The following is a 144,179-nucleotide window of genomic DNA, read 5'->3' as shown; positions in this document are numbered from 1 at the left end:
GTTAGTGTGTTTTCTTTTTATTACTTATTAGTTAAACAGAATCTGATAAATATTTGCACAGTTAAAATGTCATGTAACTACAAATGCATTTTACAATGAATTGCTCGTAAAACAATGCCGTAAAACAAGCTGCACGTTATTTATTTCTTAAATGACAATTGCTGTGGAACTTTTTTTTTCTTCAAATGTTCGATTAGTTCTCACATTTTATATGCATGCAGTATTCGAAAACATAATGTGTAAGATGAAAATTTCCTACCTTACATTGTCACTTGTGTTCATTTGACCAAATTTATTTGATAGGGTTATTTTTTCTAAATGCGGCGCAATGTCGTCTTTATGTGCTTTTTTTTTAGAATAACTACAAATGTACTGTGACGAGATGTATGCGTTTAATTCATTATACCATAATTGTGTTTGTTTAGATTTAATTAAAGTAATATCTTTCTACGATGAAAAATAATTGCCATTTCAGACTAAGCAATTCGTTTCTCATTTATATTTTGACTGATATCCGCGTGTAAGTCTCAATTTTTCGGTTGCTATATATTTTTGTAATTATACATTGCTCCTTTTTAAGCAGATGAATAGAACCGAAACTGTTAATTTTCCATGTACGCTGTATGTACTAGATATTGGTATTGTTTATATCCTAGTTTCCAATGTAAGTTGTTTTGTGTTATGGTTATCGGAATACAAATACAACGGATTGGATTCAAAATATTTGGTAGGTCGTAATAAAATTGACTTGGATTTTTTTTTATATTTTCTGTTCTAAGGTCATACGAAACTGGGTTGTGGTTGTTACTCTATGTTCATTGAAATACATACGTATATGATGGATATTTCAGAGTTACGTACAATGATTAAGTGTTGCTTTGAAATAAATAGGAAATCGGGAAAAGCTTTATCAAATTATGGATACAACAGAAACTTTAAAATGTAATAATAAAAACATATGACAAATAAATACATCAGTTATATACCGCTGTTCAAAAGTCATAAACATATATGGTTTTTTTTTGGAGAAAAAAATAATTTGTTTTGAATTCTGAAAAAAAAAGTTGTTTGTTACACCCTCAGCTGCTACTATATGTAATGCTAAAATTGAAAGAAATAATTGTTTTCGACTTGTCGCGAAAAAAATAGATGGCGAAAAAAAAGTTTGTACAGAAAAAAAAACATAGCCCACCATAGCCCCCCCCCCCCCAAAAAAAAAGCATATGGTTGCTGCCTGAGGTAGGGGCAATTGATAGTTTAAAAACTAAATCGTGTCGTTTGCCACAGATTCTGGTACCGAGATGATCGTGTATGTCAAATTCAAGGCATATGTATAATTCACTCTTGTTTTATTAAAGGATTGAAACAGACACCAACTTGAACTCCCATTGTTTTAAATGATAGAAACTTTGCTTAACAGTTATCACATCAACCATACAGAAATATTTTCATATCAATTGTTTTCTTATGTTGGTTCCTGTTTTTTCTTTTGGTTTCCTTTGTCTGCAGTTATCATTCAACATCTGCTATTACATTAACTACCTCCCTGCAATATCGGCGACATTTTTACCTGGCTTTTTGTCTGTTAATTCCCTGTACAAAGTAGTAGTCAACCTGTTAGTAGCTGGACGTTGCAGGTATTCTATTGTAGGTTTTACTATTACAAAATATTGCGTGCACAGGAAAGCAAGCATGTTTGTGCAGATGCGTAATTGCAAAGTGAGGTTATCCGTACCATAGACCGTTCATTATATTCTCACTATGTTTGTTATTCTGATTTCGCGGTCTGTTGGTGGTAAATCACTTGGTTATTGAAGTCTGATGAACTGTTCAATATATTTTAAATGATGTTATCCTTTTTTTCTAATATATATCTAATAGTATTGAGAATGGAAATGGGGAATGTGCCAAAGAGACAACAACCCGACCATAGAAAAGTCAACAGCAGAAAGTCACCAACAGGTCTTCAATGTAGCGAGAAATTCCTGCACCCTGAGGCGGCCTTCAGCTGGCCCTTAAACAAATATATACTAGTTCAGTGATAATCAACGCCTTACTAAACTCCAAATTGTACACAAGAAACTAAAATAAAAAAATAATACAAGACTAAAAAAGGGAAGAGGCTCCTGAATTGTGACAGGCACACACATGCGGCGGGGTTAAACATGTTTATGAGATCTCAATCCTCTCTCTATACCTCTAGCCAATGTAGGAAAGTAAACGCATAACAATACGCACATTAAAATTCAGTTCAAGAGAAGTCCGAGTCTGTTGACAGAAGACGTAACCAAAGAAAATTCATGTTTTTTGCCACAACATAACGAACAAAGTTTGAAAAGGTATAAATATCAAATAATATCAGATAAACATGTGAGAAAAGTCCGTGAACACTAAGTGATGAAATAGTAGAAAGTGTAGCTATATCTAATTAGATGTTGCATTATATTTCTTTGTAGCTGTATTCTATGTTCCAACCTTTTTCATTTAATCGTGAGAGACATCTTAATATTGATTGTGTTTATATTTTTAGAGCAGTTCTGTGAAATCATTTACATTTGAAAGTAAAAGTAAACGAATCGCTGAAGAACTTTAAATAAATCTCCGATTATAAAATCCCCTTTCTACTTGCAACATTCTGTGAACGTGATTTATTCAAATTGTTATTGATGCATTGAGCAATTACAGCTACATTGAATTCTCTTTTGATAGATTTTAATTCTGTACATATAAACACAATTTGAAACCACATACGTGTTTTTAATATCTTCTTACTTTTATTACTTTCCAGTCAAATGTTCATTTTTGTTTTGTTTATTTTTTAATTTTGTTATTTTTATTGAGATGTAAAATCATTTACATTTGAGATGAAGACAGATAAATCATTTTAATACAACAGAAATTTGTGAAAAAACATTGAATCCCAGTACGATTGATCTAATATTCAATTAAAAATATTATTTAAAAATAGTGAAAGATAATAAAAGAAAAGAAAATCAAACGAAGGGGGACAGGACCGACGTAAACATGGGAAAAACGAAAATCGACGAGAAAACAATGTTCAGATCATTGCCTGGATACATTATATTTGAAGTGGACAACATTTGAAATGTTTCTCTGAATATATTGTTTTCACTACGGTCGCCTAACGAACAACATATGAATCTACGTATGTTTGACGAGTTAACGTTCTTGTGTTTGTACTTCCTCTTTTCACTGAACTAAACCCTTTGCAATTGATTTGACAGTTTGTTGTTATTTTGTTTTGAAAAACCATTATTGCAGGCAAGGAGAGGACTGCATGCCATTATGATTTGATCAAAAAACAACTGTCCCGAATTATGGCACTTATGCCCCAACTGTTTTAGTCAAAATCCCGTTTATCTCGTTTTTTACATTTGATTCAGAATTAGACGCATTTTCGTCATCTAATGTTCACTTGCAATTCGCAACACATCGATCCTAGTGGATCTGCTTACCCTTCTGGATCAAGTGGTATAATACCCCATTATTTGGTGTTTATGTTTCACAGTTTGTCGATTTGTTTTCTTTTACTGCTATTGTATATGTTTTGACATGCTATGGCTTGCAATGGATATCAAGTCAGGAATATGACAACTGTTATCCAATCGTTTGATGTGTTTGGACTTTTGATTTTTCCTTTTGATTTTGGACTTTTTGAATTTTCCTCGTTCAGTATTTTTGTGGTTTTTACTTTTTGTTATTTTTCATTTATTGTTCTATACATAAATCTGCCTATTTATTAGTATTCTCGCGTTTTATTGTTTTAAATTTGTAATTTCGAGACCTTTTGATAGTTTAATAGCTTTTCACCTATTGTCTCTTACATGCACTTCTATCTCATTATGGTCGTGGTGGAGAGTTGCTTCATTAAAACAATTAACTGTACTACTTTTCTTGCACCAGATGCGCATTTCTACAATACATGTCTCTGCAGTGATGCTCGTGGCCAAAATATTTGAAATTCAAAGCTTATATAAAAGATGAAGAGCTATAATCCAAAAGGTTCAAAAAGTATAGCCAAATCCGTGAAAGGAACCAGAGCTTTGCATAAGGGAGATACATTCCTTAGTTTATAATAATTTCTAATATTTCGTAACAGCAAATTTTAAAAACACAAAAAATCCTTATTTTCATGCCAGTACCGAAGAACTGGCTACTGGGCTGGTGATACCCTCGGGGACTCATAGTCTACCAGCAGAGGCATCGACACAGTGGTAGTAATACAATTAACGGTACAAATTTTCTTGCACCAGATGCGCATTTCGACAATATTTGTCTCTTCAGTGATGCTCGTGGCCAAAATATTTGAAATCCAAAGCCTAACAGTACCAATCTTTTGATTTTGATGTGAAAAAGATACAAAATACCGTTTGAAGACTTAAAGCAGTAGTTAATTTTCATGAAATATTTTAGGATTATAAGCTACAATTAATCGTCGTTAATGAAAATATTCTGATTACTAGTATTGATTCTTTTTATCATAATTATATTTATTATATATAAGTATGTCTGAACCAGTGACATTTCTGCTACAGATTTATCCATCGGATCCACCAGCAGTGATGGTGTTACCAAGCAGACAATACATTCTGTATATTTATATATTCTGAAATTTGTTTTACGATTGGCATTGTTGCAGGAACCACATGTGGAGCAGGATCTGCTTACCCTTCCGGAGCACCTGAAATCACCCCTAGTTTTTGGTGGAGTTCGTGTTGTATATTCTTTAGTTTTCTATGTTGTGCCATGTGTACTATTGTTTTTCTGTTTGTCTTTTTTAGCCATGGCGTTATCAGTTTGTTTTAGATTTATGAGTTTGACTCTCCCTTTGGTATCTTTCGTCCCTCTATTTTTGAACTATTGTTGCTTTTTAAGGAGTATGAAAACCAATATTGTTGAGATGTATTTAAACGCTGATTTTTATTAGACATTAAGACTTTTGAAGAACTTTTAAGTGTGTCTTGATATTTCAAAAGAAAATATAAGACATTGATTAAAGTGGTATTTATTACCACATTAAAAGTAAAATGATATAGATTTGATGAATTTATCTATTAAAAAACATGCGTTTTGCATTAATAAATCAAAATAAATAATTAGAAAATACTTCACTTTTTTTTCTATTAATGACACAGCTTTTGAACCCTAAAATTTTCTTTAATAAGTTTATGGACTGTGAAATGTTTAATATATGCATGCATGTCCATAAGTCAGGTTAAAAGAAATTGGGACTAAGTTTGACATTTAATTAATATCTGCAATATTTCATGTTTTATAAAACTGGAACGATGATTCTGTGCTGATTCAAACACAAAGATCAAAGAACTAATTGCATGTAAAGCGGTTCATGTAAAATAGAACGACATACTCAAAGCTTCCTGTGTCTCGACACGTACAAAATATACCTACAAGATTCCTTTAGCGTTTTTTAACAACAGATTTTAAATGAAAAGTCAAATAATAGCAAAATTAAAAGCTCAAACACATCAAACTAATGGAAAACAACTGTCATATTACTGACTATATACAGATAGCAAATTGTTGATTAAACTTGGTTTATAGCTAGATAAACCTCTCACTTGTTTAAAATACCATTATTTTGACAATGATGAGTAAAAGAATTGCAGCACCATTGATATTAAATTGTGATATTAATGTTTTTCTTGTTGTGTAATTAATCCTGGAATATTGTTGAAATGTGTAAGAGATGAGACAATTTGCCTGTTTGCATTCTCCATACAAGATTTATCTAGATTAAAATATGAAATGACTATATAAAAAGAAGATGTGGTATGATTGCCAATGAGACAACTATCCACAAAAGACCATAATGACACAAACAAACAATTATAGGTCACCGTACGGCCTTCAACAATGAGCAAAGCCCATACCACATATAGTCAGCTATAAAAGGCCCCGATAACACAATGTAAAACAATTCACGCGAGAAAACTAACGGCCTTATTTAGTAAAAAAATTAACGAAAAACAAATATGTTACACATTAACAAACGACAACTACTAAATTACAGGCTCCTGACTTGGGACAGGCACATACATAAATAATGTGGCGGGTTAAACATGTTAGCGGGATCCCAACCCTCCCCTAACCTGGGACAGTTGTATAACAGTACAACTTAAGAACGAACTATAAAAATTAGTTGAAAAAGGCTTAACTCATCAGATAGACAAAAAATAAAAGTGGACGTGGCCGGGTACTTATACATCCCGACACAAAAAGACACAATGAACAGATCTGAGAGTACTCGCAGTTCTCTGACAGCTGGTTCAAAGCCATTAACAACTACTGAGTAATAAAAAAAATCATGCCTCTAAGACTAAGCAATCAATCCGTACACATCCAACATACAATGGATTTAGTGTAAAGATGTCATAAACAGCCAGAGAAAAAAATGACCTTGTGCAATGCCAAGTTACAGGTATCAACAGATTGTAGGTCCATGAAAATGTATATGTATATAACATACTAGTAATATTTGGTTAGCTTTTAATCTACTTATAACAAAGTCAATATTTATACCAATAAAAACAATATTCAATGAGCTTAACACAGTGTTGAATAGGTAACCTTTAAGGATAAGTTTATTTAAAGGAGCAACAAGTTTACATGGATCATTTCTAAATTTCCGGGCACGGTTTACAACATTTCCGTAAAAATGAGGATGTGCTATACCGTTTGAAATAAGTTTTCTACAGGTACAACCAAACTTCAAAACCAAATCTTTATATTTATGGAAAAAATTAGTAAAGGTTTTAAGTAATTTATGGTAACGATATCCCTGGTTTAATAATTTACCAGTAATACATAGGTTGCGTTCGTTAAAATCAAAAACGTCACAACAGACACGGGCATAGCGAACAAGTTGTGAAATATAAACACCGTAAGATGGTGCCAAAGGAACATCACCATCTAAAAATGGAAAATTAACAAAAGGGAACGAAAAATCGTCTCTTTTGTCGTAAATTTTAGCGTGTAGTTTCCCGTTTAAAACCGAAATATCTAAATCCAGGAAAGGACAGTTATTACCGAATACATTTGATTTACTTTTTAAGTAAGTTCCTTGGGGTAAATTTCAGCAGTATATTGAGAAAATTTTTGATTATTTAACGAAAAAAAATCATCAAGATAACGGTAAGTGTTGTTGAATTTATCAATTAAATGCAATTTCGACGGGTGAATTTAGTCTACACTCAAGTAATAAAATAATGGGATTAAGCTTATCATTAAATAAGTAACTGTACTATTTCATGCTTTATAACATATAACATTGATTATTTGTTGATTCGCTTTATATTATCTACATCTTCATTTCAAAATCAACTACATGTTTGTCTGAATATATGTCGTTTTATTAAATGTATCTGATTTATACTTTCTTTATATTTGGTACAACAACTTTGTTGACGCATTAATCGTAAACAATAAGAACTGTTAAAGAATAAATAAATTCCTTGTAAAGTCTAATAAGTTGACAACAGGGGCATTATGAACACAAACCCTTACTACACGTAACAATCAACTTAACAAATCATAACAAAATAAAAGTTAAACTGTACGAACTCATTCAACACCCAGGGAGAGGTCATATTCCTTTGAGGTCTGTACAAATATTAAAATCTTTTGCATAGCTCATTGCAATTATAACATTTGGTAATAGCTCAGTACCTATGTAATAAAAGGGGAAGACAACGATTCGTTGCAATGACTGTCGAAACAGATTGTCGATAACTAATTGATAGAAAAGGGAGGGTGATATGGTTTCTACCGTAATGTGACTTAAATGAGGTTATTTGAAAATGAAAGTCCGTTTGAACTGTAGAAGGGCATACGCAGTGGGAAAATGTTAATCACGCATATGTATGGTTTATATTATTTGAATGTGGTTAAGTACATGTATATAAAAATACTAAAACGACTTTTTTCTTTTGTTCTGACTTATTGGCTGAAAGTAACAGGTGCGTGTTACATCAACTTGTATTACAAAATATAATAATATGCGACCTTGATTCGGTGACTTAGGACAATTATAAACTATCGGGTATAATAGACTGAAATGGTACATGAACACTTAAAACCATAAAAAGCACAAATGGATTATTGTTCTTTAACTTGCTTTCTTAATGTTATGCAACCGGTATGGGCCATTTAACAGAAAAATGCATAACACGTAATACAAGGCAAAATGTTAGCACAAGCAAGCAGATCAAATCGTTAAGCATAAAAAAACAAATTCAAAGTTATGGGAGAAAAAGGTGTATTCGTGTATATGCATATATGAATTAAAGTAGATAGTAGTAAGGTCTTGTGGGACAGCAACTGAAGCACATACAACATGCAAAATAAATTTGACAATAGCAGTTTCCAACCAGTAAGTCTTTGGCATGTTCTGTTCAATTAATTCCAGCGCAAATAAGAGCTGTGTATATTTGACAGGCATATTTCTATTGTTGCAGACATATTCTAGATTTTTTCTAGATTAATTTCTACACGTGTTTGTGTTTTGTTGTTTTGCAAAACGGTTCATCGGAGACTTATAATAATAAAAAAATTTGATCCAAGTTGTTACTACTGTAATCACTAGCCAGTCAACACTGAGGATGTGAGTTTGAACCACGCTCTTGCGGGTGCACTCGACTCCAATCTTAATTGACTAAGAGTGTTAGTTTTCATATCGAAGGTCGTTTTTTTTTCTCCGGGCACTCCTGCTTCCTCCACCAATAACAACTGGCCGTCATGAACATTAGAAATAAAATCAAAATCAAAATGTGTTTATTATTTCTATAAATAAATGATAATTGAATAATAATAAAAAGACATTTTACTAATATAACCGAAGCTTGGCTGAAGGTATCTACTTAATGAAACTACAGATCACATGTGGCTGTGTCAATATCTAGAGAACTACCCACAAGTGCCTGTAATAATATATTTGTTGTACACTCGATACTCTAACATGGTAAATTTTGAAATGTCGATTGTATCGTCCTTATGAATTACATATTCAACTCTATTTAAATACGAAAATAGTATGTAATAGAAAGAATTCTGTAATCATAATAAATTATCTTAAATCCTTTAGTTGAAGTACAAGTATTGACATACCAAATATTGACACGGGGCTAAAACTTTTAATTGTACAAACATTGCATAGAGGTTGAAGGACGAACATCTTAGATTCAAAGATAGTATTCACATAGCAATTAAGTCACGAAGGGCCAATCAGGATTAGTTCTAGTGAATACATTGACCAATCAGGATTATTTCTAGTGGATACCAACGATTCCCCTTAATGGGAATACCAGTCAGCATAGGTCTGGCTAATGTCCAAACAGGTTTTACCTATGTACTAATCTATACTTTAATGATATGTTTGTATTATATTTTTAGACAACATGTATTTGTTTTATAAAGTTTGAAGATAAATCACGTCCAATATACAATCGAATTCTTTAGAAAAAATTGTATACTTTTGTCAAGATACCCAATTATATTAGAAGACAAAACATGGCGGATCAGGTTTCCGTTACTAATTATTTGGAAAACATAAACACTGGCAATATGTTATGGGTCATTTTAAAATAAGCTTGATTTTGAATCGTGAATTGTATGTCCTTGGTAATAAGGAACTAAATGACGAAATCATTTACTTCTGTAGGTTACATTATCGTTGATGGAGGGAAACTTCCTGATTATTTTTAAATCTTGCATACATACATGTGTTGGAACAATATATTTGTTTTAATATCTCTATTTATCTTTCCCCAGGAAATACGGAAAATTCAAAATTAGGAATGCAAATGGAAATAACCCGACCTAAGAGCAGACAACAGTCTTAGGCCACCAATATGGCTTTTACGCAGACATAAAATATCGCACCTGGATGTTGTCCTCCGCTGACCGCTTAATAAAATTGTGTACTAGCTTAGTTGAAAGTGTATTACAACAAATCCTCATTTCCTTGTTTTTGATATGCACAAATCGCCAGTCAAAATTTCACAGTTGAAAAGAATAGATAAGAAGACAATACTAGCATACAAGACATTGGTATTTTTTTATCTCACTGAATATTGTTTTTCGTGAGATACATCGGTTTGAGGGATTTTCGTTTATTCAAATTTGACATTACAAAAGAAATAGTTATCCGTCTTTACCATCAAACGTGGTCATTCTACTCGGCCTTTGAATTAACTATGACAATCTTACTCTTAAAATTGACAATTCGATAAGGACCTGGCTTTTGTTAATTTTCCATATCTCTCACATTATGATCCGCGCTATTTGTACTGCACGAGGTGAGTATTTTGATATACAATGTCATTTCAAAGATGTTCCAAGTCAATGTTTTTTTCAAAATCAAAAACAAACAAAAACGAATTGTACACGAACGAACACAACCGGCACAACTCTTCCAACAGCACCTGCATATGGGGTAAACCTCTATTGACTACAGTGTCCCTTAAAAATAAATATCTTGACATAATGATTGCTTTTCTGTCAAACAAGTGGTTTCCTCGACAATTTCAATAGTAAAGTTCAAGATATCCTTTCGAACGTGGTACTGTACGGTTGCCATCTTTAAAACATAAAAAAAATCACAGTACTAAAAGTTGTCTTTCATAGAATATATGTATCCATGTATGACCGTGGATATGTGTTATTGTTTAATTGTATATGCACAATTCCGTTCTCTTTTCCACTATTGTGAAATTATCGGTTACACCTTATCTTTAGTTATTTACTTGACGTATAAAGTGTAGTGTTTTTTTTCCATTTACCTGAAAAATATCTGTTTATTATGATGTTCAAAAGCCGTTTCTAGATTATGATGTTTCCAAGTTTTATGTATTTATATATAAATTTATGACTAGTTATTAATGTCTGTGTCATTTGGTCTCTTGTGCCGGGTTGTTTCATTGACAATCATACCACTTCTTCTTTTTTAGTAATAGCATTAAAAATCAGGTTTATCACATGAGATCGCTTAGTGTGATATGATAACATAAAATGAACCGTGTTTTCTGTTCAACTATGAGATATCCGTCTAGTGCTGACCTAACTGTACTCAATCATCAGTCAATATATACAAAATGACCGACTGTGCAATTTAACATAGACATTTCAAATGGAATCAGTTAATTATATCTATAAAATCTTATGTTAACACATGTAATATAAATATTTGGCTTAAATTAATCATTATATATACGTCTGATTTATAAATCAAACATATGATTCATTTTTTGACTTTTAATAAAAAAAAAATCAACCGTGTTACACTAGTAGCCGCAACATTATAACATGCAAAATGATCATAAATCAGTTTGTGATATCTTAGTCCTTGAAATGCCAAGTAATATGAATTATGCAAATTAAGTTGATTAACGCATGCGGTAGAGACATTAAATGTGTGGTTGTCTTCTTAAAACGTTAATAATTTCGATTACACCAGTTATATACCATAGTAATGGACAATTTGAACCTCATTTTTTTCTGCCAATCTAAAATTTTAAAATGTTTGACTGTTTAGCAAAACGTCGGCGAACATGCAACTCTGTTAACGTTTGATATTTGTATATATCATATCTGCTTTGCATTTATCAGTCCTATTACTTTTAGATTTATCTTGTTGTGAATAATTTTATGAGTGTATAATTTCCTTGTCCAACAACATAGTGTGTTCGGTTAATGTACTTTCAATTCACATACCAAAGGTAGAATAGAGAGAAGAACGACGCAAAAATATTGTCATCCTTACATTAAATGCAACTTTTCTTATTACAAAAAATGCGCCAATATCTTCCATGGATTATATATTTTTTGTGATATTTGAAATAATTTATCAGGGTTTCTGTCTAATTGCCATGTAACTGATACAATGTTACTATTATTACAATTACATGTATCAATTCATTTCAAGAAAAAAAAAACGCTCAAATCTTGACCTAAATTGTATTAACATAAATACTAAACCCCAAAGTAGATTCGAACACGAAAAAGCCTATAATTACTGAAACATCAACGTTGGACTGTATCAACCAACGAAAAGAACGGAATCAGTACCTCGTCATTAAAATACTTTCTTTGGATGACCAAAGATTTGTATATGGAAAAGCAACGAAAATAGATGTAAAAGAAACTATTTCTAGTAAAATAAAAGAAAATGTTCATGGTTCCTTTACCATGTTAACAGTATTTACGCAGGTTCATGCACTTGCAAGGTATTAAGATCTATTTTGTGTTTTTAGTTTCACTTACAACGATGCTAAAATTTACAAAAACGTAGTGATTTGTGCTTATGTATAGTTCCAGTGTCATTAACAGTATGTACGTGTCCTTGGACAATATCTAGGCCAACATGTCTATTGATTATAGGCATGAGTATATCTAAATGGTTATAAGATATGTGTTAAAAACTTCATTACAACCTTGTAAAATAATAAAAACAAACAATACCATATAGATAATTAAGCTATACATGCATGCATGTAATGAATAAAATCAATTAGTTATTTCTAAAAATATATGCGACCAATCAATATAAAGCTGTTGTTAAGTAAACCCCCTGTATATATTATGTCTGTATGTCGGCTGGCATGTCGCCAACGGTGATTTACCTATATACCCGATACGATTAAAGATATATTTTTAATTTTGCAGTTTTACACAAACACATCGATTATGTACACATTATAATTTATTACTTATTGATATTCTAGAAAGACCTTCACTTATCAAAACATATCCGTTTTTTTCATATAAAATTGTAGTCCTTAGATCAGGTAATATAATTATCACTTTGTTCATAGATAAAAGACCATTTAAATGATGATATACAGGAATGTAAGTAATGCGATCAAATGTCATGACTTTAATACGGAATAATAATGACGAAAACCGCTGATGTTATCAATAATTCTTTCCGATTACTTTTTTGACCGAATCACTTATTTCTCCTACTTGTGTTATTTTCAAAACAGAATACATAAACCATTTAATTATCAAGCATCAGAAAGAATTTCCTAAAAGTTAACACATATGAACAAAACGTTATGTTAGTTTTACAAATGATTCAATAAAGGCAACAGTAGTACACCGGTATTCAAAAGTCTTAAATCGATTGAGTAAAACATAAATACAGTTAACAAGACAAATCCGAGAGCAACACATCAGCTATAAGAAGAAAACAAAGAAACAACATGAACACCGAAATGCAACAAAAACAAACGTCAAAACCCAATAGAAACGAACTATTTGATAACAACTGCCATATTCCTGGTACATGATATTTGAGGACAGAATGGTAGGTGAACCTAGTTTAATGACATACCCAGCATCCCGCTTTGACTATAGTAAACAATTTCTCTAAAAGACTACGTGACAGAAATACTGCACAAACGTACCGGCTTCAATTGCTATCAAGCTAATAAGAATAACGATCAATATATGCCTCCCTAATTTATATGTTAAAAAAGCAATCCATTTAGTTTTAAGGTGTGAATAACGTTATAGCTATTTCATTTGACAACAATACCTTAGTCTGGCTTGAGCATCAATTGATTAAACGTCAGATTAGTGGAAATCAGAAAGGGCAAAAATAATTGAAATAGATAGGAACAGTCGACATATGGAAATCTATTTCAAGTTTAACAACAATTTGTTTATTTTCGGAATAAAACAAGCAACAAGGTTTCAACATTCAGACCTATAGGTCGAAAATAAACTGACAACATCATGGCCAATAAAGAAAAAGACTAACAGATAAACAATAGCATAACACACACAACATAGAAAACTAAATACTGAACCACACTAACGCCCCCAAAACCTGGAGTGATCTCAGGTGCCCCGGAAGGCTAATCATCCTGACATTGAACTACCATTGCATTACCTTTACTGCGTTTGCTCTTTTACTCTATCAGTTACAGATCCCAATGTAATACATTGCAATAAATAAGTTAAACATTGAAATTTTAACCTATTTTGAGACGAACGATTTGCTTAGTTTAGATAGTATTTGTTTTCTTGTTTCAGAATTTGTATCGTGTGTTTATTTTAATATTGATATTCAATTATTCTAATAAGTAAAATAGCAAAATAACTGAACTCCGAGGAAAATTCAAAACGAAAAATGCCTAATTAAATAGCAAACTCAAAAGCTCAAACACATCAAAAGAATGAATAATAACTAATATGCTTGTTGTATAATCATAAAAATACTGATATACTAAAACGATTTCAGTAAATGGTATAAATCAAGACGACAATAGTTTGCAGATGCATACATCTTACCAATGGATTTAAAAGACTAACAAAAACGAAAACCGATGGAGTCGAATGAAAGAGGGACGAAAGATACAAAAGGGACAGTCAAACTCATAAATCTAAAAATAAACTGACAACGCCACGGCTTAAAATGAAAACACAAAAGACAAACAATAGTGCACATCACACAACATAGAAAACTAAAGAATAAACAATGTTCTTTGAAAATTAGATTACTAGAATTCAATGATATTGAGCTTACTTATTGAAATTATAGAGTATTTTCCAGACAGAAATATTTTACTTATTAATGCTGAAGTCAAAGTAAAAGATAACCGATGAACACATTTGGCCTGAATTTTACTAATTTGTTCTTTCTTCTATGATTTTTTCCGAATTGATACATTCAAATGATAACTTGATATATATATATATATATATATGATGAAATACGGTGTAATTAAAATTATTGATTGTTTTGCTTTCATTCATAGCTGATGACTTGAGAGCTAGCCTTGAAATTATATTTACTTGACGATTTGCATTTTGTTATCAATTGATTTGACCCTGGCTTTAAAAACCTTTATTGTATTTACACAATGTATTTAGATATATGTTACATGAGTTTATCTCGTTTCAAGATGTCAACTTTGGTATATATAGGTCAGCAATGTATTTGAATACTATAGATAAAATTCTTTTTGTTTGAATTCTACCTTTTGAAGACAGGTGATGCAGCCTATGTGAATAAAGCTATATATATATATTCCCTTCGGTATGTTGACAATGGATCAATGCATTGACGGACAAAGTATGCATATACTAACATTTTTAGCAAACGAAGGGAATTTCCCGGTCTTTAATTAAGACAATGTTATCAGGTAAGAGAGGTTCAGTAAAGGTTGTATTTTCAGAAAACATATTCTCTTATGTTGTATAGTGATTTGTACCTACAACCTGTGTTAAGAGATATTCCCAAAAATGATTCTTGATTTAATTCAACGCATATTGTTTCATAATCTCTTTAGTTGCTAGAACTTAGAAAGGTACCCTTAATGATGTGCAGCAATTTGATTGGCTTGTAGTAATCCAATCAGTACCATAGTAATTGAGCTAACAATCTCACCTTGATAGGTGTACATTACTAACCGTACAAGGGCAGAAACACAATGACATAGTATAAATATAATGAATTGTGTGTTATAAATAAAGGGTTTGTTTACAATCCTGAGATGTATGACAAAATTACTTTCTAAAGGTCATGTGATATATCAACAAACATTTATTTCTAAAACTAGACATGCATGCTAACCACAAGACTGCACCATGATCAAAGATTAAAGGAATTAATCAAACAGTGTGTCTTTTGGGTAAACAAATAATGCATAAATACTTTCGTTATCTCAAAAGTATATATATTTAGTGTCTTATCGCTTTATAAACGGAATTTAAAAACAGGAATTTTTTAATGTTCGGACTATAGTTAGAAACACCTTTTTTAAGGAAAAGGTGCTTTCAAAGTAGAGAAAGTTTCGTATTGAGATGTTTTTATCAGATTTTTGTCTGATAATCTATTGATGAATCTCAAAATTCTTGAAAATCTACTGTAAACCTCAGGCAAATAATATACCGGTGTTCAAAAAGTCACAAATCAACCAAGAAAAAATCCAGGCCACAGATACGATGAAAATTCATTAACTATAAGAAGAAAAACAAAGATATAACAGATACACTAAATTACAAAACAAAACGCTAAAATATGTAGAAACAATTTATTTGATATCAACTGCCATATTCCTTACTCAGTACAGGCCACTGAGTTAACCTGATTGTATGGCTAGCCAAACCTCCCGCTTATATGAAAATGTTAACAAATATCGTTAAAACGATAACACTATGTGACAAAAATACATACAAACCGCAGAACAAGAACGGCTATATTCAAATAAACACAGACACTTATGCAACGAACATGAAATCTAGAATTTTATTAATTATTATCACAATACCAGTCCAATCAGTTGTTCTTACAATGATAATATTGTAAGGCAATTTTATGATTAAAAAAATTCTTAGAAGAACTTGACTTTATCTTTTTGCCTGATTTGTCATATTGTACTCAGTATTTACACATTATTGGATGATTCAGATTGAAAAAAGTTTGGGCGTGTTTGGAAAGTATATCTTAATTTATTTGACAATCTGATAACAATTTGTAGATTCTGGAATCAACTGTATTTGAACTGATGAGTGCAAATTTTTATCTATTTTGAGAAATATATATTGTACACTATATTGATACTCACAAAAAAATTGTAAAAGACTAATTTACTATTTTTTTCTCAAAAGTTTTATGATTATCGGTAATAGCTGGTACATTGAGCTTTAAAATGTGTAATCATTTATTTTAAGAACACTGTTGAAACAGGTAAGCATAATGTCACCTTTGTAATGCACTCCAGTGCACCTTTTATGGCGACATGTCTTGTAACGCACGTGCAGAAATATACATAACTTGCCAACCACAAAATCTTCATACAAGATTTATATGTCCGGGACAAAATTGGACATTTGTCATTGTAATGGATATACTCTTGATATAATGAAGTAAATGTAAACATAAGTATATTTTCAGGGTCTAGACAATAGGATTAAGTACAAAAAAGGCATAATTTGACTGGCCACTTAATTATTTTTATCTTTAAGTAACGCCGACATTATTTATTTTTCACAACCATTGTTTAACCATCTGTGAAAAAGGATAAAGACTATGGTACATAACAATTGGCATAAACAATTTTATTTTTTAAATTCGTATGACACTTCCAAATAAAAATAATATGTTTTATTAACTTAATGACAAAGTTTTAATCTGAAAAAAGTGAATGTTAACATTTTTTCAAAAGCAATCCTTTATTGGATTAAAATCTTCATAAATGTAATGAGTTTGGATTATTGACTTCCAAGACACTAATTCGGCGATATTTTCGTGTATGTAGTGACCTTTTCTACGAAACTCCCAGTTGTGACCACACAGCGCGGGAGGTAAATCGTGGTTAAAGAATGAAAACATACGTGTTCCTGAAGATGTGTGATAAATGTCAAAAAGAAACGTGCATGCAAAATTTGGTTTTATATATTTGCATGCATTGGTTCAATAATTTCAATATCACTAAAATTTCAAGACACTCGTTTCATATGACTTAAAGATAAATGTAAAGTAAACATCTACGGCAGAGCTACAAATCAGAAAACACATTATAAAACAAATTTTGAGAGCAGCAGTAAGTCAGGAATAAACAGATGGCGCAAAAACTAGTATAACGATGTGACGTCACTAGACAACCACTTATGTTGATTATATAAATTGTGGCTGTGTAATATTTAAGGCAGCTGTATTCTGAGGATGTCATATTTCACAACTCCATCATAACGAAACGAATCAAAGTAAACAAAAAGCTAGAGCGAGACCGGGTTTGTCGACAGGATAGAATTTATCACCAGCCATGCTACTTTTTCTCATTCTGAAAATGTAAGATCAGAAAAGGATACTACCAACGTATTTACAGATGAGACGACTTTCTGATATTATAAGATCTAAACAGAGACACAGACACGTCGCGTTGGTAAATCAATTCGTAATGGTGTTCTTAAAGCTTTTACGAAGCCGTATTTGAACTGGAAAATTAAGGGTGCATTTCAAACAAACAAAGAAGGTTCTTTGAATAAACTAACTCTAAATGATGTTGTCATCGCTTGGATTCCGTCTGTTTTACTTTATGCATGAACAGAAGCTTTTATATTTATGTGAACTTTTCATAATACACATTCAATAACTATGACAAATATCGTGGTATTACTTTTCGCCATAATTCTTTAAATAGTTTCCTATACGCAGCATCAGTTTTTAAATTTAAAACTACGTCTTATTAAAACAGTAAAATTTCACACCAAATCTCTTCAGAATAACATGTTCGCATTGGTTCATTATTAAACTGTACTACTTGCACTATTTATTATAATTTGAAAAAAAATGCAAAAGTTAACAAGTTACAAAAGTTTTTTGAGTTTAATTTATAATCATGAGGAAATTGTGTTTTAATCTGGCGTTAGAAGGAAGATTTTATGAATTGTTTATATTCTATTCTTGGAGATAATTGTAAGATAAATGTGTAAGTGTGGACAAGTGGAGAAACTCTGATATATTTCTGTACAATAAATTAATGTAAAATTTTGAACCTTATAAAGATTAGTTGATTTGGATCAGCATGCATTTCATTACCAAAATAATAAATACATGATCAATAAAATTTGTCCAAAGGTATTGGTCTGAAATAGTAACGATTATATTTTTGCTTAATATAAAATGTTAACATTTATTTGATTGATCATGGGTATAAGTGACAGCAATTTGATATTGTAGAGATACAGCCATTCTGTCTATTTCATTGAAGATTCAAGATTCCATTTACTGTATATAATCCTTCTTCATACATTTATTTTGCCTGCATTGCATTATAACTAAGTTTTATCATAGTGAGCAGTCCGTTGAGTGTTTTTAGTAACATATGCCATTATGGCTAGTGTGGAAAACGGGACGCACCTCTGATATATTTCTATGCAATACATTGATAATGTACAGATTTGAACATTTAAATGGTCCGTCGATTTTGGTCCATTTGCATTTCATTGGAAGTGTATATATTCCACGCTTAGAGAACTTGCAAGATAATTGTGCTAGTGTGGACAACGGGACACAACTCTGATATATTTCTAAGCAATAACTTTTTAATGTACAGATTTTAACATTTAAAGATCCGTCGATTTGGATCATCGTGCATTTCATTACCGAAATAATAAATATATGAAATAATATTTGTCCAAAGGTATTGGTCTTATAAATGGTAACAATTATATTTTTGCTTGATATAATATGATAACATTTATATTTTTGCTTGATATAATATGTTAACATTTATATTTTTGCTTGATATAATATGTTAACATTTATATTTTTGCTTGATATAATATGTTAACATTTACTTTTTTGCTTGATATAATATGTTAACATTTATATTTTTGCTTAATATAATATGTTTAAATTAATTTTATTGATCATGGGTATAAGTGACAGCAATTTGATATTGTAGAATTCAGCCATTCTTTCTATTTCATTCAAGATTCAAGATTCCATTTACTGTATATAATCCTTCTTCATACATTTATTTTGCCTGCATTGCATTATAACTTAGTTTTATCATAGTGAGCAGTCCTTTGAGTGTTTTTAGTAACATATGCCATTATGGCTTGTGTGGACAACGGGACACAACTCTGATACATTTCTATGCAACAAATTTATAATGTGCAGATTTGAACATTTGAATGATCTGTCGATTTTGGTCGGAGTGCATTTTATTGGAACTGTATATAATCCACGAATAGAGAACTTTGAAAAATTATTGTGCTAGTGTGGACAACGGGACGCAACTCGGGTATATTTCTTAGCAATTACTTCATAATGTACCGATTTGAACATTAAAAAGATCCGTCGATTTGGGTCCATTTGCATTTCATTGGAACTGTAAATATTCCACGCTTAGAGAACTTGCGAGATAATTGTGCTAGTGTGAACAACGGGACAAAACTCTGATATATTTCTAAGCAATAACTTTATAATGAACAGATTTGAACATTTAAAAGATTCGTCTATTTGGGTATGTTTGCACTTCAGTACCAAACAATTATCAATTAGAATTGTCCGAAGGTATTGATCTAAAATGGTAATAATTATATTTTTGCTTTATCCTATTCAATTTACAATATATATTATCCTTCTTTGTATATTTATTTGGCATGTATTGCACAACTACGTAGTTTCATCATAGTGAGAATTCCGGTTGGTGTTTTTAGAAGAGAAAAGATGGGCAAAAGATACCTGAGGGACAAGTATTCTCATAGATCGAAAAAATACTGACAACGCAATGACTAAAAAAGAAAACAAAATCAAACAGACAAATAATAGTAATGAGAAAATGTCTTACTCTGGATAATAAATACATTAAGGTTGTAAGGAGAAACTGTAAATCGTCGATTTCAGGGCACGTAAGGCGACAGTACTGTAACGAACTTAAAATCTCGTAAATTAATTGATGAAAGTTTAAGTTCTTCATCTCTTATTTAAATTTCAAACGACAATAATATTGACTTATGACGTTACACTATTGTTTCAGATAAGGATTAAGGTTTGTTACCGTTAAAACATTTTAACCCGCTGCAATTGTTTTCACCTGTCCTAAGTCAGGAATCTGATGTTCTTAATTGTCGTTTGTTGATGTGGCTCAGAAATTTTTCTCGTTTCTCGTTTTATATGATTGATAAGACCATTGGTATTCCCGTTTGAATGGTTTAAGACTAGTATTTTTGTTGACCCTTTATAGATTGATGTGTGGTGTGTGCCATTGCGTCATGTTGGAGACCGTATTCGACCTATACTTATTTACTTTTATAAATTGTGACTTGGATGGATAGTTGTCCCACAGTCACTCATACCACATCTTCCTATATTTATATACATTGTATTATGATAATTATGTTTGTTAAGTGTTGTGGGAATATTATTTAATTCCGTAAACAGGCATGTTATATTAGTTATCTTGGTGTAATCAGGGGTGTTCAGAATTTTACACCGTTGTTGAAAATTCATACACCCTGAGGCGCAGTTCCTTTACTGATTTTGAAACCTCGATGTAAAATTGTAAAAATGGCAATAAAAAATTTCCAGCGTAATATTTTTGTAACGTCCATGTTGCTGCACATTGTCAAATACGTTTATACTTTTTTTTGGCAAAATTCAAAAAAAAAAAAAAAATATATTTTATTTTAGCATTTTCTTCTTATTATCTATATATTTTTTCTAAATTTTACTCTTTTTTTATATATTTTTGCAAAATTTTATTTTTTATTTTTTATTTTGACAAAATTTCATTTTTTTTTTAAATTTTGGCAAAATTTTATTTATCCCCGGGTGAACAAGGGTGGGTGTCAATTCCACCGGGAAAGTCAACCAATCCGATTGCAGTATTTTTGCTGCCTAAGAAATAAAGTTGTTTACACACAAACACGATGTTATTAGGGGCTTTATCAACAGGAACAGCAATATATTTGTCATAGAAATGGGAACTATTAGCTTTCGTATTCATAGAAAAATTTAAGGGTTTTAATTATGATTAGTACCCCTCATAATCACCGACGAAATTCTCTGTTTTTAGTGTGGGGTTCATATCGCTAATCTATATTTGTATTTGCACTCTTTGTAAATTGGTGTTCGTCTGTTCGTCGACATGATATAAATTATGTATCCTCAACTGGATGATTTGGGTATGAATGCATTGAGTTCATGTTGTTGTCCACCTTAAGTTTTAGATATGCTTACATTGCTTTGTATTTGATATTTTGTTAACTCGACTGTTCCCTCATGCATGCTGATAATGTTAATCCTAAATTGTTACCCCACATAAAAGTGTTACAACTTCGGCTGTAAATTCAAGGTTTTGTTTCCACTCATAGCCATTTGCCTATGGTCGGTATGGTTTTGAGGATTTTGATATGAAGTCTTTTGTTTAGTTTAGTTTCTTTCTTTTTCATTATATTACAGTGTGTTGCTGTGTGTGCTACATTTTAATGTTGAGTTTCTCTTGTGTCATTGTCCTCCTCTTATATTTAATGTGTTTCCCTCAGTTTGAGTGTGCAACCTGGATTTTTTTTAAACGATTTGTGAGTTTCGAACAGCGATATTCTACTGTTGCCTTTATTTACAAAACAGTTACTTTATAATTTCAAATATTAGCAAATCTAATATCATTAAAAAAAACTATTATATAACATACAATCGACTGAATGGGAAACCAATAGCATAAATAGACGAGATTTCGCGACAACGTCGGGATCATGACACAAAGCACATAGGAATGCAAATAAATCAATCAAATTGATTAAAAATTTATAAAAATCACTTTTCGAAAAAGACAACTGGAGTGGGTCGTCATTTGAGAATAATAGAATTAACGGTACCAATTGTCTTGCACCAGATGCGCATTTCGACAATACATGTCTCTTCAGTGATGCCCGTGGCCAAAATATTTGAAATCCAAAGCTTATATAAAAGATGAAGAGCTATAATCCAAAAGGTCCAAAAAGTATAGCCAAATCCGTGAAAGGAATCAGATCTTTGCATGAGGGAGATACATTCCTTAATTTATAATAATTTTATAATACTTTTGTAACAGCAAATTTTAATAACACAAAAAATCCGTATTGTCATGCCAGTACCGAAGTACTGGCTACTGGGCTGGTGATACCCCCGGGGACTAATAGTCCACCAGCAGAGGCATCGACTCAGCGGTAGTAATAAAATTAACGGTTCCAATTTTCTTGCACCAGATGTGCATTTCGACATTCGCAGATTCGCCACGCTATCAAAATTATCAAGCCGCAGACACCAGTACATTCGCAGATTTGCCACGCTATCAAAATTATCAAGCCGCAGATACCAGTTTCTCTTAAACAAAGCACAATAGTTCTGCGGTAAATATAAATCTATGTTTGATTTGCGTAAGTTGTCGCTTTATACTTAAACACTGAAAAGGCAAAATTCTACCAAACCAAACCAAACACCAACTGAATGCACTGACGAAAACATACAATTTTCCCTTTTACATCTTTAAGTGTTACAATTTCATTTTCACTTTTACCGTTACAAAAACCAATTAAGCTGTAATCTCGTCTGTAATTGACTCTGTGGACGAACAAAGTTCGAATTGGGGTAACGAACATTTAGTATCGAAAGATACACACATACTGAATTAAAAAGTCAGTACTAGAAATATTTGCTTTAGAATATCAATATAAGAATTTTAAAAAATGGCTTCAAAGCACTAATGAGATTCGCTTTCTTAACCATGTTCAAAATAAATTATTATTTTGAAATAAAACCATTCGTAAAACAATAAATACCTGGTGATTTTTATAATTGTTTGTTAGTTTACATAGGTCAAGAAATTAAATATTTGCAAATGTCGTTTAATTGAAAAGCGTCAAATTGTGTGATTATTTCAGGCTGTCAAAAACAAGAGGACACGAAACGGCATATAACTTTTAATAAAAAAATATTAGACGATCTAACATACCAATTCACTTTTATTTAAATATCTTTGTTCCAGTCAATTCATATGAACTACAAGTACTAGAAATAGTTTAAATATGTCAAATTAAAAACGTGTTTGTACTTTTGCATTAAGAATATTATATTTAAGGAATAACAGTACTGTAGTTGAAGAGTTGCCACCGTCAATTGTAGATTTGACAGTCGCAAATGCAGTTTTACTGGCGACGCGTAGCGGAGACAGTAAAACGGTGATTTGCGACCGTCAAATCAAAATTGACGGTGACAACTCTTCAACTACAGTACTGTTATTCCGATTCTAATGCATTACAAAAAGAAAAATACGATAAAACTTGAAAAATGTCTTAATTTGTCAAATAAAAAAAATCCGCGAAACTTCATGAATGATTTTGGCACAAAGACGTCATGTCTAAATGTGACGTCATACAAATGAAAACTTACAAACTGGAGGTTATTACGTTACCTGTACGCTTCAAATTCGGATAAAATTACATTAAAACGGCGAATTCGAGGTAGGTGTTGTTTTGTTTTCGATTATATAGTAGTAAACGAACATTTGTTCATTTATCAATTCAAAATGGCGGGTCCCTCCTTAGTTACGCCTGGTCAACTGTGGATTTGACGGCAACTTTTAGCCAATGAAAAAATTTGTTACATCCAAATTGCATTAGAATAATTCATAGACCGATATCATTTTACGATATCACTGTTGTTTTATAATCAACTTTATATATACTTGTTTGGCTTTATAAATAATCTGATATGAGCGTCACTGATGAGTCTGATGTAGACGAAACCCGAGTCCGACGTTTTAAATTATAATCCTGGTACCTTTGATAACTAATTATATATGTTATGATTGCGTTTAGCTTATAAATGTTGTATCTGCAAACTAATGTTTTGTTTGACAAATGTTATATTCTTGATTGCGGAAAAGGAAGAAGTCACACATTTTGTTATATGAGTAAGGAGTTGTGCAAGGAAAAGAGAAACTAACCATCTCCATGTTTCGAGGCAGACTATCTTAAAAGTTTCAATTTGAAATTGTCATGTACATATATAGACACCAACAGATAGTTAAGTTTTACCAATTATTTTCTGTCTCTTGATATAAACTCATCATAGATACCAGAATTTAATTTTGTATATACGCCAGACGCGCGTTAATGCGTCAATAGTCATGTTACAAAAAGGTATATTCACGACGATGAAAGGACTGTGTCAAAACAAAAACGAGATTGCCTGTGTTTACAGTGAATATTATTTAAAATCTACATTGAACATTTTGGAGGCAATTCAGTATGAAACGAGTATTCAATAACATTCGTATCATAAGAAATATAAGAAATAGTATTAAGAATCTCTAATGCCAAAAAATGAGCGGGGTATGTAAATTAGATGTGCGGGACAACGAAAACACGGGGTGAATACGTGTGTGAATTCTTTGGCGAGTCCTCAATAGACCTTGCAAATAATATTAGGTATGATGATCTGTTCTATACCTACTCGTTAGTATATATGTAACGGTCATTTTTATATTGTTATGAAAGGCAAACAAATGCTTGTATGCATTTTGATCCAGCTCTTTGCCACCTAACATTTTATCTAACGGGGTCTGTTTTAAAAGACATAAAACACGATTTTTATACTGTTTCAACTTGAAATATGTTGCGTCATAGTTTTAGAAAATTTACTCCCGGTCATATAGCTTCGAAGGTATGTATTTTCTTGCTTTATACCCTTCCAACTTTGTTAAAACAGTTTCAACTCAATTTGTATTTTCTTTTATAAGGAGTTTGTTATTGATTGATTGTTTTTTTATTAACGTCCAGTGGCAAATATTCCACAAAAAGGACTCACTACTCACCGGTTGAACATCCCTGTAGAGTTTCAAAAGCATTGCATAATGATTTTACATTCACACCTTAACACCAGCTTATGCAGATATTTTGTATTTTATCTTAAAATTCCTGAAACGTTTTGTGGAAATTGTATGCAATTGTCCTCGGTTTTAATTTGTTACCCCATTTTTTGTTTTTTTTTCCCCATAATCATTTATTTTTGCTAGATTCAAAGATTTAAGATATTACGGGAAAATCTATGCTACAATTTATAAATTTATAAAGTCATGGATTTCATTATCGCATTTAACTTAAATGCTTCACCAAATTATCTTTTAAATGCAACGTTTTTGAATAGAAAGTCAGCAAAATATGTATTACTAACGGGGTCTCACATCCAATTTTGTACAGTTGTGTTGTTTTAGAGCCCTTGAAATTTCAACTGTCTATGAAAGCATACATTGATATATGAACTTTATATAAACACGGGTTATTTTTAAAAGCTGTGAGTCGATGGCGTCCTGTATCAAATCAAAATCAGGTATTTGTTTATTTTTCATCTTTTTAAAATTTGAAAATAATCACCCAAATCATCCATAAAAGAGGTTTATGAAATGAAAACACTATAAATATCGCATCTATATTTAGACCCTGTCGTGTTTAAATCAGTTTCAAGGTGCACAGAGTTTGCTTGCAGCTGAAATAAATTAAACTGGGAAAATAGGATTGTGTTCAGATATTGAAGAGGTGATGTTATCAAGTATTATAGTTGTAAAGTATGTTTATGTCAGTGATGGAGTCCACTATCCATGAAGAGGTAAACAGAAGTATATCAATTCTAGTTTAGTTTGAACAATTATCTTGTCTGAAAATGAAAAATTCATCGAAACGTCTTCTCTTGACTCATCATCGGAATATCGAGCGAAAGGTGATGTTGCTATAAATTTTACCAACTTATAAGACCATTGGCACTGGTTTGCTTATTAAAACATTTTAACGACTTAAATCTTTCCTTTGCCAAGATGATTTGGTAATCCAAAATCACCGTCAGTTGATGTCTTTTTCAGCAACATCATTTTCAACTTATTACCGAAGTCGTCGTGACAATGAGCAACACGACGTGAGCCACCGATGGAACTGTATTTGCTACCATTTAAATACACCCGAGACCCACCGATATATTAATAAGTGTTCTGTATGTTTTATAGACTGTTGTTTTCTGCTAGTAGTTCGTATTTTGGCCATTGTATTGTCTGTCTGACCTCTGGTTTTGATATTCCTCGTTGTTTATAACATAATCTAAACAACTACAAGTATACGTCCGAAAACATTGTTTAAATTTGAATTTCCTTTTATAATTATGACCTTGGTATTTTTTTTGTGGGTTTCTACCGTGAATTTGCTGATTATGATTAATCGGAGGTGCAGGTCCATAAAATCCGGAATATCCGGATTGCATTTGAGGATGATATACCATAGAAGGCATATTCAAAAACGTTGCATTTAAAAGATAATTTGGTGAAGCATTTAAGTTAAATGCGATAATGAAATCCATGACTTTATAAATTTATAAATTGTAGCATGCCTCCGGGTGCGGGAATTTCTCGCTACATTGAAGACCTGTTGGTGACCTTCTGCTGTTGTGTTTTCTTATTTTGGTCGGGTTGTTGTCTCTTTGACACATTCCCCATTTCCATTCTCAATTTTATATATCCCATCATTGGTTGTTGTCCAACGTTTACATAATTACAACCAAATGGATGAACATTGCTTTGTTGGTCATTTTCGTTAAACGGTTGACTTATATTTGCATTATGATTTTGGTTTTGGATAGTGTAATCATGTCGAGTAACGTCATTGGTTTCATTTCGAAAATGTAAATTAGTATTTCTGTTCTCAGTATCTGCATTTTCATTTGAACTGACCTCTTGCGTAGTCTCTTTTTCATTGTCATAAAATATAATCAGAATATATACTTCAACAATATCAACTGCCAATCCAATAATGTCCACTACAAAAAACACAAACAGTCGAATCGGAAGCCAATATGATGTATCGAGGAGACTCTCGCCAACGTCTAGATCTAGGAACAATGTGAATAGAAACGCAAATATATCCATTAAAATCATTAGAAATTTGAAGCCTATTTTTCGTTTGAAAAGGGCATCGGCAGTCTTTGCTGAAGAACTGCATACACAAAGTGCACAAGCTAGAACAATAATTAGTGCAAAAACAGCTATGTCTCCGAAAAAGCAAATAACGGTTCTAAGGGATATGGTCCGAGTACACAGTTATCGTCCTTTGATTTTCGTTGTCCACGAATATAGTCCTTAGTGTGGACAGTGTGTTACTTGCCAATTTTTGTTATACCCCTTCCAAATTTAATTCTCCATGTTTTATGCCTCATATAGCAAGTTGGGGGGTGAAATGACACTGTAAAAAAATTTGGGTCATAAATATTTAGGTAAAGTAGTGATTAGGTCCAGCTGAAAAAGGTCAAAAATTAGCACTTCGGAAGCTGTCAAAAAATTTCAAGACCCCCTTAACACAAAATTGTCCATATTTTGAGTTAGAGCTGATGAAGTTTTCTATAATTTTGATATAATTTGTCCCAAAAGTAGTACAACACACTGTAAAAACATTATTGAGAAAGCGCAGGTGGAATTTTTTTTATTTACATTTTATTGTCTAAAAGAAATGCACTACGAAATAACTGTGTACTCGGACCATATACCTCATGTGTCAAACATTACAAAAATCAAATCATTGAAGTGGGTGTTGTACACTAAAGCACTAACGGTAAAGACTTCTCCAAAGCCAAATATCCACTGTATAAATAGGCGAAAACAAAGGATTTTCCCTGCCATTATAGTTTCATCGTCACTTTTACCACAACAGCAACCAATGCAGCAGTAACCACATTTTTGATCGATTCTGTCGATATAACAGGATATTATCAAAGTAATAATATCGAAAAACGCAGGACCAAAGTCAGTACACATAGCGAACCTAAGGTATTAGTTGTACAAAGGTTTTACTTCTCAGTAAAACAAAAGATTCGTGAAAACCACAATTCGCATTAGGACTCGAAAGCACCAATCAGGTTCGCTTCCTAAATAATAAATCAACATTTCTAAAAATGACATAATGTATAACAATAGAATCATTGTTAACTTTTATCGGTTCTTGTTAATCTATGGAGGTTAACAAATTGAATATCAAAACAAAAGTAAACTATATACTATAGCTAATAAGACAATAAATGAATTAATTATCAATAACAAACATTGTTTTATTCTTCTGACCTTTATTAATTTGTTTTAGCATATAACTTTTAAATAAAGAACTCGTCTTCTATAGAACTTATTATTGTTACAATTCAGACGATATCAACTTACTACTATACATACACTTTCAATAAGTATTTTTGTTCTATTCAATTACTCTCAATATCAACGGTTAAGAAACAAATCAAACTTAATAGATAAGTATACTTTTTCATCCATAATTTTCGGAACACTACTACCGTCGTTACATAGCAATATACTCAGTACAACCCAGTTTAGAAGAAATTCGATATCAGAACAAAAGAAACTAAGCAAAATTACAAAGATACATAAACTAACAAAGAACTTCTAGCAGTTATTTATATGCCAGCTCAACATCTCAATCAAAACTGATTGAAAGCTTATTTCCTCATCATATAATAACTAAGCACAATCCCTCCAGTTAAAGGCCTTTATATAAATATATGAGAAACAAACAATAGCAAACATGACACAACATAGAAAACTAAAGAATAAACAACACGAACCCTACCAAAATCTAGGGGCGATCTCAGGTGCGCCGGAAGGGTAAGCAGATCCTGCTCCACCTGTGGACCTGTCGTGTTGCTTATGTGATAGTAAATGCGGTAAATAGTCTAATTCGTTAGGTCATAACTTTGAAATGGAAGGGGATTGTAGTTACGACGTCAGGAACATATCCGATGTCATGTGTGAAACGGTTATTTCATAACGGTCAACGAACTGGTGATGGCGTCCGTAAAATTTACGAAAGGCTGGTTTCAACTTCACCATTTGGAACTCTTGGTTTAATAGCTTCCTTGTGAGCAGCAACCCTCTATCAAGAAAATCATGATAGGAAATGCAAGCACGGATATATCGTATAAATTGGGAGATATATACCCCGTATGCGGGTGCTGCTGGAATGTTGCTACTTAGAAATGGAAAGTTTACAATTGGAAAACTGAAATCATCTCTTTTGTCGTCAATAAGTTTTACACCAATAAGGCCGTTAGTTTTATCGTTTCAAGGGTTTCACGTTGTCTTATCGGGGACTTTTATAGCTGACTATGCGGTAAAGGCTTTGCTCATTGTTGAAGGCCGTACGGTGACCTAAAGTTGTTAATGTCTGTGTAATTTTGATCTTTTGTTGATAGTTGTCTCATTGGCAATCATACCACAACTTCTTTTTTATATTGACAATAGTGTTCGTTCTAAATTAGTCTGTCTAGAGGTTCGGTTACTTTTTGAAGTTAAAGCCGGCATTGTTGCTAATAAATATGATCAAAAGTGTTCACAGAATACTTAATTTTATTGAAAAAAAACTTATACTACTAAAGAAAGAGACCGATTTAATTAAGCTGTAACATCTCTGAAACCAATCAAAATCGGAAATATTTGTGATATGACGTATAAATGTAATGTTTTGTACTTCCACAATTTGTCTATGAAACAATTTTTTTTCCACAGAAAACGCCAATTTTGAAAAAAAAGTACAATCTCGAAGACCGTTATCGATCCGTGTTTTATCCGCTTTCGCGCACGCTCAGTCGACGTACTACCCTTGAAATCAAAAGTTTACTAGTTTATTTTTCATACGAGTAAGAATGGATTTTTTTCTTCGCGTCACGGTGTGGAGTTATTAGTTTGACATACATATGTGGACAACGGGCTGCAACTCTGATATATTTCGATGCAAATCAAATCAAATCAAACCATTGTATTGTTGTAAAATTAAAATATTAGATTGTTACCAAGACACACATTATAATCATTACAAACATACACTATTTACATATAAATAACATTCATATTCTTTAAGGCTGTAATTAGATGTTTTGGAAGATGTGATACTTTTGCAAATTTGAAAGAACAAGTACGAAAAATAATGCAATTGTTATATACAATATATGATAACAAATACTATACATGTATGAGAAAAATATAAAATATTCACAACTTTGTTACATCGACTAGTTTTTCTTTTTTATGCAATAACTTTGTGTACAGATTTGAACCTTTAACAGATCCGTCGATTTTGGCTCGCGCGCATTCCATTACCAATAATAAACATGATAAATTATCCAGTAAAATTGTCATTTATTTGGTTGATCATGGTTATCAGTCACAGCAAATTGATTTTGAAGAAATTCAGCTATTCTTTCTATTTCCTTTAAGATTCAAGATTCCATTTACTATATATAATCCTTCTTCATGCATTTATTTGGTCTGCATTGCATTATAACTTAGGTTTATCATAGTGAGCAGTCCTTGCAGTATTTCTAGTAACATGTATCCTTTGTGTAAGGATTTCGCTACTCTGTTTAGAAATAATCATCTTTTTAAAGACTGTTAAAGAATGATTATTAGGTCCGAGACAACAATTGTCGTCCCTTGATTTTCGTAGTTTAGGAATATAGTCAATAACAGTGGGTTACTTGCGTTTATTTTCATACCCTTCCAAATTTATTTCTACATGTTTAATGCCTCAAATTGTAAATAGGGGGATGAAATTACACTATAAAACAATTTGGGTCCTGAATTTTACAGGAAAGTAGTGATTTGGTCCAGCTGAAAAAGGTTAAAAATTAGCACTGTGGAAGCTGTCAAAAGATTTCAAGACACCCTAAACACAAAATTGTCCATTTTGATGATGACGTTTTCTATAATTTTGATATAATTTGTCCCAAAAGTTGAATAACACACTGTAAAAAATCCATTGAGAAAGCGCTGGTTGAATTTTTTGAGTTTTCATTTATGTTCTCAAAGAAATGCACTACGAATTAATTGTGGTCTCGGACCTAATAATATAAATAAAGGAACAAAAAAGCAGACAAAGTTACGTGCCTGTCTACTTTTTTTTTAGATACAATCATTGAAATATTGGCGGAAAAATAAACTCTGAACTTTAACATACTTTTAACATTGTCTGCTTTCCTCTTGTGAACATTTCAATGGACTTGTTTATATACTCCACTCGTAGAGATCTTTGCAAAATAATTGTGCTAGTTCAGACAACGGGACACAACTCATATATATTTTTATGCTACATATGCACATTTTGTTAACATGAGTTTCACATTAATCTCACGTGAAATTCACGTTTGAAAGTTCATGTGAGATTCACTTCAAACGAACTCATACATGAAACTCGCGTGAATAATTTCATCTGAATTTCACGTGAATTGAAATTTGTGTAAATCTCATGTGATAACAATTACGGCAATTTCACGTCAAATTTGAAGAAAGAAAATGGTATTTTTCATAATAGTGATTGAATTTGCAACTGTATTCCAATAACTTGAATTTGAAAATGTATTTCAAAATTCTGTATTTCAATTTACTTGAATTTCACATAAACAAAATCATTTGATTTCATGTAAAATTCAGGTTAACTGATTTCACGTGAGTGTCACGTATAAGCTCGATTGTTGTTACATTCGCACGATCATGGTTTGATAGACTTGTACACTGCTTGCATATCGTCATATTTTAGTTGAGTTTGGCTTTTAACTAGCTATCAGTTGATGGAATTATTAATCGATCAACACTTTAGTGCAGTTTCAGTTATTAATATGATTTGTTTTAGATCTACTCGTTGTTGAAAGCTATGCAAAATGGCTCATTGACATTATGGTGACAAGTAATATTTACACAAAACACAGATGTTGATGATTTAAGATGGACGGCAACAAATCAAAATCAGGTATTTGTTATTTTTTTTTATCATCTTCAAGCTTGTCAATAATGACCCAATTAATCAATAAAAAGAGTTTAATTGTATAAAATAAAAACATTATGATATGAATATCTCATCTATTAAAACAGTTGTGTTAAATAAAGGCAACAGTGGTATACCGCTGTTTGAAATTCAACAATGCAAAAAAGTAAAAACGAATTATTTGAGTTAATCCTTTTAAACTGACTTTTATATTTCGTTCATATGTTGTACTATTAAAGGAGGGATTGGGATCCTGCAAACATGTTTCAATTCGCCACATCCTGTCTGTATGTGCTGCCCAAAGTCAGGAGTCTGTAGTTGAGTGGTTTGAGTTTGTTTATGTATTACATATTTGTTTTTAATTTTTTGTATATAAATAAGGCTTTTAGTTTTCTTGTTTTAATTGTTTTACACTGTAATTCTTGGCATTTTTGAGATGACTATGCGGTATTGGTTCTTATTATTAAAGGCCGTACGGTGACCGATAATGAATTTTTGTGTCATTTTGGTATCTTGTGGAGAGTTGTATCATTGAAAATTAGATCACTTGTCATTTTAATATGAATACTGGTGAGTCGTATGTAGACGAAACGCGCGTCTGGCGTACTAAATTATAATCATAGTACCTTTGATAACTTTTAACAACTGCCCTATTTCCAAATAAGTACAGGAGTGGGTTGAACCTGTTTGGTGAATTACCAAACCTACGCGCTTGATGACAAGGCTAGAAATACCGCTAATAGTCAGGATTATAACTTAGTACGCTAGACGCGCGTTTCGTTTACATAAGACTCATCAGTGACGATCATATAAAATATATATAAAGCCAAACAAGTACAAAGTGAAAGAGCATTGAGGATCCAAAATTCCAAAAAATTGTGCCAAAAACGTCTAAGGTTATCCATGCCTGGGATAAGAAAATCCTTATTTTTTTGAAAAATTCAATGTTTTGTAAACAGGAAATTTATAAAACAAAATAACCACATTATTGATATTCATGTCAACACCAACGTGTTGACTACTGGGGTGATGATACCCTCGGAGACGACACGTCGACCAGCAGTGACATCGATCGAGTTGTGTAAATAGTTATCAAAGCTATCAGAATTTTACTTTAGTACGCCAGACGCGCATTTCGTCTACATAAGACTCATCAGTACCGCTCCTATTAAAATATTTATAAAGCAAAAGTTGAAGAGCGTTGAGGATCCAAAATTCCAAAAAGTTATGGCAAAAACGGCTAAGAAAATCTATGCCTGAGATAAGAATATCCTTTCTTTTCCAAAAATTCAATGTTTAGTAAACAGGAAATTTATAAATGACAACATTTCATCACGGAAAGACAGTGCAAACAAATGCAAAAACATCAAAGACAGAGAAATACATAAATTTGTAGAATATTTTAACTTGTTAACCACAGATAACAACTGATACATAAAAATAATTAAGGACAGTACACAAAAGCAGACTAATAAAATTACAAACTGTGTGTGTAACTCGAATGGATCAACGCCAAAAACAATCACGTCACAGGTAAAGTTCTAGAAATAAGATACAAATAAAGATTAAGTTTCTTAATATGTTTTTTAATGAATTTCATTACAACTACAAATACCCTACCTTGGTTGCGCAAACAAAAAACCATGTAAACATCAATACTATCAATGTGTACTTCTAATAATAACAGACAATAGATATCGCTGCTATTAGAAACCAACACCCTTGCAACCATTACAGATACATTTTTAATCAAAATTGGTACCAATAGAAGCAAAACTGTCATAGGTGTATTTGTTATTTTTTAATTACATATTTGTGGAGAAGCGTTAAGTATTAATTTCTGATGATATAAACACAAAATTGTTTTTTATATCCTAAAATTTGCTTCATATTCTAACCAAGTTAATTTGTTAAAGTAACTAAAAAGAAATTATGACCAACTATACAAAAATATATTCTGACGATCATGCGTCTTTCAAACCATAATTTGTAAATGCCGTCAAAATGTAGTTTTTCACAAAATTCAAATGATTTTTATATTCAATGGCCGATTTATTGGTATGTGGAAAAATCCAGAGCTCATAAAAATATACGTATATGAGCATTGGAGGGGTTGAGTATACGCAAAGGCAATAGAGAGTCCAAATACCAACAATTGTGGAACTGTCATGTAGTCATAATAATTGATAAAATGTTCGTCACATCTAAGTTCACGGCATCGCATTCAGACATAATTTACTTTCTTCATTTTATTTGTGTATAGGGGTAGTTTTTTTTTTAGATTTTGAAAAGATTAAATGGAAGTATGAAGTTTGAACTTAAATGAATGATATAAGTTTAAGGAATTTTTCTGTTCCTTTCAACAAAATTATATTGGTTACTCAGTAAGGAACAGATTGAGCGTTCTATGATTTTATAGCTATTTGTTTTAAGTTTCGCTTGAATTATAAGCTTTGCAAATTTACAAAACGGGAAAAAGATCAACACGAAACATTAATTGCTTTATTGTTTCATTCAACAGTAAAGGGATGTGGAAATGACAAACAAATATCCTGTTAAACTTATAAACATCCTCTGAAGTATAGGAACAATTAAAGGTTTAGCTAGCTTTAAAACCAGGTTTAATCCACCATTTCAAAATAGAAAATGTATGTAACACGTCAGGAATATGAGTTATTAGATTTTGCCATTTCATTAGGGACATTCCGTTTTGAATTTTTATCCAAATTTAGTATTTTTCTGATTTCACTATTTATGTAAGAATTTTTATCTTGACATACGTATACGGTTAAACCAAAAGTATTTGAAAATTGATTAATTGAGTGTTGGTGTTTAAAGCCACTTTCATGACGTCTATTATAAGAGAGAAGAAGATGTTTAATTTTGTCAAAGACCATATAAAATGTACAATAAAACCCATTACTTAACAATCCAACAGAAAGAAAAAAAAGTGACCAAAATTTGGTTAATCTTATTTTACAACCTCGATGCGGACAACCTAGTGATTACGATACATATTACACTTCTTTGATCGCTAAAGAAACCAGACCTCGGATTTTCTAAATAATTGAAAAAATATGGGCATAAATGCCGATAAGACAATTATCTAACAAATAATTTAAGAACAGCAGATCACCGTTCGGCCATCAACAATGAACAAAGTCAATATCACACAGTTCGCTATATAAGGCCCAAAAATGAAATAATGTAAAATAATTCAAACGAGAAAAGTAACGGCCTGATTTAAGAAAAGAACAATAAACGGAAAACCTATAATATAAAGTAACAAACGATAGCCACAGGATCATGATTTGGGACAGACATATACAGAATGTGGCCAAGTGAATAAAACATGTTAAAAAAAATGTTAAAAAAAACCAAAAAAAAACATGTTTGCTGGCGCCGAACTTGGAACAGTGTTGAAACAATACAAAAGAGGGACGAAAGATACTAAAGGGACATTCAAACTCATAAATCTAAAATAAACTGACAACGCCATGGCTAAAACACAAACACTCGCACATTTAAAACTAGGATCCTTTTCTTCTTCAATTAAATTTGCCTCTTGTTAGGAAAACTTGTCAGATATTTGCTTATATAATAATTCTAATAAGTCTTCTTGTACTTAAGTAATAATGTAAGCCTCCTTTGTATATACTAAGGTCGATTTGAGAGACAATTATCAGTTAAGTTTGTGACAGAATTTGGTATTGTCTGACATAATAGTTCATTCGTTCAAGTCATTAAATATTGCTACTTCATTTATAAAGAAACAATGAGCAAAGATATTTTCCAATATTTCCTGGATATGCACTGTAAGACGATTAATATACATGTTTGTGTACTAATTTCAATTAAAAAACGTTAAAAGAAAGAATATGACAATATATGGAATGAATCATTTATGATACTTTTTTATAATTTAAATGTCACCCGTTGCAGCAATTTGATTGATTTATTGCTGTTGTGCCCAAGTTTGAGTTAACTCCTAAAACTATCAACATTCTAATTGATACGAATATTATACAATTATGATGCAATAGTCGCAATATTTGAATCTCCACTTTGTTTCCGAAAGATCTGAAAAATGAGTAATAATATTTGTTGTTGAGTTGCTGTCTCATTAAAGGTTCTGAAGTCAGGTTTTTTGAAATAATTATGTTATATTAAAAAGAAGAAGCCATTTTAACGAGTTGAAATAAAAAATATATTATAACTTCCAATTAAACATGTATGTATTCTCTTAGTTAAATAGACACGTTTCAAAAACACCATATAGCAAATAATCTCATCATAAATACCATCACTGAATTTTATATGAATCAATGATGAGATTTTTTGCTATATGGTGTTTTTGAAATATATTGAAAATAAATGAATCCACAGTATACGCCGGATGGTCGTTTCGTCTACAAAAGACTCTTCATAGAAAAAGTTTTAAAAAGCTACATTAAGTACAAAGTTGAAGAGCATTGAGAATCAAAATTCCTTAAAGTGACAAAACGTTGCCTATAAAGCTTACGTCAAAAACGTCAAATTAGAGACGCTGTGACATTTTGGTAGACAACCATGCGACCACTTCATTTTAACTTTATATATATATATATCAAAATGTTCCTTTTGCAAAGGAATTACACATTATAGTTTTGTTCTACAAAAAAACTGATGTTGTTTTTACTCTTTTTTGGAGATTTGTAACAACTTGTTTCTAATAAAAATGAAAACGCTTTCATTGTGACATTTTGGTAGACATCGATATTCAATACTGATCGATAAAATCATAATTGAAAGCATACATAAAGGCAACAGTAGTATACCGCTGTTCAAAACTAAAAAATCCATGGACAAAAAACAAAATTGGGGTAACAAACTAAAACTGAGGGAAACGCAATAAATATAAGAGGAGAACAACGACACAACATTTAAATGTAACACACACAGAAACGGACAAAGCATTAGACAAAATATTAGATACATGAATTTGAAAAAGATAGATACCGTGACACGTCTTATAGTAATGTCAAATCACACTCACAAACGACACAACGGAAGCTCAACGTTAAAATGCAACACACACAGAGAAACAGACTATTATATAACAATGGCCACATTCCTGTCTTGGTACAGGACATTTTTAAATGAAAAAAATGTTGGGTTTGAACCTGGTTTTGAGGCATGCCAAACCTCCCCCATTTATTGCAATGTGAAATATAACATTAACATGACAAAACAACATTACATGACTATAATATAAATAAATAGGAGAACACAATTAACAAAGAAATACACGAATAATAGCTAACAAAAGGCAACAAGTTTAAAATTTTAATACGCCAGAAGTGCATTTTGTCCACACAAGAATTACTAGTGACGCCCAGATACAAAAGTTTGAAAGCCGAAACAAGTACAAAGTTGAACAGCATCGAGGACCAAAAGTTCACAAAAGTTGTGGAAAAAAACGGCCAGGGTTTTCTGTTAGGTACCAGAACATCCCTATTGTTTAGAATAATTTATATTTCCGCAAACAGTAAATTTCATAAAATGACTATACAAACGATATTCATGATAAAACTAAAGTATTAACTAATTATAGATAACTACCGAAATATATTACATAACACGACAAAATGCAACACAAAAAATAGACAATATTTTCTTCTTTTTTTTTAGAATTTATCATACTTGTTTCATTTATCCGTTCTAAAATGTAGAACAGATTATTTTTCGGTGTTTTTTATAACCAACAATGAAATTAATAACGTTCGTAAAATGTTTTGTAACGAGATAACTTTAGGGATTCATATACTTACTTTTTTTGTTTTGTGTTATAAATAAAGGCAACAGTAGTATACCGCTGCTCAAAACTCATAAATCCATGGACAAAAAACAAAATCGGGGTAACAAACTAAAACCGAGGGAAACGCATTAAATATAAGAGGACACAACACCGAAACGCAACAGCACACAGAAACGGACCAAGCAACAGACAAAACACCACGAGAATAACAAATATATGAATTTTGGATAGACAAGTACCGTGCCACGTCTTATCTCAAAAATAAGAGAAAACACAAACGACTCAACGTTAAAATGCAACACACACACAGAAACGAACAATATTATAACAATGGCCATCTTCCTGACTTGGTACAGGACACTTTTAAAGGGGAATAAAAGTGGTGGGTTGAACCTGGTTTTATGGCATGCCAAACCTCGCATTTTAATGGCACAGTTAAATATAACATTGAAATGAAAACAAAATATTACAGGACTACAATACAAATAAAAAGGAGAACATATTAGACAAGGGAAAAGCATGATTAATAGATAACAAAAAGCATCAGGTTTAAAATTCAATACGCCAAAAACGCGTCTAGACTCACCATTGACACCCAGATATAAAAGATCGAAAGTGAAAAAAATACAAAATTGTACAGCACTGAAGATCAAAAGTTGAAAAGGTTTTGCCAAATACGGCATTGTTTGTATGCCAAGGATAAAAACATTCATATTATATAGAACAATTCACGCTATTGCAAACAGTAAATTTTAACAAATGAATATGAAAGAGATATACATAATGAAACTGAAGTATTAACTAATTACAGAAACTAATTACAGAAAACGAAACCCGAATACATAACGCCCAGATATACAAGATCGAAAGTGAAAAAAGTACAAAGTTGTACAGCACTGAAAATCAAAAGTTGAAAAGGTTTTGCTTAATACGGCATTGTTAATAAATGTGATTACTGTACGAATAAATGCTGTCCAAATGTTATAGAGTAAGAGACTTGTTACATTTTCTGACTAGATGGACAATTATGCACATTTTTAATCAATGTTGTATATTTCTCTATATAATAAGTCTTTTTCAACGTTGTTGTGACAGTGTACTTTGGACTAGGTGTTGGGAAATGATGTCAAAGTTTTCACGAAATTCGCTCAAATGTATTTACATTGGATTTCTTCGCTTTTACAGAGTTTTCCAAACTTTTTTTCCAAAAGGATATGCACTAACATCAATTTGATAATATAATCCTCTCGGTATAAATGCATTCTGAAGTATTGTGCCGAAAGGAAGTGATATTTGTTCTTGGTGTCTACAATAAAAAAAAAAGTCGTCATTCAAGGCCTACTCGGTCCGAAAATTACGATATTTACGTTTTACACACATGTCATTCCAAAGCCCTAACGTTCCTCTTCCAAATGGTGTTGCATTATTATATTTTATATACCTGTTAGTGACCGGAAATAGAAGGAATACTCGGAGAATAACATTAGTATGTTATTCGTCTACACGAACAATGCAAGTTAAGAACACTGATTGACAAAACTGTATTGCAACCGATAATTGAAACTTAATTTCTGTAGTGCTTTAAATAGTTTTTACACAAAATAAAACTTGATACTCCTGTATTTGTCTTATTTTAGGCCAATTTCTTTATGTCAGGTATGTGGAATCAGAAAAGTCAATAACATTGTGCGTAACGTAATAGTAATTTTTTTTTTTTTTAGATATAATCTCATCTTATCTCAATAAAGGCATATGATATATACGGCTGTTCGAAAGTCAAAAATCGATTCAGAGAAAATCGATCCGGGATGCAAACTAAAACTGAGGGAACACATCAACTAATAAAGGGAAACAACGGGAAAACAGAAACACTGAAGTGCAACAAAAACAGACGCATGAGTTAATTATCAGTGTCGCTCGGTCACGAGTTAAATATTTGTCGATATTTTAATTCTTTGATTAGTTATTCTTTTAATTACATTGGCAAATGCCTTTTTTTTTTATAAAATTAAAGAAGTAAATGAAGATCTTATATCTTTTTCTACGCACTCATCAGAATTTTTTTTATCAGACTTAATTGACGTCTTGACAATTACTTTTGTTGTATGACATCAGAGGAGTGAAATAACTACGTTTATTTCACATGTGAAATTATCTTGTTTTATCTCACTTGGAAATCAATGTATTGTATTTCAACTTATATGATAATAGGCTATAGGTTGTAGTAAAACATACAGTGATGTTTGGAGGAGGTCGTTATGTTATAGATAATGCATATTTTAAGGTTTTTCTTGTCGTAGAACACACCGAGGGGTGTCAGGATAGATCAAATGAAAGACCGACCGGAGGGAGGTCTTTCTTTGAACAATCCTGACACCCCGAGGTGTGTTCTACTACAAGAAAAACCTTAAAATATGCATTATCTGACTTATATACCGTCAAAAAATATTAATTTTATAAAGATTTGTAAAATTTAGTATCCTATTTTACCGAAAACACTAAAGTGGGATATTCCTTTGTAATGCGTTCAGGTTTTAATACGCCCTGCGCCTCATTTAAAATGTGAAATAAAACTCAATAAATAATTTAGATATAAACCTTTTAAAAATTATTATCCATACACAATAAAAATATTACTGTAACTGCATGAAGTAAGACACAAATGTATTGTTACCATCCGATAACGGTGTATGACAAATACAAGACACATTGTAAGTTATTTATTGTACCACTTAGCTTATGGAAAAGGGGGAGGGGGTAATTTGTTTTCTATTTGTTATGTTATTTCTATCGCCGAACAGTGGTTATTTTTTTAACAATTTTACTTGAATCGAATGAAAAATTCGGAAAGATTTTCTTTTGAATAGCAATACATTTTATTAAAAGATAATCAGAATATAATTATATACCCTCCGCACCCGACCCTTTCGTAAGTTACGTTGATGTTATTCAATAGAATATAAGATTATCTTATTAGATGATCATTTGATAGAGTAAAAGGTATACATAAATTTTAAAAAGTTAAGAACTGACACGAAGACGAATATAAATACATGTAGGTCACAGTATGATTTCCTATTCAGTGTGTATCGTTCTGAACATGCATGAAATATTTGCCACTGAACGTTAAGCAAGCAATCAAAAATCAATCAACCTATTCAGTTTGACTCAATAAGATTTTCAAAATCCTACACACGAATATGTTAAATCTGGATTTATTTTATGAAAATCAACATTAAAATTCTGACATATATGATAATGATTCTTTATTAAAGCGATAAATCAACAAAACTTATTTGTTTCTAAAATTAAAATGTGGGACTACAATGACGGTTTCTTTTACACCTATCATCGATTGATCTTTAAAAATATAAAATTCCAAATCGGCAACAAAAAACTATTAGACGAATAAAGTTTTGAAGTAAATCATAGATTGCATGTTTATCAAGGAAAATAATGACCGTACACAGGTCATTATTTTATGCCTTGGAGCATATTATCATTGAAACATGGTATCGTCCGGGTTGATTCTGAAAAAGAATGACCTGACGTTCTGAAAGAAAATAACTCCATATAGGTATATAAGAACGGAAGGAGTTAAGGTTTTAGCAACCGACCATGAATTCAGTTCAATACAAGATGTACAAGATTACTTCAACAGCAGTAGCGAAAGTTAATAATGATATCTAAAGAGTTACTTGTGATAGCAGAATGTGATTTGTTAATGGAATCAAGGGCAATACACGATTGTTTATCCAATTTGGCAAGGAAGTAAATGGGTATTTTTAAGCAGGATATTACAAACTTTTATTTCTGTTTATTTGAACAATTTACATAATCATACGTGAATTGTTACAGGAACTGGCAGTGTTTTTAAACATTACATTTCTGGTAGGAACATTGTATTTGATTATATACAAACACTGCAAATTTCTGTATATAGTCACGTTAAAGAACGATGTTACTTCCATTTTGTTTTCTTGTAATTATAATGTTATCGAATTTATTGTACCATTGCATGCAGGTATACTTAAAAAAAAGTCATGCATGCACGTTTTTTTTTAATTCATTACGAATCAGTAACGTAGTATCGAATTATGATGTTTCATTCAGAGATTGTTGATCGCAAGATAGCTTAAATAATTTGTTACCGGATTGTGATATTGAAAACTATCAACACAGAGCACAGTGATTGGAAGATCCATGACATGCATGATATAGATATTTTTTCATTTTTCTTGAGTTCCCATTTGTTCATTCTAGTTATACTTTACAGTTATATAGTTTGTTGCATCAAGTTATCTATACAAAAAGTAAGAAGTTAAGCACCCCAACGTTTTTCGAATTGACAAATACTTCGATAAGGGTAATGGGATACCGGAACAATTTGTGGCAAAAATAGTAATGCAGGCTGTTAGGACATAACATTAAAGAAATACACAAAAAATTGCAAAAAAAAATATCATTAAATGAATAGATTGTCACAAAACCAAAAGCTTAAACACTAAAACATGTTCATTTTAAGTATAGACCTTCTGAGTTCGTTATTCATGATTCTAATGTCATTTCACTTAGAAAACGTTCATTGTTTGTCTGATAACGATTATCCTTTTAAATTCTTAATGATGTTTCTTACTGACGCAAATATTGTACAGGCGGTCCGTTTGCCTGTACCCGAAGACCTAACGTGTCTCAAAGATGCTCTATCGGATTTCCATGGAAGAGCAGATACGGTTTCGGTTTGGAGAAATGCGGTAACCGCCCTTGAACAATGCGGCCTAGCGATGTCATAAACAGAGGTCTTGCACCTAATGGTTGGTTATCACAATAAAGCTACTGGCCGAAGAACTTCTTTTATGTATTGATTCAAATTAAGGTTTCCTCGTGTAGGGACCAAGTTCAATTTTCTGCAATGAAAGACGCATCCTTATACCTTCACAGAGCCTCCACCTTAAGGGACAGTTCCTTTGTTGTTCCTCATGGTACATGCTGTATATGTTTATGTAGAAGAAACCGGCTCTCGTCTGACCAATGGATCTGGCACAAGTTTGTCTAGTTCCAACCAACACGAGCTAAGCATCAGTTGTTGATGTCGGTCAATTAACATGGGACGTCTTATTACCCTCCTTAACTTAAGTCCTGCTGATTTCAACCGATCTCTCAAGGTTCTTGTTGAAAGCTGCCTATGAGGTAATTATTCTTTTTAAAGAACAGGACTTGCTGCAAATGGCATTCGTCTAACCTGGAGTTACAGTGCCTTTTCTGCATGCTCCGATATCACCAATGGTCTAACGGATCTTGGCAAGTCTTTTACGTTACTGGATGGGAAGTGTTTCTGCACAAGCCTGCTGACTACAGTGTAGTGGTATTTGACGTCCAATAGCTTTATAAGATAACCCTGATAACTGCATGCCGAAAATCTGCCATCTTTGAGCCTCCGTTATTTGTCTTCGTACCTTGTTTACATAGTATTTTCAAATTTTCAAATCAGCGGACTTAAATACTAAAATTTGAAGGGCGGGGAAACTGCATTTTTTAATTTGCATGGTTCGGGTGCATGATACGTCGATATCTTAATGACCTGTCTGTATGATCGCATCTGTTTAAAGGAACATTGATATCGTTAAAATCAATATATCAGTAGATGCTTAACTTTTTTCTTTGTGTATATAAGATTAAGTTTTCACAGTCTATCTATCAGTGCAAGTTTGTTTATATTAAGTATTTTCCTTTACGTGAAAGACTAAGAACACTTATTTTATAGTAAAACTTTGACATTCAAGTAAATACAACATTTTGTGTTAAATTTGACGTTTTACATGACTTAAAAGAAATTGATGTCGATACCTATAAACGGTATGATTTGTCAGACGTTTAATTTGTTTTTTTTTCTACGTTACCTTTGTGCTATTTTCGAAAACAAAATGCGGAAGGAAATATATTTCTATTTAAACGATTGTTTTGTTACATTCTAACAGGAAATTTTGAAATGTCACGATGAACTCAATCCCAGATATAACATTTTTTTATAAAGTGTAAAATTAATATGTATACATTTTAATATATTGATATAATCTAATTTGATGTGCTTATAGTTAAACCATGGATATTTAGTAAATGTGAGCAGCTAGTTTGCTAGAATTAAAAACAAAAAAGCTCAAAGCTTATGAAACTATTTACAAATTTATTATTTTTAAGATACTTTGGATTGATTAAAAGAAATATATAAATACAACAGAATTCAAATAAAAGTAATGTATCAACAAAATAATGAACAAAAAGAAAAACAACCAAGGTGCACAACAATAAGCGAAAACAATCGAATTACATGATCCGGACTTTGGATATGCACATAAAGTATTGGTAAATATAGTTTCAAGGCGCCGAAACTCCACTTACTTTTAAAGTTAAAGGAAAAAGTGCTTTTTTAACACTTACACAACAAATGATAAAGTAACATGCAAAAGCATAAATATATAAATGTGCTAACAAAATAAAGGCTACAGTAGTAAACCGCTGTTGAAAATTCATAACACACTAATGCGAATAGCTGTAAAATATGTACAACACAAATGTAAATATAAGATCAAGCATAGACACACGTTTAACTGAACCGACACAAACTATACAATTAATAGAAACCATTTATACTCTTCACATTGTACTGCTGATCGGTTTTTTTTCTTTATTTAAGTTCATTTTTCCTCCAATGAAAGCTACAATGAGGATCATTTGGAGCATGTTGTGTGTTATCAGTTTTGTAAGAAGTGGTATGTTTATACATGAGACCTTAATTTCTTTATTGAAAGACTGTCAAAGAGTTGAAATAAGAATAAAGCCTACTTAAACCATAAGAGAATAACAAAACATTCTTTTTGATAATAACTCTCTGACTTGTGGACTCTGTTCGCTGTCATATATGTAACGCTCGTATGAAAATATCACTGCATAAAAATTTATGATTAAGGCATTTTGTTTATTCTTGCATTTCTCAACATTTTGTTTTGTGATATCCATCCCTGTCATTTCAATTTTAAACAAACATTATAAAAGGGAGAAAATAAACAGTATTTAAATCTACATTTTTCATTTTAGAAACTTAATATTTTAGAAGAGAGTTAGAGTCAATCATTTTAACAATACTACCATACATTAGGTACATTATTTTTTACACTGCCATTGGATTAAAGATTTTGATATTAAGAGAGAACTAAAATTGGTTCAACTCATATTTTTCCGCCAATTTTGGTTTAAATATTTGTTCTATTTAGTAGTATGGAATTAATCATTAGATAGTGTTATCTTTTTTGAATGTTCATTATAGGCAGCGGTATGTGCAACACAAGTATATGCCTTGATTGGGAGCTAGATGTAAATAAGCTAACTTTGACATGCAGAATTAAACATATACATTTAAGAGTTTTCATCGATGATCCTTATGGTAACATGCAGGCAGTCTGTCTTCCGCCTTATCCGTTCGTTTGCGAAGCTTATTATAAATATGGAACTATATCATATAGTTCAATTACAAAAGAAATAAAATTCATAGTAAAAAGAGGAACAAACCAGAAAGTAGAGGGTTACTGGACGTGCCGTCATGGAACAGGAAGAGACATATCTAAATCTTTTGTTTCAATGAGAACCACGATAGGTAATTAACTATGAAGTATCATGTCTTATTTTGTTATATTCCCCACCTCGTCTGTTTTACGCAAATGCAAAAAAACTAAGCGTTTTTAATAAAAAAAACTAAGAAAAAACAGTATGATGATGATGCCATAGTTTGTGGCTTATAAAGTTCTTTAAGTAATTTAAAACTATTTAAAGTATTAATTTGTTTTCATTTTTCACAAGTCAATAAGGTACAGACACCGCCAAATAATATGAATTTAGTTGACTGCGATTTATATTCGTTTAATAGTAAAACACTCCGTTTAGAAATTGTCTTAATTAAAAAGTAAATAGAAGACAGAAGGCCAACAAAGCAAAACATAAAAAAGACCTTTTAAGAGAAGGACGAAAGATACTAGAGGGATAGTCAAACTCATGGATTGAAAATAAATTTATAACGCCATGGCTAAACATAAAAAGGAAAACAGACAAGACTTCTCTTGAACTGAATTTTAATGTACGTATTGTTATGCGTTTACTTTTCAACATTGGTTAGAGGTATAGGGGGAGGGTTGAGATCTCACAAACATGTTTAACCCGTCGCATTTTTGCGCCTGTCCCAAGTCAGGAGCCTCTGGCCTTTGTTAGTCTTGTCTATTTTGATTTTAGTTTCTTGTGTACAATTTGGAAATTAGTATGACGTTCATTATCACTGAACTAGTATATATTTGTTTAGGGGCCAGCTGAAGGACGCCTCTGGGTGCGGGAATTTCTCGCTACATTGAAGACCTGTTGGTGACCTTCTGCTGTTGTTTTTTTTTTATTTGGTCGGGTTTTTGTCTCTTTGGCACATTCCCCATTTCCACTCTCAATTTTATAAATAATAGTACAGGAGACACAACATAGAAAACTAAAGTCCAAGCAACAACTTAAAACTGGGGGTGATCTCATATGTGCTAGAAAGGGTAAGCAAATCCTGCTTCACATGTTGCACCCGTCGTGCTGCTTATGCCATTACAAATCAAAAGTTATATGATTTTCAAAATTTGTTAAGCTTTATACTTTTTTAGCGTGAATAAGCAGAGGGACGGGTGCCACGCGTTGAGAAGAAAATGAATACCTGGAGTATCTGACATTCCCCCTACCCAACAACATCTTTGTGGTTGAGTTTATTTGGTCTGTGTAAGTTTTATGGAATTATTTGTCTTATTGGTTTTTCCAGGTTATGTCAGTTAAACTTCAACTTAGAATAGTTAAATGTTATCTTAGAATTCTTATGGACACAGGCACCTTAGTGTCATTTTACACTGCATAGTCATAAGTGTTTTAAATATAAAGTTGTCCCTGTAATTATATTCTTGTGCAAGCCAGTTCATAATAAAAATTGAAAAAAAAAGAAAGAAAGGAAAAAACAGAAATAAAAGAAAGAAAGAAAAAATTCACACAAAATCATTTATGACCCAATATGATTTAGCCATTACTATAAATATACATGGATTTGATTTGAATTCCTTTAATATAATTGATTGCATGTCATTTTGTTAGTTATGTGTTACTCAATTTCATATTTGTTTCTTTTCAACTTATTTTTGAACAGGCAGTGAAAGCACAACAGACAGTCATACAAAAATATACTCAATGGATAAAAGGACGGCTAGACTTTCAACTGCCTTACAAACTTCGAGTTATCGTACCTCTAAAATAATTGAGTTTAATTACTATGCAGGTTTGTTCAATTTTATCACTTAACTGTACAATATAACATCCTTGAATCTACATTGTACAAAACTAAGATTTGCAAAATACAAATGCACACCTTATTAAAATTCTCCAAAAATGTAACCACACTAAGAAAACAAATCCTCATCCAAGTTGATTTCGGTTGCAATTTATCATGGTTCTATTTCTGCCAAACATTTCCAAATGTAATCTTGACCTTGACGTTAATTCTTAGTTATGAATATCAAGAAAATAGGTTCGGGTTTATCAAATGTGTTAATTGTCATTTGCATTCTCAAAGTTAAAAAATCATTTTTATATTGGATTGTGATGGCAACGTTTTATCTGTATCAACGTTGCCCTTTTCATGCAGATGGTCTTGCTTTGTTATGATCAATATAGTAGGTTAGTATTTTTCAAATTTGTATTTGTATCTTTCCAATTGATTTGTGATATATGCAGTCTAATGCTCCTTACTTATCAAATTGTAGTTAAGATCAAGACATATGACGTTAAGCAGACTTTTCCAGTTTCACTATTTTTCTTAATCTCTGGGATATATGAAATGGAAATATTTCCTAAAAGGCAAATTTCCTATATTATCAATCCTTTTGAATGGTCATTAGGCATTGGTTAATTTTACATTGCCCTATCATACGCTTTTTCATAAGCCATTTCATATTAAGTTTTACTCTGTATCTGTATATGTACGTTGAATATTCTAATTCAGGCTTTCAATCGATGAGAAATGTTTTTATCTTTCCAATTCAGCAACTTTTTTTTGTAATGGTGAATACTATTGAATTATTAAAATGTCTGTATATATACTGAACAGATACAAACAACATTCAATTTGTCTTTATATACCGACCTTAAACAAGTGAGTAAGTCTGAATATTGAACTAAAGACTGAAGGTATGTTCATAAAAAGTTAATCGTTGTCTAGTGATGGATATTTACATGTGAGAAAGAATTATCCCGGGTCGTTATATTTTGGCAATCTCGAGTATTTATATATCATGTTTAGATATGATTGTATTGTTAAAATTTATTTAACTGGTGATTTTTTTTTTCTTGATACAGCTTTGTCTTTAAAAAAACATTTACAAGAAATGAAATAATGAAAGGGTACAAAATGTTTCAACTGGAATACTTACAGCTTATGTAATACATTTTAACTCGAAAACTAACATACATATTGTCAATATTATAAGAATATTGTATACCAAAATTTTAGCTTTAAAAAAGGCTTAGTTATTATAATTAATACATTAATTATTTCAACCAACTGCATTATACTTAATCTGTATGTTTCAAAACCTGTCTCAATTGTTAGTCCGAAATACGCTTCTGGCGTAGACAATTTAAAATCTGGTATATAAAATGTGTTTGATCGTACCCATTTAGACGAATTTGTAGTATTGAAGTTGCGTCCCGTTGTCCATACTAGCACATTTATGTTTGCAAGTTCTCTATGGGTCGAATATATACAATTCCAACATAACCCTAATCGACGGACCGTTTAAATGTTCAAATCTTTACATTATAAATGTGTTGCATAAAAATATATCAAAGTTGCGTCCTAGTGTCCACACTAGCACAATTATTTTGCAAAGTTCCCTAAGCGTGAATACAATTACAACTGAATTCAATAAGAATCAAAGCTTCGCACCAGCCCATCGTTGTCAGGTAAAACAACCGTATCGCCCTAAGAGTAATGGAGACATAAAATATTATTCAAATTTTCTTATTGCGCACTCCCCACTTTTATAGCAGAACATTTAATTTACACCTGTATTTGCACTTTATATGAGTATTTGGACCATACGCGTATGGTCATGACCATATGCGTATGGTCATGACCATATGCGTCTACTCATATGGTCCGACCATACGCGTATAACCCGACCGTACGCGTATGGTCGGACCATATGAGTATTATACTCGTTTGGATATTAACGAGCCGGACCATATAAGTATTTGGACCATGTAGGTATACTTTTATTTAAATAACATTATAAAAGTTTCAATAATACAAAAACTTTATCTAAAAAAAATGATGGTAACGTGACAACGTATTATTTTTATAATACAAATACTACGTAAAAAATAAATATTGATGACATAATTAGTTTTCATCGTAAATTACATTCTTACATGTAGGCTTGGGTGACATTTACTTCTATACGGTATCATGTTTTTTTTGCATTTGCAAGTCTTGGCTGTGCACGATCCTTTTCATTTACACCTTTTGTTTGTGAGTGAAAAGATAGCCTTTTTGTAGCTCTGCGTACAGTGACACCGAGGTCTTGGCCTTTTCCGATATGTCTACGGTGTTTTTCAAAAGAAGCTCTAGATTTCAAATATCGTAACGTGACTGCAATACATCATATTCACAAACCACTTAAATAAACTAGTTTGTTACTTTCCAGTTACTCCTTAATTGTGTAATGTTGTTCAGTTCATTAAGAAATTTTTGGAAGTTATTTTTTTTAAGTTATAGTTATTGACCAAGCAAGTCGGTATATAGAAGTTAATCTGCACAGCTCAGGTGACCCTTATTAACCCGAACGACGAAGGAGTTCGGGTTAGAAAGTCACCCTGAGCGTGCAAATTAACCTCTACATACCGATTTGATTGGCCGATAACTGTTTTAACACATGACGTCATGAATTTACGAGAACGTTAAAGATGTGGACGATGTTCCGCAATCCACGGATCCACGGATAAAAGTTCCTTGTAGGCTTGTAGGGTGAATAAAGGGGGAAATACGACTTGGGTAAGTTTTAAATTGATAACTTTTTTAGTTTAGACTTACTGTAAAATTGCGATTTAATGGTAGATTTTTAATGTTTCTGTTAAATCTATTCCCATTTTTTATTTAATAAGTGACGATTAAGACTTTGAAAAATTGTGTACTTTCAAATCGTTTTATGAAAAAAACATAACTGAATGCTTTAAAAGAGAAAGATAAACCGAGGAAAATTACCTAAATTTTAAATGTTGAATAAACAGAAAATACGTTTCTTTTCCAATCATTTACTCCCCTCTTCAAATTGCTTTGTATCTACTGACTGCTGTATTACTTTTTAAAACAAGTCCATCTAAATGAAGTCTGTTTGATCTCCAGCTAATCTCCCTGTTTTAAAAGAAACCATTAACATGACCCCCTTTAAATTCGGTCCAAAAATATTGGGAATAGATATTCAAAAAGTCGTTATAATTTCCATTAAGTCTAAAAATAATCCAAATCAGAATTCTTTAAATCGGATATTCTAAGTTACATTTCTTTTTTGGCAGAAATTACAAAAAAAACAATTTAACCATCTTTCTCAATTCAAAACACTGATTTAAGATTTATCTTGTACACAAAATATAATAATACATTTTATGTTCAAGCTAAGATGAAAAAAAAAAAATCAGAAACCTTTCATTTTTCCTATTTTGAAACTACGATGTTTGTACAAAGTTCAACTTTGTCGTAATTTCAAGGCAGATGGATCATTCGGGGGGGGGGACTAACATGTCGTCACCCTAGTATTGGACAAAGTATCGTGTTTTAGCTAAAAATTGTCAATATTGTTCTTGGTCTCGCTACACTCGGCGATATCTTGTTTAATTTGATAGAATAACGTGGGTCTGCCGCAAATACCAAATTTCAATTCTGGTTTATATAATGAGTTTATTCACAACTGCTTGAATTTTTATTCACTGATAGTATCACCAGACCAGAAGTCAGCACGTCTGTGTTGACAGGAAATATCCTTGACATGGTTATAATTATAATAAAAACTGTTTACTAAACTATTACGAAATTAGGACTTTTCTATATCAACTTAGCTTAATTTGGCAAAACCTTTAAAAATCTTTGGTCCTCAATGCTCTATTAAAAGTGCGTACTTTATTGGCTTTTTAACTTTTTTTTAATCGAGCTTTACTGATGAGTCTTTTGTATACGATATGCGCGTCTGGTAGTTATGATTAATTACTTCGGGAACAGCAATGGATCTTTACCATTTCGATGGACTCTGTTGAATTCCCTTTTTGCTGTTTATTCGTTTCTTTCGTGTTTGGTTGTTTTTTTTATTTGTCTCTTTTTTTTATCGAATTGCAAAATTTGAACATCAACCATCTTGTCTCGACTTCATTTATTAGGTAAGTGAACCAGACGTTGTCTAATGAGTTTTGTACATTTTTCATTTGATAACATTGATCAAAAAGTAAACTAACACTAATACAGAACTTAAACAAACAGACATTCCTAAACGGAAAGTCCAAAAGCAAATGGCAAAATCTAAAAAAAATCATACACATCAAACGAATGAATAACAAAAAAATAGTTAATGAAACAACTCTTCCTGAATTGGTACAATAAACATTAAATCTACAGACAGCTTAAATTGATAGTCAACTGGTTAGTTGTTTTATATAAACGCATATAACCTTTGAAAAATTTTACCACATTGTTTAAAGGTGAAATACTACTAAATCATTGTACGCTACATCTAGTTTCATAGTTGGAGAGAAAGTTAACCCTGTACATGTATTTCGTTGCAGAACAAATTGTCAGTCATAAACATATATCTTCAAGTTCTCAAAGAACCTTTTTGCTTTGTTTTGTTTTTATACAATATATTTTGGATGCTTGGTGTTAGCTGGTTTACAGGGTGAAAAGGGTGAGAGTGTGTTTGACTAACTGTCAGTAATGGCTACTATCTGATGTTCAATGTAAAAATATGTGAAATTTTGTTTGCAGTAATGGACAGGATAAAACTTACACACTCAACATTTTCTTTATAATTTATATATAAATAAATATAAATAAAAGTAAATTCTGCACATAGTTTTTTAATTTACCAATTCAACAAATACTAATCGGAGAACAACATGTTTGTATTACTCCTACATGAAATGAAATGCATTATACTTTGAATCTTGATTAGATTTTGTGACAGTCAATGAAGAATTTCAAACAACACAGTATATGTCTACAGAAGGAGAAAGGGAAAAAACAAATGAAAAAATTGGTATGTAATTATTGTGTAGTTTAGGTTTAAGAAATAGTGTTATCGAAACACGTGTTATTTTTTAAGACCGAAAAAATTAAAACACTCATTTAAGTCAAAATCAAAACAAGAATATGTCCATAGAACACGGATGCCCCACTATTAGATAATAAAAGAATCCTCAAAGTAAATCCGGATGAATACTGAACTTCCGTTATAAAATATTGTGTACATATTATTATTGATTATATAGCCGTAAATATTTTTTGTGAAGTAGCAAAGACTATTTGTAACAACAGTTACTATAATAATAGTTTGAAGTGTAATGTATTCAGATATTTAAACAAATAAAATTGAGAATGGAAATGGGGAATGTGTCAAAGAGACAACAACCCGACAAAATAAAAAATCAACAGCAGAAGGTCACCAACAGGTCTTCAATGTAGCGAGAAATTCCCGCACCCGGAATCGTCCTTCAGCTGGCCCCTAAACAAATATATACTAGTTCAGTGATAATGAACGCCATACTAATTTCCTAATTGTACACAAAAAAATAAAATAAAATTAATACAAGACTAACAAAGGCCAGAGGCTCCTGACTTGGGACAGGCGCAAAAATGCAGCGGGGTTAAACATGTTTGTGAGATCTCAACCCTCCCCCTATACCTCTAACCAATGTAGAAAAGTAAACGCATAACAATACGCACATTAAAATTCAGTTCAAAAGAAGTCCGAGTCTGATGTCTGAAGATGTAACCAAAGAAAATAAACAAAATGACAATAATACATAAATAACAACAGACCATAAGCAGTTAACCTACATGCCAGCTCCAGACTTCAATTAAACTGACTGAAAGATTATGATTTCATCATATGAACATCAGGCACAATCCTTCCCGTTAGGGGTTTAGTATCATACCATCATAACATATATGAGAAGAACATTATCCGTGTCATGCCAACAACTGCTTTTAGAATAAATGTGTTTAGTTCCGACGCAAAGACCTTATCAGTGACTCAATATTAAGGAAGCTCGCTTGTCATGTTTTGGAATTTTGCTCAGATTTTCGGAATCCTCTGGTTTTGTCCATTTGAATGCCTTAACAAAATTCGGCCGGTGACCCCCTTTTTTCTTTTTATAATTCTTTTACATGTATAATGATAAGCTGTCTGTTATAGTCTTATAAAGTTTTAATTACTTTTTAATAGTTTTTGAGGACTTAAACTAGTCAAAGATAAAGCTATGAAAAGTCAAGAGAGAACAATTTCCCGCCAAAATTTCAATGGCTTAAATCTCGAAAACAAGCACGGTGAACTATATATTTATTTTTAATCTTTTGATTCCTTTATCAATCCCCCATCAATTTATGCTAGTGTTTTGAAAAGTTAATTACTTTGAAACTGAGAAGCCAGCGCCCTTAACGCTAAAATATGCAATCTTTAATGACTTGACAACAATATCGTAATTATATCCCTTCTTTAAAAGTCTATTCAAAGGTTTTGTAAGTTTATGAGGTGAATACTGACACCATTGTGCTTTATAAAGAATATTTCCATAAAAAATTGGATGTGAAATGTATTTTTTTTATGTAATTTTACTGAATATTCTCTTTGGGTATGCAGTGGTAATTAAACAGGGAAACTTGTTTAAATGCTGTACAACAAGTTTAATTGTTAAACATAATAATTGTTAAACAAAATATGTGAAATAAAGAATTATTTAGAGTGTTAAAAAAACACACAAAAAAAAAATATTCAGGCACAATCACGTTCAATAACCAGTTGAATTCTTCGGAAAATAAAAGCATAACATTTGTCGTTCTTTCATTTAATGATTACAAAAACATTCTCATAATTTCAAGAATCGATAGTGTATATGTTGGAAAGAAAAAGTAAAAGTGTACAATACCGATTTCAGTGTTTATGCATGTCATGTTTTTGAAGATCATTTATTAGGTAAGCTAGGTAAACACTGTTTTGTTACTCAATACAGACAATTAGGTAATAATCAAAAGTTTATGAACATTAAGTGTAAGTTATTATTGTGACACTAAGAATAATCGTTAAAACAGACATGGCAAAAATACATCAAGGAAAATATATGACCTACACATATATAGTCTACAACAAACTTATGACTGTCATGAAATTACTCCTTAAAAATTGGAATATTCATGTACTCATTACATGTTTAGTAAAAAATGCTTTCATCGCCACAGTTGGAGTGACAGTCTTATGATAACCATATTTTATTAAGGTGGTATGGGAGTCTAAAATAAAAATGATAGAATTTGTTGATACTTTGCCAAAATGTAGTATCTATTGATACATGTTAAAAAATATTATAAAAATGATAGGTCACTGTGCATTTTTTCAAGCTACGGGTCGTGACAAAATGACACATTTTGTATGGATTATACAGGAAAAAACACCATTTGGTGAATAGAAACTAAACGAAATGATAGAATTGTAAAATATATTAGGAAAATATAGCTTTCAAATAATGCTTTGATAATATCATAAGAAAAGATAGGGTCACCATGCGTTTTTTCCGGCTAAAATACAAAGTAGGAAAATTCCATGAACAATCCAACAGAAAATGCACTGTTTTAGAGTTACCTCCCCTTAAAATGACAATTTTTAAAATATTTAAAAACAACCAAAAATAATCTACACTTGTACATATATTTATATTGATAAGTTATATTCTTATAAATTGGATCTTTTAAATGTAAAAACACATGAAATATCTGCATTCTTGCATCAAATTTTGCTAATTTGATAGAAAATATGGACCTTAGATTCTCTGTTTTTTACAATCCAAGATGGCGAAAGACACCCATACCACCTTAAGTTATATAAGGCATCATGCATCTTTTAATAACACAACTTCAAGTGACCCCAGATAAAACAGAACGGAAATTATGTTCTTATGTACCAATGAAACTACTGTCTTGACTGTCCCTCTGGTACATTTCGTCCCTCTCTTGTATAATTAGATATCTTGTTGGGCTGTTAGTTTTTTTATGATATGGTATCTGTACTTGATATGTATGGAAATTATTGATAAATGGAAAATATATATTCTAGACGGTTTTTCTGGTAATGTTCACTGTAAAAACAGATGTTAAAATCAACTGTCAGTGTAGTCGTATTAGTCAAAATTGATTTCACATTAAAATGCACATATCATTTATTTTATTTCAGGAATCATATTTAGTCAATTCTATGGACTATTTATAGGAGCAGCTTTTCTACTTTTATTAATGTTTGTTGTATGTAATATCTGGATCAGCCGTCGATGTAGATACATTTCACTAAAAATAGAGGATCCAAGAGAGACAAACTACCCGAACGAAACTACAGAACATGAAATTGCTCTGAATGATATTCAAACGGATGAAGTAGTAGATAAAATATCAGATTATGAATCAATAAATGAGAACGACATTTTTCCGTTTCCTTCAGATATTGCGTTTAGATGTAAAGAGTCAAGTTTAGGTTCTGAAACCTTTTCAACAAGTCATTCTATCAAGCTTGAAAATACTTCGTCTTCAGACAACTCGTACCTTGAAGTAATCGATGACGATACCTACCTGAATACTTATGAATCCATTCAAATTCAACATGAGTCGGAAATAGTTCATGATTATTGCACAACGTCTAACATCAATTTCCTAGAAATTTGCTCTCCAGGGCATGTTGACAACCCGCCAAATAACCAATTATGTACCTGTGATACGGAAATCATCCTCGATCATGACAAATTAAATATTACAGTACAATCTGAATCACCCGCATGCAACGCGAGTTCTTCTGAAAAGACTTTATTAGCTGTTAAATCTGATAACAATGAGACACACAATAGTCGCAGCTTACCGTATCATGCAATGAGTACGTTGCTTTGATAAAACATATGAATGTAATGTCTTATAGGATTATGTTTAGGATGAAAGCAGTTATATAACCGCGAAAGACACAACGGATATTAACAAGAAAAGAAGGACTAACCTCAAATCGTTATTTGATAAACTTTCAAGCATTTGACGAAATCGCCACATGAGGTTAAACAAAAAAAAAACAGTTTAAGCCGTCCATAAAGATTAAATATATAACATCACGTTCACCTCGTCCAATGAACTGTCCTAAAGTTGGTTCTGTCTTCATTATTCTTGTGTCCTTTCATCTAGCATCATGATAGTGGTTTTTCATTATATGTCCTCATTATATGTCACTGTCTTGATCTTTCTGGACTTTTTTCTCTTTTTGGACATTAACGAAATGCATGGACAATAACCTTACCTCTCGTAGAAAAAGAACGTTGTCTAAGTTTTTATCGTTATTGCTATCTATGTTTTATTGTTTTTAGTTGTCTAGCTTTATTAATATTACTTCAAATTATATCCATCTTAATTGTATGAATTTGACTGAATATAATGCTTGTCTTATGATTGCCAAAAGTTTGTTTTGGTATAGGATATCAAAGTAAAGGTTTAGCGCTATGAACCAGGTTCATTCCACTACTTTCTACATTTGAAAATGCATGTACCAAGTCAGGAATACGAAAATTGTTGTCCATTCGTTTTTGATGTGTTTTGTCATTTGATTTTGCCATGCGATTAGGGACATTCCGATTTTATTTCCGCGGAGATCAGTATTTTTGCGATTTTACTTTTTATGCATGTTTGTCATATTCAATTTTAGTAAATTGTTTTGCTTTGAATTCGGGCGTTTGTTTCTCTATTGAATTGTTTCATATTTTTCATGTCCGGGCAATGAAAACCGACTAAACTGAATGGGTTTTTTCGTTGTTAAATGCCATACTAATGCCTTTGATTTTTTACATCTAATTCATTTGAAGTTTATGAATTCTTATGTCTCATTGTCAATCATACCAGATCGCCTATTGTCAAATAAGTTGGGGTCTTTTTAGTTGAATTGTTTAATATTGTTTAGAATCAATATTCAGTTTGTTGTAACTTTAGTCAAACATCATAATAGATTTTTCATCAATTAACTTGATTCTTTATTGATTTTTTTTATTATTGATATTTGCATGTACGTCATATGTTAAATTTGAATTAAACCATTTATAATCCAACTTCTACAGTGCAACAAACAATATTTCTCCAGTTGCGTTGTACTTTTCAATATTCCTGATTACAATTCCAGTCATTACCTCTTTAGCCATCATGAATAGGAATATTACCTTTTCCATTTTCGTTCATTATTTTCCTAATAATTATAATTTCATGGTCATAAGAAACATGTTGAAATATATATCACAGTAATTATCAATAAAACATAGAGTCATACAAAAATTGTATCTTTTAAAACAGCTATTTGGTAGTTCCCCCTTTCATATACGATGGCGAAATCACGGAAATATTGATCAAAATGTTCACAGTAACATATATAGTGTCAGCTGTATTATTCAAACTGTTTTTAATTTTAATTTTGTGTCGATAATTGATAAAACCAGATAATGTTCAAAGCATGCCATTGTGATATGTGTGGCATGTTGTGTGACAGCATTTATGTGTTTACATAAATTATCATTGAGGTCATAACTATAAAATCTCTGTTTACAAAACTGAGATTTTTTTTACATGTTACGAGTGTTCTACCTCAGGAATAGATGACCTTAGCTGTATTTGGCAAAACATTTTGGAATTTTTGGTCCTCTATACTATTTAACCTCCTACTTTATTTGGCAATTTTAACCTTTTTGATGCGAGCGTAACTGATGAGTCTTAAGTTGCCGAAACTCGCGTCTGGCACAAATACACAATTTCAATCCTGGTTTCTATGATGAGTTGTTCTACTTATAAGTTTAGATTTCCCTCTTGTATCTTTCGCCTATCTTTTTAAAGGATTGTTACAGTATTTGTCGTTGTAAATAAATCTTGCAACCTACCTTTTATGATAAGAAATTTCATCTTTGTACTTTTAGTCCTGTTTTATTATTAAAAATGAATTTGAAAAATAAAATATCGATTATATCACCATTATGATTTTTTAATGTTGTCTCTCCAATTAATAGAGTACAATTGCCCAATCATATTACAATATTTACCAGAATCAATCTCATTTTGAAATTTCAGACTGCTTGTTCCTCCTCTATAAAATTAAATATAAAAGAAAGCATCTGCTTATTTAAAAAAAAAATATTACTCGTCACAAATAAGGCGAACTATTAAGAATTATAAAAACAAAATTGAGGAACACAACACATACCCTGTAAAAATAATTAGTCATTAGGCAAACAATTAGCATTTACATACTATTCATAAACATACGAAAGCCAAAAAAATCTTTAAAGTCAATCTGTTAATTTTTTTTTTTTAAATAACCGTCCTAGAAATGTCCGTATATAGTTTTCAACTCACTCATGCAAAGGAGACCCTGGATAGATTTTTTTTTTAGGTACTTGTTTGTCATATAGCCTGTTCGATTTTTTCAATTCTTATATATCCTTGGTTTTATAATTTCAAATATTGAGCTTTGAGTGTTCTTTATGAAGTAAAATTCAGAAAAGGTTTCGAACGCAAGAAATCTATCATGTATTGTTTTCATTGAAAACAGCACTTGTTGAGCAATCCCCAACGGTGTTTTCAGCTCAAATATCAGTACATTTGTAATGATGAGATTCATAAAATAAACTTTTGAAATTATACGTATTTGATTTTTGAAATATTATAAAGAAAGTATGGTTTTAATTCCCTGAGACATAGTTGACCTTACATGCCTTTTTTCTTTTTTTTACGTGCAAGTTCTTCATATAATCTTCAATTGTTGTCTTTCTCATACATTCTTGGCTTTCATATATTCGGCTTTGGGCTTTTTACATATTCTTGGTGAAAATGAATACATAAAAGTGTTTTGGACGAATGAAATATATAAAATGTTGTTTTCATGGTTTATTTTTGAATACAATAAACTGGACTATTTTGATTCAGATATGCCGGCATCACATCATTCAATATATTTTTTTTAAGATCTAAACAAGATATCATACCTAATGAGCTGCAATTTACGCTATTGTTATAATCTCGACACTATTTAAATGTATGAGAACTTCCGAATGCCAAATCTATTATTGTTATAATTACAACAAAACCTAGCTCGATATTTTTAATAAAAAAAATGCTTTCACCTAAAGTTTGCAATCAAGTTGAAGTTTTTTTTACAGAACATCCTCATCACCAATCATATGTGTATGTGTTACAACTGATTAGCAACATGTCTTTGCTCTGTGCATCTTAGGCCGTGTTCACATTGACCTAAACTCGGTGTTGTGTTTGTGTAACTCACACATAAACTAAACATAACTACGTTTTCATTGATAAAACTCAATGTTTACATGTAGTGTAAATCACGTTTTGTCTACATGCAGTCGATAGTCGATGTAGGCCATGTGTAGGTTATGTGTACACAAAACTAGGCATTCAGAACTTTAATTTTCCCATGTATATTTAAAAAAGAAGCGATTTTTATATAAAATTGATACTTATAACACTTATTAATAAAGTTCTTTGCAGAAATATTTGTCTAAATTTGATATATTTATTTGTTTAAAAACACTTTACGTAGCCTTATTAACCCCTTATCAAGACAGACAGGACTCATCCATCAGTATTGCCGAACACATATTTCATTACAAAAGGTCTTCCTGAATCGACTGGACGTACACACTGACAGAAATATTTGCCACTGGTCTTTACTCAAACAACGATTCACTCATAAATGCATTACTGGAAAAGGGTGAGGCTAATTGTTTGTTTGTGCAGTATCTCAAGTCCGTTAAAATACAGTTAGAAATAAAAACATAACCCCTCCTTTTGCTAAATACTCCTTGAAGAAAAAATACCATTTGAAACAAACAGAAAAGATAGAAATGTAGTGATTCTGAACATTGCAATTACATTTCTTCGTCTGGTCTGTAAGCAAGCTGATGCAGCCTACGTTTTTAATGCGCAATCAAGACATCTTTAAACTACAGCGAATCATCCAAAATGACTTTCGTAAAGGAGGAACCACTTTATTTTAAAAAAAAGGGGAGGGGTTCTGAGTCAGAATTTCTTTTCTCGCGCGGAAGTTTATACTTGTTTATTTTTTCTATGGTACCAATTCAATATTTGACACTTTAATGTATGGGCAAACTTTGGATTCAGAATATTTGTTCATTCTAATCATCTGTATAACCCGATTTTTTTAAAATCAAATTGTGGTAAAATCACCCCCCTTTTTTAAAGTCAAATGGTCATTCCCTATTTAAACTGCTAGAAAAGTTGTTCGAAAATTGGAATTCTGTTCTACGTAATGAACATTTAAATGACATATAGTTTACAAGTGTGAACAAAACTTATGTACAGGTAGCTAAACAATGTGTATAGATGTGAACAAATTTAATGTGAAACTGGTGTACGTTACATTAAACCAAATGTAAACATGTTTACTTTACACAGCGTTTGGTGTGAACACGGCCTTATATTTACTATTCAACTTGATACAACGATTATTACCAAAATTAGATTGTATACGTCATATCTTAAAAAACTAATTAATCATTTTAAAAACCTATAATACACTTGATAATTTCAACTGACTTTTTCTCAGCAGTAACAGACCATCTGGTTCATCGTTTTGCGTTAATATATTGTAGTGATGAAGTTTCGTACACAATTTACAAACTTCGTTTTGCTGTACTTACATAAATATGTTCCAACAAGTAATTAGGCAGAACAACTGAAATCGACACATCATCAATTTTACGATCACCATATGATATTAAACCTTATCTGTTACAGTCTATTCCAAATTCAGACATTCTGACTCAGGATGGATTTCAATGTCGAGTAATTAAATATAGGAAGATGTGGTGTGAGTGCCAATGAGACAACTCTTCATCCAAATAACAATTTATAAAATTAAACCATTATAGGGTAAAGTACTTGTCAACTGTAGACGCATATATTGCGTCATCCCACGCGTCGCTTCTTTATGAGTTCATATTATTCCCTTGGTTTTTGTTTGTAACCTTTATTTGTACCTTTTCAATAAATTTTCGTGATGTTGACATTGATAAACTACTCTTTTATACATTTGTACATTTTTTTTAATTGTAGTTTAAATTCCTAGAAATACAGTCAATAGTGCATTGAAGTAACTTACCATTAGGTCTAATACTTTGCAGCAATGTTTCATGACGTCCTTCGCCTATTGAATCTTAATAAAGATACAACAACATGAAATCAGTTGAATATTCACAGAACTGAAAACTTAAATATTTAAATTAAGAACAAACTATCAAGCCAACTGCTCCTTCAAAAACTTGTTAAATTCAAGAAAATCAAAGAAACCCGATCATTTAATTTCCCATTTAGATATAAACTTTTCTCAATTGATTCCATTAGTTTTTTCTCCAAAACTACAAATCAATGAAACAACAAATGTGGCGTCCTCTGTCTCACTTTCAGAGGTAAACCTCGAACTTTACATAACCGTCCTTTCAATTCCAGCATCTATGACAAGCGAGAAAATTTCTAATTTTCCCAATTTTAGCAGCAAAATATCAACTTAACCTGCGTGAAATATATTTGCCAACTCATTCGGTAAATAAGAGCTGATAGCTGCTACTCAGACTTTATAAAACGCCACCACAGTCTGATCAGCCAAGTTGTTGCCAAAAAACGTCATTGTGATAAATATTCCGTATGTACTCACAAATATAACATGCTGGTCTTGGAGTATATATTCTAGGTACCGACGTTTCAATTACATGTTAAAGTTCCCTTGTTTGTTCTGGATTCTTTTTGTCAGTCGCATTGAATTCTATAATATGAACAGTTTGTTCTTGTTTTTTGTAACCTTAACCTCAGTCCGTTTTTAATTAAAAGCGTATGATATGGCTCTGTACTTATATATCCCGCCATTATCTTATTGTGCTATTGTCAATTTTGACCTCTTGCCTTTCATTTCTGCTTATGATTGATAGATATATATTTTATTTTAAAGTTCAACTAGGTACATATACATGAACTACAATATATTACAAGTTTAAACGTATGCAGTCAATTAAAATGTATACTTTTACCAACCAGCCTTTCGATGATTATGATGCAATGTCATTTATGTACATGCGGAATAACCAAATGTTTACAACATGCCAATAATTATCAAAGGAACGAGGCTCATTATTTAATATCCAACTGTGAATATGACAGTAGTCAACGAGATCAAATGTTTGGATTATGAACTATATGGCTAAAACACATTTTTCTATATGTTATTTATGACAAAGCTCCCTCAAGCAATACAATTCATATCAATGTTTACCACAATCTTGAAGGGAGTAAAATTGAACAGCACAACGCAAATAAAAACTTAAATAATGAAAATTCAATCTAACTACTTTTAAGAGATTTAACCTATTTTTGTTTTCGGCGCATCCTTAAATGCTGATATTACAATAGGAAGCGTGCATACGTACTTACCATTATTTTGCAAGAACAATAAAGTGTTTATTAGTCCAAAGACTATCCCAAGACCAATAACTACCCATTGAGCTGAAATATAATATTTTTGTTTTACAACATAGATTGTTGGTCATTATCAGCACTACATGCATAAGTATTTATTTCAATCTCATAGTAAGCTTAAACAAAAATGAAGTTGAATGAAGAAGTCAATATTCAAAACATTTAAAGGTTCATATGCAAGTTTTGCAATATCTACATATCATCTTTCCAGTTAATTGATTAATGGCTTTTTTTTTTTATCTTTTTTGCCCGTGGTTTCAATTAGTTCTTACTTTAGCACATGTAAATTCAAACATATGATATAAACTAAAAATAACTTCGACATATGCTACAAGTGCATGATGGTTTATAGAAAATAAAGAATATTATATAACCTACATGTACAGCTTTTGTCATCCAACCAACCTAGCAGTACAGTAAACGCCAAAAATACTGTCGTTAGAATGCCAAAGAAAATCCTTTTCCAAGCTGAAATAAAATATTAAACTAGAATTTTCTTCACTCAAAAACATTTATTTAAAATTAGTTTTGGCATTAGAAATCATGGTATCACAGCTGCAGCTTACAATGAGTATTACATGTCGTTTTAAAATTAATTCGTGTATCATTTTAAAATCAATACATTTCGTCTTATGTATATGTCCAAGACCGTATGAGTATTTGGACCGTACGCGTACATTTTCAAAATACGCATACGATCGGACCGTACGCGTACGGTCTGACTTATATTAAGAAGTTGATCACGTTTATCAGATACAAATGTATGAAACAGATCAACATAACTTATATCTCAAATTAATATAAAAAGTTCAATAGTAATTGAAATAATATTAAAACTATTTAAAAAAATCACGTTTATTTAAATCTGTTAATCTCCCGTATTTAGCATGTCAGTAATTCATAAATTGAAGCCAAGTATGCTAATTGAAATTGAAGTTATCGGAAGTAAACTTAGAGTGGGAGGACAATCATTTCAGAACATTTAGGAACTTTACAACAAAAAATGCAAAGGAACGTGCATGAACAAATTATGTAACTGTAAAACAATATGACGTTCTTTATGGAAGTCAGTGTCACCTTGAGTACCAAAATAGGATTCACGAATATACAAATGAACACATATTTAAATTCAATTGTTCGCTTAATCATTTTATCTATATACATGTAATAATAGCAATTTGTATAACTAAAAATAATGATTTTGATAAATATTTGTTTAAATTTAACCCATATGATCCCAAAACATCAGCTGGACCGTACGCGTATACTCATAGTTCGCAAAGTACTTTCCATTTAAAATCATTTGAATATTTAAAAATGTACAATTTGAATATTTAAAAATGTAAAATTAAGTTCATGTACTTTACCTAAAATCATCTTTGATTGTTTTATAAAGTATGAACATTTGCAAATTCTAATGAAACAAACTGAAATAGAAAAAAGTATCAGTTATATAGAAAGCTTGTATTTAAGTCTCGTAAACTCTTTTCAATGTACAAACTAAAGTAAGAATGTGAACAAAATTCATGAACTCGAAATGAAACAAGTCCGGGTGTCATGTGAATCAGGACTCAAATCAACGGTCATTCAACGTTTAATACCGACAAGCCCGCAAGTTTAAACAATTTACGACTATTCTGGTATCTAAGTATTAAAGACTACAAACACACGTGTCTTATCGCTGCTGGATCAGTGTTTACAATAATCTTTTGCATATCAGAGTTAAATAATTCCCTATTACCTAACAGTTTCTTAGATGAATTTGGCTATCAATTTTAGGTATTTGTCATATAGCTCTTCAACGGTTTCGGTACTTATGCATCTTTGGATTTCAAATGTTTGGCTTCGAGCGTTCCCAATGAAGATAAACCAATAAAGTGCTTCGGACGCATTAAAATTATTAAACGTGTTGTTTTCATTTTTTTACTCGCGTATCGTCACATGAGATATAAAATGTAAATAATTAAAATTCGGTAGTCTCTTTTACATCCTCTTCACAGGGATATATGAGATGTAAGCTGGTATTCACACAAATAGACGCTAAGGACAGTCATTAAAATTAATATTAAATCCTTTACATTTCTAAAAATATGATAGGTAAAAATCAACCGCGAAGAGACCGTGTAAATTCCATATGAGGTTAGTAGGCGGGGTTTATTTTAAAACACGGTAATGGTGTTACATCCCTTTATAGAAACATAACGGTAATGAGGAAAATTGTTGACGATTTCACCAGAAAAAGAAATTGATAATGAAAGGTTGTGATTTATAAAAAATATTTAAACCTAACAAGTTATTTTTGTTGGCATTTGTTTGTATGACCATAGAGTAGTTTCTTAATGATACTGTATTTAAGATTTGCTCTCACCCCATATATACCGTATTACGACTCTAGCACACTATGTAAAGAATTTATCTTACCGACTATCTTAGTATGTGGTATTTAGATAAGTGATTTATCAAAGTAAGCAAGTCTTTAATACTGTCAATTCAAAAAATATTGCGATAGTTTTATGATTGCAACAAATGCGACAGGGTTATAATCGCAATAATTAAAACTCGCATTTTGATGGGTCTTTTTTATATTAATTAAACACGATGTTCTCAATATTGCAAACATTAAAATCGTACTTTTAAGTCTAAAATGACGAAATTGCAATAACAAATGCACGAAATAATTGATGATTTTACAGAATATAGTATCGTCACTTACACACTATGTAACTAAAAATATGTATGATTTTTTTTAAGTATCATTCAAATATGTAAATTAATGAGAATCAGTTTCGTTCTTGGTTTTTCTATTTAAATATTTGTTCGTAAGGTAGTAAAAAATACGGCATTTTTCTTCCTTCTCATAACATTTTATTGAAGAATATTTTATGATTTGTTTTATTTTAATCATAATAAACTGCTTACCGTCTACTGTTTTAAAACGAATCATAACAAACGGTAATATGCAAAGACTGAAAATTAACGACGCTAGTACACTTATTGTTCCAGTTAACAGCGCTTTATGTATGCAATTCTCACCTAAAATGAAAACAACAAATGGCCACGTGATAAATGTATGCGAGATTACATCCAACATATAATGCTGAAAATAAGATATCTGATGTTTTGACATTAACGGTATCGATTTTTTTTTTGTGCCATATGCGCACTCCGACATTAAATGTATCTTCGGTGATGCTCGAGTCCACATTATTGGAAAATTCAAAGAGTATTAAACAATAATTAAGAGCTTAAAAACCAAGTTATTCATATTTTTATATTGCATTGGTATTTTTTATAATCTTTTGTGTCTAATCTTCAATACTGAAATAACGAGGTCCAATTAGTTGGCATTATTTAGCAATATACATGTCTCAACTTCGTAACTATACAAGAATTGACAGTTTCTTATAATATAAATACTTATTGACAAAAAATGTCTTCTAGACGTTTCAGGCTCGACGATACCGAGTGTGTATTAATAAAAAAAGAATATACCTATAAAAAATTCTGATGTGTCAGCTATGACTTTAAACATGAATATTTACCCAAGTGGTTATTTTAAATACTTTTTCAACTTTACACTATTTTCATTTCTTATACATCATTGGCTTTGAAATTTTCGAGTTTGAATGTTCCTAGAAAAGATGTTCTCAAAAATCGCTTGAGGTGTGAAATTTTAAAAGTATTGTTTTCTATTTTTCAGTAAAATCATTTGTAAAAAAAATTTGGCTTTTCTTCAAATCCATCTATAACTTTCCCTATAACATGTCATTTGATTATAGTGTTGGATTAAATTACTTTTTTGAATAACTACTCAAGATACATATTATGTTCATATAATGTTTTACCTGGTGGATATGTTTTATTCCTATAGTTTTGGCTAACGCAATGTGAACAGTCAATGCTTTTGTTTATGTCTGAAATATGAAGGGGAACATTTAAAAATATTTGTGAATTAATCATTTCATCTAGCATTTGCAGCAATGAAAGACATCATATACTGAATAAATGTTATCTAACATGTTAACATGTCATATGGGCGCATATTCATAAAAACTTGTGATATACATTTAGCCGTTAACTGCAGTCGATACAGGACACTAAATGCTGATTATAATATACCTGGATGTTTTTATTTTTGCATTATTGGCAATCTATCATTCGTATTTTCCTACCAGAATTTATATTGTGAAATCCCGTGTCATTTTAATACATGTTACTAAAAGACAATGAAGTGTGTATAGAACATTTAAGTATTGTTTCAAACCCTATATTTGCATCAAATAACTTAAATAACGACTGTAAAGTAGCTGAATTTTGTAGCATTAGTTAAGCCTGAAATTGAATTAATAAAAACATTTTGTGCAATTTGGTTTGATTAAGCAACAGTTTCACTTTTCATACATGTATATTGATTAAATCAGAATGTGCATGCTAGTATACAGTAACTTTAATTACCATCAAACTTGGCACTGGACGAGACCATATTAAGTTTTTTGTAAAGATAAAAACAAATTGTGCTCCATGTCATTATAAAATATATAGATTGAGCAAAATTGAATTAAAACCCGATGCAGTGATGTCACATGCCAGGAAGCGAAAACAAATAAGAACACATATGTCGTCATCCATGAAACAGATATTCCCTAATGGTAAACCTACCGTCATTGCGTGAGTGAATTTTCGCAGAGATGACTTCAAATTCATCGCTAGGAACCCTTGGTTAAAAAAGCTTTTCGATATTAGATAATCAAAAGAATGGTGCATCTCTATGTTGCCGGTAATGATAAATTCCATTAAAATATTGCATGAATGAATTTGTGAACGTGCTGTTTCAAGACAATTTCACATCAGATCCTCTTACTGTCCTTAAAAAAAAGGTACAGGTAAAGGAATTTGTTGATGACCACCCATGGCTAGACCAATATGTTGTGACTGACAAATTCTCGCCCTAAATCTTCCCCAAATACTGATTGCCAAAGAATGGACTGCAGAAAAACTTTTAAAGCCCTTTATTTAAAACCGCTAAATTGCCAAAAATACACTGTAAGGTATGGGACAGAGACAATCAGAAGATACAAAACTTTTAATATGCCCAGCAGAATTGGTTGTCATTTCGGATAATTATTTTTACGTTGGATACAGGCAGTCACATCCATGCATCAGTGCGTTATTTTGAACATTTAAAATGACATCATTCAAATTTGAACTGCAGCTATGTTAGACAATAAAAATAAAATGAATAAAATATATGATTTTACAACAATTGATATTTGAAAATGGGAGTGAAAAACATAATCTAATGTTGCGTGATTCCGTTAGTATATATATATTTGTACATTCTAAATAAGTGACAACCATACATATATGCATATATATATGCTCACTGGATCTCAGAGTGATAGATATACATGGTTATTACAAATATTTATAAAAGTCTGAAAATTACACCCAACAGTGTTAGAATTATAAAAAAAAAAAAAACAGAAACAAATGTTGTCCGTACCTCAGCGGGATTCGAACTTACACCTACATTACAGCACCAATTGTTTGCCTCGTGTCAAGCGCTCTAGACAGCTCGACCACATCCGTTATATAAAAATTTAACTTCAATAGTCGTAGTTTTACCTTGTCACGGAAGGCGAATCTAGAGATAAACATAGGACATGTGTTTTTAGCATGTAAAGATGTTATATATGTATTTGTTTACATATATATAGTTCACTGGCAATCAGGTCACCTCTCTTTATCTTATACTTAAACTGTCACTATGAATTGATCAAGTAATCATACATGTGTTAGTGTATAATGATACATACCATGTATTCTTAAAACTGTAACTTCAACATAAGCCACATCTTTTCGTGTACCGTGACGACATGTCCAGTTTCCATTAATATAGTTATCAATTTTACCTTTGACTATATAGATAGTTTCGTTTGTTTTTGGATTCTGTGTTATACTCCCGTTTTTATAATATGGATCACATTTACTAAATGGTCTAGGTGGTAAACAATCTGCCTGCATATTTCCGTATTGGTCTCCGATGATAACTTTTAGATGCAGGTTATCAACTTTACATGTCAGTATGAGTTCACTGGAAGATATTTTCCAGTTGAAGCAAACATGAGTTCTGCATGAATAAGTTCCTAAAATGCACAAAAATAAATTCTATTGGGGAAAACAATGTATACCAAGCTTATATTGTTTTATGTTTCGTTCTTAGGGAATACAATGAACTTTTCAAATAAGACTAAATTTGTTATGATTGGTTTAATTTGATGTGATACTTATCAGTCTTCTGGTCATTATTTTAAAATATTTTTCAACAAAATTCCAAAGGAGATCAATATATATACATGTATATTGCATTATTGTTAAAAAACCACATTGTATATATATCATGCGTCCAAAGCATTATTTCTAGTTTTACCTTCATCGGGAAGTTTGAAAGCCAAATATGAAAGCCAAGGTGGCAGGTTGATCAACGCTTTAAGGAATTATGTGATTAAAAATTACCTTAGTAATACACAAATCCATGATAAATCAACTTTGCCTGAGGGAATAAAACCCTCGTTTTTTGATAATTACTTAGTAATGTACAGTTGTAGAAAGAACGGTTTTATCAGAATTAACAAACAGGTCGTCTCATATGAGTAAAAAAGTATAAACGTAAGATGTGCATTGGTTTATATTTAAACAAATTGCATTGAGCAATAGAAGTGTACTGCGATAGCAGATATTTTAATCAACAAACAGCGTTCAATTTGACCTCATGTATTAATCCATCGGAGTCTCCTCTCATCGCTGCCCAAAATAGTTAAATATTTTTTTTATCATTTTTGACTATTTTTTTATATCATCTGTAACGGATTTTTTTGTTGATGTGTAATGAAGCTTAAGGCATTTACCTGTATATCTCTCAATTAAAATAAAAATAAAAACATCATAAAGTGAACATAAAACAACAACTGACATCATCTTACATGTACATGCATAATAGAATATGCATATTGTGTCTTTCTACGTTGTGAAGTTACACTATTGTTCAAGATAAGGTTGAAGGTTTGATACTATTAAACCGTTTAATCCCGCTGCAATTGTTTGCATATGTCCTAATTATATATAGGTCAGTAATTGTCGTGTGTTGATGTGGTCCTTAAGCGGTTTATATATATATCTAGATTAGACCGTTGATTTTCCTGTTTGAATTGTTTTACACTAGTCATTCTTTGAGTCCTGTTAAAGCTTGCTGGTCGGTGTTAGCTACGGCACCCTGTTGAAGGCCGTACCTTCACCTACAATGGTTTACTTTTATAAAGTATGACTTGGATGGAGATTTGTCAATTTGGCACTCATAGCACATGTTGAACAAGATCTAAATACCCCTCGTGTGCACCTTAGATCAACCTCAGGTGTTGTTTGGGTTTGTTTTCTCAGTCATCTATGTTGTGTTTTGTGGTTGGTCTATTGTTTTTTTTTCTTTTTTAACCATGGCGTTGTCATGTTATATGCGACTGATGAGTTTGAATGGGTGTTTGTTATCTTTCGCCTCTCTTTTTATATTTTGGTAAAAGAAGTTCATCCTCTTGATATGATATGTTGATATACAACATTTAGACAATGAAACAACAACAAAACAAAACAAATAACCGAAAGACAATCTAAAGGTCAATATACAGTCAAGTATTGATAGCATTTATAGTTGGACTCAAAAAAGATTTAAAATATTATATTCTTCAACAATTTTTTTAGTTGTTTAATTACAATGTCAGATTTTGGTCGACAATTTGAGGAACGGACCTCGAATTAATAAACTGATGTCGATTTGAGTCTTATATATATAGAAACATAAACACAATTCAATGAATTTGAACCACTTGAGTACTTTTTAAGTTCGTGGATTCAAATTGCATAAAAAATATTCATTTGTCTTAACGACAATTATTTTGTTTTATACATAAATACTGGTGGCTTCATATAATTACATACACAACAAATCACAACCCAGTTGGTTTAAATGTGATCTTCTCAATTGACTTGACTTGCCAGTCTCTCTGCTAAAGATCTGGGAATTTCTTCAAATATCATTGATTCCTCCGCATAAAAAGACAGACCACAATGATATAGCTGATAAAAGTGAGAATGAAAATGAAAAATGGGTCAAAGAGAGCGCAAAATACAGCGAGAAAATCCTGAATCCGAAGGCGTGCTTCTGCTGGCCCCGAAACAAAAATATGCGCTTGTTTAGAGATAATTTGCGTCATACTACGAAATTTATAAAAGAAACTAAAATAAAAAGCATACAAGACTAACAACGATCAAATGCTTCTGATATAGGACATCGGTGATGTTTAACATAATTTTTTATATATATGAACCCTCCCCTTATACCTTTAGCGAATGAAGAACATACAAACACACAACAATACGCTAAGTAAAAAAAGTATAATGAATAAAGAAAGGCAAGAGTAGTATACCACTGTTCGAAAGTCGTAAATCGATAAACGAAACTTTATCTTGATTACAAACTAAAACTAAGGTCAACACATCAACTATAAGAGGAAAAAATGAAATAACAGAATCACTGAAGAGCAACAAAAAACAGAAAAACGACAATTCTAGGCACACAGAAACGAACTATAAAATAACAACCTCCATATTCCTGACTTGCCATAGGACATTTCTAGAACAAATGCTGGATTGAATCTAGTTTTGAGCCTAGCCAAACCTCGCGCGTTAATGGCAGTGATACATATAACACTAAAATAACAACATTACATGACAGGACTACAGTACAAATAAATGCAAGAACATTCAGGTCATGGAAATACACATTTCAGTATGACCTTTCGACATGTCTTTAAACACAATCATTCAATCTACCTTGGTGTTAATTGTCTCATTTCCGTTTACTATTGATAAATATCTTCTTCAAAAAGCAAGTTGTCAACAAAAGTCCACAAAGGATCCCATGAATGAATATTGACTTCTTTATTTATTTTGTTGATGTGTTACCAATTCAATAACTTGACAGCCTTTTTCTTTGTAAATGTTCTTTTGATAATTCATAAACTCACCATTACATCTCATGTGTTATCTTCCAAAACATGGTAGATATATCTTAGTGAATCGTGACATTGAATATTGCAATTATCATAATAATATTGTATAACAACGTTCACCAAACAACGCAACTTCACCTCCGCATCAACATGTAGATCTAAAGATGATAAAAATGAACAAAAAATATCAATATGTATTTAGTTTGATGCCCCGATGCGCTTTCCTGACACATTGTGTGACAAGCCTCAACCAATGTTTACTGATAATAATGGAACAAATTTCTTTGACGAATCAACAAAAATGGTAGTGCACACTTCGAAGAATTTTAAGTTCTCAAATTTGAAAAAAGACAACTAATTATTTGTATGGTAAGCTTTTGAATTATTTAAAGCATACTTACCACAGGGGCAAAATATATTAAAAAGAAATAGCAGTCTAATAACAATGTCCATTGCTTATTTTTGAAGATTCGTTACCTAAAACATACAAAAATCATAAAACCAACTGCTTTTGTGCCATCAATTACACTTCAAATACAAAGATTTTTTATATATTTCTCCCCTTTTCATATTAAATATAACATTATGAACATTCCACTGTCAGGTTAAGTTTCGTATTCATTGGTGTCAGTAACCTCAAAAACGACTTTCGCAACTTTTACAGTGAATATTGTTGATACGATAATGTTTTGGTTCATTCACAATTATTCGAACTTAATTATTAAAAGATTTTCTTTCTCAAAACATGAATTGAGTTTAAGATAAAAAAAAATTGGTTTAAACAACAGATATACTCCCTACCCATAAACAGTTCAAACCGTGTTTGTTTCTATGTTTGACCTGGAACAAAAGTTTCGCAGTCAGATCTCCAGTGACCAGAAATGTTGCCTAATTTGTTATTTTACCAATTTTGATAATAGTTATCGATACCTATATTAGGCATTGCATTAAGGCATGTTTTCCTCAGAATAATGCAGAAGAGTTTACGTATATTTTCAACTGAATTTTCTCTGTAAAGATCTTATTAGTCCAGTCTATTCCAACTTATTTGTGTAGTTTGTTCTTATGTTTCTGTTCAACCACTGTGCCATATTATGGGGAGGACTGAATGCTTGTATTTATTTAAACAATATCACATTTAGAGAAAGGGTTATGCTTACACTCAAGAAGAAACTTACCATGTCAAAAGACCAGGTCTTGCTCCTTTTTTTAAGCAATTTTCTCTCTTCATATTTGTGTCTTATATTTTTCTTTTAAATCGATTTAGGAGATTCAAAAATTAAAAACTACTGTTGCTTACGATTAAGCAATATTTTTATCTTCAATGTCTCAGAGCAATAATTGTTACCTACAAATTACCAAAGAAAATTCAAAACGGACAGTCCTTTATCAAATTTCAAAATCAAAGGCTGAAACAAGAAAAACAACTGTCACTTTATGACTTGGTACATGCATTTCCCTATGTAGAAAATGGTAGATTAAAACTAAATTAAACAATATATAAATATTTTTAATTTAGTCACATAAATTACAAATAGTTCTATGAAGATGATTGCAATGTTTTGTGTTCAGAGCCTTCGTTTTGATACCTAACTAGAATGTATGTAGCACGGCACAATCTGATTAACTGCATGACTAATTCAACAAAGGTCATATTTATTTATAGATACTATTTGTCGGATAATTAATAGGTATTTAAATTAGAAAAAAAAAACTGCAACGAAGCAGTCAATAGTAGAGGCGAAATATATGGAATTATCGACGAAAAAGGCTTTATACTATTCTTTATAACATGTATTGCATTCAACAGAGTAATTTCTATCAACATATGTAATGAAAAATCAAACTTACAATTCACTAGATCCTTGAAACTCATCAAGTGGAAACAGATTCATTATCTTGTGTCCAGTTGTAGTTTTCCCTATTGCACGCTGATGTATGTTGCTTTTCATTTATTTTTTTCTGAAGTTTCTTGCCAGATCAGTATGCATAGCAGGTGGTCTTCAGGAAGCTCATATAAAAAACCAAAATACTGGTCGACTTGTAGACCATATATTACACAGGTAAAGTCTATAATGATATCAACTATGTGTATTTTACAAGGAATTTTAAATTTAATCGCAGGTAGATCAAGCAAGTATATGCATGTATCAAGATAAAATATCACTTCCTTGTCTGTATTTTGTGTCGACATGCGCAATTCATCAAAAGTTGCAAAAAATGGACGGTAAGAATGTTTTTTATATTACTCTAAGGCTAAATGATAATTATTTCTTTTTTGTAATTTATCCTTTCTTTTTTGTAGATTGTTTTGTGATTATCAATTCAAATGATATACACTTTCTTAGAATATCATTTCAAAAAGGATAAAATGTTACTTTTCTAGACGTGTGTTTCATCCACAAAAGACATTACTAAAACTAAAAAAACTCTTAAAAAATGGAACACTGACCAATAACATATAAAGGAAAATTACAAAATAAACTTCAAACTTTAACATATAATGGTTTAATTTTTAAATTGTTATTTGGATGGAGAGTTGTCTCATTGGCACTCACACCACATCTTCCTATATCTATTCAAAGTTCAATTCCAAACCGAAAGTCCCCTGTCAAATGGCAAAATCGAAAACTCAACTCACAACGAACAGCGATATACTGCTATTGCCTTAATTTGTATCAGTAAACTGGTTTTTTTTTATTTTGTAACAAATGTTCCATTATAGGTAAGTTAACTGACTGCAAGTTTAATAAAGTAAATAATACCAAGTCTTGAATATATAAAGGTATTAATAAGGAATAGAAGGACTCGATTTCTTTTTTTATATACATCATTTATGTACATAACAAAGAACATTAAACAAATATGAAAAGAAAAAACAAACAATAACTACAGTCTCCTTACTTGGGGCCGTCATATACAAACTGTGGTGGAGTTCAACATGTTATCGAGCTGTGACTGCCAATGAGACAAAATAACAATAATTGTAAGGTTCAAGTGAAAAAGATGAACGCAATTATTAGATTATGGCGACCGTACGGACTTCACAATTGAACAGATAAAAAACATATCGTGTATTCTGTTATAAATGCCCTGAAATGAAAATATAAAACAATTCATATGACAAAACTCACTCTTTATGACGTCTTTTCACTGATCTATTTGATGTTGGATGTATACTGATTGACAATTTAGTCTTAAATGCATGATTTCTTTATTAGTTGTAAGTGGCTTTGAACTAGCATTCATTAACTGAGAGTACTTTCTGCTCTGGCTTAGTGTTGTTTTTTGTTTGTTTGGATATACAAGTACCCGGTCACGTCCACTCTGTGCTGTGTAGTATTTTATATTTATATCCATATAATAAGTTTAGCCTTTTTTAACTGGTTTTTATAGTTCATTCTTATGTTGTAGTATTACACAACTGTCCCATGTTATGGGAGGGTTGGAATACCATTAACATGTTTAACCCAGCCAAATTCTGTACGTATGTGTCTGTCCCAAGTCAGGAGCCTGTAATTCAGTGGTTGTCATTTGTTGATGTGTTACAAATTTGTTTTTCGTTCATTTCGGGACATAAATTAGGACGTTAGTTTTCCCGTTTGAATTGTTTTACATTTGTCATTTCGGGGCTTTTTATAGCTGACTACATCTTCTTTTTTTATATATATTAACGGCATAATTAAAAGCAAAACAATTTACCAGAAATAATATTGTTAATCTACTGGTAAGAAAGTATTGAATAATTTAATTCACCTTAAATGTCCTACATTCGTGTAAAGACTCCCATTCATAATTTGCAGATTTAAATGCTATTTAACTTCTTTTTTGAGTTTGCTTTCTTACTGTTTTGAGCGCCACAGATGAGTCTTCTGAAGACAAAACGCGTGTCTTTCTTATCAAATATTAAGCTTGGTATCTTAAATTTGTTTTTATTTTCGTAAAACTCATCCTTATATGTACACTTTCAATCTTCTATTTCTTATTAAAACGTTCATGATCTCCATAAAAGCATACCACATGTAATAGTGTAAAATGAACACCCTGTGACGCAAATCGGTTCGGTATGTCTATATAAATACTTTATAATAATTTAACAGACTTTTAAAACGTTACAATGATAATTATATAATTGTTATTTAAAAGGACTCAAGTGCATGTCTTTGTTAGTCATACAAAGAAGTGTTTACTTTTGTTACGATATGTCTGTTTACGTTTGAGTGGTATTATTGAAATTATAGAGATACGCATATATATCATAAACAATAAATGATTCACTTAAAATTTAGTTACAATTAACTTGTTTTTATCTATCTTTATTTTTATCGGTTGACATGGAGGATTGTTAAATAAAACAAAAGTAATGATGTTTCAGATTTCATTTCGTAATTGCAATATCCTAGCAGTTTTCTTAAAAGGCATTTAAAATATCTCCCATTTGAAACGATGTTCGTGACTTCCATAATAGAATGTTGCTGCTGACATAGAAGCAATGGAATCAAACGTTTCAAGAAGTCAAGTTGCAAAAATTGTTTTAAGGTGGTATGGGAGTCTAAAATAAAAATGATAGAAATTGTTCATACTTTGCCAAAACGTAGTATCTATTGATTTATGTTGAAAAATATAATCAAAATGATAGGTCACCGTGCATTTTCTCAATCTACAGTATGTGACAAATGACACATTTTGTATGGATTATACAGGAAAAAACACCATTTTGTAATTAAATACTAAACAAAATGATAGAATTGTTAAAAACTTCAGGAAAAGATAGCTTTCAGACAATGCTTTGAGAATATCAAAAGAAAAGATAGGACCACCGTGAGTTTTTTCCGGCTAAAATACAAAATAGGAAAATTCCATGTAGAATCCTTCAGAAAATGCACTGTTTTAGAGTGACCTCCCCTTAAAATGCAAATTTGATTTTTTTTTTAAACAACCAAAAATAATCAACATTTGCAAAAATATTTATATGTATACGTTATATTCTTATAAATTGGTTCATTTAAATAAAAAATCACATTAAATATCTGCATACCTGCATCAAATGTTGCTAACTTGATAGAAAATCTGGACCTTTGGTTCTCTTTTTTTTACAATCCAAGATGGAGGAAGACACCAATACCACCTTAAGCATTTAACAGACGTCCTCACGAGTTAACTTGCAATTATTGAATATCTATTTGATTCGTGTTGTTTATTCTTTAATTTTCTATGTTGTGTCATGTGTACTATTATTTGTTTGTTTGTCTTTTTTCATTTTTAGCCATGGCGTTGTCGGTTTAATTTGGATTTATGAGTTTGACTGTCTCTTTTTTATCTTTCGTCGATCCCTCTTTTATAGTCCCCGAGGGTATCATCAGCTTAGTAGTCAGTATTTCGGTACTGACATGATTTAACAAACTGGATTTGGCTATTTATTTTAGGACTTATTGACATATAGCTCTTCAACGGTTTCGGTACTTATACATCTTCGAATTTCATATGTTTGGTTTTGAGAGTTCCTGATGAAGTTAACTCCAGAAAAGCGCTTCGGACGCAAGAAATTATTTAACGTGTTGTTTTTTCAATATTTACCAGTCTATGGAAGAAGCGTATCGATAAAAACTTTTCTTATATCAATGAGCGCTATTTTCTTATATCAAACTGTAAATATGCAGATATTCCTTGCGGAAAATGTTGTTTTCGGCAACGAAAAATTAAGAAAATACTAACTTTATAACTTATTGTTCAAATATAAACAACAATTAAGTCTAAATATACATTCAGAAGTTAGTTAGAAGCTTACGTTTATGTCCATGTAAAATTTGAAGTGCTGTGTTTTTCTTATATACATAAATAAACAATGCGATGCTTTTAAAATATCAATGCGATACTTTTAAAATATCATAGCGGTGTTTTTGTTATATCAATATTAGTACCAATTAGTATAAATATTAGACCGTTGTACCCATATTTTGACAATTTTACCTATTATGCCTGTTTTGTTCACGCATAGTTGTAAATATGATAGAATTTGATGGGACTGTCATACACATGAGAGGTTAAGCGCTATAAAACCAGGTTCAATCCACCATTTTCAAAACTTGAAAATGCCAGTACTGAGTCAGAAATATGACAGTTGTTATCTATTCGTTTGATGTGTTTTATCATTTGATTTTACCATTTAAAAAGGGACTTTCTGTTTTGAATTTTCTTCGGATTGGTGTTCAGTATTTTTGTGATTTTACTTCTTAGTTGTATTGTATGTAAATTAGCAGGTTTAAGAGCATTGCTTAAATTCAAATTGTTTTTGGTAACGTCTTACAAATTTCTCAATAAGTTTTGGAAGTAAAACTAATCAAATTAAAAACCAATTCTTCAGAGAATAATTGAAGGTCTTTCCACCTCGATAATTAGAATGAAATTTAGAAAAAAAAGTTAGAAAGGGCACTCATTGTTGATGTAATTTGGTACCTCAACTGATATAGAAAAATAAGATTAATAGTTATATACAGAAGATTTAATTGTTTTATAATGAACAAAAACAAATTTAACGCAAAGGTCAAAATCTAGAACGTCAAGTTGACCTTTGACCTTGACCTCAATTTCAAGGTCATAGGTCAGTGATCTCAAATCAAAAGACCCCAGGTCAATCACATGTATGCCCCTTGTTGTAAACAGTAATTAGGCAATCACATCCTATCATTAACTGTTACAGTTTCTTTTGAATAACGATAACAAGCAAAATTCAAAATTTATAACATGACCTTGACCTTTGACCTTGACCTCAATTTTAAGGTCATGGGTCATTGAACTCAAATAAGAAGGTCCGATGTCAATCACTTGTATGGTTGTGGAGAAATAACGATTTCAAATACATAAAGGGGAGAAAACTCATATAAGGGTTAACCAAAACACTTCGACTGAATAAGTTGAAGTTACGCCTTATTGTAAACAGTGATTTTAGAAACTTATCATATCATCAACTGTTACAGTTTCTTTTGAATAACGATAACAAGCAAAATTCAAAATTTATAACGTGACTTTGACCTTTGACCTTGACCTCAATTTCCTTAATATGGACCAAGGACTTTATATCAAAAGACTGTAGGCCTCTACAACTTATACTGTATGAATTAACCCAAAATATCGTTTATTTTAAATTTTCAAAGGGAAATAACTCCCATAAGATGTCTTCTGATCACACCAGTCAAGTTAAACGAGTAGACGAACAATTTGGTGAAAACAGTTTGTAAAAATCTTATACGGTTTTTGAGATATAGCGATAACAAGAAAAAGGGGACGCGGGGAGAAAACTCCTATAAGAATAAGTGTTCGGTCACACAGGGTGAGTTTTGAAACCTCCATTGCTGAACAACATCATTGGCCAAACATCCATTCGATATGTTGTAAAACAAAAAAGCATCTCGGACGGCAGAAGAAAAAAAAATAATCAGAAGAAAAACAAAAGGTCTTTCCACGAAAAGTGGAAAGACCTAATAAGGGTTTAATAAACAATGCCGTAATCAAATAGCTAAGTATCAAAATGATTGTTCACATAGATAACATTTAGCAAATTTCATAATGAACGCACCGAAATAATATATATCCGATATACTCGCAACGCACGTATGGAAGACTTTCATTGGAACACAATGAAACTAACTTGTGACAAAGATGAATCATACTGTCCTCGTTCAGATTGATTCGACAAAATCTGACCTGTACTTTTGAATCTCCTTTTTTTTACAAATTAGACCGTTGGTTTTCCTGTTTGAATGGTTTAGCACTAGCAATGTTCTTGTTCCTATATAGCGTGCTTTTCGCTGTATGCCAAGGCTCCGTGTTTAAGGACCTACTTTGATCTATAATAGTTTACTCTAAACTAATAATAACTTTGATAAAAAGTTGTCTCACTCGAACTCATTCACCATCCTCTTATATCTATAAATCTTTACAAATAACTGCTTTCAAATCCTCCAACTGAACGATCTAAATGTATGAATATAGAAAAGACATATACACATTTCTAACGTCAAAAGACATTAACATCTTATTTATTTGTGCTCTAAACATTTGTTTTAGTACTCACTGAAGAAATGAATTTATAACAAGCGATACGGATTGTTATTTTGCACTTAGAAAAGTACACGTATTTATACGATCGGTTACTAGACAAAAACGAAAGTCAAATCTCTGTGGCAACAATACATCGGAATACCCTCACAGTCATCGCGATGTAAAAGAGCGTCCACGCGGCGAGCTGATTATGTTCATAGAGATACCGATTTACCATCGGGAAAAGTCTTTGATATCCAAAAAAGAACTGTTTTCCTTTTCAATATCTTTTTCTATGTTAATAACAAATACATTTTCTGTCTGACAAGATTTTAAATTTTCGTTGTATCTGAAGTTGTCCAATTTATATTCTGAGGCTACTCACTTGGTATCTTAAAAGTTCGGGACATCAGCATTTGTACATTTTAATTTGTTTGGATTATTGATTTTACCATTTGACTATTTATTGTAATTTAGAGCTGTATTCGATTGGATTGTTTGAATGAATGTTTCTTTAAGTAATGATATGTTTTGTCTATTTCGATATTACCAAGGTGGATAGGCTATAGCAGTATGACCAGTATATTATAATCTAATAGGTCGGTAGACGTATTTGCAACCGCATTTAAATTCCGCCATTACATCATAACTTCAAATAGAATTATAAAAATTAAGATGTGGTATGATTGCCAATGAGATAACTGTCCACAAGTGACCAAAATATCACAGACATTAACAACTATAGGTCACCGTACGGCCTTCGAAAATTTAACAACGAGCAAAGCCCATACCGCATAGTCAGCTATATAAGGCCCGATAAGACAATGTAAAACAATTCAAACTAACTAACGGCCTTAATAAATTAAAACAAAAATTTGAACGAAAAACAAATATGTAACACATAAACAAACGACAACAACTGAATTACAGGCTCCTGACTTCGGACAGGCACATACATAAATAATGTTGCGGGGTTAAACATGTTAGTTAGTCGGTTAAACAATGTGATTGAACACAATAGACTGAACAGATTATTAACACTTTCAACTATCAATAGCGTCAAGAAACATTTTTGAAATGATAAGTTCATGTAAGCGTTAATTGTGTTACAGTTACGACATTTTAGTGATATTGGTCCTAAAACATTAAACCGGTCATGATCAAAGTTTGTGACTTATGTTTGCAGTTTTCTTGACATGCATTGTGACGTGTCATCGTATTCAATTTATATTAGAAAACTATAGCAGTTATTTTAGAAAAGTATCGCATTCATAAATTTTTGATATTAAAAAATCATCGCTATGATATAAGACAAATATCGCATTGATATTTTAAAATATAGCAGTATCGTTGACTTATAGGTGATTTTGGCGTAGCAAACAATTGAATTCATCTCAATTGCATTCTTCTGAATTGGCTACATGATATTTATTGAATGTGTACATTTACAAATGATAAATCGTGCATTTATGTTTCATTTATTTAATAATTCATTTTTTTCGTTTAAATACACCTTGCTTGTTATTACATAAAATAACTCATGAAAATTATACACCAGACGTATGTCGTGTTAAATGTTACCCTGTTTTAAGAAAATAATCATTAGTTTACAACGAGAAATCTGCCTTTCTTCGTACAAATGCTAAAATTCGTCTGAAATTTCCCACAATGCAACTCGTTGATATAAGACAATATCGCTCATTGATATAAGAAAAGTTTTTATCTTATCGCACCTTCCATAGACTGTTTACAGGTGATCTAGAATATTCATTTTTATCATATCGTATAAAAAATCTCTTTCTCTTTTTGTTGATTGTTACATAACTAAATCAGACTGGTTCCATAATGTATACCAACTAACAGTAACAAATCTGGTCAACAAGAGAAGCAAAATTTTCTTACCTCTCCCGACCCCGTCTTGTTCATTCGGGGTGTTTTTTTAAGAAATTGGATTACTTATTGTTTAGTTTTCAATTGAAAGTTTTATGGACATGTTTGTCCGTTAATCGTCTTTAATTTGTTTTGCAAAATTTATAGTCTAACTTCGTTAAAAAAATTTAACATATCATCTATTAAAACTGTCGTTACTTCTTACCACATCCAGCAACCTTTGACAAACATTTATATAAAATAAGTGGTTATCTCTATTTCTTTTCTGAAATCCTCTAACAACATGAACAAATGCATTTCCTTTGTCATTCCTAGGAAAAATCAGATTCAAATTTCAGATTTAAATTTGACATTTTACATTCACATAAGCCTTAATGATTTCTTCAACAAAACAAAATGTCAAATTTTACCATAATTTTGAACACCAATGACTGCTGTACCCATATTTTGATTTTTTTAAATTTTAATGGCTGTTTAGTTCATTGTAAATATAACGATATTTGATAGACCGTCAACAAAGTGAGAGGTTTAGCTAGTTATAAAATCATGTTTAATCAACCATTTTCTACATTTGAAAATGCCAGGACCAAGTCAGGAATATGACAGTTCTTGTCCATTCCTTTTTTAAGTGTTGTGTCATTGATTTTGCCATGTGATTAGGGACTTTACGATTTGATTTTCCTCTGAGTTCAGTATTTTTGTGATTTAACATTTCCTGTAAATTAGGATTTCAGTAACAAAACAAGGAACTATGCTATATTTGAAAGAAGACAAAAACTATATAACATCATGACATCAAGAAAGGGCAAACAAACAGTTTTACAAATAAAGGGCTGCGCTTTAGCGCATGATACGCCCGTTGCTCTTTAAACTCGTCTTTTAATGAATTTATATGATCAACTGGAAATAGTGTGAGCCCTGTCAAATACCCCCCCCCCCCCCCCAATAATTAATAAAAATGCACAAACAAATTGGCACTATTAAGGCTAACTCAAATTTAACTAAGTTTGTTGTCTACAAGAAATTTAATGTTTTAAATTGAACTAAAGAATTTACAAATTTTATGTTTTCCTCAGATTTTATTAAATATTATTTGTTACATGAATAGATATAAACAATTCACCAAAGTTTCATAGACATTAGTGAAAGCCTTTTTGAGTTATTGTCCGAAGTGTTAAAAATCCCCCTTTTTTATGAATAAAGCCCCATAAATCCAAAACTTAAAATCTGAAATTTATAAAAATTGAAAGGGAGCTTACATTAATAGATATAAACAATTCACCAAAGTTTCATGGACATTGGTGAAAGCCTTTTTGAGTTTTTGTCCGAAGTGTTAAAAATCCCCCTTTTTTTATGAATAAAGCCCCATAAATCCAAAACTTAAAATCTGAAATAAAAATAAAACGAAAGGGAGCTTACGTCAATAGATATACACAATTCACCAAAGTTTCATGGACATGGGTGAAAGCCTTTTTGAGTTATTGTTCGAAGTGTTGAAAATCCCCCCTTTTTTATGAATAAAGCCCAATAAATCAACTTAAAATCTGAAATTTAAAAAAAAAAAAAAGGGAGCTTACGTCAATAGATATAAACAATTCACCAAGGTTTCATGGACATTGGTGAAAGCCTTTTTGAGTTATTGTCCGAAGTGTTGAAAATCCCCCCTTTTCTTATGAATAAAGCCCCATAAATCCAAAACCTAAAATCTGAAATTAAAAAAAAACAAAAGGGAGCTTACGTCAATAGATATAAACAATTCACTTAAGTTTCATGGAAATTGGTGAAAGTGTTTTTGAGTTATTGTCCGAAGTGTGGACGACAGACGGACGAACGGACAACGGTATACCATAATACGTCCCGTCCCGGGCGTATAAAAACAACACCGAAAAAAAAATCACAGCTCATTTAAAATTCATGTGGTCTGTTGCTGAGAAATTTGTCTCATCGCCACTGGCAATCACACCATACCTTTTTTTGTATGCACTGGTGAACCTTTTATTACTATATTGAAATATTTTAGTTTTAGTCATAGCACATTTATATATTGTATCTTTGTTTTCTAGGTATGTTATGGTACATATTACATTCACTGTTCATATTGATAACCTGCTCAGGTATGTACTTTAAACAAAATAATCTAAATAATTGTATTGATAACATTGTATTACAGTTTATATTGCAACTAGTTTATTTCCTAAATAGAGTAACATAGCCATATATTGTATAATGTCAATTTCATCATGAAACACTTTCTCCACAATCAGGAGTTCATTTAGGGATGAAAATAAAATTGACAATTGTGTTTTGATTTAATAACCTATCAATATAAAAACAATCTTAGGTTAATGTCATACAAAAACCTTTTTTTGTGCGCAAAAATGTGGAAGGGACCGGTAGAACCTTGCCCTTCCCCAGTTTCTCAGCCTCATACAAAACAGTTTATATTTTTCTTTCATTGTCCTAATATTGTATATGTATCCCTTCCATACCAGCGTACTGTATAATCTTTACCTGAACACAGACATCAATTCAGCATTCATTTTAAAATAGTAATGATCTTAAATCAATACATTGTTGCGATGTCATTCTATTGTAATAACCATTCTTTCTTTCAGTGATTGGACTATCAGTTACTTGTATGAAACCCTTATGTAACCTGAAATTGTCCAATATCTTTTTAAGAATAATACTTCTCTTTCTTGAAAAATTTAGGAAGCTAAAGGTAGCATAATTGATTCTTACAGGTAAATAATAGTTCAAGAACTTAAATTAATTTCCAGTGTTTAATCTTTATGTGAAAAAAATACAACGGAATGACAAATGACAATTAAATGAAAACATTTTATTTTAGTCACCGTCCCATACAGCAATTTCGTCACTCAAAAAGATTCATCTAAAATTGATTTTCAGCTTGCCAAAACTAATTTCACGCCCTTTTTCTTCATGTTTAGTCTTCACATACAGCACTATATCGGTTCATAATGTTCATTGTAAGTTTTGTGTTTGTTACTTTACTGTACATGATGTAATTTCATTTTCGAAAAAAAAATAGCCTCGTTTTTTTTACATCAAAAGCTATATTATTTTTAAACAATTCCAAAATATTACTTTTCATATCAGTACATTAAGGGATTGAACTTTTCATTTAACCATTCAGGAGCATTTGAGATCATCCCCAGTTTTGGGTGTAGTTCGTGTTGCTCAGTCTTTAGTTTTCTATATTGTGTCTTGGGTTCTGTTACTTGTCTGTTTGTCTTTTTCCTTTTTACAAATGGCATTGTTGGTTCATTTTCAATGTATGAGTTTGACCGTCCTTCTGGTATATTTGGCCCCTCATTTAAATAATAATAATACAAAACGTATCACTATATATAACATTAAAATAATAACAACATATGTTTCTCCCAAATCTAATTCTTGCGCAAAACAGTTTTAGGCACTACATTTCCGTTTAAATATCAGAGGTAAATTTGATATAATGCAATAATTTTACGTTAGCACAGAAACACAGGTATTTGTTTTGAATGAAAATATAGAAAGCGTTATATAAAAAACGAAATCGGGAGACAAAATGTTGTTTCATTAGAGCTTCAGGGAAATGAAAAATAACACAAGTGACATCAATAAGCAAATGAACGAATAAAAAAACGACACAATCTTGCAGAAAAAAGGTTAAGGTGGTATTTTTTGGTAAAACAATGATCTGTCTCTTGAAGGACAACCAACGAGTAAAAATAAATTTTGATGACCGAGGTTATCTTGCATAAAAATCAGAAAAGGGGAACATTCAGGTGGTACTGTTTGATTTAACAATGATGTGTTTTGTTATTTGATGGTGCCATTTGATTAGGGACTTTCGGATTGAATTTTTCCTCGGAGTTCATTTACTTTTTGCAAGACAACCAGCGAGTCGAGATAATTTTTTGTGACCGATACATTCGTCATACTATCACACGGTACAATTACGAATACGTATTTATCATGTATTGTAGGTGACTAGGTCTGATTGATTCATTAATCTGCAGTCATTTCATGTATAAGATATTGCTTAATCAATTTTTTTTCACAAATAAAAGTTATAATAGTTGGTTCATAACTCACTTAAAATTCATTGAAACACTATGAGACGGGATTTTTCGATGAACAACTACCAAATTGAAATTGAGTGCACACTAGTTATATGTATCTCTTCTTGTGTGTTTTGTCATTATATCTTATAGTGTTATATTTGAAATGAAATTGACTGCGATGTACTAGTTATGGTTCAACGAGAACCTGTCTTCGCATATTTTTCGTTTGTTTTTCACATTCACCTGATAAGACGTAAAACCTAGAATAAATAAAAATATACAGAATAGGACTAAATGTTAAATCGCATGATATATTATATAAAATTTGCCATTAGTAGCTGCTACATCCTCTTTGGTGTCCGCACTGAAATCAAACATATCTGAATACACAATTGATTTTATCCAAAGTTTGAAACAAATCAATCAACAATTATGACATCACATTCTTCGTTTTGTTTTACAATTAAAATATACTTTCATCTTCTTTTTCCATTTTGAGACAACAAACGCATGTGACGGTATTCAGGAAAATATACAAAAAGCATGATCGGATACACTGTTTTGTTCAACTTTGTACTTGTTTGGCTTTATAAATATTTTGATATAAGCGTCACTGATAAGTCTTATGTAGACGCAACGCGCGTCTGGCGTACTAAATTAGAGTCCTGGTACCTTTGACAACTATTTTCAGGTACATGTAGCAATACATGTTGTTAACCTTCATCTGTACTTTATTTTTGTCTTTTTTTATGTTGATCAACTGTTTAAAAGAAGCCAACATGTAGGATTATGTAAATACAGTTAATCAACATAATAATTGACAAAAATCGTAACAAAAGATTGTATTTGCTTGCTTGTTCATCTTTTTTTTTTACATTTTAAACAATGTTTAAGCAAGATCAAAGTCTCTAACAGTCAACTTTGTAACAGAGTGTCCAATATGTTAAAAAAAATAACCTCTGATCGGGTAATATTCTTTACTAAATTACAATATTGTTGAGGTAAAGATCAATACATATTCATATAGAACAATATTGTTATTTGCATATTATCGTATCCTTTTTATAGAGATTATGATATAGTGAAAGCGATTTTATTTGCGTCTCTATATTATACAAGCGAGAGGTTTAGCGCTATAAAACCAGGTTCAATCCATCATTTTCTTCATAAGAAAATGCCTGAACCAAGTAAGAAATATGACTGGTGTTGTCCATTCGTTTGATGTGTTTTATCTTTTGATTTTGTCATTTGATTAGGGACTGTCCGTTTTGAATTATTCAGTATTTTTGTGATTTTAATTTTTTTTTTAACTCTTGTAATATCCTTTCCAGTTGAAAAAATATATGTTTTGGAAAGGAAAAAAGGATATAGAACATATGTTACAACATAAATATATATCATAGCACTTTGATGCAGAATGTCAAACGAAATTACTGTTTGAAGAACAACAACATAATTACCCCTGCATTCCTTTTAAGCCCCAGTTTTTTAAACGTTTTTCCTTTGTGATTCTTATGGTATGTTTTATGTTGTCTGACTTTATAGTTTGACTTTATGTTTCGTATAAGACCTTTTCAGCAATTGTCTACACCTACAGTTGAGCACGACTACGACAGGTAACTTGTGAGGGTAGTCTCAAAAATATCAATTAAAATGAGTCCAAATGACATGGATTTCAGAATGAAGAAAAGGATTATTTTTACGGTACAAACAAAAAAAAAACTGCGATCTCTGATCAACTTAAAAGGAATAAAATATAAAAGCGAAGCATAAAGTCAAAATGTGACATCATTAACTAAAATATCAACCGTGTGAAGGCCGTACATTCTCAGGACTTGATTCAGGCGCACACAACTTGTGACGGGGTTTATCTTTTGTTATTAGGGAAAAACTCCCTCATGTATTGTCATAGACGACATTTAGAAAGAAATATAAGTACGAAAAAAAATATAAATCCGGCAAAGCTTTGTCACGAAAAAGAGAAACAGAAACAATTTAACCAACAATACTTTATCAACACGGACCACATTAAAATCCATTGCTAAGCCATTCCCACTTCTGGTAAAAAAACTCAGAGGTTTTTGTTTATCGAAAACTGAAAAATCATGACTGTACGTTTAATGGACAACGTATCTTGTTTTAAAAACATGGGCAATTATATTGGTCAATCATTTCGTGAGGTTTACCGTATAATTAAATGAGGGATAACCTAAGTCATTGGACTCCCAACCCCTGATTGACACTGTCCAAAAAGAATTTGCAATGACAAAGATCTATAGTAACTAGCGTCTTGAATTATAAATTCCATACGCAGGTATGTTTTGCTTAAGTAATGATACATTGGAACGAGAATTCAATTAAATACCCTCCCTATTCATGAAGGAATACACAACTTAAAAATGGTATCTTGAAGCGGCGTAGTACTTCGTTGATAAAAAATAGCAATGTGATCTTTTCCTTCGAACTTTGTTACCCCTCCCGAATTTGAATATATACATCAGGTACGGTTTTAATCGTTTGAAAAACACAAACTCGACCGTGTTTACAAGTGTGTAATACACGGACAGACAGTCCAGTAATTATGTTTCATATTTCTAATAAATTCTCAGACAAATTATGCATATACACATGTATCGTTATTGGAATGCGGCATAATCATATATGTGAAGATAAAGCTGATTATGATGCGAAATGATTGCAGTAATTTCTTTACTCAATTCAACGTGAAATGGCGTGTAAATACAGATAGAGAATAATTTGTTTCCTTTATATATATATAACTCGTCTAAACATCAACCCAACAATGTTAGATCTGTAAATTTGCTTTCGCAAATTTTTGGTTCTTCCCTCGCCGGGATTCGAACCCATGCTACTGTGATATCGTGACACCAAATCGCCTGCACTGCAGCCGTCCCGCTAGACCACACGACCACCTGGGCTCTCAAATTAAAAGAGCTTTCGGTGGCCATATGTTACCTTTCCATGTCAGTTTTAATCTAGCGGCGTACTACAGTACATGATATATAAGGCATGAATATGTTATTGTTACAGATCAGCTAAATTATCTATAGTAAAGGATCCTACAAATTAATGTAAGATATAGTCACAGAAAATAATTATATTCATAAGTACGTCTGGGTCAGTGACAACCCTACAACAGATGTATCCATCGGATCGCCATCAATGATGGTGATACATGGCTGTGTACATAATGTATATACAACTCGTCTAAACATCAACCCAACAATGTTAGATCTGTAAATTTGCTTTCGCAAATTTTTGGTTCTTCCCTCGCCGGGATTCGAACCCATGCTACTGTGATATCGTGACACCAAATCGCCTGCACTGAAGCAAATTTACAGATCTAACATTGTTGGGTTGATGTTTAGACGAGTTGTATATATATATATATATATATATATATTGGTGCGAAAGCAAATTTACAGATCTAACATTGTTTGGTTGATGTTTAGACGAGTTGTAACAGCACAAACAACATTTTCCAAAAGACCAAAAAGGTGAAAAAGTAAATTTAAACAAAACGCATTTGATATATATGAACGAGTCTAAATTGAAAACCGCGTTCAAACCTATGATTGCTTTGGATAAAAACCGCAATTTTTATACGTGTGCATGTAAAAGAAATTTCGTTGTAGAAGGGTCTAAAAACAGCACAAACAACATTTTCTACATTTGAAAATGCCTGTACCAAGTCAGGAATATGACAGTTCTTGTCCATTCGTTTTTGATGCGTTTTGTTATTTGATTTTGCCATGTGATTATGGACTTTCCGAATTGATTTTCCTCCAAGTTCAGTATTTTTGTGATTTTATTTTTTTCCAAAAGACCAAAAAAGGGAAAAAGTATATTTAAACAAAACGCATTTCACAAACAGAACGAACAACTAATGTTCTTTAACCCTGCTGACTGCCATTGGCGATTGCCAAATGAAATTGATCACAAGATGTAACAAAATGGATCTTAATATAAATTTAATACTAAACAGAAAGCAATAAACTTGTGCCCAAGATGTAATGCCACAACCATGAGGTGTCAATATTTTTAGTACACCAGATCAGGATTTCGACAATAAATGTCTCTTCAGTGATGTTAGGGATTGAAACGGTATTTGGAAGGCCATATAAAAAGTACCCTCATTTTTAGAAAAAGTACCCATATATATATATATATATATATATATATATATAACTCGTCTAAACATCAACCCAACAATGTAAGATCTGTAAATTTGCTTTCCCCCATGCTACTGAGATATCGTGACACCAAATCGTCTGCACTGCAGCTGTCCCGCTAAACTACACGACCACCTGGGTTTCACAAAAATAAAGCTTGCCGTGGCCGGGTGTTACCTTTCCTCTTCAGTTTTAATCTAGCGGCGTACTACTGTACATTATAGATAAGGCATGGAGATGTTATTGTTACAGATAAGCTCAATGATCTATAGTAAAGGATCCTACAAATTAATGCAAGATACAAACACAGAAAATAATTTTGTGAGGCCCAGGTGGTCGTGTGGTCTAGCGGGACGGCTGCAGTGAAGGCGAATCGGTGTCACGATATCTCAGTAGCATGGATTCGAATCCCGGCGAGGGAAGAACAAAACATTTGCGAAAGCAAATTTACAGATCTAACATTGTTGGGTTGATGTTTAGACGAGTTGTATATACATAATCTACACAGCCATGTATCACCATCATTGCTGGTGATCCGATGGATAAATCTGTTGTAGAGTTGTCACTGACTCAGACGTACTTACATACTTACAACCCTACAACAGATGTATCCATCGGATCGCCATCAATGATGGTGATACATGGCTGTGTACATAATGTATATACAACTCGTCTAAACATCAACCCAACAATGTTAGATCTGTAAATTTGCTTTTGCAAATTTTTGGTTCTTCCCTCGCCGGGATTCGAACCCATGCTACTGTGATATCGTGACACCAAATCGCCTGCACTGAAGCAAATTTACAGATCTAACATTGTTGGTTTGATGTTTAGACGAGTTGTATTTTCATAATCTACACAGCCATGTATCACCATCATTGCTGGTGATCCGATGGATAAATCTGTTATAGAGTTGTCACTGACTCAGACGTACTTACATATATATCTTTGGTAGCTATATACTTGAATAACCGCCAAATCGAATTTGTATACGTCATAATAGTCAGACGTTTTTGTCGTTAAACGTCCCCTCCATTTTACCTGTAAACTGTAGGTGTCATAAGTAGTTGTCGAGAGTTGTGGAAAATGTCAATTAGCCTTTTTTATTTAGTTTTTATATTGCAGGCACATCTGAAAGAAATCTTCAATGCTTGAAATGGAATATGCAGCAAGACAGATTGGAGCTCATCTGCAGAGTTTCAGATTTTTCTCACCCAGTTTCCTTAATTGATAGCCATGGGCAAATGTATGCGCAATGTACGTTCGAAAGAAATATCCAACACTGCATACCAGTCTCCAGAAACCAATCGATTGTGACATATTACTCATTGAAATATGTTAAGTTTACAACGGACGGATTGACAAAAGATATGAATGGTGAATGGGTTTGCTTACAAGACGTTATGAAAAGTAAAACATATGTTTCTTTAGCAAAAGGTAAACCTTACAACATGAGTATTAAAAGTACATTCTGCTTACCAAACTTGTTTTATAGTCTGAAACAAACAATTATGAATGTCAAAAAAAGAGGAGGAATCTAGCCAAACTAATTAATTTAACCGTTTATATCATTTCTTATCATGTCCTGTCACTCAACTGTTTAAATGTCTATGTTTTGCTGACTACTAGAATATCTGTTTCTTATAACTCCCCTTTTAATTTAATTGACAGATAGCGACAACTTCATCTATGATCTATGACAAACGTTATGATTTGATCTTCCTTTGTATGTCACCTTGCCCTTTATATCTGAATAGCTGTCTTTGTCTTTATCACAAACTTTGAATAACTATATAAGCAGAAATGAACAGAAATGCATTCACTATTGGGTCATGAATTACTTACTTTCACCATCCTGGCTGTTTTAATCTCATCTGAGTGTGGTAGTTGAAAATATGTGTTCTATGTTTTATTTGAAATTATTGTTGTCTTTAAGACTATGAATCTACTGCTTTATTTGCCCTATACTTACGTTTTTTTTTCCTACCACGAAATCTAACGTATGTCTCAGTGACCCTTAGTGTCAAAATGTTTGCTAATCCTTTGTCTTTGTTTTGTGTCCATGTACTGATTATGTGTCCATTTAATAATTTTTGTCAAGAATTGATACCACATATCGTTTCTTTTCTATTTTGTTTTGACCACGGTATTGCCGTTTGTGTATGAATTGTTAAAGTCTTGGTGAAGGGTAACGGTTTGTCGTTTCAAAATTGCAAAATTAAAGTAGTTCAGTAAAACAAAACATATATTGAATCCCTTATCAACGCCCCACAGGATACAAGATGGTCTTGAAGTATATGTAGTTAAGGTGCTGACGTTGTTTATTATGTTGTGGCATGTTGTTTTTTTTATTTTTCATTGTAAACTACGAACCTTAACTATTTAATCCATGATTTGCTTATATCCTTATGGCGTGGCTTGGTCTTTACACATTTGACATTTTACTATTGTGCTTCGGTCATGTCTTTCAGTTTTGTTTATGCCCTTTGAGTATATGCCTTTTGGTTTGTTTTTTTCAATGTTGGCATATTTTGCTTTTTATAGTGTTTCTAAAATGTATAACACAGTCTTGACTGCTGTACCCCTCTTTTTAAAATCTTCACCATTATCAATTTTATGGACCCGTCCCTGGTACAGATATTGACTTAAATTACGTGTTTACTCTTGCCTCTTTAGGTTGAGAGTTTTCAAAATTAATTGTGAAAACCTATGTTAAAACTTAAAAAGTGTTGTATTCATCAAGATCAAAATTTAACATATTAATGCCCGCGTCACATTGTCCGGATTTTTACGCGGATTGAATCACGATTATGGAAATTACAAAATCGGGACTGATCGTATCCAGATCGGGCTATTCGTAGTGCCATCTTTAACAATCGTAGAACCATCGACCACTTTTTCTATCCTTCGGGGACAACTTCGGGGACAACTTCGGGACGGGTTCTAAATTTTTTAACATGTTAAAATATCCCCGAAGGTGTGTCCGATGTTGTGGGTTCGTATTGAGTTCGTAACATAATCCGCACCAACGTGAATGCATCTTCGAACATCGTAATTGCATTCATGTTTTCATCGGGCAGTTTTGGCATTACGATGTCTACACGAATGAATCACGAAGCTACCCAAAGGTCTTCAATTTCGTGAAGACCTCGTTATCCCGTCGTTTTGCCATCGAATAAAAGTACGAAGGCCACAAGATGGAACCACGACGGCAATAAATCCAGCTAAATGTAAATTAATTTTCGCGCTAAAATACATTTAAAGTGCCATGCGCGATATGCACTGGTCAGTCTAATACAACAGTTAAGAAAGACGTGCACAAAACATGGAGTTCATATCATATGATTCTATGAGAACAAGAAAGGCGACAGCGTTGTTTCTATTAATTCAAATGGAACAAGAAGAGCAGCTTTTACAGGCTCAGGATTTACTTTTACAAGTAAAATATTATATTTTGTTAATTTTTCATATCAAGTAACATAATGAAAATCATAAACGCGCCTCGTACACCAACACTGAAACTACACGTATATAGTGAAACCAACTTTTTCTTCGTTATTCTGATTAAACCAGAAATGAAATGTACAATATAATATATATTCAATATTGATCAAACAATTTAAAACGCGTGATGACTTCGGCATTTGATTTAAATGCATCGTGAGTTGTACACGACGTCTTTTAGACATCGTATGGCCATCGAGCCATCATCGTAATCCATCGTGTAGCCTTCGTAATCCATCGCGTAGCCTTTGTGATCCATCGTGTAGGCTTCGGCTGAGATATTAAGCTTAAATGCCCGTCTTCGGTTAACCTCTGTATGTCCATCTTTGCTATCGTATATAATTTCGGCACCATCGTATAGACTTCGTTATTCTTCGTACTTGCTTCGGTCATTTTTTGGTATTTTAACGATATCGGGACCAATTTCGTACGAATTTACAATTTTCGCATACGGGTGTTCATCGTATATAAAATTGGGACAGTGTGAAGCGGGCATAAACGGCGCCAATCAACTTATTTGATTTTGATTTTTGTTTTTAAAACTACATGTTATTTTCAGGTAGTATACAACTTTGTTAAATCAGCTAAACTTGATCTATCGTTAGGGAAATATTAACATATCAAGGATAAAAATAAGCGTTTTCCAAACTGCTATGTATCCAATGATTTTTTTCAGACATAGTGCATAGTGTTTGGTTAAAAAAAATGAAATTTGTATAGTTTTGTCTATTAGTCAAAATAATTTCAAATCTCATTTCAAAATTTATTTTAAACAAGCCAAAATACTTTTAGAAAAGTTGTTTGATATCACCTTTACGTTTTCTATTGTTATTGAATCTTGAAATATTTACTACATTATGGGTTTCGTCCTTCTTATGCTTTCAAAATTATTTTTTTACGTATAAATACTATATATCTAAAGACAATAACAATCAAAATCAAGGAGTAAACAAAGACTCAAAAAAACAAACGACATTTAAATCAACAGTTATAAATATTAAATAAGAAACAACACCAACTCCACTAAAAACCGGGAGCGAAATCAGGTTCTCCGGAAAGTTAAGCATTTCCTGCATTGCATACGGCACTTATCGTGTTATTTCTTTGTTCAGTTATCATGTTAAGCGTGATAAAGTTCTGTTTAGACTACTACGCTATCCTACCAAGTCTTTTTTGTCACTCTGCTTTGTTGTTTTATTCAATTTTCGAGATTGCATCATTGTCAGACTGTTTTTGTCTTTTTTACAATATTAAAATGAAGTAATCTACTTTGATAAAACAAAATTATAAAAACTGAAACTTTAAATCAAGTGTATGTTTGGGAAATTGTTCAAATAAGAAGTTATAAACATAAATATATAATAAATAACAATTCCGTTATGCTCTTTTGATTAGGGAAAATCGATCTGTTATTTCCAAGTTTGCTATGTTTCACAATTTGTTACGGCGAGGACAAGTCACTCTTTATGCGTTGTTCGTTCATTGTTCTAACAAAATTAACTTTTATCAAACTGATTTTTGAATGAAACGTATTATGTCTTTTTTAATATACATTTATCATAATGAAATTTAAGAACTATACATATTAATTATAGTAGTTATACTTACGTTTTGACATATAATTATCGTTGAGCTTATTTTCCTTGTAGGTATAATTGATTCAACGGAGCTCGAGGTTCACATCACAGGCAAATATCGTAATGAGAAAGACAATCCAAGAACTATAATTAGTTGTTTTTCATGTACAGAACCATACGGTTCTAACGTAGAATTCCTTGAAGATAAAATCTCCGTAGATAGTTTAACATTTATAAATGATAATGACACATGTACTCACGGAAAAGGTGTATGCCATCCAGACGAATGTAACTGCACCAGAAATATATATATACGTGTTTCACTGTACGATACCGATAGCAATGGTATAATTTATTCCTGCGATATGTTGTTCAGTGATACTTATACACACGCAAAATTTTTAATTACTGCATCCTTGTTTTTCGATGGAAAAGGTAACTACAACATTAGCAAGATTGTATTTTATCAAAATTTAAATTGTATGCAACAAATTGAGAACGGAAATAGGGAAAGTGTCAAAGCAACAACAACCCGACAAAAGAGCAGAAAACAGACGAAGACCTCAAATAGGTCTTTAATACATCAAAAAAATCTTCTACCCGGATTCGTACATCAGCCGACTCCTAATACAAAATGTGCACTAGTTCAGTAAAAACGGGCGTCATACTAAACTAACAAATAAACAAATGAGCTAAAATTTAAAAAAAACAAACAAAACTAACAAAGGTCAAAAGCTCCTGCGTTAAGGACAGGCGCAAACATGCGGCGGGGTTCAACAGGTTTTGTTTAAAAATCTGAATCCTCCTCTTTACCTCAAGCAAATGTAGAAAAATCAAACACACAGCAATACGCACAATTGAACTCAATTCAAAAAAAGAGTCCGATGTCAGAATATGTAACAAAAGAAACTAAACAAGACGACATGTATACATAAATTAACAAATGACTACTAGCAGTTACTGACATGCCAGCTCCATACTTCATATAAACTGATTTGAACAGTATGTCTTCATCATATCGTTATGGGTAAAGTATCACACCATCATGAAATATAATAGAAGAACATAACCCGTACCATGCCGACAATTGGTTTTAGAATAAATCTGTTTATTTCCGATGTTACGACCCTTTAAATGGATCAATAGTAAAGCCAAAAAAATCATTGATTAACGAATGACAACAAAGGGTTATCAAAACTCATAAATCTAAAACAAAATTGCAATGTCATGGTAAAAAAACACTACGACAAGACAAACAACAGTACAAAAACAGAAAATTACAGAAAAACAGTTAAACAGAACAGATAATTACCCACACGAACCCTTAACATAATATAGGATGACTTCACATGCTCCGGAAGGGTATGCAGATCAATTCAGCACATATCGGGATAATATGAGATCATAGTTTAGATACTTCTATAAAAGTCTTTTATATATGTCTTGTTATTATACCTCAATTTCGATTGAGTTGCATTGCTGGATTTGAACGCAAAAGACAATACCTATACGTCATTGATGTTCGAAGAATGTCAAGTCATAATCTAAATAAGAATAGTAATTGTCGTCTAAATCTAAAACAAGTTTATGTGAATCAGTTGTATCCAACAAGCGCTGTTTCATCCATGGTTCTAAACTCATCGTGCATTACGTCTTAACGATAACATTTATGGTTAGGTTACATTTATAATGATTTTTGCTAAGATCCTGGATGCTTAAAATAATATGTAAGTAGCTTTAAAAGTAGTAGAATGAAATCGTAAACAGCGTTTCTAACACACATTATGCCATCTCAAAAGGCCGACAATTCTTTTTTTCTAAGTGCTGTTTTGTCCAGTTCAAGGAAAGTTAAACCTAAATAATGCATAGCATTTTAAACTCCAATTCATGACTTTTTTCTTTCTTTATTTTTTAGGCCATTTGAATATATCGACAAAAAAATTATAAGCAACCCAATGGGTGCCACAGGTATCTGACTGGAGTAAACGAGTGCATCCTCGGCTTTTCATAAGGGTTTAGCTTGCCCAGTATTTACATTTGTAGATAGAGTTTTGTACCTTAATTGTCCTTCCATCGTTTTTCGTTTCTAACCATTGTGTTGTCAGTTTTTCATCGACTTATAAGTTTATAATGACCCTTTGATATCTTCGGTCTCCTTGTGCAACTTATATAAAAGGGGCGATAATAAATCTAATTCGGTAGGTAACATTGGAGGAAACTGTAGTGTCAACAATTAATTGAAACATATTTGCTATCATTTGCGAAACGATTATTCCAAAACAGTTAACCAACTCAAACTGGCATCATCTTCACGCGGTAATGATTTCAACTTCACCACTTTCACTTTGCACGCTTGGTTATATAGCTAACTTGTGAACAGCAATCCTCTTTGCAGGAAATTACGGTAGGAAATATTTGTAATCATATAAATTTTTAAAAAAGTAGAAAAATAACATGCTTACGAGATCTGTAATGAATTAAATAATAATATTAGTATGATTATTGATTGTCAAAATAAATGTACATTTCGGTAGTTAAGTTTAGCAACAAATGCATAAGCCTGCACTTTTGGTCCTTTTTTATGTCGTTAATAAACATACAGGCACTGAATTAAAAACTATAACGGTAGACTAGTTCCTATATTGTTATAAACATCAAAGTGTAACTTGACAAAATCAGCATCTGAATTGAGTTGTATTAAAAAAAAACACAATCAATAATGTTTTTGTTAATCTAATGGGTAGTTTCCCTTAGGAATAGCTTGAATTGTCTTGTTTTACTGCACAAAACAACTAATTAAAATAGCTGTAATTGTCGTTTTTTTTAACGATTTGAATATTTAAGTTCTTCACGGCAATCTCTATACTAATGAATACGACAAAAGAAACCATTTTTCCTTAACTTTTTTTCAATATATAGAAATAGGGAAATATGGTAAGATTGTCAATGAGCTAACTCTCCATCAAAATTAGATTGAAGCTGCTGGAAGCAATCATAGTTAAACATATGTTCTATTTACCTCTCCTTGCGTTTTAAATATTGCTTCTACTCATTCACTAAATCCGTGTCTGCAGTGATATTTTAGATTCCAATGAAAGATATCTTTGTTTTGCCCCTGGGGAGGAAAACGATGAGTTTATCATAGCTAGCTTCGGTAGGGATTCTCCTCATTTTTTATTTTTGATAACCTATAGTAACTAAGTGTTGTTTCTTCTATCATTATCAGACTAGTTATATTTTATTTTCTTTTATAAAAACTGACGAATTGTAAAGTAAAGGGTTTCGTTTCCATAATTAACCTAAAAATGTTATTGATGTAAATCGAACCTTACTATAAAACGGAATATCACATCCAATCTATTACAGAAAATTAATGGTACATTCAATGAATTTATTTATGAGTATTAAAAACTTTTCTATAAGTCATATTTGAAAGACTGCATTTTTTTATTTTTATATTTCTTTATCGGTACTTACATTTCTTTTATTAGTGAAAACAATCTACACATTTATGTGTATGCATATCTATGACGTAATCGACGTTTGAATGATCCTGAATCCTTTTGCTACTTAAAGGTATGCAATGCATAGTGGTGCATCAGGTCTTTACATTATCTTGGTTAATGTATGTCGATGTATATCGATTGCCGTTAAAATGTTGGTAGACGGGGTTCATTTTATAGCAAATGCGAGTAATTTTGAATAAATATTTTGCTTCTATTGTTATTTTGTTTATAAACCTACCTCTTTCCAAATATTTGTCAGTTCATATGTTGATCTGGTACAAAAATGGAAAAAGGTTAAACACTTCCCACCTTATTGATCTCCACCACATTATGTATGTAGGTTTATCTGTCATTTTTGCTTTTGTTCGTTGTTTTGCCATGGAACAGTTCGTATGGTAATTGTTTTAATGCTTTAAAAACGTTCATGTCAGGATCGTTAAACATTATGACAAATTTTGATTCGCATTGCAGGTTTGAATTTGTAGCTCTTTTGAAACGCTTACACTGTGAATATACAGTCTTTCTCTTAGAAGAGTAAATGCAATTCCCTCAGTTCATGGTTCATGGAAGGGATCTATTAGTTAAGTACGCGATATAGGATTTGCATAAAGTCGACCAATAGTTGCTTATACCCACGTTTTGTTGTGTTAAGAAATAAGTGATATGATTTGCAATCATATCACATCTTGCAACTTACTAAGCGTAATCTTCAGTTGATTGGTACATAAATATGCATTGTTACGTTCAAGGTGAACAAAGGATTTAGAGATTTCTCAAAAAGTGTAGATTTAGATATAACAAGTGTTCAAAATTGTATCTTAACTGCCTGACTGTTTTGTATGTGTACATTGATTTTTTTTTGCAGAATTTCACCAAATGAATAAATCTACAGTGACAATAAAAGCTGGCGATAAGATGTGGAACGAAACTATAAACTCTAATAAGAAAATTATAATAGAACAAGGTAAGAATACGATTACATGACCATAATTTTACCATTATTAATTAAGATAGTTAAGACCGATTCAACTTGTATTAATCTTCACAAACAATAAACATGTTTTCGTTGTCTCAGGGATGTCGTCTGGTTTGTAAATTAGTCGATTCTTGCGTTTTACCTTTGTGTGGACATGCATGGCAAGTTATTGACTCATCCAATCTGAAAAAAATGCTGTTTAAGCGAATCCCTCATATCCTATTGTTTTTAATTGAAACTTCTTGTATAGTCTATTAAATATTTATTACATTTTACCATCGGTTAATTTTAATATGAAAACCTCAAATTGACCTCTTCAAACTTAAATTCAAAGTAATTGTTGTGTACATTTCACCAAATGCAAGTTGCCTCCGTGCAATGCTTTGCAGCGAATATAGAAATATAAGGCGTATGCACCTTCTCCTGTAAAGCCCTCCGTGTATCCATGTGTATGTTTGTCTGGTCTTCTTAGCTCTCGCAAATGTACAGTTGTTGCCAGATTCTTTTACAATAAGTACAATCTTCTGGTTTCTTATTTAAAATAAAGTGATCGTTACGAGGTCGAGATAAATACATATAAAGCACTCATACCACTTCATTTATCAATCAAAAGTACGACAAACACTTGTTGAATATGTTTCGGTTGACATGACCGGTTCAAGAGTGCAACGTAATCCCATAACATCGTGATAACTTAAGTTAAACTTTATCGTTGTAATTAAGCTGTTCTTACTTCCCACAATACAGTTATAGGCGCTTTGGTTGTGACATATAATTGTTAAAATATTTATTTCTAATATTCCGGTTGATAGATATAAGACGATGTTGTATGGGGCCAACGAGAATAGTCAAAGGTTAAGAATTTCTTAAAAAAATAACTACCCATGTATTTTAAAAGAATTAAATAATTTTCTGTATATTCGTTTTTGTTTAACTACTCCTCTTATTTTTTGTTTATTATGCCTGTCTTTCAAATTTTTCAGTTGAGTGTTTAAGATAAAAGTTTAGACAAATTGCGCTTTTCTTTTGCCGCTTGAAATTGATCAAGTTGTATTAAACAAACTAATTGCATTGTCTTTTAAATTTGTCACTATATTACTATTCTAATGGTAGCATATAGTTTGAGATGCAATAATTTTTACTATTTCTTACAAGCTTTGAACTTGCTTTAGTATTGCGAGTATTCTCAGATATGCAATAAGTGTCTAGTGTGTCTTTGTTTGTTATCTTTTGTGCTTTGAATTGGTCTGCTGAGTAATGCCCTTTCAACTGATAGGTAAAATGTGTTCCCTGTTGTGCTATTACACATATGTTGCAGGTAATGGATTGACTGCAAACATATTTTAATCCACCAAATTATGTATGCGCCTTTCCAAAGTCAGAAGAATGATTTCAGTTGATATTGATTGTTGCTGTTTATCATATTTGTTTTTTCTCGTTTATTTGGTAAACTAATCAATCAGACCGTTTGTTTTCATGTTTCCATTATTTTTATTTTTTTTATTTTGGGGCCTTTAAATAGTGCTGTGCGATATGAGTTTTATTCATTGTTAAACGTTGTAGTTGTACGGTGATATATAATTGCTCACTTCTATGTTGTTAAGTGAAAGTTGTTTTATTTAAAATCATGCGCTTTTACAAAGGTTTACTGGGAAGATTTACTGGGAAGGTTCACTGGAAATTAAATAAAAGAGCGTCAGTAGTTACCGATATTTGTAAATCTCGTAAATTGATTTAAAAGAGACAATTGTATGTGATAACAATAGCTGACAAATCGCTTGACATCCAATGAGGTTCTATGCACTGACTAGTCAAACCTCTCATGTTATTAAATTGAGAAGCGAGAAACTCCCGCACCCATAGGCGTCCTTCAGCTGGCCCCTTAAAAAATATGTATACTAGTACAGTCGCAAAATCGCACCGAGGTTACACATGTTAATGAGATCCCAACCCTTCCCCCTTTTTCTTTAGCCAATGTAGAAAAGTAAAAATTCAGCCAAAGAGAAGTCCGAGTCCGATGTCAGAAGATGTAACAAAAGAAAAAAAAGAAAATGACAATAATACATAAATATTAACATACTACTAGCAGTTTACTGACATGCCATCTCCAGACTCCAATTAAACTGATTGAAAGATTAAGTCTTCATCATATGTATATGCACTTAAGTGTCTATTTCACTTGATTCAATTAGTGTAAGTGAAAGATTTTAACTGATTTGGTCATTCAAAACGACCCGAATCAAGCTCAAATATGAAAAATCTCTCAAATATGCATACAAACGTCACTTTTCAGATGTTTTTTTGTCAAAAATGAAAGTTGCCGCATCCATGTTCATCCACAACCTTTAAATATGTTATGTATTATCATAAAATACAACTTACATGTCAATATTAAGAATGAACACGAATGCGACCACTTTCCTTTTACAGCGAAACGGTCTAAAATTTAACTAAAATGATAGAATTTTGAAGATTTCAGTAATTTAGCATGACTTAATGGTGCTACAACCCGATATGTGGGCATTGTATTGTCAAAAACAGCCCATATTTATGTAGCAGAAGCATTCAACTGTCCAATAAATTTCCCAACAGAACCTATTTTCATATCGAACATAGATAAACAACGAAAATCAAAGTCAATAATCAATACCAATGGCAATTCGATCAGTCATTTCGCAGATGATTTTGGTATGCTTTGACTCAAATAAAACAATGTTGGCAAAATAAACTTGCTTTTTCCAACAAATTTCACAACAGTTTGAAAATTTTTTTCTTACAGAAGAACATCCAACAATCACAACACCGGTTGCTAAAACATCTGATGACATTGCTACGGATTCTGAAGGTAAAATATGCTTAAGAAAATATCAAAAATGTAATGCCATACAGAATTATAGATCTAAACAATTTGAAAACTTGAAGCGGCTCTGTTCAATATATTATTAATCCTCTGCTACACTCTGTTTATTTATTATTTTGTATTTCAGTTTCTATCATGTGGTTTTGCAATAGAATTCACCAGTTTAAAGGAAAATACCTATCGATAAATATTGAGAAATAAATAATGACAGTTTAACTGCAAAAATCAGAATCTATAACATCACCTTTTATCATCTTACTCTCCTTTAGTACCTGTTGTCAGTTCTGTTTATGTTAGTGGTATTCCTAGTAGTCGGGTCTTTTCTTTTTGATTATGTTTAATGGGAACACGTTTTTCTTTCGTCTTCGCTTGAAAAATTCGTCGTCAGATTCTTTTGGACTTGTGAAATGTTACTGACCTTTTTGTTATGTCTATAATCACACTTCTTTTCATTGTTTTTTTTTAGGTGGTCTACAAGCACTTGAGGTGATTTCAATAATAATAGCGTGTGGCGTGTTTTCTGTATTTGCAGTGATATTTGTTCATCTATATCATAAACGACGAGCCAGTAAGTACCACTAGAAATATAGTTCTTGGACAGAAGATTTTTTGCAATTGCGAGACAAGATCCATAGGAGAACTCTGATGTCTTACTATATTTTTTTTACTTTTCAGCAGTTCATTGAAAGTCGTGCGTTTAGCTTTGTTTTCAATCATTTTGTCAAAACTGCTTTACAACTTAAACAACTGACTTGATAAGCTATTTTGCAGTTACCTATCATAAACATGCACATCACTCTCTTAATTGGGCATTCATCGCATTATATCAAACATGACTGAAGCTCGCTCTTGGTTAATAGAAATCACAAGAAACAAAAATTTGGTTTCATTAAAATTTTGTCGTATTTAACTGATTTCTGAATTTTGGCTTGAGGAGGTGCCATTGATGTACAGTCTGAGATTAAAGGTGTTTAAGCATAAGGTACCTCATTTAAACCATCTAGAATCTTTTACTAAACCTTTTTGGAGTAAAAAAATAAGTAACAGTAAAGATATCAGGTTTATAATTATATACGCAAATTAAGAAAGGAAATGTGGAATGTATCAAAGAGAAAACCGACCCAACCATAGAGCTGACAACAACCGAAGGCACCCAATGGGTCTCCAATGTAGCGAGAAACTCGCGCACCAGGAGGCGTCCTTCAGTTGGCCCCTTAAAAATATGAATACTAGTTCAGTGATAATGGACGTCACACTCTAAACTCCGAAATATACACAAAAAACTAAAATCATACAAGACTAACAAAGGCCTGTGGCTTCTGACTTAGGATAGGCGCAACATTGCGACGGGGTTAAATATGTTTATGATATCTCAACCCTTCCTCTTTACCTCTAGCCAATGTAGAAAAGTAAACACATAACAATACGCACATTAAAATGCAAGTCAAGAGAAGTCCAAGTCCGATGTCAGAAGATGTTACAAAAGAAAATAAACAAAATGACAATAATACATAAATAACAACAGACTTCTTACAGTTAACTGATCTCCAGACCTTAATTAAACCGTATAAAAGATTATGTCTTCATCATATGAAAATCAGGCACAATCCCTCCCGTTAGGGGTTTAATATCATACTTTCAAAAAAAAAATATAAAAAGAAAATAACCCGTGTCATGCCAACAACTGTTTTTTTTAAATAAATATGTTTAGTTCCGATGCACAGACCCTATAAGTGAGTCAATATTAAAGCCAAAATATATAATCTCTAATGACCTGACAACAGTATCGTTATGCAGCAGATGAATCGGGATCTGCTTCTAGGCGGAGATGGACCTCAGTTCCAACCTGTTTTTTTGGGTGTGTTTTTTTCTTGATGCTCAGTGATTATTTTGTATTTGATTCAAACATGTTGGTTCAGTTACAATCTAATAAATATAAGATGTTCATTTTTGTTGCAGATGACCTTTTTTTCAGGAATTCTTATATCATAAAGCAATCGCCCATACTAGAAACAAGTTTTAAATACATCTGGATTTAATTGTCATCCCTCTTTTAGCAGTATGCTTTCTGTAGAGGAAAGCAAAGATTTATGCAAATTTAGTGTGTGTTTTCAACTTTTTTTTGACATAATTGTGAATAGATATTTTAAAACTAATAAACTAGCCTCGGTCACACCTAAAAGCCTTTGTCACACCTTAAAGCCTCTGTCACACCTTAACGAATAGCTCGAATGGATGCCTAACGGATAACTTTTTTTTCAATCCGTTCATGTCCGGTAGACGTCCGTTCTTATCCGTTAGACGTTCGTCAATATCCGTTGCATGTCCGATAAGCGTACGTTTTATCCGTCGACGTCCGTTCTGTCTGGTGGAAAATTTTGAGCACGTTCAAAACTTTAAACGGACGTCCAACGGATGAAATGTCCGTTGAAGGTCCGGATCTGAAACGGATAAATGCCTATTGAAAATTTCTCGTCAGAAATACCAATTAGATTTCTTAAGGTTCATGAATTCTTATTATTCAGAATCGATCTTAGAGTAAGGGCACGTCTTCACAACCAAGCAGCTCTTATTCAGGCCAGACACTGCCCTTTGGCGGCATTTTGAAGAACAAACCAAAAGCAATTACAGAAGAAAAAAATTAAATATGACAATATGTATGCGATTAACATGTTTTTTTAATGTCGCTTTTAAATTTTCCGTATATCTTGTTCATCCGTTTGATCCTGTACGCTTCTGTTATGTGTCCGTTTTCTGCGGTATTCGTCCGTTGGATGTACGTTTGACATCCGTTCTTTCCGGTACGTTTTCTTTTCTCGTACATTGCATTTTCGTTGCATTTCCGTTATGCATTCGTCAAGTGGCCGGGTTTTTTTTCAGTACATCAACGGACTCCCAACGGTTAACAACTTTGTCAACAAAAGCATTTATTTTCATCCGTTAGGCGTCCGTTCGTCTTATCCAGTAAGGTGTTACCAAGGATTAATGGATAGCTCCAACGGATGCCTAACGGATATTTTTTTTTCAATCCGCTTATGTCCGCTGGACGTCCGTCCATATCCGTTGCATGTCCGTTTAGCGACGTTCATTCTGTCCGGTGGAAATTTTTGAGCATGTTCAAAACTTTGAACAGATGTCAAACGGATGAAATGTCCGTTGAACGTCCGGTAGGCGTCTTGTTTGTACGGTACTTGTTTATGTATCCGTTACGAGTCCGTTGAACGTCCGGTAGGCGTCTTTTTTGTACGGTACTTGTTTATGTATCCGTTACGAGTCCGTTGAACGTCCGGTAGGCGTCTTATTTGTACGGTACTTGTTTATGTATCCGTTACGAGTCCGTTATACATCCGTTGGAGGTCTGGAAGATACATTCACCAACGGACTTCTACCGGACGTTTAACGGATAAAACGGATGTTGAACAAGTGAGAAACGGACTTCTACTGGACGTATAACGAATATAAGGGATAATGAACGGATCTGAAACGGATAAATGCCAATTGAATATTTCGCGTCAGAAATGTCAATTATTGGTATGTCAGATTTCAAAAGATTCATGAATTCTTATTCTTCCTAATCGATCTTAGAGTAAGGGCACGTCTTCAAAATCAAGCAGCCATTATTCAGGCCAGACAATGCCCTTTGGCGGCATTTTTGAAGACCAATTTATAACCAGTTAAACAGAAAATTTTTGAATATTTTATGTTCTTTTATTGTCGCCTATAATTTTTCCGTTTATCATGTTCATCTGTTTTATCCGTTTCGCTTTCGTTAGCTGTCCGTTTTATGCGGTACTTATCCATTGGATGTACGTATGACAACCGTTCTGTCCGGTACGTACGTTGCATGTTCGTTATGCATCCGCTACACGTTTATTTTATTCGGTCAGTACATCAACGGACTCCCAACGGATAACAATTTTGTCAACGGACAACTTTTATTTTAATCCGTTAGTCGTCCGTTCGTGCTATCCGGTAAGGTGTGACCGAGGCTTAACAGTTGTTGCAAATTATTTTTTCACATTAATGTACTATATTATAAAAGAGGGACGAAAGATACCAAAGGGACAGTCAAACTCGTAAATCTAAAACAAACTGACAACGCCATGGCTAAAAATGAAAAAGACAAACAGAAAAACAATAGTACACATGACACAACATAGAAAACTAAAGAATAAACAACACGAACCCCACCAAAAACTAGGGGTGATCTCAGGTGCTCCGGAAGGGTAAGCAGATCCTGCTCAACATGCGGCACCCGTCGTGTTGCTTATGTGATTACAAATCCGGTAAATAGTCTAATTCGGTAGGTCAAATTCATGAAAGGGAAGGGGATTGTAGTTGCGACGTAAGGAACATATCCGATATCATTTGTGAAACGGTTATTCCATAACGGTCAACCAACTCGTGATGGCGTCCGTAAAATTTACGAAGGGAGGATTTCAATTTCACCATTTGGAACTCTTGGTTTAATAGCTTCCTTGTGAGCAGTAACCCTCTATCAAGAAAATCATGATAGGAAATGCAAGCACGGGAATATCGTATCAATTGGGAGATATATACCCCGTATGCAGGTGCTGCATGAATGTTGCTACTTAGATATGGAAAGTTCACAATTGGAAAGCTGAAATCATCTCTTTTGTCGTAAAGTTTTGTCTTCAACCGACCCTCATTGTCAATTTCTAGATGTAAGTCAAGATATGAAGCCGACTTAACGTATAAACGATACCAGAAAAACAACAATAATACAACAAGTAAAAACACATAAACTTGTAGTTCAGAAATCGTCAGAACATTTTATATTATTTGCAATGCTGTTAAATTATTCAACTATTTTCTAGTTCTAGTTAATAATGAAAGGATAAAAGTTGTTTGACTCGTCTTGCATACACTACCTGCATATTGTATATTGTTTCTTTACATAAACTAATTAAATTAAACGATACGATGTTTGTACATTAACAAAATGGCAATATTCATTTTTAATGTATTTTAGTGATACCAGAAGGGATTGAGATTGGAGAACGCAAGCCATTGATTGGTAAGTTTATAATAAGTTGCATAATCCATCCAAATAGGAGCAAACGATATTTGATGAATGAGTTAACATGGGTTCAGTGGATATGATCCTTTGTGAGCACTTTTAAAATAAAAGTCATCTATATCATTATGTCTTTTAAGTCATTTCATAATTTGGGATAGTACTTTACAAATCTACCACACTAAATCGTACCGATGGTTTAAGCTGATACTATTCTAATTATATCTTTTCATTTACAACCAAATTGGATTTGCAATATCTTTACTTTTAATTTATTTGCATATACTCAAAGTTCAAGCATGACAGGCTCCTCCTGCAGAGCTATGATTTTTGTTTTCTTTATAAAATTAAAAGTTATTAATTATAGAAAGATTTTTTACTCTTTTTCTGTGTTTTTTGTATACATAGTTCTATGTTATATCATATATAGATATAAGAAGGAATAGTATGAGTGCATTCAAGTCTCAATTTGTAAAGTAAATCATTATAGGTCATAATACGGTTAACAACACGGAGCCTTGTCTCAAACAGAACAGCGATAAAGGGCCACAAAGTTACTAGTGTAAAACCATTCAAACGGAAAACCAACGGTCTAATCTATAAAACAAAAACGAGAATCGAGAAACACGTATAAAACATATGAACAAATAAAAACCCCTCAACATCAGATTCCTAGGACATGTACAAACCAAAGCAGCGGGTTTAAACGTATAAATGGGTATTAACCTTCACACATGAATTGTGATGTTTGAGTTAATTCTAATCTTGAACAACAGAAGTTTGGATAATTTTGATTTTAAACAACAAATCTTTAGTATAATTTTAATCGTGAATAACAGATGTTTTGTATAATTTTATTCTTGAACATTAGATGTTTTGTATAATTTTGTTCTTGAACAATAGATGTTTGGTATAATTTTAATCTTGAGTAATAGATGTTTGGTATGATTTTAATTTTGAACAACATATATTTTAGAATCTCAAAATAAATCAACAATCGAGACTCAAACAGAAGGTTAGTATTACAAAGCTTGAGATAAATTCATCATAGACACATGAATTAAAATTGTGTATTTACGCCAGACGCACGTTTCGTCAATGAAAGACTCATCAGTTATGCTCAAATAAAAAAATGTTAAAAATGCCAAATAAAGTACGAAGTTGAAGAGCATTGAGGACCAAACATTCCTCAAAGTGCTGCGAAATACAGCTAAGGTAATCTATTACTGAGGTTAAAAAACCTTTATATTTCAAAATTTCAAAGTTTTGCTAACAGTTGATTTATAATAATGAACATATCAATGTTAACTCAAGTCAACACAGACGTGCTGACTACTGGGCTGGTGATACCCTCGGGGAAATAAATATCCATCGGCAGTGACATCGACCCAGTGGTTGTAAATAAACTCTTCATAGATACCAAGATTAAAACTTTATATTTACGCGAGTCGCGCGATAGCGCTGAACTAATCATCTTTCTTTTAAGAAAAGCATAAAGTTTAAATTGTCAAAGTCTTGAGAAATTCCATTGAAGGACATGATTTTAATCTAAAAAAAAAAACATTTTTATTAAAAAAAAAAGTATATTAAAAAAGTATAATGAATTTAATTGACTCTAATAATTTTGGGTAGATTCATTTTATATAGTATTTGTTTTATATTAGAAGTATAGCGTAAACTGTTTGACTTTAGAAATTTTGCCACGCTCTTCAAATCCCTGAAAACTGGTGCGCACCTGGATAAATATTATATCCGGATAATAAAAATCTGTGTACTAACACAATTAACCAGTAATAAATGATATATACCAATGTTAAGGAGGCCGGGATAAGGAACCTGCATTTGATATATCTATTAATGAATGAATATATGTAAATAAAATGCAGTTTTAAGAAAAAAAAGGTTTAAATTGTTATTTTATATGCATATATGTAACACATTTGTTCATTTATAAAGAAGTTGACAGGGTATTTTTAATATACTGTAAACCAACTTATTTTCGCGAATACTATATTTCGCGTTTTACTCTTTCTATACCACTTCGCGGCTATTTAATTTCGCGATTTTTTAATTTACTTCATGTATTTTGATAAGGAAAGATAAAAAAATTACATATTTGCGACGATTTATATTCGCGTTATTTTTCTACTCGCGAAAGTCACGAAAATAAGTTGGTTTACAGTACACATTATTCAAATCATAATAAAATATTCAGAATTAAGACTCTGGACAGTTTTCGGCTAAGAAGTACTTGAATCTTCGAATCCATAGTACAATGTTTAGAGACAATCGCATACAAAAAAATCAATTCGTAGCAAACTTTTTTTTTATTTCAGATAATAAAAAAGCGATCGCAACAATGACTGAAGAATCTTTTTCATTAAAAGGTAGGTTTAATCGCAAAAGAGTTTCATCAGACATTAATAAGTCTATTCAACTATTTTCTGGTTTTAAAAAAAGGATATTTTAATTTTCACGGTATAATATCTTATATATCTTTACCCTCCATGTCTGACTGGCCATACATATACAACCTGCATAAAAGATATCATACATATTGTTCAATGTATCTTTACATTAAACTACTATTCATTAAACGATACGACGTTCGTCCATTATAAAAATGGCAATATTCATTTTTATTGTATTTTAGTGATACAAGAAGAAATAGTGATTGAAGAACGCAAGCGATTCTTTGGTAAGTTTATAATAAGTCACATAATTCTTCCAAATAGGAACAAACGATATTTGATGAAAAAGTTAACATGTCTTCAGTGGGTAAGTTCCTTTGTGAGCACTTTTACAACAAAAGTCATCTATATCAATATATCTTTTAAGTCATTTCATAATTTTGTATGATACTTTACAAATCTATCATACTAAAGCGTACCGATGGTTTAAGCTGATACCTATTCTATTCATATCTTTTCATTTTCAACCAAATCGGATTTGCAATATCTTTACTTGTACTTTATTTGCATATACTAAAAGTTCAAGCATGAAAGGCTCCTCATGCAGAGCAGAAAGTCGTTACTATTTCAAAGCACCCGTATCGCTCCTTGTTGGCTTTTTGCAAACCTCCAAAATGTGGGTCATGTTAATCGATTTAAGATATTTGAACATCGGTAAACATAGTCTCCCTAGTTATTGTAGGTCTATCATGTTTGTTTGATATGATTTAATTTATACCAATAAGGCCAATTTGTTATCCCGTTCAAATGGTTATTTAAATTTGTATCAGTAGATCCTTCGTGTGAGAGGCTTAGCTAGCTCTGAACTCGTTGTAATTGACCATTTGTTTATTGTTCTGACTCATTGAAATCTTACTATGATTTTTGTTATAGAAAGATTTTTTACCTTTTTCAGTGTTTTTTGTTAATATAGTTCTATGTTATATCATAAATATATATATATGACGTAGAAAGGTAACACATGGCCAGCGAAAGCTCTTTTTTTTTAGCCCAGGTGGTCGTGTGGTCTATCGGGACGGCTGCAGTGCAGGCGATTTGGTGTCACGATATCACAGTAGCATGGGTTCGAATCCCGGCGAGGGAAGAACCAAAAATTTGCGAAAGCAAATTTACAGATCTAACATTGTTGGGGTGATGTTTAGACGAGTTGTATATACATTATGTACACAGCCGTGTATCGCCATCATTGATGGCGATCCGATGGATACATCTGGTGTAGGGTTGTCACTGACTCAGACGTACTTATGAATATAATTATTTTCTGTGACTGTATCTTACATTAATTTGTAGGATCCTTTACTATAGATAATTTAGCTGATCTGTAACAATAACATCTTCATGCCTTATATATCATGTACTGTAGTACGCCGCTGGATTAAAACTGACGTGGAAAGGTAACACATGGCCAGCGAAAGCTCTTTTTTTTAGAGCCCAGGTGGTCGTGTGGTCTTGCGGGACGGCTGCAGTGCGTGCAGGCGATTTGGTGTCACGATATCACAATAGCATGGGTTCGAATCCCGGCGAGGGAAGAACCAAAAATTTGCGAAAGCAAATTTACAGATCTAACATTGTTGGGTTGATGTTTAGACGAGTTGTATATATCATAGTTTTCCTCCGGTTTATATGATCCGTTCATCCTATATTGACTCTTAAATTCAAGAGTCAATCTTAAATTGAGAGTAAATTATATGGCCTTCCAAATACCGTTTCGATTCCTAACATCAATGAAGAGATATATATTGTCGAAATCTAGATCTGGTGTACTATAGAAATAGTGACACCGAATGTTTGTGGCACAACATCGTGGCCACAAGTTAAAAAAAAAATCTGTGACGTATTAAATTTATATTAAAATCCATTTTGTTACATCTTGTGATCAATTTAATTTGGTAATCGCCAATGGCAGTTAGCAGGGTTAAAGAACATCAGTTGTTCGACCTGTTAGTCACATGCTTTTTGTTTAAATATACTTTTTCACCTTTTTGGTCTTTTGGAAAATGTTGTTTGTGCTGTTTTTAGACCCTTCTACAACGAAATTTGTTTGACATGCACACGTATAAAAATTGCGGTTTTTACCACACGCAATCATAGGTTTGAACGTAATTTTCACTTTAGACTCGTTTATATTTTTTGTTTGGGCATGTATCATATTTTCCCTCCGGTTTAAATGATCCGTTTATCCTATATCGACTCTTAAATTCAAGAGTCAATCTTAAATTGAGAGTAAATTTTATGGCATTCCAAGTACCGTTTCGATCCCTAACATCACTGAAGAGACATATATTTTCGAAATCTAGATCTGGTGTACTAAAGAAATATTGACACCGAATGTTTGTGGCACAACATCGTGGCCACAAGTTAACAAAAGAAAAATTCTGTGACGTATTTAATTTATATTAAAATCCATTTTGTTACATCTTGTGATCAATTTTATTTGGCAATCGCCAATGGCAGTCAGCAGGGTTAAAGAACATCAGTTGTTCGACCTGTTAGTCAAATGCGTTTTGTTTAAATATACTTTTTCACTTTTTTGGTCTTTTGGAAAATGTTGTTTGTGCTGTTTTTAGACCCTTCTACAACGAAATTTGTTTGACATGCTTACGTATAAAAATTGCGGTTTTTATCCAACGCAATCATAGGTTTGAGCGTAGTTTTCAATTTAGACTCGTATATGTATATATATATATATATATATCAGTCTAAAGATTTGCACAACGGTACTGATATAAGGTGTTATTAAACGAAAATGTTGTTATAAAATCGTGTTGACAAATATTTCGGCTCAACAAATGGCCTTCTTCTTGTGTCACAAGTTTTAACAATACTAATATATATAAAATGACTGAATAAATAGTCAACGATAAATCTTACGGGGCGATGGATCATATAAACATGATGCAGTACACTACATAATATAATATATAACAAGTCTAAAAGAATACAACATCACCAAAAACACAATAAAACGAACAATATGTTAGATATTTCGGATAACAGATATCCTTCTTCGGTAATTGCACGATGAAAAATGAATCATGTCAATTCAAATTAAGACTCTATCAAAATCTTGATTTATACAATTTAAGCGAACGCTGGAACAATTTTAAAATTTCCAAACACACCGCAAAGACTACAAAAATATGCCAAAAATAAAAAAAAAGTTATTTACGATGTGAACTGGCACAACTCTAAATTCCCAAAAGTGTTGACAGTTGAGATGTTAAACAACTGCGTGGAAATACAGTCCTGACCGATCTAAACTGGTATGATATTTAAAATATGACAACGGTAGGGCAGTTGCATCAGAGATCAAGTTACATTACAAAATATTGTGTACACAGACCCAGTGGAGTGGCAAGTAAATGTTTGAGTATTCACTATTTAAAAGCTGCCGTCTCCTCTAATAAAAGCTGTTCAACTACAGGATGGTGCAAGTCGTGTGGTAACAAACGATGTCTGACCTGCCAACAAATAGTGAATACTCAAACATTTACTTGCCACCCCACTGGGTCTGTGTACACAATATTTTGTAATGTAACTTGCAAAACCCAGAATGTTGTATACATTCTTCAGTGTCGATGTGGCATGCAGTATGTTGGCGAGACAGAACAGCCATTCAACAAACGCATGAATGGTCATCGTAGCGACTACACATGCAAGCCCGACCTCCCCGTAAGTCGTCATTTAAGATCACATGGGCACGCCCAAGCTGATCTTAAAAAACTTACCATCACTATCATAGATCACAACGAGGATTGGTCAAAGGCCGACAGACTTGCTCGAAAAAATTTACAAAAACGAGAATCGAGAAACACGTATAAAACATATGAATAAAAACAACCCCTTAACATCAGATTCCTGACTAAGGACAGGTACAAACCAGAGCAGCGGCTTTAAACTTATGAATGGGTATTAACCGTCACACGTGAATTGTGATGTTTGAGTTAATTTTAATCTTGAACAACAGAAGTTTGGTATAATTTTGATCTTGAACAACAGATGTTTGGTATAATTTTAATCTTGAACAACAGATGTTTGGTATAATTTTGATTTTGAACAACAGATGTTTGGTATAATTTTAATCTTGAACAACAGATGTTTGGTATAATTTTAATTCTGAACAACAGATGTTTGGTATAATTTTAATCTTGAACAACAGATGTTTGGTATAATTTTAATCTTGAACAACAGATGTTTGGTATAATTTTAATCTTGAACAACAGATGTTTGGTATAATTTTAATCTTGAACAACAGATGTTTGGTATAATTTTAATTCTGAACAACAGATGTTTGGTATAATTTTAATCTTAAACAACAAATGTTCGGTATAATTTTAATCTTGAGCAACAGATGTTTGGTATAATTTTCATTTTGAACAACATGTATTTTATAATATCAATTTGTTTTATCAGTGTTAATGAAATTTTATTTAGAATGTTTTTTTTTGTTTTTTTTTTTGTTTAGAATCTCAAAATAAATCAACAATCGAGACTCAAACAGAAGGTTCGTATAACAAAGCTTGAGATAAATTCATTATAGACACATGAATTAAAATTGTGTATTTACGCCAGACTTACGTTTCGTCAATGAAAGACTCATCAGATATGCTCGAATAAAAAAATGTTAAAAATGCCAAATAAAGAACGAAGTTGAAGAGCATTGAGGACCAAACATTCCTAAAAGTTTTGCGAAATACAGCTAAGGTAATCTTTTACTGAGGTTGAAAAAACTTAATATCTCAAAAATACAAAGTTTTGCTAACAGTTGATTTATAATAATGAACATATAATGATAACTCAAGTCAACACAGACGCGCTGACTACTGGGCTGTTGATACCCTCGGGGAAATAAATATCCATCAGCAGTGACATCGACCCAGTGGTTGTAAATAAACTCTTCATAGATACCAAGATAAGTACGCAGCCACGTTCTATTACTTAACCTTCGTAAAAATTTATAACTCAATTTTCTTGTCATCAAATTACTATATTTTTGGGATGTTTAAATACGCAGTCTCTGATGCAACTGCCCTACTGTTGTCATATTTTAAATATCATACCAGTTTAGATCGGTCAGGACTGTTTATTGGGACTGTATTTCCACGCAGTTGTTTAACATCTCAACTGTCTACACTTTTGGGAATTTAGAGTTGTGCCAGTTCACATCGTAAATAACTTTTTTTATTTTTGGCATATTTTTGTAGTCTTTGCGGTGTGTTTGGAAATTTTAAAATTGTTCCAGCGTTCGCTTAAATTGTATAAATCAAGATTTTGATAGAGTCTTAATTTGAATTGACATGATTCATTTTTCATCGTGCAATTACCGAAGAAGGATATCTGTTATCCGAAATATCTAACATATTGTTCGTTTTATTGTGTTTTTTGGTGATGTTGTATTCTTTTAGACTTGTTATATATATATATATATATATAAGAAGATTTGGTATGAGTGCAAATGAGACAACTCTCCATTCAAGTCTCAATTTGTAAAAGTAAATCATTATAGGTCATAATACGGTCCCCAACACGCAGCCTAGGCTCAAACAGAACAGCGATAAAGACCCATAAAGTTACTAGTGTAAAACCATTCAAACAGAAAACCAACGGTCTAATCTATAAAACAAAAACGAGAATCGAGAAACACGTATAAAACATATGAATAAAAACAACCCCTTAACATCAGATTCCTGACTAAGGACAGGTACAAACCAGAGCAGCGGCTTTAAACTTATGAATGGGTATTAACCGTCACACGTGAATTGTGATGTTTGAGTTAATTTTAATCTTGAACAACAGATGTTTGGTATAATTTTAATCTTGAACAACAGATGTTTGGTATAATTTTAATCTTGAACAACAGATGTTTGGTATAATTTTAATCTTGAACAACAGATGTTTGGTATAATTTTAATCTTGAATAACAGATGTTTGGTATAATTTTAATCTTGAACAACAGATGTTTGGTATAATTTTAATCTTGCACAACAGATGTTTGGTATAATTTTAATTCTGAACAACAGATGTTTGGTATAATTTTAATCTTAAACAACAAATGTTCGGTATAATTTTAATCTTGAGCAACAGATGTTTGGTATAATTTTCATTTTGATCAACAGATGTTTGGTATAATTTTAATTCTGAACAACAGATGTTTGGTATAATTTTAATCTTGAACAACAGATGTTTGGTATAATTTTAATCTTGAGCAACAGATGTTTGGTATAATTTTAATCTTGAACAACAGATGTTTGGTATAATTTTAATCTTGAACAACAGATGTTTGGTATAATTTTAATCTTGAACCACAGATGTTTGGTATAATTTTAATGCTGAACAACAGATGTTTGGTATAATTTTAATCTTAAACAACAAATGTTCGGTATAATTTTAATCTTGAGCAACAGATGTTTGGTATAATTTTCATTTTGAACAACATGTATTTTATAATATCAATCTGTTTTATCAGTGTTAATGAAATTTTATTTAGAATGGTTTTTTTTGTTTTTTTTTTTTGTTTAGAATCTCAAAATAAATCAACAATCGAGACTCAAACAGAAGGTTCGTATAACAAAGCTTGAGATAAATTCATTATAGACACATGAATTAAAATTGTGTATTTACGCCAGACTTACGTTTCGTCAATGAAAGACTCATCAGATATGCTCGAATAAAAAAATTTTAAAAATGCCAAATAAAGAACGAAGTTGAAGAGCATTGAGGACCAAACATTCCTAAAAGTTTTGCGAAATACAGCTAAGGTAATCTTTTACTGAGGTTGAAAAAACTTAATATCTCAAAAATACAAAGTTTTGCTAACAGTTGATTTATAATAATGAACATATAATGATAACTCAAGTCAACACAGACGCGCTGACTACTGGGCTGTTGATACCCTCGGGGAAATAAATATCCATCAGCAGTGACATCGACCCAGTGGTTGTAAATTAACTCTTCATAGATACCAAGATTTAAATTTATATTTACGCGAGTCGCACGATAGCGCTGAACTTATCATATTTCTCTTCAAAAAAGCATAAAGTTTAAATTGTCAAAGTCTTGAGAAATTACCATAAAGGGCACGATTTTAATCTAAAAAACATTTGTATAAAAAAAGTATATTAAAAAAGTATGAAGAATTTAATTTACTCTAATAATTTCTGGCAGGTTCATTTTATGTAGTATTTGTTTTATATTGAAAGTATAGCGTAAACTGTTTGACTTTAGAAATTTTGCCAAGCTCTTCAAATCCCTGAAAACTGGTGCACACCCGGATAATAAAAATCTGTATACTAACACAATTAACCAGTAAAAAATGATTTATACCAATGTTAAGGAGGCCGGGATAAGGAACCTGTATTTGATGTATCTATTAATGAATGAATATATGTAAATAAGATGTAGTTTTGTAATTGTTATCTTATATGCATATATGTAACACATTTGTTCATTTATAAAGAAGTTGACAGTTGTTTTTTTTAATATATACATTAAATAAATCATAATAAAATATTCTGAATTAATACTCTGGGCAGTTGTCGGCTAAGACTTACTTGAATCTTCGAATCCATAGTACAATTTTTAGAAACAATCGCATACAAAAAAAAATCAATTCTAAGCAAACTTTTTTTTTTTATTTCAGATAATAAAATAGCGATCGCAACAATGACTGAAGAATCTTTTTTATTACAAGGTAGGTTTAATCGCAAAAGAGTTTCATCAGACATTAATAAGTCTTTTTTTTAAATTTCAATTTTCATTTGAATTAAAATCGTCAGAACATTTCATATTATTTTTAAATGCTGTTAAAAAGTAAAATCACAAAAATACTGAACTCAGAGGAAAATCAATTTGGAAAGTCCATAATCACATGGCAAAATCAAAAAACAAAACTCATCAAAAACGAATGGACAAGAACTGTCATATTCCTGACTTGGTACAGGCATTTTCAAATGTAGAAAATGGTGGATTAAACCTGGTTCTATAGCGCTAACCCTCTCACTTTAATAACAGTCTCATCAAATTCCGCTACATTTACATGATGCGTTAAATAAACAGTCACAATTAAAAAAATAGTCAAAATATGGGTACATCAGTCATCATCGTATAACAATTTTAAAAGGAACAATTTAACAGGACACAAAAACATCTACTATCTACGAACACATGGATTGATTTGAGTGTCTGACGTCAGAAAAATTATATACGTCACACAAACTTGTCGTTCAATGTGCAAACAAACAATTTTAAAATTTACATAGGCAATGTACGCATACAGGGTTAAAAAATCAAAAGTATGTAAGAATAAATTACAGAAATAGACCGAGAATAAATTACAGAAATAGACTGAGCATAAATTACAGAAATAGACCGAGATTCAAACTAGTCCAAAAGTTATACATAGAATTTATGAGAATCCAAAACTTTTAAAAGGAACAATTTAACAGGACACAAAAACATCTACTATCTACGTTAATTTATTCAACTATTTCCTGATTTAAAAAAAGGATATTTTAATTTACGCGGTATAATGTCTTATATATCTTTACCCTCCATGTCTGACTGGCCATACATATACAACCTGCATAAAAGATATCATACATATTGTACAATTTATCTTTACATTAAACTACTATTCATTAAACGATACGACGTTCGTACATTATAAAATGGCAATATTCATTTTTAATGAATTTTAGTGATACAAGAAGGAACAGAGATTGAAGAACGCGAGCCATTGTTTGGTAAGTTTATAATAAGTCACATAATTCTTCCAAATAGGAACAAACGATATTTGATGAAAGAGTTAACATGTCTTCAGTGTGTAAGTTCCTTTGTGGGCACTTTTAAAACAAAAGTCATCTTAATCATTATATCTTTAAAGTCATTTCATAAGTTGGTATGATACTTTACAAATCTATCATACGAAAGCGTACCGATGGTTTAAGCTGATACCTATTCTATTCATATCTTTTCATTTTCAACCAAATCGGATTTGCAATATCTTTCCTTTAATTTATTTGCATAAAATCAAAGTTCAAGCATGACAGGCTCCTCCTGCAGAGCGGAGAGTCGTTACTATTTCAAAGCACCTGTAATCGATTTAAGATATTTGAACATCGGTTAACAACAGTCTCCCTAGTTATTGTAAGTCTATCATGTTTGTTTGATTTTATTGTATTTTTACCAATAATGCCAATTGGTTATCCCGTTCAAATGGTTATTTGAATTTGTAACAGTAGATCTTTCGTGTGAGAGGTTTAGCTAGCTCGGAACACGTTGTAATTGACCATATGTTTATTGTTTTGACTCATTGAAATCTTACTATGATTTTTTTTTGTCTTTATAAAATTAAAAGTTTTAAATTATAGAATGATGTTTCACTTTTTTTCAGTGTCTATATGGTTCATATTGTTCTATGCTATATCATATATAGATATAAGAAGATTTGATATGAGTGCAAATGAGACAACTCTCCGTCCAAGTCTCAATTTGTAAAAGTAAATTATTATAGGTTATAGTACGGTCCTCACCACGGAGCTTTAGTTCAAACCAAACAGCAAACAAAATTCCCAAATTACTAGTGTAAAACCATGCAAACGGAAAACAAACGGTCTTATTTATATTTGAAAAAAACGAGAATCGAGAAACACGTATGAAACACATGAACAAATAACAACCCCTCAACATCAGATTCCTGACTTAGGACAGGTACAAACCAAAGCAGCGGGTTTAAACTTATAAATGGGTATTAACTTCACACATGAATTGTGATTTTTGATATAATTTAAATCTTGAACAACAGATGTTTGGTATAATGTGAATCTTGAACAACAGATGTTTGGTATAATTTCAATTCTGAATAACAGATGTTTGGTATAATTTTAATCTTGAGCAACAGATGTTTGGTATAATTTTAATTCTGAACAACAGATGTTTGGTATAATTTTAATCTTGAACAACAGATGTTTGGTATAATTTTAATCTTGAACAACAGATGTTTGGTATAATTTTAATCTTGAACCACAGATGTTTGGTATAATTTTAATTCTGAACAACAGATGTTTGGTATAATTTTAATCTTGAACCACAGATGTTTGGTATAATTTTAATCTTGAACAACAGATGTTTGGTATAATTTTAATCTTGAACAACAGATGTTTGGTATAATTTTAATCTTGAACAACAGATGTTTGGTATAATTTTAATTCTGAATAACAGATGTTTGGTATAATTTTAATCTTAAACAACAGATGTTTGGTATAATTTTAATCTTAAACAACAGATGTTTGGTATAATTTTAATCTTGAACAACAGAAGTTTGGTATAATTTTGATCTTGAACAACAAATGTTTGGTATAATTTTAATCTTAAACAACAGATGTTTGGTATAATTTTAATCTTGAACAACAGATGTTTGGTATAATTTTAATCTTGAGCAACAGATGTTTGGTATAATTTTAATCTTGAACAACAGATGTTTGGTATGATTTTAATTCTGAACAACAGATGTTTGGTATAATTTTAATCTTGAACAACAGATGTTTGGTATAATTTTAATCTTGAACAACAGATGTTTGGTATAATTTTAATCTTGAACCACAGATGTTTGGTATAATTTTAATCTTGAACAACAGATGTTTGGTATAATTTTAATCTTGAACAACAGAAGTTTGGTATAATTTTGATCTTGAGCAACAGATGTTTGGTATAATTTTAATCTTGAACAACAGATGTTTGGTATAATTTTAATCTTGAACAACAGATGTTTAATAATACCAATCTGTATTATCAATGTTAATGAAATGTTATCTTGTTTTTTTATTGGCTTTTTTTAGAATCTCAAAAAAAATTAACAGTCGGGACTCAAACAGAAGGTTAGTATTACAAAATTGAGATAGCGCTGAATTAATTATCTTTCTTTTAAGAAAAATTTAGATTGTTAAAGTCTTGAGAAATTACCTTGAAGGGCATGATTTTAATATAAAAAAAATTTTGTTTTTTTTGTTAGATGTATATTAAAAAATGTGTCGAATTTAATTCACTCTATAATCAGTTACACCATACATTTAAAGTATACTATATGTCGGTCAAAAAAATAAATATATATACAACCACTCAAAATATTAAGAAAATATATTGTAACAAGAAATTATTAAGGATAAAATTTTGGCAGATTATTGTAACAAATTAGTAAAAAGTTTTAAATGAGTATCAAACCTGAAAGTTATAAATCCATCTGACAGAATATGGATAGGAGGAGACATTTGGTTCGGTACAAGTTGACCAAACACGGCTGGCGCTTAGGTTTTGTGTTACACATCTCTCACTATTACAGTGAGTGTTTGCTGATAAACTGTATGCCTTAGTGATACCCTTTTGTTGCGGCAGTTATAGACATATTTTTCAATATGGTTTCATACGAAATGTTACATAGATTACATTTGTTTCGTACATTAGTTTTCTAAAATGTTCTATGCAATAAGGTTTGAGAGCAGTTCCATGTATTTAGGTTTCAGCCTATAGTGCCAAACATAAGGTTTTAACAAATATCAGACTTAAAGTGTTTTAAACAGTTTTTTGTTTACCAGTTTCGGGTTTAGTGATGAAATTCATTTTATATAGTACTTGTTTTATATTAGAATTATAGAGTAAAATGTTTGACTTTAGAAATTTTGCCACGCTCTTCAAATCCCAGGAAACTGGTGCAAACCCGGATAAAAATCATATCAGGATTAATGAAAATCTTTGACCAATAACAAATGATGTATACCAATATAAACGAGGCTTGAATAAGGATCCTGTATTTGATTATCTACTAATGAATGTAAATATGTAAATGAATGTAGTTTTAAGAAAAAAGAAGGTTTAAATTGTTATCTTATTTTCATATATGTAAAACATTTGTTTATAAATGGAGAAGTTGACAGTTTGATTTTTGTTTTGAGAATATACATTATATACATCGGTATAAAAAATCAGAAACAAAACTCTGGACTGTTTTATTTAAACTTAAGATTGTAATCGACAGTGTTTGTGAACGGCTAAGACGTAGTTGAATCTGCGAATTAATAGTACATTTGTTAAAGACGATCGCATACCAAGAAAGTCAATTTGAAGCAAATTGTTTTTATTTTAGATAATAGAATAGCGATCGAAACAATGACTGAAGAATCGTATTTATTAGAAGGTAGGTTTAATCTTAAAAGAGTTTCTTTAGTACTAGTAATTGATAAAAAAAAATATTTTTAATTAAAACTTTGATAGATATACCGTTACCTTTTAAATCGTTCTTTGTATTTTGTAGCATGAAATTCGATTTATTTTTTCTCACTGCATGTTTTTGTAAATTAGTTTTTTCTAGTGCCTTCATACACTAAAGTATAGATTTGTTATATGTGGCTGATGAACACAAAGTAAAGAAAATAGTTTAATCTAGCTAGTTCTGCAAAACATCATTTCAGTTTGTAGTTCATAGAACTTGAAAAACAGCCATTTACACGGTTTCTCATCTATATGTAAAAATTGAAACAGAACGTTGGGAAGTGGTTCTCTTCGTTAGTTCGTAATCCTTATAGTTTTGCTGTTTTGATATATGTCTATAAGAATAATTTACGATGTTAATTTCTCCTCTTTTGCAAACAACCATACACGTCACATTGAATTTACCACATGATGTAAGAACGAGTTTCTTGTTTGATCTTACACTCTTTACATAGAATGCTTCTATGATTTTACGCAAAACAATTGTATCTGACTTAAGAATTCACACAACCTGCAACGTAACCCGACTGTTTCTTTGTAGCTTATGTTTTTGTTTTTACATTACAGAAAGATCAGTCTTTAAACGAAACAAATCCAGTAATGTAAGTTCAACAGTCGATATATTTACTTGTATTTTGCGATTGCAGCTCCCATCGGTATAAACATTTGCAATGAGGACATTTGCTATTTAAATGCCAAATATGAATTTAAATAAAAGTATTGCAATTGATTCTCATTTTCATTTGTTTAAAAAAAACATCAAACTAGAATATATCTTTTTATCATGATTATTCGATTTGATCACAACATACAGTAACACTTTGAGGGTTATCAGTGAATATAATGAAATTCTTTTTATCGCCAATCTCAGTCAAAATCAATCTCACAATGTGTAATCCGAAAAAATGTCCAATTTAAAGACTTTTCCATGTAATGTTCATAAAATTCATATTTTAATCAAATATTTTTTTAAGTTACAAAGTCGAGCACTTTAATCTTCTATGCTAAGTAAAGGCAACAGTAGTAAACCGCTGTTCGAAATTCATAAATCGATAGAGAAAAAAAACAAATCCGGGTTACAAACTAAAATTGAGGGAAACCAAAAAGTTGACTGAAGTACTTAATTCAAATGAATGCCAGTTTAGTAATCATTACCGAATTAATAGGTATATGCAACTTAATTCTTTTCAGGTTGTGAATCTTAATACCTGCGACCCTTGTTCTTTTCAACAAAAGAAACGATTGGCTGTATTTTACTGCATTGATTGCGAAGAGTCGTTATGTGCAAACTGCTCAAACTATCATAAATTTATGAAGCAAACCCGTAATCATAACAATATCAGTATGAATAAGATTCCACAAAATTTCAGTTTGCCTCTTACATGTACGTATACAGATCATGAAACAATGAAACATGAATACTACTGCGTTAACCATGAATGCCTTTGCTGCGTGCGATGTATCACGTCAGGTCATGCAGGAAAAGGTTGTAATGTGGAACAAATTGATGATGCGTCAAAAGGCTTTACAAAAACACAGGTATTCCACGACTATAACTACCAGTTGAATAGATACATAGATTTGCTTGTAGGATTAAGCGCATACCAGTATCACATGATCGATCAAATGACAAATACTGAAGCTATTACCTCTGCAAAGTCGCTTGGTGACAATAAAGACAACTACAAAGTAAATGAAGTTGATATTCAGCCAATAACGAATTTAGATGACATCAAATTGAGACTCAATGCTTACGCTACAGAAACTTGCTATATACTTTATTCAGCTGGAGAACAAAAAGGGTTATTCGACTTCATGAAAGATAATGGTTCTGATAGACAACTTTTTATATTGACACACTCTCTGAGGCAAAAACTAATTGAAATTGATAAGCGAGTGTCGGAATTGGTTGGAAATACGAAAAATGCAATAAGCTATGATAAACGATCACCAGATGTCCATACTGCAACGTTTATTCCAATAGAAAGAGAATTAACAAACATTTCATTTCATCGATGGAGACAATCACAGACGGCTGTCAAAGATCCAGCGTTAAAATATTGTTGATAATTTCATAGTGTTCATGGACTGGCAACACAAAATATGTTTTTGGATGAAGAAATGTTACATTCAGATTGGGAATAGGTATAAGGGGATTGAGATCTCACAAAACATGTTTAACCCCGTCGCTTTTTCCAATTTAGCAACATCTATACTTTGTTATTCTTGTATTTCTTATTTTGATTTTAATTCATCTATATTGTGACGGGTACCATTTATCAATTGTACTTATAATAACTACTTTTCTTAAAACTTAAAATGTGTATAATTGTATGCTGTTCAATTCTAAATTTCACTCTACTTATTCAGAGACAAAAAAAGATAGAATCAGTGCATTCCTTTTTCAGGATTATTTTTATAATTTTTATTCCGATTCAAATAACTACCAACTGGCAGAATATGTTATAATGCAGTCATTTTTATTATAGAATTGTATCTACTCTTTACTATGGGGAATGTTGGAATTAAATCTGTTATTTATAGTTATGAGACGATCCCCGTATTTATTTACTTTCATTGAACCGAGTGTTGTTTTTACTCGTATGTACATTTTTTGATTGTGTCATGTGAACTTACTTATCTGTACAGTTTCCTCAAGTCATTTCGGTATAGGGAATTACAAGTTTTATGTCATAACATTTTGTTAAACTTGATAACTTGTCGAAATTCGTTGACAGACAAGCACCTGGTTTCCTTTCAGCGCCATCTTTAGTTAACGGTACTGAAGCGTTTTCATTGGTCAAACGATTACGGAAGGTCACGAGTATTTTTAGCTTATTGGAAAGAATTTTAATTATTATATTTTATTTACAGAACGAACATTTTAGCAAATATAAAGTCGCTGAGAATGATTTTTGTATATCTATTTAATAAATATAAACATTTCATAACGGCCGAAGTGAGAAATGCCGCAAATGATTTCCATTGGTTTACTGTTCAATCTTGCAGTTGCGCGGTAGAAAATCGCACAGAAACTGCACGGAAAATGCACAAAACTTGCACAATTTTTAAGTACAAGTATAAAAGAGAAAAACGCGTGTCTGACGTCATTCTGGCTAAGACGTTGATAAAATAATAAGGAGATATTCTTTTTGAAAGTAAGAATAATAGATTTGAATTACAATACATAAACCATAGAATTTACGTATACATGTTTTCTGATGAGAAATTTCGTACGTCAATGATACCTTTTGCCGAATCACTGTCTGACGTTTTCATGTAAACATAATGGAATAATTTTGACAAAACTTATATAGAATTTTCATGTCACTGATAAAGGGTGATTCAGTAAATTTAAGTCTGTTGCACTAGTTAAGGGTTCTTATAGGGTTTTCAGACAATGAGATAAACATGGAAATACACATTACTAGTGAAGGAAACTAGTACAAATCTTCCATATTTTTGGTTAAAAGACCAAAACAGTTAGCCAATCACTTTGTATAATAATACAAGACATCATTTTTGTAATCAAATATCTATGCATGTATAGTCAGTCAAAACTTTAAAGGAACATTGTTAGTAAAATAGATAATTGTACTACTTGCCATATTTTGTCATTTTCTTCTGGTCACTTTTGAGACAATCGTTTTTAGTCAAAGGATACTAAAACAATGTCTCAACAAATATTATTGTAATAAAATTATAGTTCTTGATTTTAACTTCACTACAATTCACTGTTAAGAATAAAGGTCAAGGAAACATAAGACTTACGTTTTTAGTAAAAGGAAGCTAATACAAAGTCTTTACTAAACTCTATCATAAATTTGAGACTTACGTTTTTAGTGAAAGGAAGCTAATACAAAGTCTCTACTAAACTCTTGCCATCATTAAAAGCTTTCAATAAGTCACATAGTTGCCCATAAGTAAACTTTGTAATAACCAAGTTTGGAAATCTAGACTATAGTGTTAGCCTGTGGAAGCGATTACACTGTTTAAGCAAAATTCTAGTTTTTATAATTATAATATTTATTTTCATGAATTACGTCCCAGTATAATTAGCGTGAGGTCAGATGTACTTTTAATACATAAATACCCATAATTTTGTTCTGTGAGGTCAGATATACTTGGATACATGAGTACATATAATAGTTTTGTCCATATCTGCTCTTATTCTCAACAAACGAGAGAACATCATAGCAGTTAATGTTACAGTAGTTATACTCTTTATGAGTAGTTTTAGTATTTTTGATCAACCTTTTTACAAGATACCCTAGGCAATAGTTGTCTGGAAATTCATTTAAAGGTGTACTTATTATTGATAAATTTGCAAGTTGCTTTTTTTATTGGTCTTGAGCTTGACTAAAATTGTGATCTCAAATATATGCCACTGTTATGTTATTGTTATGCTATATATATATACTTTTGTCAGAAATAAAGTATTTGCAACTTTAAATATGAATTGTTTGCTGTCAGTATCAAGAACCCCTTCTTTCAGTTCATTGTAAGGGTGTTGCCAGAGGTTTTAGTTTAATACGTCGGGATTTTATATCCAAAGTTTTCGGTGTATGTGTTTCTGCCCTTTTCGCCAATTGACCCGCTACAATATGTTTCGGAGGTAGACATAACAACAAAGGAATTGAATTTCATTAACCACTCAGTTATGCATTGATAATATATTACAATATTTGATTATTTTTCCTTGTTTGAGTAACTTATGAAAGAGAGGCGAAAGATACCAGAGGGACTCACTGATGAGTCTTTTGTAGACGAAACGCGCGTCTGGCTTATATACTAAATTTAGTTCTGGTGTCTATGATGAGTTTATTTATAACCACTGGGTCGATACCACGGCTGGTGGAGATTTATTTCCCCGAGGGTATCACAAGCCAAGTAGTCAGCACTTTTTGTGCTGACATAAATTGTCATTGATATGGTTATATTTATAAATTTACTGTTTACAATTTTTTGAATTTTTTGAAAAACTAAGGCTTTTCCACCTCAGGTATAGATAACCTCAGCTTTACTTGGCAAAACTTTTAGGAATTCTGGTCCTCAATGCTCTTCAGCTTCGTACTTTATTTGGACTTTTTAACTTTTTTGGATTCGAGCGTCACTGATGAGTCGTTTGTAGCTGAACCGCGCGTCTGACGTATATACTAAATTTTGTCCTGGTATCTATGATGAGTTTATATGAATATGTTAAAGCTACCGAGAATTTCATAACTTGTATGGATGCTTGATAAAGGAAGTAACAAATTATTTCTACTTTAAATTTGATTTTTAGTTTGCATAAGATTTTTTCATTTAAGTATCACTTTTAACTGAAATTTATCTTTTTGGCTTTTCTATTATTCTGTTGTAAAGCTTAACGATCCATGTCAAAGCCTCTTGACAGTATAGCAATGTTTAAACAAGAACTATCTTTAAAAAAGATATCCGACGCAATTGTCTCAAATAAACAGCTGTCATGGATGCAAAGAGCTATTGGAGAAACAATTATTCCAATAAAAATATAAATCTTTGTAAGATCTAGTTCAAATATTTATAGTTTTTCACTTGCTTCCCATTACGATATAAATAACGAGACGTCTTTTCAAGCACAATCAAATCACCCACGATAACAGCATTTTGTCCAATCACAGAAAGGATTGTCGAGCATGCGTATTCTGTTGCCATAGTTAAGCGTCCTTAAGTTAGCTGTATTTGGCAACACTTTTTTGGGAATTTTGTTACTCATTGCTCTTCCACTCCTTTATCTATTTGGCCTTTTAAACTTTTTTGGATTAGAGCGTCACTGATGAGTCTTTTGTAGACGAAACGCGCGTCTGGCGTATATACTAAATTTAGTCCTGATATCTATGATTTCATTGAATTTATTTATATTCAAAGGGCACAAACCGAAACTATACCGACTACGTCGGGAAAACAATGCAACATCATATTTCCAAATCTTTTCATATAGCTGTTCATCCGGGTTTGGTACTTAAAAGGCTCTAATATTCTCGACGAAGTCAACTCAAAATGATTTCCATGAAATGTATGAAGTTTGTTTTCATTTTTTTTTTAATCATTTCCTGTCTTGTTATCAATCTTGTGTCATATAAATGATACGGAATGTTGAACTTTGGGCATATATTTTAAATAAAACAATATCCAATCATCGATAGTGTTGGGGATTCTTTTCAGTTGTCTACCGAATCTACCGTTGCAATAGCAAAGTACTTCAAATATATTAAACTGTCAGGAAAATGAAAGGACATCTATCTACATGCTTGTGGTAGTAAAATAACGTGTATTTTTTTCTTTGCTAACGCCTTCATACAAAAAGGCAGAAAGAGAGGCGGAACATACAAACTGATAGTCAGCCTCAATACCAACTAGCAACGCCATGGCAACAAAAAAATTTGAAAAAGACAAAAAGAGGAAAAACACCGTACAAATCAGAGATTAGAAAACGAGAAAATGACCATCATGAACAATATCAATTAGCAACGCCATGGCAACAAAAAAAAATGAAAAAGACAAAAAGAGGAAAAACACCTAACCCGAGTTTAGAAAACGAGAAAATGAACAACACGAACAACATCAAAATCTTGTTTTCATACCAGCCACTCCGAAAACACTCAGTTTTTGGTAGAGTTCGTGTAGCTAAGTCTTTAGTGTTTGATGTTGAGTCTTGAGTACTATTTCTTATCTTTTTGTCTAACTTTGTCGATTTATTTTAGATCTGTGATAGCTTTCGTCCCTTTTTTATCAGAATCTTGTGTACATGAAGTACATGTTGCTCATAATTTTACAAACTCAACTTGGTTATATAAGATAAGATAAGGTGCATTATCAAAAAATGGTCCACAAATGGAAGGGAACCACGTGAATAGTTGACATAGTTTCTAAGTTTGAAGGAATGATACTTTACTGATTTTACATCTTTTACGCTGTGCTGAATATACTTCACAACTTGTTCGCTGTAGCCGTGTCTATAGTCGAGTTCAGATTTGATTTTACTAATCGTTATAAATATGTCAAGTATTTTGTTATATCAAATTAACTGAAACCTTCACTTAATTTTTTCAAAGTTATATACAGATATTTGGTAAAGAAATTTGGTTGTACCAGTAAAGATCTTAATATCATAAACAGCATATCACTATCTATTTTTTACGGTCATGTTGTTTAGAAAAGCCGGCAAATCTAGATATGATCTATGTAAACTAGTTTATACTTTGTGTTGGGAAATTTAACTTATAGCTAGCAATATATTGCTTAATATGTAAAAAAAAAATAAGAAGCTTTGTAACATTGATTGTCAACGAGGCAGCTCCCCCAAGTGACTAAATGATATATCAGGCCATTAGTTTTCTTGTTTGAACTGTTTTATATTTGTAATGTCGGGACCTTCTATTATTGACTATGGTGTATGGGATTTGCTAATTGTCAAAGGTCTTACGGTGATCTATAGCTGTTTATTTCTGTGTCATTTCTCTCGTGTGTATTTGTCTCATTGGTAATCGTATCACATCTTTTAATTTTTATATTAACTCCTCCTCATTCTCTTTGTGAGGCTGTCACTAGTCAAGCCAGTGGATGTCGTTCGCTCTTGTCAATCGGGTTTTTTTTTTTTCGATTTGTTCAAAAAACGCCTTTAGTAAAATGTAGTATTTGCAATCATACCACATCTCTGTATTTGTATAAAAAGTTTAAATATTCGTAATATGTAGTACAGTACACGCAATCTAAATATCCTTCCTCTTGCAATTAATAGTATTGGAACATTTTATTTGTCTAGCCTCAAACCAAAAACAAATTTGTCCAGCTTTGTTTCAAATAAGAAAAAAAGAATTTACAACGTAGACAGGAATAGACTTTTTGAGAGAGGGATAAATCGTTCTTCTAAAAATAAAAGAACAACTTCTATGATTCCTAAGAGGAAAGGACAGAAAGTAATACACTATTCTAGATTTACTTTCTCTGGGAACGTGCATAGCCTAATACTTAAAAGCCAAGAATATATAAAAACCTTAGCAGTTGATGAGAAAGATGGTCTACTAAAAGGAAATAAAATAATACCCAAGTCCATCTGAGGTAAACCTTGTTTAGGTGACTTGAAACCTTCGTTTCTAAATAATTTCAAAATTTATCTGAAATTCATATTATGATTATGTTTGATATTTTTATTTACAACATATTTGTTACGTTTGGAGGACATGATTAGCAACATACAATCGACATCTCATATACATTAACTGTATTTCCTTCTGATCTGTCTTATTCCTTTATTCAACTGGGGCAGACTTAACTTAACACACAACAATAAAGAAAGGCATGATCGTAGTACATAACTTCAATGTTTCTATGTATGCATCAATTAGGAGAATTTAATTTGACATTTGATTTGATTCGTATAAAATAGCATCATCCTTTTCAATCGCTCTCTTAAATCGGAAAGGAAGAGGCAATGCCCCATCATTACGCAGGAATGATGTTCACTGAAACAAATGTTTTTGATTGAAATGTGGTGTGTCCCTGTTTGCGTAGAAAGGTATTCAACTCCAATATGTATTTACAATAGTTGTTAGCTCTTTCAGCCGAAAGGCAGTGGTATTCTACATGCATTGCTAATCCAACATCCAACCTGATTGAATAGTTTGGCCAGGGTCGCTAAAGATACGTTTTTTTAAACAAATCGTTTTTGATGCGTTTTGGTATTTGATTTTGCCATGTGATTATACACTTTCCTAATTGATTTTCCTCTAAGTTCAGCATTTTTGTGATTTTACTTTTATATTTCTTTAGCCAATCATCTTTATGTATTTTCAAATCATAAAGCTTAAACAGACATCTATTGATAGAGAAAATAAAACATAATAAAACTGGATATTTACACCTGTTTGACGTTTCTTCATTTCAATCAAGTTAGACAACACCATTTGCGACACCATTTGCGACGGCAACAACGTAATTTTTTTCACCAAGTCGTTGGCGGTCATGGCAGGCAGATTAATATCAGCAATGTTTCCCGTATGAATACGTATTCTGAAATTCCACATGTACATAATCCGCTTTTAAAAAGTATTGTTCATTAAGTTTCGGTGTATACCACACTACTACAATAGACTGAAATGGGCGTAAATAGGCAAAATCAGACGAAAATTGTTTTTACTTAAAATAATTCAAACAGTATATGGTTACCATTCTGTCAATTATGTAGGGATTTTAACAGCTGTCCTTGCCTTTGACGATTGCCAAGACCTAAAATGATGGTGAAACCAGGATGTTAGTGCATATCGAATGATGTAAACGTTAGACATGACGTAATGAATTCAACTTTCGAATTTTTAAACTTGCATTAGATGATGAAAAATGACTCAAATTTATATTCAATTTAGTATTTGCTTTATGCGTATTTTGAAATGAAAAACTAAACAGAATATCGAGTGTCGCGTTTTCTTAAGTCTGTCAGTATATCTGTACATATTTTAATTACTAATTAATAATTACGAACACAATTCTATATTAATATTCTTGTACTTGATAAAAAAAATACATTAAATGACATATATATGTTACAGTAAATAGGTAAAATTAGGAATTACATGTAATTACTAAAATTTAGGAATTACAGGTAAATCCCGGTGCACTTAGTTAATAAAAGTAATTCCTGAAACGGCCTAGTTATTACCAGTAATTACTAATTTTAAAATGAGTTTTTACACCTATTTACTAACTGCTAAAACAATGTTGTATTATGGTCAGATGATCAAAAGTTATGGTAATACTAACTAGAAGATCGGTGAGAACTCTTAAAATATTGAATGGTTGATTTGTATTCAAAATATCTTGAATAAATATGGACTTTCAAATATTTGGTTAAATCAGAGTAACTTTAGTTTTGTTCAAAATGGTTAAAATTGAGCATTATGCAGATAATTTTTGACCAATTTCAGCAGACATGGAAATAAGAAATGGAAAATTCTCCCAAAGCATTATATTTTATCTTTTAAAAAAATAATTTAAGTTTGAAGAATATTTAGACTTATTACCTTATAAAAATCAGATAACGTTGTGAAGTGAAGATGGGTTATCGATGTATTAAGCTATTAAAATTGTAAGGGTTTTGCAGAAAAATTAGTCTCGCCTACTTTTCCTGTTAATGGCAGGCTCAACAAAAATGAGGAAAAAATATTAAAAATTTGCTCTAGATCCTATCTTTTGACTAGTACTATAAGAAGCTTCTGTAAAAATTGGGTAAAAATCCAGGATGGTTTATAAAACCTAAAACTTTAACTGCAGAGTGTATGTAATGTTATCTGGAAAAAACTAGTCCTTTTATCATGTTTATAAGTAATATAGAAAAAAAGGATTTTTTTACAATCTTTACTTTCGGATATTATCTTATGATCATAAACATTTAGCTTCTGTCCAAGTTTGATAGAATGATAGAAATCCAAGATATTTAGAGAAAGTTACTTTAAAGTTTTAAACCACAGTGCATGTTTGAGGTTTTAGTTTAACAAAATTATGAAAATCAATTTTGGATTGATATCATAGTCTTGCATGCATATATTTACGGAGTTTCAAGACCTATAAAACAACCATTTTCCAGTTTCAATTCACAAACACTAAAGAGTATGCACTTTTGATGTGCCTTATATTCCTACATCCTCAAGTAAGCTCCCTTAAAATCCCTACCCTTTACTTTCTTATTTGGTATCTTGAGTTATGTTTTTAATTTTAAAACAAAAACATCAAGTTAGTAAATAGCTGTAAAAATGACAAAAAAAATCAGTAATTACCAGTAATCACTGAAACAACTAGTAAATACATGTAATTATTAAAATGACTAGTAATTACAGGTATTTACTGAAATGTTTAGTAATTACGTGTAATTCCTAATTTCACCTATTTACTGTAACATATACATCTCTATGCCTTATATGTATTGTAGTATGACGCTAGATTCAGATTCACGAGGAAAAGTAACACACGGCCACCGAAAGCTTTATTATTGTAGGGCCCAGGTGGTCGTGTGGTTTATCGGGACGGCTGCAGGGCAGACGATTTGGTGTCACGATATCACAGTAGCATGGGTTCGAATCCCGGCGAGGGAAGAACAAAAAATTTGCGAAATCAAATTAACAGATCTAACATTGTTGGGTTCATGTTTAGGTGAGTTGTATATTATCAATGATATTTCAACTGTTCGGGCGGAGCTTATGTTTTAATTTGTATGAGGACAGTCTATTTTAAGATGTGTGTGATAAGGATGATTGCCGTAATAATTATTATTGAATTATAATCACCAAACGCATTTACAAAATAACTGAGTGTATGATATTGGACGAATAACTGGACACTTCATTGATGAGTGTATCCCAAAAGTCCTGTCTATAGATGGACTGGTCTTAAATAAGCGAACTTCTTAACCCCGCCCAGTCAAGTGAAATAAATCTAGTAATATATAGTTACAAACTTGATCTTGTAAAGTATTTTTCAGGAATTTCCCTGTTAAGTCAATTTTGTGGCGTTGACCCAGTCGTATGAAAGACAGTTCGTCGTTCTGTTGTGCTGTTTTGGGTGCTGTCTTATATTGTTTTTCATGTACGTTTTTATTCTGTGGTTTGCATTTTGAAATGTACTATTGTATTGACCATACTGAGTTCCTATGAATAAGGTATTGACAACCATCTGTGATTGTCTCCATCGATGAAATAAAAGGTTTGTTAAATCTCTTTCTATAGAGGTAAACGTTGCAGTATGGACTTTAGTGATTGTTTATCATACCTTATTGCATTTTTCGTAATTTCAATGGCGTTGTCAGTTTATTTTTTATCTATGAATATGAATATCCCTCTTGTAGCTTTCGGCCCTCTTTTATATTTCTATGATATTTCCATTTTCACTCATATTTTTAAAAATTAAAACCAAAACAAGGCAGAAATTTGTGTTTTTTCTATTATATTTTACTTTTTACTGATACAATATATCCTTCTACTTCTACCGGTTAGTTGATCATAATATCAAACAAAAAACAAAAAGGTGCTATACAAATATTTAACAGTGGGGATTAAAATCAAGGTGTTTGATTTATTTGTTTTCCGGAACCTCTTGAACGATTCAAGGCTGCTGACAGATGTAACTGAGGAGGGTGCGGCATTCCAATCCCTGATGATCATCGGGTAGAATGACTCTTTCCTTGTTGTCGTGTTACATTGTGGGATCTGTAAAGAGTGGAACGAGTTTGTGGCTTGCTGCAACGTTGACCTCCTGATTGTTGATTTTATACAGCATTGATAGTCGTGCGCTTCTCCTTCTATCTTCAAGTGGTGTCCACTTTAGTTGTTCCAACATACCAGTAACGGATGATCTGTTACTGTACCGGTTTGTTACATATGTGGCTGATCTCCTTTGTACCATTTCGCACTTGTGTTTATCTTTTTGGAGGTATGGATCCCATATAGAGCTGTCGTACTTGTGTCACACATTACTTTGGTACTAAATTTTATATTTAAAACTGTCGAATTATATTGACTTCTTTTGTGTACATTTTGTATGCAGCAGGCATATTTAATTTATTCAATAATAATAATTATCTCAAAATTCGCTATGAATTTACATGTCCGAAATATTTTTTTACATCTGAAACATGTAAGATTATAAATTTCTATTTGGCAATAACCTTTTAATCTCTAAGCTAATGTAAATATTTAACAATTTCGTTATGCAATTTTTAATTCGGTCATATCAAATACACACATAATTCAATTGATTGATGGATTGATCACCTATCGTAATTCTCTTTGATAACTTAAATCACATACTCTATACTTATACTGGAAATCCGTGTGATCTTTCCATCCTTGTCATTGTTGATGAGGTATAATTAAGTCATAAGAAGTTAGCGGGAAAAGATTCTTTCTAGACTTTGCAAACATTTAACATTATTACATTTTTTTCTGCAAGACGATGAAAAAGCCAAGACTTGTATAAGACTGTCAAAACGGCTTTTTCAAACTTTATGGAACATAATTGATAAGATAATAAAAGTAGGAGTAAGCAGGCAAACTTTGTAATGACATTTCATGACAAAAATAGAAAAGATCAAAAGACAAACATCAGTCTACAAACCACAGCATAGAAACTACACAGTTGAAAACCATCTCCATCAAAAATTGGGAGAGATCTCAGGTGCTCCGGAATTAAGAGTTTGCAGATCAAGCTCCCCATCATACACACTTCATCATGTTCATGTAAGCGCAAACCTGGTAATACGTTTTATTCGGGAGACCACAATCGGGTACAATGTGGAAGTTAATCGAGTACCAACGATAAAACATACCTGTCGTCGTCTGTGAAACAGACTGATATTCTATAACAACCAACCAACTCGTGATGTATTCCGTACACTTTTCGAACGGATACATTGTAATTTTGAATTAACGATTTGAAATTATTAGTTTCAATTGATTCCTTGTGAGCAACAAATCTGTAAAAGCAATACATATCAAAAAATTTGTAGTGAAACTAGCAGCTTTTAGTTATAATGTTGACGAAACGTGTTGGGCTGCGAGTCTTTAATCAGGAGAAGTCTAAGGCATAAATTTTCTAAATTTTATTATCTCAGTTTAATTGGTTATCAAAAGTACCAGGATTATAATTTATACGCCAGACGCGCGTTTCAACATATTTCAAATATGACTAATCTATATTACATAGTTTCTGATGTATCGAGCATCAATAAGTTATAAATAAGTTTAAAAATTCCTACTTCTATTTATATTGACACGTCATTGTTGTAATGAAAAGTCATCATTTCATATTATATGCGCATTTGATGCAGTAAAACTGGAACCGTACATGTTATTGCTCTAGATTATCATACTGGTCCAATTATAAGGTAAATTTGCACCTGAATTTTATATTATCGTTAATATGTAGTTTTACAAAGCACTAAAATCTCTTATACATTTAAAGATTTCTGCAATTGTAATGTAAGGAATCGTTGTTATCGTCCAGCCTAGTATGATTAATATCACTTCCTCGATTGAATAAGTTCAACGCATCATAATTAAATAATACCTTTGTTGTTAAATAAATGAATAAATAAAAAAAAACATTTTTTATACAAACTATTAAGTCATACAAATGATACAAACAAACAAAGATGCATAATCACGAGTACATAATTCAGTTATATAAAGCTGAAAAGAATAGAATGTTGTATATTTTATACAAGAATAATCGATGTCAATTTTTAACATAAAAATGAGTGCACTGCAAGAATTAAAGTCCTGCACGAACTGTGCAGGATTTTAATTCTTGCAGTGCACTCATTACAATCAACTTATACGAGTGATTTTAGGAAAGTCAGTAATAAAACTAAACATAGAATTCAACTTTCACAATGTTACTTAAAAGTCTATAAATAACATGTAGTATATCGGGCCTTTTATATTTGAGTGTAAGTTTTTCTCATTGTTGTAGGTCGTACGGTTTACCTACCGTTGTTAACTTGAATATCATTTGGTCTTTTGTGGAGATTATCATACCACATTTTCTTATGTTTCTTATTCTAGTTATCAAATGTACCAGGATTATAATTTAGTATGCCAGACGCGCGTTTCGTCTACATAAGACTCACCAGTGACGCTCATATCAAAATATTTATAAAGCTAAACAAGTACAAAGTTGAAGGCCATTGAGGATCCAAAATTCCAAAAAGTTGTGCCAACTTATAATGTTGTAGCCGTTTTCATGGAAATATACATAAAATGAGCCCTGTGATTAGAATCAATAGGAGCATACTTATATTGAATTTTAATTTAAAAATGTTTAAAATTTCTATTTCTAATGATAAAAAGGAAACCAATACACAATGATTATACGTGTCATAGGGTGAAACTTTGCATATTTATATCTTATCTCAGACCGGTATTTAATTGCCTTCATTAATTTCCTATAGTAAAAGAGTGTTAAGTATTTGTAAATTTATTGCTTTAAAGTTCTTTATTTTCCAATTAAGGGCCCCTGACGGGACATAATGACAACAATAAACAATACATTCTGATTCTTAACACAAAAACATAATTATAATGAAGAGAATATAATATCATAGAATATATATATCATATAAAATGTCACAACATAAAACAATTGTTATTGTTATTTGTTCTTTCAAAGTTTCTCTGCTATGCTAGAATGCCAGCAAAAATAGTTTAAAAACTTATTAATTCACCATATTAAATGGAGAATGGAAATAGTTTGCTAACAGAGGTCCACCTCGTCTCTCATCCATTAAAATAAGTTGAAGGAATAAATAATACAAGTCACTAAAATATAAAAGAGACCAAGGGCAAATGCACTTGGACATGTTAGGAAGTGGAATTTTAGATACCGTCTTAACCTCCTCGTGACTAGTGCACAAAGGTAATAAAAAAATTAAAAAAATATTGTTCACTTTAATGCAGAATTCATTTAGTGAACTTTAGCAGACCGTCTGATCAACTGTTAAATTTAATGTATGATGCAGCTGTGTTGTAACTGTGTCATTTATAATTAGAAGCCATATAATTTATGTCTCTGTTTGTTTATATTCTAACCCTTTAGTTGTGTGGTCTGGGGAGGTATGACGATTTTATGTGTGAGAAAGTGAGGAAAGCAGTGAAGGCCTTCACGTGAATAAAACTTGGTGAATGTTGAGATGCGGGAGGATTGAAGAGAGTTAGTGAAAGAAAATGGATGTGTCTCTGGATTAACAATGTAAATTAATTGAACTGTATATATATTTGAAACTGTTAATAATAAATTTGTATATATCTGAACACAGTCTTAAATGCCAGTGCCTGATAACGGCTGCGTGACATTATGGTGGCCAGCGGCGGGATTGATTTATTTTGGATTTTAAATTAACATTTTGGACTTAACTTTTTACTCTTCAAACTGCTATCTAAAGGAGGAAGAAGTATACCGGAAGAGATTGCAACAATAACAATAGACTTGAAGCTAGCCTGCTTCCTTAGCGAAAGGGAAGGCAGAAGAAATATATGGCGTATGGATCCTCCTTTGTACATGTATGTGAAAATAGAACTTTCAGAAATTCGTCTGTCGCGACGTCTGTTCTGAATGATGTGGAATTTACGACTGATTAAGAAATTTCGGAAATTCGTCTGTCGTGACGTCTGTTCAGAATGAAGCTTATGTCAGATATTGTAAAGGAAAAGGAAATGAATCCTGTTTTGGAAATAAAAATTCTGAAATTCGTCTGTCGCGACGTCTGTTCTGAATGAAGGTTATTTCAGATGATGAAAAAGAAAATAAAGAAATAGAAATGTTGGAAATTCGTCTGTCTTGACGTCTGTTCTAAATGATGTGAAAATTAGTACTGAATATTCTTGTCTCGCCAAGATTATGTCAGATGTTCTAATGTAAAATGGTATTACATGTTATTCTAATCCGAAGTTTTTATGTCGCCAAAATCAGAAGATGATGAGTAAATGTGAAAAGTGTCTTAAATGTTAGTTGATATGGAATCAACAGTCAGTGTTTTGGAAAATAAGTGTGATTTTGTGTATAATGTTTATTTAGCTAGAAATTGTTTGTATCTGTGTATTATAGGTCTGGATTAGATATTCTGTGTGATTTTTCATGCATTGTAGATTTGGAAATTTTATTGTACTAATGATAAGGTGTATTGAAGTTGTTTGGCGTCATTGGACTCCGAGACGGTTAAAAACTTTGAATCAAGCCTTATGAAGAAAATTTGTAAACTTATATAGAACAACATACCATCCTGAATCAGATGGCGTATTGGAACGTTTAACGGAACATTTACCGCAATGTTATCAATGTATGTTAGTGGACACATCGTGATTGGGATACATTTATTCCTTTTGTTTTGTTCGATTACAGACCTTCGTAACATGAAAGTATACAAGAGACTCCGTTTTTCCTAATGCCAGGCCGTGATCCGGCTCTACCAGTGGAAGCAGTAATGTATCCGCCTACGATAACGTAAACCTCAAGTGACGACTACAAATCAGAAATAGTAACCAGACTGCAAGAGGCATTAACGATAGCCAAAGACAATTTGCAGGCAGCGCTGCGGAAACAAAAAGAACAATATGACTTGAAATCTGATGTGATTAACTATAATATTGGTGAAAAGATATGGGTTTTTAATCCAAGTACAAAACCTGGGCTATCGTCAAAACTTTTACATAATTGGCATAGACCATATATAATTATTGATAAACTTTCAGATGTGAACTATAAGATACAAATGGGTGATTCAAAAAAATCTGAACAAACGGTACAAGTTAATCGTATCAAACAATTTGTTGATCCTGATGATAGGCCCATTACAGAGGAAGGAGATATTGGTTCGAACATTGATTCAATTGAAAATAATGACAATACAATGGTCAAAATTTTAGATACAATGAGATCACGAAATGAGTCAAAGAGATAAGAAAAACATTATTTTGTACAGTATGAGAATGGTGAAACCAAGTGGGTAAAAGAGAAGGACATTAAAGATTTTTGCTATTATAAATGATTTTCATATTTCGAATGAGAATGCATAGACTTTGAATTTGTTTAAATGTGTTTTAGAAAAAAAAAAAGAGATATAATAATTAAAAAAAAAAAAAATATTATTGTGTATGTATATAAATTCATGATGTATGTGTAAGAGTGTGTTTGTGTGTCGGGACGCCACAGTTAATTGGGGAGGTATGTCATAGGGTGACACTTTGCATATTTATATCCTATCTCAGATCGGTATTTAATTGCCTTCATTAATTTCCTATAGTAAAAGAGTGTTAAGTATTTGTAAATTTATTGCTTTAGTGAACTTTAGCAGACCGTCTGATCAACAGTTAAATTTAATGTATGATGCAGCTGTGTTGTAACTGTGTCATTTATAATTAGAAGCCATATAATGTATGTCTCTGTTTGTTTATATTCTGTTCCTTTAGTTGTGTGGTCTGGGGAGGTATGACGATTTTATGTGTGAGAAAGTGAGGAAAGCAGTGAAGGCCTTCACGTGAATAAAACTTGGTGAATGTTGAGATGCGGGAGGATTGAAGAGAGTTAGTGAAAGAGAATGGATGTGTCTCTGGATTAACAATGTAAATTAATTGAACTGTATATATATTTGAAACTGTTAATAATAAATTTGTATATATCTGAACACAGTCTTAAAAGCCAGTGCCTGACAACAGCTCCGTGACATACGAAATACTAGTAATTAATGTAATGAAACAATATAAAAAAAAAGATGTGGTATGATTGCCAATGAGTCAACTATCCACAAAAGACCAAAATGACACAAACATTAACAAGTATAGGTCACCGTACGGCCTTCAACAATGAACAAAGCCCACACCGCATATAGTCAGCTATAAAAGGCCCCGATAAGACAATGTAAAAACTAAAGGCTCTAAAGAGCCTGTGTCGCTCACCTTGGTCTATGTGAATATTAAAAAAGGAAGCAGATTGTTTCATGAAAAAATTGTGTTTTGATCATGTTGTCTTATTTGTAAATCTTACTTTGCTGAACATTATTGCTGTTTACAGTTTATCTCTATCTATAATAATACTAAAGATAATAACTAAAAACAGCAAAATTTCCTTAAAATTACCAATTTAAGGGCAGCAACCCGACAACGGGTTCTCTGATTCATCTGAATTTTTCAGAGCAGATAGATCTTGACCTGACAAACAATTTAAACCTGTCAGATTTGCTCTAAAGCTTTGATTTTTTAGTTATAAAGAAAAACTGCGTTTTACCCCATATGTTCTATTTTTATCCATGGCGGGCATCTTGATTGGTTTGGCAGGTCACGCCACACATTTCTTAAACTAGACACCCCAAAGATGATTGTGGCCAAGTTTGGATCAATTTGGCCCAGCAGTTTCAGAGGAGAAGATTTTTGTAAAAGATCTATAAAATTTACGAAAAATTGTTAAAAATTTACTTTAAAGGGCAATAACTCCTGAAGGGGTCAACTGACCATTTTGATTATGTTGACTTATTTGTAAATCTTACTTTGCTGAACATTAATAATGCTGTTTACAGTTCATCTCTATCTATAATAGTATTCAAGATAATAACAAAAAACAGCAAAATTTCCTTAAAATTACCAATTCAGGGGCAGCAACCCCGACAACGGGTTGTCCTATTCGTCTGAAAATTTCAGGGCAGATAGATCTTGACCTGAAAAACAATTTCACTGCTGTCAGATTTGCTCTATATGCTTTGGTTTTTGAGTTATAAGCCAAAAACTGCATTTTACCCCTATGTTCTATTTTTAGCCATAGTGGTCATCTTGGTAGGTTTTGCGGGTCACGCCAAACATTTTTTAAACAAGATACCCCAATGATGATTGTGGCCAAGTTTGGATTAATTTGGCCCAGCAGTTTCAGAGGAGAAGATTTTTGTAAAAGATCTATAAAATTTACGAAAAATTGTTAAAAATTGACTCTAAAGGGCAATAACTCCTAAAGGGGTCAACTGACCATTTTGGTCATGTTGACTTATTTGTAAATCTTACTTTACTGAACATTATTGCTGTTTACAGTTAATCTCTATCTATAATAATACTCAAGATAATAACCAAAAACAGCAAAATTTCCCTAAAATTACCAATTCAGGGGCATCAACCCAACAACGGATTGTCCAATTCATCTGAAAATTTTCAGGCAGATAGATTTTGACCTGATAAACAATTATACCTAATGTCAGATTTGCTCTATATGCTTTGGTTTTTGAGTTATAAGCCAAAAACTGCATTTTACCCCTATGTTCTATTTTTAGCCATGGCAGCCATCTTGGTTGCTGTGGCGGGTCACGCCACACATTTTTTAAATTAGATACCCCAATGATGATTGTGGCCAAGTTTGGTTTAATTTGGCCCAGTAGTTTCAGAGGAGAAGATTTTTGTAAAAGTTAACGACGACGACGACGACGACGACGACGACGTACGACGGACGCCAAGTGATGAGAAAAGCTCACTTGGACCTTCGGGCCAGGTGAGCTAAAAATGAACGAAAAACAAATATGTAACACATAAACAAACGAAACCACTGAATTACAGGCTCCTGAGATTGGACAGGCACATATATAAACATCCGAGATCCAAACCCTCCACCTAACCTGGGACAGTGGTGTAACAGTACAACATTAGAAGACAGTAATAAGCCATACAAACATCAACCCAAATTTAGAAAACACCTGCTAGAAATTCCACGGCTGAAAAAAGGGAGGTTAAAAAGCTAAACGACCAAAACTTAAAACGGACAAACATTAACGTTCTTCAAATAATCAGTAAAGCATGGAACTTTTTTTTCAAAAAAGCTTTTCACACTCCTTCTTAGAAAACAAACGAAAAGACAAGTACACCTAATTTACAAAATGCAAGTACACAGATGCGATCGACGAAAGAGAAAAATGTGTATAATTCCATATCCTGTAAATGCTGATTGTAAAAATAATAATAATACTAGTATCTCAATTGTTTGTAAAACAATTGAAAGGTCTTTCCTGTAAAAGTGATGTTTTCGTAATGTTCTTTGTACGACCTTTCGTTCGATATACGACAAGCATACCTTCTGTAACTTTTCGCTTTTTACACTTAATGACCTCATCCGCCTACATTTTTTAGATCGGAAGTATGATATATGTAACACAGGGTAGATGAGCTTTCATTTGATATGCGACAACGCCATGTTTTAAAAAATTTGATTTTTGCACTGAATAACCTCATCCAACCAATTTTTGGAGGTTGGGAATTTGATATTTCAAATGTATACACCATGACCTTTCATTTGATATACAACAACCCTATCGTAAAAGAAAATTTATTTTTTGCACTCAATGACCCCATCCAACCAATTTTTGGGGGACGTCAATTTGAAATTTGAAATGTACGCTTTATGTTCTTTCATTTGATATGCGACAACCTTACCATCTGAGAAATTTGAATGTTTGCACTAAATGACCCCACCCTTCCCCCTGGGATGAAAAGGGGGTTTAAAATTTTCATTTTTTAAGTAGAGTTTATTAAGACCTTCAATTTGATATATCAGATGACCCCATTTGACAAAGTGCAAAAAATGATGCAATATCAACTATATAAATAGAAGTTATGAAACTTACAAAGTCAATGCAAAACATGAAAATTTCAAATTGATTTTTTGGTGTTTTTTTCCATGGAATGTTTTTGGTATTTGGTCAAACACATAACTATGTCAACCTCTTCAATTTCTAAAACATTTTTCGTGGTAAGCTCTTGATGATTCAGAAATACATGCCTCCGCTCGCAAAACTTCAAACTGCATTATCTCTAAAACGACAATAGATATCTCAAATCTGTTAAATGATAAATGATCTACAGTTGAAGGACAACATTATAGAAAAAGAATGTGGACAATTTCAAAGTTCACCAAGGTCACAATTAATCATCAAATATATGATGCAATACAAAACTTAAGAACCGGAAGTCGTAGAGACATGGGACTATCACCATTCAACTCAGGACCACTTGACCTTTCAAATGTCACAAGGTCAAGGTCATAGTATAATGTGAAGGTCAAGGCGAAATTTCATCATGACCTGACATTGACCTCAAATTGAAGGTCTTGAACTACTGATCATCTTTGCAGTTTATAGTAGGTTGATATCTGTTACCTTTAAAAAGATATACACACAATACTATACTTTTAAGAATC

General features: G+C 31.8%; 3 protein-coding genes and 1 long non-coding RNA gene across 5 annotated transcripts; 3 read left to right on the top strand and 1 right to left on the bottom strand.

Moving 5' to 3' along the window:
- Nucleotides 1–57,532: 57,532 nt before the first annotated feature.
- On the bottom strand, nucleotides 57,533–74,141 carry LOC134683519 (uncharacterized). Of its 2 annotated transcripts, XM_063542828.1 has the most exons (12): nucleotides 73,919–74,141; nucleotides 73,246–73,415; nucleotides 72,469–72,544; nucleotides 68,822–69,151; nucleotides 66,851–66,919; nucleotides 65,925–66,038; nucleotides 64,373–64,432; nucleotides 63,384–63,473; nucleotides 62,961–63,032; nucleotides 61,639–61,692; nucleotides 58,541–58,584; nucleotides 57,533–57,699 (listed from the first exon to the last, which is right to left on the bottom strand). In XM_063542828.1, exons 3-11 carry the CDS (start codon nucleotides 72,518–72,520, stop codon nucleotides 58,565–58,567), a joined length of 861 nt encoding a protein of 286 aa, XP_063398898.1. In that variant the 5' UTR covers nucleotides 72,521–72,544; nucleotides 73,246–73,415; nucleotides 73,919–74,141; the 3' UTR covers nucleotides 57,533–57,699; nucleotides 58,541–58,564. The 2 variants fall into 2 exon arrangements, with proteins under 2 accessions (XP_063398898.1, XP_063398899.1); XM_063542829.1 differs by lacking the exon at nucleotides 73,246–73,415.
- A 9,927-nt stretch (nucleotides 74,142–84,068) lies between these two features.
- LOC134683618 (uncharacterized) lies at nucleotides 84,069–119,565 on the top strand. Its single transcript, XM_063542929.1, has 13 exons — nucleotides 84,069–84,111; nucleotides 91,386–91,697; nucleotides 95,414–95,686; nucleotides 99,713–99,811; nucleotides 102,603–102,668; nucleotides 103,150–103,251; nucleotides 107,677–107,721; nucleotides 108,698–108,736; nucleotides 110,058–110,108; nucleotides 110,375–110,419; nucleotides 117,832–117,882; nucleotides 118,889–118,933; nucleotides 119,561–119,565. The coding sequence occupies exons 2-13, from the start codon at nucleotides 91,424–91,426 to the stop codon at nucleotides 119,563–119,565; spliced, it is 1,095 nt and encodes a 364-aa protein (XP_063398999.1). The 5' UTR covers nucleotides 84,069–84,111; nucleotides 91,386–91,423.
- A 2,767-nt stretch (nucleotides 119,566–122,332) lies between these two features.
- LOC134685010 (uncharacterized) lies at nucleotides 122,333–127,052 on the top strand. The gene is made up of 3 exons (XM_063544342.1): nucleotides 122,333–122,379; nucleotides 123,021–123,055; nucleotides 123,645–127,052. Exons 1-3 carry the CDS (start codon nucleotides 122,352–122,354, stop codon nucleotides 124,518–124,520), a joined length of 939 nt encoding a protein of 312 aa, XP_063400412.1. The 5' UTR covers nucleotides 122,333–122,351; the 3' UTR covers nucleotides 124,521–127,052.
- A 9,197-nt stretch (nucleotides 127,053–136,249) lies between these two features.
- On the top strand, nucleotides 136,250–140,640 carry LOC134685009 (uncharacterized). The gene is made up of 2 exons (XR_010101245.1): nucleotides 136,250–136,347; nucleotides 138,277–140,640. It is a non-coding gene; the product is annotated as an uncharacterized LOC134685009 (long non-coding RNA).
- Nucleotides 140,641–144,179: the final 3,539 nt, after the last annotated feature.

This window comes from Mytilus trossulus, chromosome 9 (genome assembly GCF_036588685.1).
Source record: "Mytilus trossulus isolate FHL-02 chromosome 9, PNRI_Mtr1.1.1.hap1, whole genome shotgun sequence".
Classification (NCBI taxonomy): Eukaryota; Metazoa; Mollusca; class Bivalvia; order Mytilida; family Mytilidae; genus Mytilus; species Mytilus trossulus.
This window is presented reverse-complemented; position numbering and strand designations above follow the sequence as displayed.

Excerpts from the sequence above, each read along its gene's own strand:
- LOC134683519 (XM_063542828.1), bottom strand. The coding sequence starts at position 72,520 with ATGGACATTGTTATTAGACTGCTATTTCTTTTTAATATATTTTGCCCC. Across the intron at positions 69,152-72,468 it reads TAATATATTTTGCCCCTGTG|GAACTTATTCATGCAGAACT; the intron begins GTAAGTATGCTT and ends TGTGCATTTTAG. Across the intron at positions 61,693-62,960 it reads ATTGTTCTTGCAAAATAATG|ATTCAATAGGCGAAGGACGT; the intron begins GTAAGTACGTAT and ends ATCTTTATTAAG.
- LOC134683618 (XM_063542929.1), top strand. The coding sequence starts at position 91,424 with ATGCAGCAAGACAGATTGGAGCTCATCTGCAGAGTTTCAGATTTTTCT. Across the intron at positions 102,669-103,149 it reads CATTGCTACGGATTCTGAAG|GTGGTCTACAAGCACTTGAG; the intron begins GTAAAATATGCT and ends GTTTTTTTTTAG. Across the intron at positions 110,109-110,374 it reads AGAATCTTTTTCATTAAAAG|TGATACAAGAAGAAATAGTG; the intron begins GTAGGTTTAATC and ends ATTGTATTTTAG.
- LOC134685010 (XM_063544342.1), top strand. The coding sequence starts at position 122,352 with ATGACTGAAGAATCGTATTTATTAGAAG. Across the intron at positions 122,380-123,020 it reads AGAATCGTATTTATTAGAAG|AAAGATCAGTCTTTAAACGA; the intron begins GTAGGTTTAATC and ends TTTACATTACAG. Across the intron at positions 123,056-123,644 it reads AACGAAACAAATCCAGTAAT|GTTGTGAATCTTAATACCTG; the intron begins GTAAGTTCAACA and ends AATTCTTTTCAG.